Consider the following 140,695-nt stretch of genomic DNA (forward strand, 5'->3'; position numbering starts at 1 on the left):
TCTCTGCACAGTCCATAGCTTTAGTTGTACAGTCAAATTTTAAAGGACATTATGATTGCTCATAGAAAAGTTTTTGCACTTAGCTTAGAACTACAGTTATCAAAATAGCTTTCATCTAGAGCAAAAATCAGAAAGAAAGAAAATGCCAAACAGCTCCTAGAAATAAATCCAAAATATAGGCACAAATATAATACTGACTTAGGAAATACTATGCTAACATCAACTGATAGTCATGTTACAAGCCCTTCTCATATGGACTTGCTCTCACATCTGTGTTTCAGTGATGAGCAGCACTAGCTAGAGATGTATAAGTAGGAAGGATTAGATAAGAGCAAAACCAAACACTATCAGTTTGTTTCAGGGGAAAAAATTCAAATTATTAAACATGATCCTTTTTAAAGACATGACAGATACTGAAAACATGAAATAAGGATCAAGACAGTATGTTAGGAGGCAGGTTGATTTGAGAATTAATAGAATGCAAATGAAACAAACAGCAATATAATAGCAACATGAGAAGTGCAATAAACATCTGTCTTTTCTCTAATAGTAGGCATTATCACACCTCAATCCAAATGATCCAGTGATCCAAGCCCTTATAAACAAGTCAAAATATATTATCAAGCACTCATTCCATATAAAAAGTAATGAATGTAAAACCAATGTAATGTAATTGATTATCACAAAAATAATATATTTTACAGTAAATTAATTAGCTGGAATAATAGGTCAATAGATGTAAAAAATTTTTTAAGAAAAGCTACTGAGGAAAAAGTGGGAAAAAATAGTTTGGTTTTCATTCACAAGTCTGATAATCAGTTTTGAGTAACAATGTTTATAAAGAAACAGCTAGATACCAAACTAAACTTGACCAGGTCTTACATTTTGGAATCACTTTCCAGATCTCCTGGAAAAAAGGATCTTCTGCAACCTATTTATGTCATACAGGAATCCAAAGGTTATTGAATGCTTACACAGCTCATAATATTCTTACTAGATTTGTGTCCTTTCTTTATCCTTATGATGCATGTATTCTGTACAGTCAGTAGAAAGGAGCTGAGCACAAACCACAGCAAGAGGAAGAGAACAAACACAGGGAGATTTTCCACTGTTTTATGTCTTTAGTATTTACTCTCTCCCTAAGTTCATATTTGTGTTTCTTACTCCCAGGACATACTGCAAAATCTGTGTACCCTCAAGATGAACAAGGAAAATGCTGTAAAGTAGGGCAGGATAAGAAAATCTCAGTATTCAGCTTCCATTCCTCTCTTTTTACGTACACCTGCTGTCACTATGGCTTTGCTGCATCTCTTCATGGCCACTGAGAAGTGCTCTTAGAAAGTAGTTTGGTTTGGGGTTTTGGTAGAGTTTTTTATACATTTTAATTTATAATACTTCAATAGAAAAAAAGGTAGTCCAGCCCAAACAGATTTCAAAAATATCTATCTAAACCCCTTCTTTAAGCACAAAAATCAACACAACCTAAAATATAAAGCATTGAGACATCCTCATTATAAGTGTACTCACCACAAGACCCACAGATTTTCAACTATATTAAAATATAGTCTCAATAGTAAAACCCCTACTATGTTTCACACATGCAAGGAATCATATTGCTAGCATCAAAATCCATGGGAGTTAATTTGCACAGGTACAATATGCTTCTCTGTTATTTTTTTGCATGCAAAACTATCCCATGGGTGAATTAAAAAAAGCCCCACTCAAACAAAATGAAGGAACTGAAAGTTTCACACTGGGAAAATGGCAGGCTCTGGATATTTAAGAATTGTTCTAATATGATTACATGGAGTAATTAAATTTTAAAAAAAGGAGCACTCACTGACTAGCAGGAATGGTCTCCCTTGGGGCTTGAGCCAGCAAAACACTCACAGGGCAGCTGACTCCAGCAGAACAGCTCACTTGCTTTGAGCTAAGCAGAGTTAAACGGATTGAACCCTTGATTAATTAATGGAGCATTTTATACAAAGTATGAAATTAACTTGGAAATCTTTCTGCTTTTGATTGAACTGTGAACACAATGGTTCATAGGCATCTCTACCCTCTTTATAGACTGTTCTGATATCTGAGAGAAAATGCTAAGTTCCCATTGATTCTTATTTTCTAAGAGAAATTATAAGCACATAAAGAGAATATCAGATCTTGCTCCAAGGCAGTCAATACACCACAGACAACAGATCAGCTACACCTCTGAGCTTCTTTTCAGTGATGACTACTTTTGGAGTACAAACTTATACTGCATTTATATCCTTTCTTAGTTGTCTTCCTATAGAGTGAATACATGCAGACACTTTTTGTAACTCTTTGTAAATTACTAATATTTAACAATAATTTTATATTTCGATAGCAGAAAACTTGGTGGTATTTTTATGTTTATACCTGTTATTTACAGGATGAGGAATTTTTTCATGTGACATATTATTACTCTGAAATAAAATTTACGTATTACACTGAAATAACTCTTAGCATTGACTGGGATCTTATATTAAGAGTAAAATATAGACCATTTATCTGCATTTTAATTTCTGTTACTACCATAACACACCTCTCCAGATACTGGTGTCTCATATAGATTAGCACAGATCTAAAGATCATGATGGATAAAACTGCTGCCACTGGAAGTCAGAAAATCCATCTGACTTATGAGAATTAAGGTTAAAGGTAGAATGTGTTTGAGAAGAAAAAATATCTGAAGAAAAATACATGCAATCTGGTGTTTCACAGTTTGATGAAAGGTTGAAAGTTTATTCAACCATGAATTAGAAACAATTTACTTGTATGCACCCCAAAATTAAATGCAGGGCCAAAAATCCTATTTATTTTAATTATCCCAAGTCTTGCTTTTGAGGCAATACATTTTCAGAATGCTGTTTCAGCCTTGTGGTGAACACACACACATTTAATTTTTTTAGAGAAAACTGTCTGGAAAATGCTTTCATACAGACTCCACTTTGTTTTTAGAGAGTGAAATACATTTCTAAGCCTTTTCTTGCTTGTTGAGCTACATTGAACAACTACATTTTTCTTTTTAGTGAAGTTACTCTCATATTTTAAAAATGGCCCTTCTATTTTAGGACTGTGTTCATTGAAAAACATATATATTCTATTTGTAGTTTTGTGTTTAGTAATAGGTCAAAGCCTCTGGGGTTTCACACTTGAATGAATTACATCCTGGGGAATCCTGTGTACTGAGAAAGCCAGAGTAATTAACATAATCAAACATGTCTCAGTAGAACCAGTATCTAAAACTACAGTGATGTCATATCCCATCACAACACCCTCTTTAAATGCTAGAATGTACAAACTGGCAATGCAAGTGTGGTAAGGAATACATACTTGAGGTCTTTGCTCCTTACCATTATGATATGTGTGGTTTTCAGCTGTTAGTTTGGAAGCCAACCTTATAAGAAAGTAATGAACTCTAACTCTGTAGCTGAATATATCATTATAAAGCGTTCAGGGTTTATAGGTTCACATGTTTTAGTACTGGAGCCATGGCTGACTTGAACTGAATCTCAAGGGTCATCAGACTTTACCCAGTGGCTTCTGGACCAAACCCAGAATATACAAATGACCAAGCTCTAAAGACTTCATCATCTTTCAAGAAGGGTGACCGGTTTTGCTCCCTTTTTAGGTATTTCAATAATTTAATTGCTTCAAAGTAAGATTATTCTTCTTCTATTCTGTATTCATCTTTTATCTGGTTCCAGTCTTGCCAATTTACTGCCTCTAATTATTTCAGATTTTAAATTTTTTCCTTGACTTCACAATTTCATTTGCTTCATGCAGGTGTCTGAAGACCTTTCAGTTTTTTACAAGACGAAATTTAATCTTATATTTAAAAAAGTATTCCAAGCTGTAGCATTCTTGTAGTTCTTTTCATAAACCTTTGAATTTTGTTGGCAGCCTTTTTACAGGATGATTAAACATACTGAACCATATTGTGTTTATGATTGGGCATACTAAAACAATAATAATAACTTCTCATGACTACAACTATGATTAAATTGTCTTAAAAATCCAGAATAATGCTATCACACCAAAAGGCACATTAATTATTCCTTCTACCCATATATGCACTTCAGTTCCTCTGTGTGAATAGCTTGAAGTAGCTACATTATCTTGCATTCAGTTGTATAAATTGTGTGTTAATAAACTGAGGTAGACTATAATATTGACCCATCCTATTTCTTGTTGTCCTAATATACAAAGTTTTTCAAGCATCCCCGTTTTTGGAACAACAACAATAAAAAAATATTTTAATGATTCTCATTAGGAGCATCTTCTTCCAGTAGTCTTAAACCACTTTTGCCTCACAGGCTACTCTGAACACTTGAAGTTCACTCCTGGTGAACACTTCTCAAGCTCATAAACACAAGTGATTTACTTTCATATATACCTAAATCATGGTTGAACCAGGGATATAGTAGCTATCCAGCCTGCTGGTTATAAGGAGAATTAGATACTGACTTTAGAATATTTTGGTAAAAACTTTTTTTCAACATACTGATGTTTTCCATTTGTAAAGAATGTACTTCAATTCACTTCTAATACTACTGAAAATAAATGAAGCAGCTCATTTATTTTCAGTAAATATGCTGAGTTTTTTATGCGTGTGACACACACCAGCTACCATGTTTTGAATTATTAGAAATATTACTTGATTTTTTTGTATAAATAAACAACATTAATATTTTAGACAGAAGCTCTGATTTCTGGATTCTGGTTTTAAAATAGATGTTCAAACAAATCTCATTTTTCAATCTACTGTAACTGCCAGAAGTATCAAAAGATACCATAAAGATCTTCTAAAGATGAGACATAGCCATTAGTTTAGCTCTATATAATAAGCAGGTAAGTCTACCAGTAATGATATGGAAAGACTAAAAAGGTGGTAATTAAAACAATATAGTAAAATTAAAAGAATAGGAAATATTTTATCAAAGTTTGAAGTCTACAGTAGTGTTTTGTTGAATTGGAACCTTTTATATATCAAGGTGCATTGTTTTAATTCACTCAGAAGAAAATATTTTAATATTCAACACTACCAGCAGAAAAGTTTGAAAACAGTCTCATTTAGCAGAATAAAATATTGCAATGGTAAACTGGCTACCTAAAGCATAAGCAAGCATATATATCTCCCACAAGGCTTTGGAGAAGTTTGAACTCTGCATATCTAAAGTATAGCCTGCATTTATAATTAATAGAACTGTTCCTATTGGAGACATGGAGAGTTCGTGATGGCAGTTTCAACTAATAGCACCTTAAAAAAATGCATATGCCTCAGTGCAAATAAATTAAATTAGAACAATTCACTGTTGAAGTACATAATGCACAAAGATAAATAGCTCCTGGAGGAGCAGCCTCACTGCATACTCATTTTACAAGAAAAGAGAGGAATCAACTCTTCTAAATACAGAAAGTACTCCACTGATTCTGCAGAGCACCTGCATTGACAGACTGTCCCTGAGCAAATAGAGGGATTTGTTAGTTTGCTTGCCATTGTGTTTTCAGTTGAAGGTGTAAACAAGTTTTTTTCATTATCATTGTTGACATTTATGGCTACAGAGAGAAAAAAAACCCAAAAGGATCAACTTTTTGCAAAGTGGACCTAGAAACCTAGAGTATCCCTTTGTTTATGCAACCCCTACTAATTAAAAAAGTTCAGGGAATGGAGGAAAATTTGTTAGCGATGTTCTGGTGCATTCTTTGCCATACTCTTGATAGGTATCAACAAAGAAATCCCAACTGGCTCTAAAATGTGTGGTAGGCATTAATATTTAGTGATGCCTGCTTGGAACAACCTTGAAGAGGAGCTAAAAAAAAGAACAGCAATATTGTAAAAATGGACAATGTAAATTAAGAACTGTGGTGAAAGTCACATGTGGGGTATTTTTTGAAATAAAAAAAAAAGACAATATTTTGCAGGTGGAACACGTGCTTACTTTCAAGGTTTCTAATGAAATGCCTTCTTTCTAACTCACACCTATCTTTGGATATAAGGAATGCATAAAATCCCTGTTTCATATTTCTTTCCTTCATCTCCTCTACTTGATGACCTTATAATTGGGGTTTTTTCTGTGTTAAAAGTTTTTCTCTATTTCACTTTCTCTCTTTCAATCTTCCTTTTTCTGTAAAGAATGTATTGTACTTCCCTCAAATTTCAGTTTCTTTTTGTTTGCTTCATGTGCTTTATCTTGTTGAACCTTTGCCTTTTTCCACATCTGCTTCCATCTTTGGCCTTCAAGTTTTCTATGGCTTTTTAATAGTTTTAATAAGAGTCTGGCATGAGATAACCCTGTGGGCTGTGCATTTGTTGGAGCTGCACAAGTATTGGGGCTGCCATCTGACTGTTAGTGTTTCCTGTTTAGTGGCTACAGGGAAAAATAACAGGCACATCATTCTGAGGCAGTCGAGGAGAGTGAGATAGGCCCGGTCAGATGCTGTTCAGAAATGCAGAGCTGTGTCCTGAACTGGTCCTCCCAGATTTATCTTTCCACTGGGTCTCCCTGGCATGACATGGCTGTTCAAAGGACATTGTCTTTTAGATTCACAGAGCAGCCCTACTTTACAATCCCAGGCATATTCTCCCCTTCTGCCCCTCTCCCAGGTGTAGTCCTTCATGACAAATCCTTCATATTACTTTGTTGACAAACCATACAGATTACTAAAAGAATTTCTCAAACAATATTTCTCAATATCAATTCATAAAGCCTTCCCCTTGCTAAGGAAAGCTGAACCTGGTTTGCCTGAAATGTTTGGTTTCTCTGACAATAAATGTAATCATGTCACTTTCCTACTGCCACCTGTACTTGTAGCATTGTTCTCTGTCCCCCCTGTTCTCATTAATAACTTTCTGGTTTGTCTCTTAAGATGTTCTTTCCCATAATCCCTTCCATTCTCCTTCCCAGTCAAACTTTCAGACTCTTTGGGTTTCCCTATTAGCCCACCGTATAGTTCTAGCTCGTCTTTCTTTTCTGAAAAGTCAAATAGAACAGGATATACTTTTTCTGTTTCAATCAGCGTTGTATTTTAAAAGAGGCTGAAATACAGAGATGGGTTTTTCACACCCCCTCAGCCATTTCCTAAGTAAAATCCTACCCCCAGACCTACAGGCAAAGCAGAAGCGCCCCTCTTTGCCCAGTCTTTTCCGAGACCCGAGGTTCAGTGAGTTCACCCGGCCTGTCTGACGGCAGCTACCCCGTGTAGGCATCGACTCGGCGGCCCGGTCCCCGCGGCAGGGACGGCGCTGGGGCAGGAGCCGTTCTGAGCCCGCCAGCCCCGGCGGAGCGTCCCCTGAGCCCGGTCCCGCCCCGCGCCCCCGCGCCGGCCCCGCTCTCGGGGGCGGCCTCAGCCGGCCCGGCCCAGCCTCCCGCCCGCCCCGCCGCCGGCCGCGCCGCGCCCCGTGCCCGGGATGCGTCCGGCGGCCGAGAGCCGGCTGCTGCCAGGAGCCGGGGGCAGCCGGGCGGGCAGGGGGACTCCCGCCGCCGCCGCGGCTGGGATCGGCTCCCGCTGGGCTGCGATGTGGAGCGGCGGGGCGGGCGCGGCGGGGCCCAGCGGGAGGGCGCCCAGGCGCTGAGGCGGGCGGCGGGCGAGGAGCCGCCGGAGCTCTCCAGGGTGCTGGGCTGCTGCCCGCCCGCGGAGCCCCTCCGATGCCTCCGACACCGCCGCTCCCGGGCTCCGCCGCCTCTGCGAGCAGCATGGCCCGGATTCGGTACCTCCGCGCCGCTGTCTCGGGGTTTTATCTGTGGGAAGCTGCGGTCCTGCTCAGGTGAGTTGCTTTCTTTGGGGACCTAGAGGTGTCCCCGTTCCCGGGTGTCGGGCAGCTGAAGTGCCTGGGACGGGTGCGGACAGCCGCCGCGGTCACCGCCTTTCCTCACCACGGACGCCCGGCTACCTTCGGCAGCCAGGCTGTGGGCACAGAGGCTAAATGCGTGAGCTCCACGCTTCCTGAACGGCTTCATAACACTGCACTGTCCCGAATCCCATTTTGAATTTTACAAGCAGGAGGTTGTGTACTTCCTTCACCTGCTCGCAGATGGAGTTTCCCTATAAGATCTGTGAATTTTATCATTGCTTTTAGCAGGAATTGTAACATCAACGATATTGAAAATTCTTAAGGTGCAAAGTGTCTATATGTAAAAGTTACGGAAGATGATCTGAGTTGGGAATATAAAGACTTCTTTATTACTGTCAGTTCTTTTCAGTAAAATGAAAATCACAGATTGCCTTAGGTCAGAAGTCTTGTGCAGAAACAGAGAAACACTAGCTGAGTGTTTCTGAGAGCATATGGTCTACAGAAGTTCCCTTAAGAGGGAAAGCATTTGCTGTGCTACTGACAGTCTACGATTTGTATTATGAAAGATGGCAACATATCCATAAATTATGACCTGAGTAGAAGACTGAGGTTCGTATGGCTTCCTCAGCCCAGCATACTCTTTTTAGGTAAAGTGATGTTACTGTATCAATGTAAGCTTTCTTTTAACACATAGCTCTAAAAATGTGGTGATACCAGGCTAAAATGAACTTAGAACGTTCATTTTAGAACCAGTATCACCACACTTCCAGAGAAAGAGACTTCAGTGTCTTATATTCAGTGCTGATGCAGTTAACCATGGTTGTTATCAACAAACATTCTAGCCCTGTATCACAATAAACAAACTATGGCATATAACATGACAGTGCCAGACTAATTTAAGAATCACATTGTTATTTAACAGACAAAAATCGAAACTTAAATTTGAAAAGACAGTTTGGGGATTATACATGTAAGGGTTTTATAAACATGAAGTTAAGCCAGCAGCATGTATTCCCCACAATGATGGCACACTTCACAAGTACTCACAGGTTTATAGCAAATCTTTCAATTTTGAAGTTAATTTAATGATGTCAACATATGTAACATAAATATTTTATAATGCAATTTTATTGTAATTATGACAAAAGAAAGAGATTTTAAGAAACTTGGTCACATGGTATGAGATTGACACTGTGAGGAAAGAGTCAATGCATGTATATTACACTTTAAATCTTGCAGTGAGTATTTAATGTTCAGTGTAGGTGAACAAACACTTGTGTAGTATAAGCAATAAAAGCAGTACTATGCTATTTTATTTCTATTTCAGTGTACTTATGGAACTTATTTCTCCTCTGCATATCATTCCATGCAAATGGTTGAATTGTTCATCCTTTATTTTAACAACGTAAAAACATTTATTCCAAAGGGGAAAAAAAGCTATAAAGTCAGTTATGAATGTCATAGAGGTATTTTTCATCACATAAATCTGTACCAATAATCTGAATTGTTTCCAAACATATGCAGATATCTTATGTAGCATAAATTCAAACTATTCTCTTCAACATCCAGATAACTGTTGTATTGTAATAACATTTTACTTATAAATAGTCACTTTATGATAATGAACATGGTTACTATGCACATGGGCTATATAGTTGGAGAAAGAGTTCAGAAAGCTGCTCAAAGTCCATGTTTATCTTCCATATCAATCTCAAGATAGAGACTGCTGATCACTTTAGGTCTAGAAACAATACATGAGAAACCTGAGCCAGTTCAAAACACATAGGAGTCTTCTTCACCCTTTGAAAATGGAAAAAAAAGTGAAAAAAATGTAAAATATGAAAACCTGTAAAATTCTCAGCTTTTCTAGAGCCATTAATTCTATTTCTTTTCCAACTTAAGCCTTGTGAAATGATTCCCATTGGAGCAAAGGGAGCAGGGAATAGTAGAACGCTGCTCCTACTCTCTGTTAGACACAGACTCCAGCCTTAGAACCTGTATAACATTTGATGGGAAGGTGGGTGTGCTATGGATTTCTAGGAACAGTCAAAGTGGTTTATTTACTCGCACACTTTGGAAGAAATGATGTTATCTTCTTTCACATTATGCAACTTTGAAACTTTTCTGCTCTTCATTAGGAAACTAAAGGCCGTGTGAGAAAACTGAATGAAACTAACAAGAAAAGCCTTCATTGCTTGTCCAACAGCCCTGAGGCTATTTAATGTTTAAATTACATGCCTGTGAAGATAGGAAAAAAAGATGGTTTTCAGTGTAAATTTGGACTGGCTATTTTAATGAGCAAAGTCTCGAGATGCATGCTTAACAAGAAGAAACTTCACCTGATTTATTTTTTTTTTAATAACTCATTCTTCATTCCACATCAAAAGATCCTTCAAATTGCAATGACTGAAACAAGATGTATATTGGTCATTATTTGGTCTAATTATTTGGTCTCTGAAAGATGTAGGGAAAAAAATTAGAATAGCAATGAAGCTGGGAAAGGGTCTAGAGGAGCAGCTGAGAGAGTGGGGTTGTTTAATCTGGAGAAAAGGAGGCTCAGGGGGGACCTTATTGCTCTCCACAACTCCCAGAAAGGAGGGTGCAGCCAGGTGGGGATCAGCCTGTTCTCCCAGGAAACAAGTGGCAGGACAAGGTGAAATGGCCTCAAGCTGTGCCAGGGAAGATCGACATTGGATACCAGGAAGAATTTGTTCATGGAGAGACTGGTCAAGCATTGGAATGCGCTGCCCAGGTGGGTGGTTGAGTCATCATCCTTGTAGGTGCTCAAGAAATGACTGGATATGGCACTTAGAGCTGTGGTTGAGAAGGTGTTCAGTGAAAGGTTGTACTTCTTGATCTTGAGTTCTTTTCCAACCTTAACGATTTCATGATTATCCATAGTCTTTCATAGTACTGTGCATGTTTGTACTGTTAGATTAACACACATATTGATAATGTATTAATAGATTTTAAACCTGAAAAACAATGGTTAAAGCACATAACACTCTTGTTTATGCAATATATTTGAGGATAGAGAGAAAATCTATTATCACACCCAAAATAAATAAAACTATTACTTATTAATATTACTGCCAGTCTGAGCCTGAGTGTGATACTAAGAGGGTCTGGGTGTAAAAAAATGGCAAAATCTAGGGAAAATAATGTAATGTAGCCTTGAAATAACTGTAATTTACTACCAAAGAAAGAAAAAAATTCTGAGATATAGTTTGAAGTCATAATAATGTCTAAGACTGAGTATTCTCCTGAGTTTTCAATAAAGTAACAGTGTTAAAAAAAATTCCTCTGGATTTGCCTGAATTCCAAAGGGTCATGATGAAAGCAAGATCATATTTGTAGAGTAAATGCAAAGATCAGATTTGTGAGTCAAAAACAGTTTCATAACAGCTCAGGAACTTTCACGGACACCAGCACTGATCTGTTAGAGCTATGCTGTCGGGGACTTGAAGGTATTTGCTTTTTCCTTGGAGGATGTAATCTATCTATTTTATATGTAGACCTGTGTATGAGGAAAGAACAGGATGAAAAGGTAGATTGCACTGGGGAAATGCAAAATAGATTCTCCCTACGTGGTATTTCTTTATTTATCTACATTAGCATAGATTAAGAACCATGCTACAATTAGACTCTTGCCTCTTTCCTTGTTCTTTTCACTACTCCATTGAACTTACATTAACGAAAACAGTATCACAGACACAGATAATTGCTCTTAAAAATCAGATTTTTGTGGGAAAAACCTCCATGCAACATAACTTTGGGGCATATCTGAGTTTAAGGTTAACTGATTTTGAAATTGTTCTTGCATTTCATTGCAAATTGATTTCAGGTGAATAGCTATGAGAGGCAGAAGTCATTATCCTTTAGGCCAGTATTAGTTCCTTCAAATAATGAAAGAGAAAAAATACAACAGCTAAAAACTATTAATTCTGACATAGCATCACAAACACCTTTGAAAATAAAGATTTTCAGGTGCTCTAATGAAGCTTCAGTAGCTTATTAATATGTCAATAATTAGACCTACAATGCTACTCAAGAAAAAAAAGTGTCCAAATCAAGATGCGAATAAAAGTTTGTAAAAGAAAATCTGCTAAAGCAAGATGACAGCACTGAGGCATAATGCCTTTCCTTGGCAGCCCAGACTTAATATGAAAGTTAGTTTCTGTGGAATAAAGAAGGTGACAGACTCCAGGTCCCATGAAAAGCACTTAGCACATCTCAGGGAGTAGCACAGGAAGGGTAGGCAAGCTGGGAGCTCAGACTCACAGCAATGCAGGAAGGAACAGGATTCTGCCATAAAAGTTTGCAGTCCCACAGCACTTGTGCAGGAGAACAGTTCAAAAGTTCAAATTGATGGGCAAAGGTGGTACTGAAGAGGTATGCCCAAGGTGAAAGCCAAAGGGTCAGGTCAGCAGGTCAGGCTCACGATGGAAATGATGAAGGTACAAGACTGGGTGAAAGCGTGCTTATGCACTAGCTCGTGCAGAGACCACAAGAATCTCCCCAGCATTTCTGAGGGTGAAAAAAAAGGAAAAACAAACACAAGTCCTCAGAGAAGAGAGGTGAACTCCTGCTGAGGGTTCTACAAAACAAACCTCTCTGTTTCAAAGCGGAATTACCAGAGCTCACAGTGAGCCCCGTCAAATTCCTGTGATGGAGGGTCCTTCCAAAAGTCTAAGAGGAGAGCATCAGTACCGTTAGGAAAGCATTGCATTTTTCTAAACTCAAACAAAAGTGTCAAAAAGGGGTTTTGTGACCCCTTATTTGAATATGTAATTCAAATGCTCTTGCATATCAGCTCTACCAATTTCTCTTCTAATTCAACTATATCACTGAAGAGGCTGAAATCCTTTTGTACCAAATAGGTACAATTTTTAATTTTCATGAGCAAAAATTTGGTTAGTGCTTTAGCTATCCATTCTTTATTTCTATAAAAACATGGTGATTTTTCTAAGTGATTTTCATCTTTATAATTTCAGGAAAGGATTATATATTTATGTATGATGTATATATTTTTGTGTTTACAGTACTATAATCTTTAAGAAAATTAAATAACACAGAAATTTCAATTAAAACCATGAATCTTTCAATTCTTACAGTGCTAGTGACATTTTCTTACTTTTCAACTTCTTTTAATTCATTCCTAGCCAACTGATGGTAACAACAACTGAAAGCAAGTAATATTGTGAGATAAGTGCTGTGCTTCTGTATGATGATAAATGTAATAGCTCCTCTATAATATTAGTTTTGTCCAGGCATCCTAGAAATCATGACAATCAGAGAAAATAAAAAATTTTTACAAGATTAGAGCTTCTTATTTTAACAGATTCAGAATACAGGCTTCAAATGACCTTACTGAGTATTATGTAATAATACCTATAGGGAATTATTCCTGCAAATCAGCTTTTCTCAAGTAATGAATGATGAAGAGCCCTTTTCTGTGGTGTTTCTTCTTGTCCTCTTTACTGCTTTTCCTACTAAAGTTCATGATGTTTAGTGAAAGAATCAGTGAAGGAAGATAGGAAATAGAAGATATCACTTTCACTGATAAATTGGCATCATGAATAGGTCACGTAAAAGGCACCTTTTTGAGGATATCAACTACCAGCAAAAAGGGAACATCTCAGAGAGCAGGAAAATACACTGTAAAAAACTATGTTCAACAAGGATGTAGGACCAAAACAGAAGAATAAGAGCATCAGAAAGCAGAATAGTTTGCACTGTAAAGTCAAGAAAAAAGGATGAGAATCTTAAAGGCTATACTTTTTTCCTAGCATAATTTCTTCTTTTTTATGGCTTTTTAGGCAATATTATCCTTTCTGGCTGTCCTTTCTGCCTTTAGATGGTATGGCAATGGAAGTCTAAGAAGTGACAATAAAAAGAAAAAATGAGAAAAAAACCATAGATGGTATATATTTATATAAAAGAATTCATTTCATTATTACATTTCCAGTCAGATGTCTAACGAATTGCTCCAACACATTATTGAATACAACAGCAAACAGGGTAACAACACCTGATCTACACTTAACCGGGCTTTCCACATAATGAACAGAATCACAGAACCATAGAATCACAGATCACAGAATCACAGAATTAGGTTGGAAAAGACATCTAAGATCATCACATCCTTTGAATGAACATCCTCATGTTAACTAGACCATGGCATTAAGTTCCACATCCAGTCTTTCATTAAACATCTGCAGGGACAGTGACTCCACACTCCAAATTTTTATACAATTTTTCCATACTGCATACCACCCTGTTACTTCTCTGGGCTTACCTCTGATGTACAAAATGAGTGGGGACAGCAGGGAGAGTCAGGGCTATTTCCAGGTAGGAACTTCCCTAAGGAAGATCAGTCCTCTTCAATATCATTATTACCGAAGTTTCTTTCTGGTGACACAAAATATTAGCAAAATGCAGTTTTCAAGTGAAACAGTTTAAGACCACAGAAAAGGTAGAAAATTTCAAGAATACTCTGGTCTGATATGATCATGGTCATTGATGGGGCATTGAATAGTGGAGCTGCACAAGTAGTGGGGCTACTGACTAATGCAAATCAATGGTTAGAGGAGAAAGAATGGCAGCAGGTTATCCCGAGGCTCTTCTGGTGAAACAATAGAGTAGAACACAGGAGTACTAAATTGTCTCAAACAGTTCCTTAGGCTCAGTTAATTGCTATTAACCTGCATGGGATTCTTACAGTTAAAACTAATTTAGGAAAAGTATCATAAGCAAAATCAAATCAGCTGTAAAATTTAAAGAAACAAACTAATTTTTTTCCTCTAATAAAATTCAAGATGTAGAAATAACTACATCACCTACTGTCTTAATATTTTTCTCTGTTTTGCATTCTCTCTTTGATATAAGATAGATATATAAAAACATTTAATCGAAAAAAGGTATTGGCTTATCTGCCCATCACAGCATTGCTCAAGGCTTCATATACTATGCACATTAATTAGTTTACATTAATACTCCAATTATTAGTTTACATTAAGACTCCACTATGTCTAGAGTTTGAGTTCCTTATAAAAAAAATTCCAAATACCTTCTCCCTTTCTGAATTTTGAAAGGTAAAATGTGAACCTAATGTAATCCTAGTGTCTCTGAAGATCCACAAGTACCAGAACATGCAATTTTACAGATGATTTTCTACAAAATTGGCTGATAACAATTTTGTATGATTTTTACCAACACTTAAATTTAATTAATTTTAATTTCCCAAGTAATCACTCAGCAGAAATACCTGGCTAATACAATTATATCAGCATGGTTCTCATAGGTTTCTTTTCTTTTCTTTTCTTTTCTTTTCTTTTCTTTTCTTTTCTTTTCTTTTCTTTTCTTTTCTTTTCTTTTCTTTTCTTTTCTTTTCTTTTCTTTCTTTTCTTTTCTTTTCTTTTCTTTCTTTTCTTTTCTTTTCTTTCTCTTTAAAACTATTTTCATGCTACATCTTAGTGGGAGACTGCACTTAGGGACTATTTCAGGACTGAGCTTAGGGACTATTTTGTGAAAAGTTGGTTTATAATGTTCTGGCATGGAGTGGAACTCAATTTCTAAAAGGATCTTGAGTTTTTGTCCTGCTAAGTCTTGTAGTTTCATAAAGGGTTCAAAACTTGCTGTCCTTTATGAGATTCAGAAATGCACAGGAGAGTCCATCCTCTGGGCTAGGTAGGCTAAGACATCTTCAGGGACCAAGTGAACTTGCAGGTTTGTGATCAATATATGTGCTGAGTAAGAGTGCCCTACTAGATAAAATAAACGTCACAACGTGGTAAATTGCTGGCAAAAATAGAATAAATATCTTGAAATCAATCACGAATAAAGTGCTGACTTCACGCAGTGAAATTGTGCCTAACTCCTGTGTTTGAGAGTAAATGTCCATTCTGTGCCTAAGCACATACATAGAACTTTTGGGAAGGGATATGCATCTGTGGGATGTTTTCCCTGATGCTGTTGGGTCAGATCCATTACCTCTGACTCAGCAGTATTAGAACTAAATTCAAAGTGGCCAGATTTCAGCATCATATCTGGAATACATCCCCCAAAAGACTTTTTTTTAAAATCCATTGTGGATTTATTCCACAGTGCTTTATTCTGCTAGAAGAATTCTTTGTGGATTGTTTATTGTCTTTCCTTTTTAATTTTTTTTTAAGAAGCAAATTTATCAGAGTTTGCTTAAACTCTTAATTTGCAAGACTTAAAGTAGAATAAAATATCTTGTCACTTCCCTCAGTTGTTGTGCACTAAAAACTGATAGTCAAATGTTTTGAGCATAGTATTGCAAGTTTTTACCACACAAAATGAATATGAAATGTCCCCACTTGAGACAGAAATATGTGATTACAAAAAGTACAACATAGCAGGGAACTAGAATAAAAAATACTATTTGGAAGTTTCTCCATATATGTGTTAAAATTTTACCTTTTGTCTTCAAAACTTGTACCCAAATTCTAACACTCTGCAAATGAGCTCTCAGAATGTCCCTCTCTCTTTACCTCTTTCTGTTGTCTCTCTACACATGTCTTTGGATCCAAAAGTGCTCAAATTTTCACCTGTGATCAAAATGTGTGCACAAAGGCGCTTGTTCAGATTCCCTAAATGATGGTTAACAGAATGCTCTTTTTCCTCCTTTTCATCAGGGATGACTTCTTCGGGAGAAAATGGATCTTGCACATAATAAAGCCTTTAACACTCTTTGGGAAGGAGGCAGTGTCCTCAATGCTTTCATGATGGTCCAGGGAAGGGGAGAGGGTGCTCTGTCTGGACCCCTTGCTCATCTGGTGAAGGATTTGTGAGGGCAGTGGGGGACCAGCTCAGGTCATGACCCTTCCTTCTCTCAGCTTATTTGGAAGTTTTTACACAAAGTTCCTAATACTGGGATGATAATTTAAGTGCTGCCATAATGAAGGCTAGAAAAGCAAAGACTAAATATGTATCTGAGGGGAAGTTCAAACACCACTTTCTGTGTGTGAAAGAGAATGAGTGTAGTGGACCAGGATAATTTTGGAGGAAGCATGAAAGGCTAGCAGCACTTTTTTTTTAACCTTCACGTTATTTTCTCTGACTTATTCCGTAAGGAATATGCTTCAGTGCATGCATTAGGAATACTGGGTTCTGTCATTATGTGGCATGAATTCTGTCACTCTCATCATCACCCTGAAGCTCAACTCTGTTCTTGTTAAAGTCTTATACTGATTTATTACAGTGTTGATCCTGGATAGAATTAATAGAAAGGAAAAAAATACTTAATCCACATATCTCCTATAAATTAAAACGGTTGGTTAAACATCACCATTCCTGTCTCACAAAAAATTCCAAAGCTCTGAAAATATTTTCTCACTTTTTAATGCATTAAAATAAGTCTAAGTTGCAGAAAGCAAGAAAAAAATCTCCTAATTCTTTGAGGAAGATGTTTAGTCCTTGAAAATTAGAACCTGAGACTCCAGCTTCAGTTTCCATTGACATTGGAAAACTGATTGTTACTGACAAAATAGAAAGGACACTGAACAATAGCCCACCCAAGGCTGTCAACATTTCATAAAGCTACATTGAAACACATATGTTTCCTCTAAACTCCATTTCATGAAAACAGTATTTTTTCAACTAGAAATATTTTGTCTTATTTGAAAACTCTAAATTATTAGTAAGAACACAGATCTACATTATAATTAGCTGACTAGTCAGAATAAACAATTTCATGAGAAGTATTTTGGGAAAAAATCCTTTATATAGTGACTTTTCAGGCTATATTCAGCTCTTCTCTAACAGAACTTTTATCAAACTTATTTTAGAGAAAAAGTCAAATCTTCTAAACAGCCATCTCACATGTTCACTCAAGATACAGGACTGATATAACCAGAGATTCCCTAAGGCAAACAGAATATTGTGTCATTGAATTGTGGTTCAATCTTTACAAATCTGGAATTTTAATTCAAAATCAATTTTTTTATCTAGTTTTGATAAACTTCAATTGTTTTATTCTAATGTAAGATTTTCTGAGAAATTTTTTATGCATACAAAAAATTAAGAAGAAGCACAGGAAAGAACCCATTTTCAGTTTTGTTTAGGGTTTGCAACCCATAAAAGTCAATTTTTAAAACAAAATATAAAAAAGGATCAGAATACACATGACATTCTAATTGGCCATTAATTATGATTACAAGAAAGATGTCTCTTCTGCAAATGTACACTTCAGTGAACACTGCTCTGTTTATACTGTTAAGAGTGTAATAAATATACTTTATAATAAATAAAACCTAATAAATGCAAAGCTGATGGGCCACTCCCATAATAGTAAAAAAATCCATTAGAACTAAGAAACTCAGTGATAAACATTTCTACAATTTAAAGGACATTCTGAAATGTATTCTAAATACAGAATCAACAAAGCAGCTATACTCTGTAGAATTTTGTTTGTAGAATTCACAGGTTCTTCCTCGATCTAGGAAGAATTGCCTTGAGAAACAGCAGCTTACAGTCAAAAGTCTCACTTGCATTAATTTGCCAGCCTTGTGTTGCCTCATTGCCACCAGCGGCATTAGCATCCATTATGGTGGTGAAAGACACCAGTCAGGGGCTGTGCAAGGTCACTTGGTTAGGGGAATCATGACAATAAATGTAATTATTCAACTCTGACAGCTTTTATAGAAGAATATCTGGTGTAATAACAGAATATTCAAGAAATTATTTTACTCGGTCACTTTGCCACCTATCCATTATGCCTATAACTTTTCTGCATTATTTAGTGAATACACAAATTACTCTTTATAGTGGGATAATAATGCAAGTTCAGACTTCTAGAAATAAGTGGTCTACAGATTATGTAATATTTTTTAAAATATTCCATTCCTTTTAGCCAAGTACAATCTATCAAAAAAACCCAAACCAAACCAAAACAAAGTTAACTGAATTTGAAGAAGATCTAACTATTTTTAATCAACAAATAAAGTTGTCAAAACCTAAACCCATTCTTTAGGTCCTTGGAAGAGTGAGAGATTTGTCAGAATTTGAATATTTGAAATATTTTCTGCTCCTCTTTGAGTTAGCTTTTTCCTCATCCAAAAGTAGGCTGAATAAAATAAAAAATGGCAAGAAACTAAGACCTGAGTTTAGATAATTTATAAAAATAGGCTGTACAACAGGCTAAAAGAATATTATATAGGTTCTTCTGGGAAATCAATGAAAAATATTCAGAACGGAGTCCAAATTTATAAAATATATTAATTCATATGCTGCATTGTTGAAACTGGCAACAATAAACTTGTCTTATACAACAAGGCAAAATTACAGAGACAACCTGTACTTTGTTTTATTCATATTTTAATGAAGATAGAAAGCCTTGCCCGTAGGATAATGAAGAATGCTGATAAATTAATTTTCTTCTTTTACCCTAAGAGATTATTTTTCCTAAGGAAAGTGTAAAGCATTGTGTTTATATATATGAACTAAGTCACAAACAAAAAAAAAAAAAATTACATAAATCTAACATTATCTAGACTAAATATACTAGAATGATGGTCATGACAGAGCAACTTATTCAGAAGACTTTAAATCACGTTATTCTGTTTCTTTTCTCTCTGTTAAGATAAGCTGAAACATTCCACTTCAATCTAAAGTTTTTTGAAACTATCGTCCATGATTTATGTACTTCATGTTAACATGTGTTAAACATGTATTTACTTCAACAAGCTATTTTACTTCCATTACAAACATGACTAGAGGAAGATTGTAGAACTGTATTAATAAATGCAAAAAAATATGGCACCTTAAAGGTATCAGGAACATGAAAAAATGCATGTAACTATTGCCTAAGCTACAGGAGCACTAAAATTTAATATTAATTCTGTAGCTGAAACAGAAAAAAAATTCAAATCTAAAAGAAAAATACTTTTCTAATAGTTGCATTGAAATTCAATCCCCTATATATTTAATGTAGCTTTTATTTATAGCCACTAAAATAATAAAGAATAAATATTTAGTAAACTTAAAATAGAAAGGGGTTTTTTTGTTGCACCTAAGTATTGTTACTTTGGCTGAAAATGTGTCCTGATGCAACTCTACTTATCTCCGTAGCTGTGAAAAATCAGTAGAAAATCTAAATTTTACACAAAATATTTTAAATTTTCTTGAGGGCTTTTCTTAGAAAATACATTTTTTAAGTCTTGGTGATACAATGCTTCTGCTCCTCTTAGTTGATGACACTCTGGCAAACATGAGTTAAGAATTCTGTGTTTGTTCTGATAAAATTATCATTATCTAAAACATTGCAGGACATGAAAATCTGCATTTTCTTTGCACAAGGAACTGTCAAATTTATGACCTACAACAAGTAAAAGAGATTGCATCTTTAATTAGCAAGAAACACATTATTGTCAATTTTAGCAGAAGTACAATGAAATGCACTTGCAATCTCAGTCTTTGTTAACACATTGCAAATTTAATTCTTTCTCTGTCATTTACTATCGTTGGCTTTATTACATGCCACCCTCTTCCACTATTCTTTCACCATAGGAAACTTTTTTTTGTCCCCCAGAATTAAATTAATTTATTCAACAATAAATCATTATTCAAATAGAGTTATTTTTGTAATGGAATACAAAGGAGTTGGAAGAAAATTATCTCCTTGTATTAACCTTGAATGGTAGATGTTAACATTGTCTAATTCAGGCATCTAAACTAAGAGTTCAGTTTCCCTGAGTTCACAATACCGATAATGTAAAGAGCTTGTCTTCCAAGGATAATTCAGAGAAGGAGATGAATTTTGTATTTTGTTTTGTTTCTCAGAAGAAAGTATCTCTGTGTGAGCTAGAGTAGAGCAGCAGTGACAGATTATTTAGTATGCCACTTTCAGTACTGGGTCCATGCAGCTGTGACCCCCTGACATAGCTCCTGGCCTTCCAGAATGGCCCTGGATTTTCATAAATAAATATTGCTGATGAATGGCCTCCAATCAGAAAAGTCGGTTTGTCTTTTATTTTTTATGAAGCATTTTAATTTATTTAAATTTAAAAAATAATTGCTTAAAATTTTTTTTCCTGTCTTCTGAACTCCCACACCACAATATTTGCTAATCTTTAAGGTTTTAAAATTTAAAATTCTTTATTGCAGTAAACCACTGAGACTTGTACTTCTCTCCTGCACAGCTATCTCAGTCAGTTTAAACATGTGACACCTCAAAAGAATATCTGTGTCATGCCACTTAACTGAACAAATGCATTTCAGTGATAAATGATGCAAAAATTTAGAAAAACCTTAGCTTTATCCCAAAAAATCAAAAAAATTAGTATTGTTTATGCTTTACATTAATGGATTAGATTTTTTGGTGTAAAATTGAAAGCAGTTTTTGTCTTTCTAAAAAGAGCAGAGTTTATTTTTGTAAAAACAAGGAAAAAACTAATTTGGATCAGCTTGAGGCCTTCAGTAATCATTCCTGTTATATTTTAATTTTATTTTAAGATATCACATGCTGGAACATTCTACTGTCAAAAAGGTATTTTTGTTCAGGTTTATGCACCTCTTGACTAATGTGTGCAAATTATGCTTACTATAAAATCTGATCTTGTTAGTCCTTCACCTACTTAATTAGTAGATCAGATAGTTAGACATTACCATTACAAAAAAAGCCATATTTTTGTACCATTACCAAAATGCTTCTGACCTCATCAAATTAAAAGCTTGCTTTCCCCATTAATTCTACCAAATGTATTTGATGAAGTTCTGTATCATTCAGAAGAGGCTTTGAATGCTTTCTTCATATCACAAAATCTTATTGCTGAAGTTTTCAAAATGCAAGACACCATCAGATGATCCAACACCACCAATTAGAGGATCATTTCCTTCCTAGCAGACCTCTTATATTTCATGGTTACACTGAATATTTTTTGTTTTAAAAGCTGATGAATTCTATCACCATTGCTTACAGCTATAGAATCAAGGACACTAGTCATGAGGTTAATTCTCCTAACCATTGCTGGTGAATCAGTGAATAAGTACCACTAGAATAATTTACTGAAATGCTTTTGTGTAGCAATGTATGTGAGATGCAATTAAATGCATACTGGCTGCAGTTTTTGCTTTCCTTCTAAGGGTGTAATTAATTTCTTTGAACTTCTCTGGAAAGTATTTTCATATGAAGTGCATTAAAACATTCAAACATCAGCTGGAGAGAATGGACCACAAACACAACATCCAGTTGCTCCAGGGGTTTGGCCACACTTGCTGTCTGAGAGAATAAGTTAAATAATGAAATGAAAGACCTACTGGACCATCACAATGCACGTAGTGGCACTGTAGTACGCATTATAAAATGAAATGTAAAACTTCAACCTCTCTGAAAGACTTAAATGGATTGTGTTTGAGACAAAATTAGTAATTTATGATGAGATGAAATGAATCCCCAGGACAAATGTGACAGTAACTTAGTGTTAATGTGAGAAAACATTTTTTCAAGAAAAAATGCGTCAGTAGTTTACCTATAGAAGGGAGAAAATGAACTTACCATATAACTCAAAGATAATTTGTATCAATTGAGTTCAAAAGTAAGTCTGTGAGACTCTGGAGACTACTCAGAGCTAATTTGGATAAATGAGCAGATTGTCCTAAATTGGACTTGGAAGCATCTCTCTAGGAAGTTTCCAGGAAGGTATAATTGCAGCACACCTTATTCTTTCTCTGCCTGTCACCTTCTTGTAGCAGCAGTAAAATGAGAAGACTCAGCAAATGGTGTAAGATGTAATTTCTTCCTTCCCTTTTGTCTATACTTTTCTTATTGAGCCCCTTTGGAGTGACACAATCTTTTTTATAGAAATGCTGATAGTACTCCATCACCATTTTTCTTCAGTATTTTCAAACAAATATATGTATTTTTAAGGCTGAAACCACACACTGAAAACAATTTTTAATACCCTACCTTGAAGATGAATGTTTAAATGAAGGAAATCAGTAAAAAACAGCACTTTCTGCAAGAATGATAAGTCTCAAAGATAGTAGGCCTGAAATCAGATTTGAAAATATGCCTTTTAAAATAAAGCTTGTATAAAGCACTTTCATATGTAAAGTTTCTTTCCCTTGTTTGTGCTTTTGTAAAAATGAGCAGAGGATTAGGATAGATAGACACAACTTACAGGTAGAACACAGTAGTTCTTCAGGAAAAAAAAAAAGACATGAGAGAGCAATCTGATTATCTGATGTTTTTCAGCCTTAAATGTTTTTGAGGAGGAAACATTTGTGGGAATTGTACATGCCCTTTGAAGAGTTTTTTCCTATAGTTTTCTTTTGGAGGAAGAGAAGAGAAAGATGTTCTCTCACAAACATTCCCACTTTAAATAGACAATTCAGGAGCACAGATTCATGACCCATGCTTCATTTTATCCATGACCCATGCTTTATCTTGGTAGCTAAATTGCAAGCTGATAGATGAGACCTCCCATTTAAATTCTGTAGATTTTGGTGCTCTGGCTGTATAGCTGTGTTAACCATACTTTTTTCAGACTTCTGTAGCAGCAAATATTTTAAAAACATAAAAGAATCAATAATAATGTAAACATATTCTCAGGAGAGGATTAAAAAATAGCTAAATCCCATCACCTGCAATCACAGTCATACATGTCACACTATCCTAAGGCCTAGCTCCATCTTGAAACACACAAGGCTATCTATCTATGCTCAAAGTGTTATACTATTCCATAACTAAAATGGTTCAGTGGTTGAAAGTCTTTTAATTTTGATCTAAATTTATTCCTGGCAACTTCACATCCATTTGCTTTCATGACAACGTTGTCATTTAGCTTACAATTCTTTATTCCTTGCAGGTGCATGTCATAGACAGAATATTTGCCTCTCTTTTTCCTAATTGTGGTCAACCTCTGATTCTTTAAACTGCTTCTTGTTTATGGGCAGCTCAAGTGCACTTTCCATCCCAGAGCTCAAGCTCCTACTGTGCAAGGAGCTCATGCTCATACAACTGCTTAGTAAGTCAAATACCCAGCTGTGAAAGGAATTGAGCAAGATGAGCCAACATTACAGCTGTAACTTTCAGACCTCATTACAGCAACTGCAAGCCTGCAACCCAGCCCTTGTGTAGAAGGACCCTGAGAAGACATCATTTCACACTTGGAACAATGCCCATTGCTTCCCTTCCTTCAATCAAATCAATCAAGTGCCTTTTGACAGTCTGAAGATTTCTGCATGAGATTTGTAATGTTTAATTTGAATTTAGCCTGCTTTTCTATATATCATTCCTTTCCACCAATCTAGCCATATATGAAGAACAATACCTTATATTTTATTAATTTTTTTCATCCAGAAAGCTGTATTGTCTTAGTTGGTTCAATCTGATCTTCTGTTATTAAATTGTGTGTCCAAATTTCCATTTGAATTTGTCCAACTCTCATTGGTTTTTCTTCTGCTTTTATTCTTTAGATAAATGTCCAGCATTTTCTGCTATCTTGAGATATTTATACACTTCAATCAAGCTATTTTTTTTTCACTCTTCTTTTTTGATAAACAAAGAAGATTAAGTTTCTAAAGTTTCTTACTGGAAGCAAATTTCCCTAACTCTCAGGTCATGGCTTTTCAGTATCTTTCCAAATGCTTTAAAGTCCTTTTAAAACTCAGATGTGGAATTTGATGCAACATCCCAGAACTGGTCTCATTAATATCGTATAAAATAATAAGTGACCTTCATGCTTCCACTCACTCTTTCAATCTTTCCACACCACTGCATAACACAGCAGCACAGTGAGAACTTCACCACAACAGTGCTGAGTTGTTTCAGGCATTCTGAATCCTTCTTCATTGCTTTCTCATGTTCACAGTTCATACATCTTCTAATATCCTCGCTCTAATTGTTTTAAACTCTCCTACTGAAATGGGCTGACTTCAGGAAAGAGGTTGCTTTCTTCACATCATCAGAATTTATGTCTCTGTCAATTCTTTTTGCATTTCTTAGTTTTAAACCACCAATTGCTTTGCATTTTCTTTTCAGATTGTAGATGGCATTGCTGAACACCATTCTTACAAGTAGCTTGCTTTCTCAAATTTAGGATGTGGTAGCTGATCTAGAGAAGCTGCATCTAGTCTGTGTCAGGCCGCTTCTTCTCTCTAACATTTATATCCCACTTGAAATATCTTCAGCTTGACCTAACAGTTTCTGATTCAAACATGACTCATTGTAGGTAAAGCACCTGTGATTTAGGAGAATTTTCTATGTCAGTGATTGAAATTCCAGCTTGACAGACTTCAAGACATTGATGCAAAACTCATTTGTTCTCAGATTTTTGGCAAAAAAAAGGTTAATGGACAGAATAGACCAGAGACAGGAGTAATTATAGTCCTTGTGATTGTCATTTTCTGATCTTGTCTGGTGTTGTGCGACAGCTCATTTGAAACAAAAACTGTAAGTTTTAATGGTGTGAATTTGTCTGGTCAGAAATAATTTTTTAATATATCTTTTGACATTTTCAATTTTTTTCTTTATTCTTTTCCACAACTTCAGTTATCAAATTTCTTTTCCATTGTTTTTGAAGGCTTAATTTACATTTTAAAGATTTTCAGGAGGCATCCAGGAAATTGAAGTCAAGTACTCTTCTAAGTCTGAAATTGGAAAATAGCATAAATCCTTATAACTGATATTAATATTTGCGAATAGCTCACAGAAACAGCTCAGAATCGCTACCAGGGAGACCATTCTTGTTGGGAACTTTTCCTCATAAGATATAAACAGATCAGAAGACTGTCAGGTTATAATCTCTCTCCAATAAAAGACTTCAGCAATGGGAAGCTTCTACCTCCAAAAAAAATGTACAGTTTTGTTTTTCAGTAATTTAAAGCCACATTATGACTTTATGTTAAAAACAAGTCCATTATACCTTGCTGACATTAAAATTCTTGCTGATATTAAATTCCTATAAATCTTTCTGTTAGAAAATGCATGTACAAATTCTTTAAAGAACTGTGACAGGTCAGAATGAATTCCCTCTGGAGGCACGCAAAGCCATTCCTGGACTTATGCAATGGTTGTGTATCGAGGACAAAGTTATGTGCATTATTAACACTAAAAGGAGCTCAACTCTTGGTTCATGAAAGGAGTCTACCCTGCTCTAACCCCTTAGCCAGAGGCCTAGATTTCAGAGGCACTGTGCAATAAAACTGAAGAGCTCTTACCATGCAGAGTAAATTTTTATATTAATCTGGAAACAGAAAATCCCTTCCTAAAATCCAGTGCTTTACTTAGCTTTTACTACATTATCAAGTCTAGCTCTTTTTTAACTGGACGAATATTCCACATGGCAGCTTTGACTGATGAAAGTTTTATTTTTCCAATAGTTTCTTGTAATACATATTTTTAGTAAAAGTTGAATCAAAAGGGCAGAATTCTGAAGAATTCAAACAGCTTTTTCTCATTACACCCCAAGCTTAGTAAAAGGGAAAATATTCCTTGAAGAAATATTTAGCTACAAATTACAAATTACTTTTGAGATAAAGCTTGTTTATACAAAAGGTATTAATTATGCTGAATGTATTCTTTTCATAAGCAGGCAATGAATTATTCAAGGTACTCTGAGACTTAAAACTGACTTATGAAAGCAAATATTAATGATGCCATCATATGAAACAATAAATATCACTTTGAGAAAATCCATAGTCACAGCAATTTCTATTTTTCCCAGTTAGCATTAGTTACCCTAATTTCAAATTACTTTATTCCATGGCAAAGCAAGAGCTACAAGTACAAGAAAGAAAGGTTTACAAAAATTCCAATGAAGTAAAAAAAGAGCAAAGAAACAAATTCTTCCTTTCCAGCAAATGACATTCAAGCAAACAATGGGCCTTTCTATATTTGAGTTCTGGATAATTTATGTATATTAAGAATAAAAATATAGGATTGTATATCCCATAGTATAGAAATTTCATAGACCTAAGGAATAGAAATATAAATTCCTTACAGAGGACTACTAGAAAGAAATCTAAGTGTTTAAGTGTATATACTAAGTGTATACATGCAGTAACTTGCTTCTCCTGCCTTCCAAGTAGATAACACCCTACAAAGGGTAATCTGACTCTTGTATTTTATTTGCTTTATAGACATTAGTGATGTTTTACAGAAACAGTAATCACTACAAGTTGTAATAATGTGAGGAATGAGGTCCATTCAGAATGATTGATAATGAAAATTGTGGCAATAGGATAATTTCAAACTGAACTACAAAATGAATATGTTGAATACTTACTTTCTCAGAAATGGAAATACATTCTGCAGCTATGGGAAGAAATAAAAAACTAAGTTAGCTATTGAAAGAGAGTAAAGAAACATTTCTTACTGAAAGAGACACCAAAATATTGAAAACCATTTAGAAATATCCAACACTTTAACAATTTATGAACAATTTAAGAATTTACCAATCAACTTACAAATAGCATAGAACAAACACTTGCTAAGCAATTAACTCAAGGATAAAATTTAAACCTTCTGCTTTAATATTACAACCAAAAGACTTAATTTCCATTTTTAATTAAAATATGAGCAAACAATAGCATTCTAGAGGTTTCTGTGTTCATACTCTGTGTGCCCAACCAAATTGGTAACTCTCAAGCACTAATATGAAATCTTTTTTTATTTAAGATAATAAATCCAAATTTCAAACTTGAAGACAAAAATTTTAGCAGACTTTCTAAATGGAAGTTTCTATAAAACTGTAACTTTTAACATCCTGGGTAAAAGAGTCTTGGAAAGAAAGAAATTACATTCTCAGTCTGTGCTCCACATGGCCTATGCATGCACACATACTTGCATGAAATTTTTCCATTTTGATATTCCATCCATTGTTTAGAAGCAAAATTTAGCATGTTTTTTTATGAGCCAGGAAATTCCTAAAGTCTTTACATTATTCCCTGTGTTTACATCTAAACAAAAACATATTTAAGTGGTTCTAAAAGAGTGACTTGATATGGAGACAATGAATTGGGTCAGTAAAAGAGGTTTAAGTCCTTCTGTAATGAATTTTTGACTTGAATTCAGCACAAACATGCAAAGTTCTTGATCTTTTTTGAGACTCCAAAAGCCACAAATAGTTTCAATTGCACTGTGTATCAAATATTACTCAAAATTTATGTATTTTCTGACTGTTATTTTTCCAGTGTGTTGGACAGCACTCAAGAGTTGTTCCACAAAACAAAAGCTTTTCCTTTGGGTCCCATGGCTGATCACAGCACTCTCTTAACATGTGCAGAACACACTTTAGAATGTCAGTGGGAGTTGTGCATGCATATGAAGAGGGAGCTATAGGAGATGACATTTGACATGTGGCCCTGAGAGGAAAAGTTTGCCCTAAAACAGTTTGTTCAGTAAGTCGTTAGGGTTTTGCTTTGTTTTTTGGGATTTTGTTTTTGGTTTGGTTTTTTTTTGTTGGCTTGCTTTTTTGGGGTTTTTTTGGGGTTTTTTTTTGTTTGTTTGTTTGGTGGGTTTTTTTGTTGTTCCTGTTGGTTTTTTTACCCACTTGAAGACAATTTTAAATACCACCTGCCAAGAGACTGATCTGTTTTATTACAGTTACCTATCAACATGAACCAAAAATTACTGATAGTAGTACTATTCTAATAAATTCCTTAGCACTTTTTTTTTCTTCTGATCCAGGCTTCTCTCACAGCACACACAGTTAAAATAGATCAGTCTCAGAATAAACTCCACAGTAGGACACTCCACATATGCAGATGACATTATTTAACTCTGTGATAATGATATTGGTTATTGCTGACTGAAAGTGTTATTAATCTTCAGAAGTTCTGAGGAAGAAGTAACCTATAACTGTGCAGCATAGCAAAATAAAATGCATGTATGAAATGACAGATATAGAAAGAACTTAATGTTTTACTTTCTTTACTACTACTGTTTTTATAGTATTATCTAGCTTGAAAGACTGTCTTAGCTTTCTTGTTTTCCCATTCCTACAAAAAAGAACTATGATTGACTAAATAAAATCAAAGTTTTGCTAACAAAACTTCTAACAAATTTTTGTTTGTTTGTTTGTTTTTCCTTGCTGCTAGTTTGGTAGCCACAAAGGAAACAGACAGTGCAAGATCTCGTAGCATGCCAATGTCGCCATCCGATTTCCTGGATAAGCTAATGGGGAGGATGTCAGGCTATGATGCAAGGATCAGACCAAATTTCAAAGGTAATTTCACAACTAAACTTTCAGGTTTTCAGTATGTCAGTATTACTGCTCACAAAAATGCAATTTCTGAAACAAATTGAAATACGAAATATGAAACAACAAATATGAAAACTAAGAGATACTTTCACTCAAAAAAAAAAAATAGTGCCTTCTTTTGCATTTGTTTTGTATTGTGGCAGTTCATTTCAGTAGTAATACACTCTACACCTGCCACTTTCACAGCTGCCCAATTGCAGGCCTTCAGTAACTATACCTTATCCTTAGATTAGAGTTATCTGATATAATTTGTTAGTTTCTTGCATTTCCTGAAATGCTTACTGATGGTTTCAGATTCCCAGCTTGGATTGCCATAGCATGAAACACTACAGAAAGCAAGCTCTTTGAAAGATTGGCCAAATCTTCATATCTGTCTGGTGCTCAAGAGTGTGTTAATGACATTGACCATCAAACTCAAGACAGCTTATCTTAGTTACCAATTCTACCATGAAATTATATTCCTCTTTCTTGGGCCCCATTTGTGCCTTGAAATGCCAAAAGGACCATCTTTCCTCTTGTTCTTTTCTCTGTTCCCAGTTCTCCACTGAAATTTTAAGTTCTCAATACATGGAATTTTGTCTTGGCATGTGCCTTTTATGCACTTATCACAAAGGAGATTCAATTAAAACAAAGCAGTTTCAAAGGCTGAAACAGTTTGCAAATGGAATGACTGCACTTTCCTGACAGTCTTAGCATATTATCTACACCCAGGCACATTAGAATATTTAATGAAGGATTACAAAAACTATATTTTTATATGAATGTGGAAAGTATCATACATACAAAGGCCGTCCATTCTAGTCTGGGAAGTCTGGGTAAATTTGACTACCCTTCTTTCTGAAAAAAAAGGAGATCCAGTGTTATAGTGGAACCATATTTAACTATATTACTGAATTTTTAAACAATATATCAGTCTTTAAATTACCCAGAATATAAATAAAGTTTTGAAAGAACAAACCTATTGTGATTAAAAATTATATTATTCTTACTTTGCCTTAGTTGCTTTGTTCTATGCCTATCTTCTTGAGTCCAAGAGATTCTCTTAGCTCTAATATTTCACATAAGCCCCATATAAGGCTTTACTCCATGTTTACTACAAAAATTTTCCTTCAAGCTGGCTGTGCTCTCTCCTCTAAGTCATCTGTCACTGCCTTTCCATCTTAATTCTTATCCAGCAAGAAATGTTATAATTTTTTGACATCTCCAAGTTCCAGAAACTTAAGTGGTTTTGACTCTAAAGCCACTGCCATGTGCTGGTTTTACCAGAATTTGCTCAGTCTGATTCATAAGGACCATGTAAGAGATTTGTCAGATTACTTCCTCATCAGCAAACCATAAACAGTTGCTTGTGTATATATAAACTTGTTACCCAGGATTTACTGCAGCTGGAAATGCTTTGCTCTTTTTTAAGTTAGTGGTGCTGATATTTCTCAGGAAATTATAAACGTGCACTGGAATTTTAAACACATCTCTATATGATTTGGGGATTGAATTTTATAGTTTGTCATGGGCGGCATCCAATCACAACCTTCTGATGGGGCAACAGTGAAGAATAGGCAGATGGTTTAAAGATTACAAAATTAAATGCAGTAATTCTTGAAAGTAGAATTCAAAGGATTTAGAGCTTTGTTTTGTAACTATTGAAACTTAAAGAGACAAAACCTAATTTGACGTTGTTCCTTTTCAAAAAGTGCACATTCTAAATCTTCTGGACAGCTATGCAGTTTGAACAGATCTGCCCAGAATGATTCAGACCTATCACTAAGAATAAGTATCTCCTTAAGTGACTTTCCCACTTTTTGGTTAGTTTTATTACTCCTACAACAAGTGCTGGGGCTTAATGCCTTTTTAAAGGTTTTAAATTGGTGATAGCTTCAAAGAAAGAGGGTAAGTACTAAAAAGATAACTCAGATATTAATTTTAAATAATTTTTTGTTCCAGTAAAATTCCTATTCAGACAAGATTTTTAATTACCCATTTTATTCACAATTAATCTTGGTCAAGAAGATGAAATTATATATTTTGTCTCTGTGGTCTGCTTTTGGATATGGAATACTGCATATGAGTTCTTGTTCAAAAAATATAATAGAGAAGACATGGTGTTTATTCAGCTATGGAATACACCAGGAAATTCAGCATCATTGTAAAAGCTTTGTTCCAGTTGCATTTTTTTTTTTTAATGTTATATTAAACCTATAGTAAAGTGCTTCTCTTACTCAGTGCCCCATTGCAGATGATATCCATTCCTGCAAGTATGGAAAACCCTTAATTGCCTTTAAAATTTGAACACAATTATGTATCCTAGATGTAAAAAATTTAAATATCAAAGTAAAAATTTGGGCATTTATATAGGAAAATGTAAAGTATTACTTGCTCTGATATTGGCAAGATTTTTTTCAGCAATCATTTGTTTAGAAGCTTTGAAAACCAGGACTTAATTTAAAAAAAATTAATTTTGTTACATATGGTTTCCTGATCCCTTTTGGAAACTTATATATATTTGGCCTTTTCATTATCTTCTGGCAATAAAACCTTTGGTTTTTGGAATATTAAAAAGAATTTTTTTTTGTTTGCTTTAAATTTGCTGATTGTTTTACTGATTTTATTGCCATGTGACATACTAAGATGCGGAGAAGTATTACCTCCTTTTGATCTTTGCAAAGTTGTGTATTTGCATGTTACTGCCTATTGTGTACCTTTTCCAGTGTTTTCTACTTAAGCTGCTTTGTGGGGCAGCTTTTCATAGAATTTTTGATCCTTTTTGACTTTTTGACATCTTTCTTCATAATATATATATATATTAATTCATGTGATGTATTTACATATAATATTAATCTGTATCTCTTATTTATAAAAGTTCTCATTATTTCTACTAGTTTGGCTGGTACAGAGGTAAGACTTGCAGGGATAAAGTTCATGTCCCCACCATCATATCTGAAATCTGGGTGGGGGTTTGGTTCAAGCTATACTTGCAGAACATGGTAGACATTTCCACTGATTACAAAATTGACACAGGTGACAGCTGACTCACAGTGAATTGTATTTCCACAGTTCTGCAAAGATTTTTATAATGTCTGGATTTATATCACCTCAGCCAGTCAGTTTGTTCCTGTTCACTTGGTCTGAAATGTCTTCTACAGTCTTCATACAAAATTCCAGCAGAATGGCTCTAGTATTTGACACAGCCAGCAATTGGAGACAAATGCTGCTACAAAGCCTTCATTTGGCTTTTCTGCTCTGACCTTCTTCACTTCCATGGATACTTTTATACCTTAATCATCTTCTTTCAGCTTTCAGATCTTAGCAGGATTCTATTTTTAACGCCTTGTGGATAGCGATCATTGTTAGCTTTTCTGTCTCTAGTGAGTTTTAGCTCAATTTCTTTTCTGTCTCTCTTTAATCTATGTTCAACTTGCCTGAATTCCTGTGTTGGAACATGACTTCCAGCTTTTACAACTTCTCATTCGTGATTCTTTGTGACTTTCTGAGAAGTTCAGAAAGTTCTGAACTTTCTGAGAAGTTCATTTTTACTCTCAGCACAGTGTCTTTGAGTTAGCTCTAAAGCATTTGGAGGCTACTTTTAGCTTCTACTTTTGTGCCCCTTTTAAGTAGCTATTAACTGTTTTATTGTAATTTGAAATTAGGCTTCAGCACTGTAGTGATTTGGAGCTTATTCTTAATAAAAGCAACTATGTTGATAAAGCAAACATATTTCAAATTATAGTGCTATTTTAAACAAGACAGCATCACATGAAATTTGAAAGGATGGCAGGTACTACAACATGGAAGTGTTTGAAAGAAAAGCTGCCTTGCAAACAAATTACTAATATGGGCAAGAAATACAATTTTCTCCCTGACAGTTTTTAGTGATTGCCTTCATTCATGATCCCTACTTTTCCCTTTCCCCTTGATTCTTTTCAGGAGTTGAGCATGTAAAGCTTTTACTAAATTCTCAGAAGTACTGGATATGCTCCACAACTCTAAATAATTAACTGTGTATCAAAGTGACTGCAAGTGCTACCTCCTTACCTGAGATTTGTGCTCCATAGGTGTAGTCTTGTGTATTGCAAAGACTGAAGTATGTGTTTAAGCGTTTTGTTAGAATTGTTGTACAGGACTTCAAAACAATTCTGCGCTCAGAAAAGAAAGCTGGATGTTCCAAGTTGTGTCCTAGTGGGAGAATTTTTAATGGACATTCTGATTCTTCAAGTATTTAATGTGAATTTTATTGGTGATGTTAGATTTTGCTAGTTGCAATCCACCAGTAGTGGCAGAGGAATTTTTTTCTTCAGTGATACTAAAAAAGAGATGTTACATAAAAGTTTTTAAGACCAGTCTTCATATTTCAGAAACAGATCTCTCATTGTTAGACTGCTTACAACTACAAAAAGAATCCAGGTTCTTCCACACTGAAGTGGTTTATTGATATAAGAATACTGCATTGTAGGAAGGCAACAAAAAAAATTTGGAGATGGAAAAACCTTGCTTGGTTTGGACACGGACTGAAATTGATGAGGAATAATGGAAAAATTAGCATGCTGTTCCACAATGACATTTTTAAAGTGACTTCTGGAAAATAATTTAAGCCCTTTTCCATGAAGAGGCAATTCATTGTTCAGTTATCATGATGACTGCTCTGCCACTATTGATTCTTCAAAATGCAATATAAGACAAAACAACACTTGACTGAGGGCCCATGGTAACAAAGAATTCAGTTATAAATGGACTCAAACATTTTGTGAATTTAAGAGAAATGGGAATAGAATCTAAAGGACTTTCCTGTAAGCAGTAGAGATAAGAGCAGCAATAATGCATTTCTTTTCCCAGTGATGACAGATAACATTGAAGGTAGAAGTTGCCTTGAGTGAAGAAAGTCACTTTCCCCTCTAATTGTTGTGAGAAGTGGCATGCATTCTGACTGAAATACGCATAAAATATTTTGAATATATATTTCAAATGGGATGTTGGTTTTTTTTTTCATTTTTTGTATAGAAGCATGTGTGCAGGTTTATACTGAACTTTTTTTCTGCGGGTTTTTTTAAATTGCTAAACGTGGTCAGATAGGTAGTGTGCCTTTGACAAAAATCAAAAGAAAATTATTAGAAACCGTTCAATTTAATTGTGTGTTAAATTACTTATGAATGTAGCATTATTTCTTCCAAAGTCAGTAAATATTGTTTATAATGGTTTATATTGAACAAACAATCAATAAGCAATAATTCTGGAACAGGGACTGGTGGGTTTTTTTTTTTCTCTTTTGCAGGTCCTCCAGTTAATGTCACATGCAACATATTTATAAACAGCTTTGGATCCATTGCAGAGACAACCATGGTAAGATATTTTAACTCTGTCAATGTTTGAAGTTCAAATTAAATATGTTCCATGAGCTCTAAAGCTAGCTAGGGCTTCTGTTCAGCTGGAAATCAGGGAAGAAGGAAATCCACTTCTGAGAATGGAAAGTGAGAATTCCTAACTTGGCAATTGATTTTTGTTCCTAACAAAAATTTCATCATTATACCATCACACACAAGTAAAAGTAAAGCCAAGGCTAGAAGGTTTTTTTTAATGATTTCTACCTAAGTTTTATTTGACAATTTCAATGAAATAATTATTAGATAGATATTAGTTTCAATAATGTTCCACCTTCCTAACCTCAAAAAGGGCCAATTCATTAAACAACTTTGTTAATAATATTTTTTAATTTCATCATGCACAGTGCATACTGAGATGAATAGTTTATTTTAAAAATCCTTCTTCCACAGTGTTATTGTGGTGAAATAAGAGAAATGACTAAAACTTTGAACTGGTATATAAAATTTGGAATAAAAAGAAGATGGTTGCATATTTTTGTACATATACTTAAAATCTGTCCACTAAAGAAAGATGATACAGTACAAAAAGATGAGATTTCAACAAAATGAGGAGAAGAGGTCAGAGTGTAAAGGTAACAAAACAAGATATTGAACTGTGAATTGATGAGAACCCTCAGGATAATCTCACTAAAAGGTGAGACATATGCTAGTAAATTAGAGTATATAATCACTAAAATTCTGTGTGGGGAGATATTGGCATTCCTTCTCTCTACAAGCGCTTCACATTTGTTTGAAGAAAGTTAAAAACACCTCTTTGAAAACAGTTTCATAGTAATTTTGGGGCAGAGTGGGTTAAAATACAGAGAGATGACAGAACAACTGTGGGAGTTTGTAAGATCTAAATATATAAAATACTCTGAAATCCCAACAATTTCAGGAGTCAGGATATGTATTTAGAATGACAGAACTGAATTCTTATAGCAAGAAAAGAAAAAGAAAAATCCAACCCAAACAAACAAAAACCTACCAAATAACCCTAGTGTAACCAAGAACCAAGGGCCTGTAGTTAGGATAACAAAAAGAAAAATTCATATAGTCTAATATTTATACCCCCTATCTTCAAGTGGTATTAACAACTGCCTGTTCTTTACCTACCTTGGAACATAGTAGTGGATGTTATTGAGAGAGGCAGATGATTTTTTTTTTTTTTTTCCAAATAGAAAATTGCTTTAATTTGAATTTGGGGGCCTTTCCAGATTGCAAATCCCAAACAGATTGACAGGGCATCTAGAGAGATTTATTCAGGTTCAATCAGAGGATTAAGCAATACCCACATGATTAGAATAGCGTTCCACAGCTACTTCCTAATGTCTGGATGAGTGGATCTGGTCCAAAAGAGGAGACAGACCACAAGGTCAGTAAAGTTCAAAGACCTAGCTACTCAATTGCTATATAAAGGATATATACAAAGTTAGAGTTGTTAACACACAAAAATTGTCCTGAGTTTGGGAAGAGGGCGACCAAGTTCACATCTCAATTGGATTTTCTCTCCAAAACCAGAGAATTTTAAACATTTCCTTTCAGTGCAACTTAGTTAAGTTAGTACAATATTTCTATTTTATAATCAAACTACATTCTGCTCTGTGTTACCTCCAAAACACATTGAAACAGTCAAGGTAGACAATGACCTGGTCTGTAACAAACAGTTCCAGGTAATGTAATGTGTTACAGAAAATACCAAACCTGGTCAGAACCACAAGGTTTTTCATTCTCTTATTTTCATGCATTCAGAAACTGTTACTGTGACATTTAAGTACAACCTTGACCTTCGTGATGCTTGTGTTCTGTTCATAATGTATTCACTGACATAGCTCAAAACAGACTTCTACTTATTGTCAGCAGCTGATGATCTCTCAGAGACTCAAACATTTCTTTGCAGAACAAATGCTTTTGTCTAGATAGGACTTTCAGTTGTGTGGTTTATTAGCTTTTCTTCTCCCTAATACTGATGGTGAACTTCTAAAAAAACAGGAAAATCTTTCTGCCTTTAAATGACAATGAAAGCAATCTTGCATTTCACAAACTGAATTTTTAACTATAGTTGATTCACTGCAGTTCAGTATGTCTTCAATTTTCACTATTTTATCAATTGAATTTATTTTATCCCTTAAAATTCAGGTACCTATGTCTTAACTCATTAGAACAAATTCTTAGACTCAAAAAGAACTTTTAAATTGTTGAGAAATACCTCTTTTTCCAAACTGCAAACAGAACCGCTTAAGTAAGCAACAAGTGCAAAATAAAAACTGGCCACTGATATCTTGTATTTAAAACTACCAGCTGACAATGGGGTACATAAAGTTGTACACCAGGTTTAGAGTCCAAACACATCCAGCCCTGTCCTTCCCTGTCGCTGCAATTGCCCCTGGAAGTGTGCTTCTCTGTCCGGGCCTCCCAGGGTCTCTTGCTGATGTCCAAAATCTTTGAGCTCCCTCTGCTGCCTCGGCTGTGCATAACAGAGGAAACAGGCAGAGAAACAAGGGGTTAAAAAAGCCCGCGTCGCCTGCAAAGTAGCCCGGAGCCAATTTCACACTGCTGGGCTGAAGAGCTCTCAGTAAGGACCAGGATGGGGCAGTGGGCAATGGGAAGGGCAGTGTGTGGCTCTCGGGCAAGCACATTCCCTTTGACTCACCTACACCTGCTCTAACAGCTCAGGAGAGGCAGACAAACCGAAAAAGTAGCTTTATTTGGCTTACAGATTGTCAACTCTGTAAACTGGTTCTTCTTTCTTTCTTTTCTTTCTTTTCTTTCTTTTCTTTCTTTCTTTCTTTCTTTCTTTCTTTCTTTCTTTCTTTCTTTCTTTCTTTCTTTCTTTCTTTCTTTCTTCCTTTCTTTCTTCCTTTCTCTCTTCCTTTCTTCCTTTCCTCCTTTCCTTTCTTTCTTCCTTTCCTTTCCTTTCCTTTCCTTTCCTTTCCTTTCCTTTCCTTTCCTTTCCTTTCCTTTCCTTTCCTTTCCTTTCCTTTCCTTTCCTTTCCTTTCCTTTCCTTTCCTTTCTTTCTTTTCCTTCCTTCCTTCCTTCCTTCCTTCCGCCACTTCCTTCCTTCCTTCCTTGTTATTTCATATTCCATTCCATTTCTTTTTCTCAAAATACAGATCAGATGGTTCAGAGCAGGGAAAAGAATGCCACCTCTTTCTAGGAAGCTGAGTTGGACCTAAGTGATTTTAAGTGATCATATGAGCAGTTTCATTTATGTCATGTATGCTCTGAGGAGGCAGGCAAAAAAAGGAAATTGCATAATTGAAAATGCCCTTAAACAAACTTTTATCATTGGCACCATTTAGGATCCAGCCTCACCCATTTTTCTGTGTTATCAAACTGAATGGTAGCACTAGATCTGTGCATGTCTCAATGATATTCACAAATTAAGAATTTCACACTCATCCTCTAGACAAGAAAAACTCCTATTGCTTCATACATATAAAGGAAAACCTAGGACCAGTGTTTCATATTTTATATGTTGCTGTTATTCTGGGCTTTTTACACAGAAGAATTTAGAAATCTGGAAGAGTAAAAGATTAAAAAATTGTGAAAACACAGAATAAAACTACTATTTCATTATAATGAAATTAACATAACATATTTAATACAAATTAACATGTGAAGTTTTTCATTGGAGATAAATAGTAAACACCTAAGCACACATAACATTAAAAATCTGACAAATTGGTTGGATTGCTTGATCACATAAATTAAATATATATTGGCAGTACAGGAACTATTTCCTACAGGAAAGCCAATACTTTTCTTACTGGTGCAGTGGAACTTAAATTTCAGCTTTTATCACAATACCCTAAAAATTTCCTTAGATAGTTTTTCTAGCTCAAGCTGCACTCAGCTTGTATTCCCACTGTATCTCCTAAAGATAAAAGATTTTTGTGATCATTAAGAGCAGAGTCATATATATTGTTGGTAATTACCAAAACATAAGAGAAGAGATTAATCAGTCACACAAGGTCAAAATAATTTCAGTGCCAACATTTTCAGCTGCAAATGTTCAGAGTCAGAATACTGAATACACAAAACAATTAGTCTATTGGGTACGTAGTAGGCCGTACCAAAATATCTGCTTTAATTCTAGGAAATGTGACTGATAAACTTGGTCAAGGTTTTCTGAGTTTTAAAGGTCAGGTACAACACTGACCTTAATGCAGATTTACAGCAATTTTGACTCAGGGTGTGTTAATACGCTTAGCATAATGCATGTGCTCAAAATGCATTGAAGGGGATGCTCACAGATAGATGAGATGGCAAATAACAACAGTGCAGACAATTAACTCTGAATTAATTAATTTAATTATAGTCTAACACTCTTAATTAATCTCAATTAACAATTGAAATTCCTGTCTCTTATTTGTCCTTACGATGTTTTTGCTCAGGGGTATTTTTTGATTCAGTCTGAAAAGAATTTAATATTGATAGGAAGCACATTATAGATCTTTCTGTACTCCCCCCACTAATGAGATCATCTTGCATTTGCAAATAAAATATGCTTTTAAACCACACCAACACATTTTTAAGCCAACATAATTGGTCCTTTCATGAGCCACAGCTCTTTAATTTCTTTAGCTTCATCTTTCTTCAATAAGCATTCCTGATTTTGTTCTATCATACCTATTCTAGGTTGTCTTTCACTAGATTGCTTGGAAGAAGAGTTCCCTTGTATACATTACAAACCTCAATGCTAAAGAGGTTCATCAAGCATTTTTTCTCAAATGAATCATTTAGGCTGATATCTCAAATACAGAGAAATAGATGCCTTTCTTTACTGAAAATACACTGAAAAATCTGTCCAGTATATATAGCAATGTGTTAATACTGAAGTGTGAAAAATAAACACCTATGCTTTGTATCTCAGATGAGTGAAAGCAAGGCCTCTCAATAATGGCTACTTTACAGTTTCAGAATTTAAAAAAATAAAAAAAAGGTCTCTGTTTGACAATCAACTCCCTTCTATCATGGCACAGAAAAATTGATTGTTCTTGTGCAAGTTTGGGCATCACATTATATAACATCCTTTAGTTTTTTCATACACTGGTCACTGCCACCCTGATCCTGGGTTACAGAGTCACAAGTAGACAGAGATTTTACAAATTCTAGTGGGTCTACAGCTGTCCAGTTTGTTACATGTCCAGAGTAATCCAGGCAAATCCTGTTGCTGAACCTGCATTCTAAGCAGAGAGATCATATCACCCTTCTGAGATACAGCAACTATTCCATATTATAAGGAAACTCTATAGGATGCAGCCAAAGTTTGCTTGGAAAAACACATCAGTACATATGCAAGATACAAATTAGCGAACAAATGGCATTTTTTTTTTCAAATTTAAAATGGTATTCCTATACCCATTGGTTTTCCAAGCAGAAATGGAAAGCATTTTTTATGTACACTTCTGCTCTGGAACTTTTATTTTAGGATAACTTTTTAGATGGGAATTTTTGAATTCCCTGGAAATTGTGGTGGAAGATATCATGTAAAACACTGGCTGGCTTTGCAACAGCATAACAAAGTGAAGAGGGACAAGAAAATATGAGGCAAAGGTATCAGAGCCATGTTCCAAATGTCACACCAAGTTGCAAGGTGTGACATGGCATTGCATTGCAACAGTGGATCAAGGGTGATGTGTTGTATTGCACACCACTAACAGGTGTTGTGGACTTGTTTTCAGAGAACCTGGTTAAGAATGAGTTCCACTTGAAGCTGCGCATACACGAGAGTCAAGTATCTGGTTTGCTGATATATTCAGAAAATCTCTCTAGACTACTACCAAATGCATACAGTATCTTGTGCTTTGACTTCCTGGTCCTGGAAGAAATGTCAAATCAGGTATACAATTATCTGTACCAACTTCAGGTATAAACAAGTTCTGAAAACAAAACCCATTAGTCAGAGATTGTTTCTTAGGTCTAGGGAAATGGTAGCAGTAGTAGCCTTGCTGCTTGTGCACTAGGCCACATGTTTTTTAATTCTTGTTTACATTAATGGAAGCCTAGCTTCAAATATTTTTTACCTCATTTGAAGAAAAAACTGAATCCAGACCTACAGCTGACTTACTACTCTAAGCTGGAAGTAATTGTTCTGGTTTATCTAAAATAGGTAAATATTTACCAGTGCAGGTGTTATAATCAGCTCATCCAGACATACAAATGTATCCCTCTTTCTGATGCATTTTAATAAGCATTCTTAAAGAATTTGCAAAACACTGTATAATACAGAAAGCTGAACAGCTCAGTTTACAGGCACAAAGCTTTCTACTTCCCCATAGCACTTAGTGCAATCATTAGCTACAGAAGACCTGAAGTGACCTCCTACATCATCAGCTCAAGCCCCTGCTACTGCGTACAGTGCTGCTTTAAATACTACTCATCACCTGTTCTAACGCTTCCTAAAACCAAAATGGCTTCTTTACAAACTTGTCAAATGTTCTTCCAGAATCATTATCTTCTCATTCCAAGGGAGACAGCCTTTAGTTAAATTTTTATATCCTTTGTTTACCTAAAGTGATTTAATCTTCTAGCAAAGCTGGGAAACAGTTCACACCTCTTATTTCCCCTTATCTATGTTTGTTTACACTGATTCCTCTTCCTCTGACTGCCCTTTTTCACTTAAAGGGAAAACCATTACTTGTACAGCACTGCACTATGAAATCATGTGGCATTTCTCCCTTCCCTCCCAGCATCTTGTTACTTACTTCCACATTGTTATATTAGTCTTCCACATTATTGTATTAGTCTTTTCAATCTGTTTGAAGGCTGTAATCAGATAGGTTGTTACTAAAAATCTACATCCTCATACAGCAATTGCAGCATTATCCAGAAAAAGATTTGAAAAAATCTAATTTGCAAGCTGAGTTCTACTCAGTCACTATTGCAGAAAATCTTAGTATCTGTGAAAGTAAGATTGTGGCAACACTACATAACTCTGTTCACATCACATGAGGTATGCTCTTAATAAAGTTTCTTATTTTGTTGTAATCATGAAAGATTAACTCCCTTGGGCTTATGATTATGCAACATTCGTGATGATTTCTAAAATCAGAACACAGATATCAGTGTAAAAACATTATTAAAAATAATTAAATCAAAGGAATAGGTCAAAAGTAATAGTTTTAAAAATATCTTTAGTGTAGCTGCTTCATTATATGTATTTAAGCAATGGATATTAATCTCATCATGATATATAGGGATTTTATCCTTAACTCCCATTAATGCTAATAGGAGTTAAGTCCATAAATCCCCATCCATCACTGTATGAGTGTAGCTTGTCTCCCTCAGTTTTGCATGAACTTGCAATTTACTAACTCTGTTTACAGTAACAAGAGCTGCAGTGGACTTTAAAATATTTGTTGAATGAACTTGAATTAAGAAAATAAAGGATTTTCAGATTGTCACCTTTGTTCCTAATTTCTGTTCTTGAGTCTAATAAATATGCCCTGGAAAAGTTCTCAGTACTAACATTCTACATGACCTTGAAATTCTTGATTTGTACAAATTTCACAGCCTCATTTTAGCATCAGTTAAAAACTCCATTCTCCCACCCTGTCTTTATTCTACTCTGAACACTTGGTACTTTCTGCACTCTGGGTGTGCGTATGCTGGGTGTGATTTTTTAATTACAGCAGCCAAAGTAATCACTCAACATAAAAGATGTGTATGCTCAGACTTCTATGCACCATGCCCATACTGCAAAGACATATTGTAAACCATATATATAAAAAAAAAAAAGTTGAAACCATTTTATAATACTTTAAAATTAAACAGTAAAGTTATACAATTCATCAAAAGTGCTCATAAGAATCTGGTTTTTATGTACCAGATTCTTTTTTTCTATAGACAATACACAGCATGCTATCAATTATGACCGCTAAAATCTAGCAGAACGAGAAGTATTATGAGTCTGTGAATCAGACTTTAATTTCCTTTAAAAGTCAATATGATCACAGCAAGGTGTGGTATGATGTGCATTTTCTACTGACATGCCACTACCTATGTCATTGCTGCCAATACATCACTAGTGTTAGACCTCTTCCTCCCCCCTCCAAATCCTTTTAAAGCCTAACACCAATTTAAAAAAATAAAAAACTTTATGATCTCTCAAGTAGTTTGATTTATTTTTGTACAAAGTAACCCTTATGACTTCAGAATCTCAGACATACTATGTGGGCCTCAGCAGCAGCAGTAGCCATCTCCTTCAGCACAGAAATTGGTTTCTGTCTTCTCTCACTCCTAAGCACATCCATTTGACCCTTTTTCTAATTAACCCAGGGAGTGCTACTCTGCTGTTTAGATTCATCAGACAGGTGTCTCTAGACAGGGATCTACAGATGATTGACACTTTCCTCCCTCTCTCCAAATTGCAGGTAATCCCAACTCACAGGCTTCTCTGCTCCTATGCCTCTAGTGCTCCAGCTTGCTGAGGCTTTCAAATTCTCAGCAATTTCATGCAGGGCTGAAAAGCACTGCAAAGCCAACAAAAATCCCTCGTCATGATTTAACTCCAGCCAGCAAATGAGAACCACACAGCCTCTCTCTTATTCCTCCACCAATGGGATCAGGGAGAGAATTAATTGGGAGGGTAAAAGTCAGAGGACTCATGGGCTGAGATAAAGACAGTTTAATAGGGAAAGCAAAAGCTGCACACACAAGGAAAGAAAAACAAGGAATGAATTTACTGCTTCCCATAGGCAAGCAGGTGTTCAGCCATTCCCAGGAAAGCAGAGCTCCATCACACATAGCAGTTACTTGTCAAGACAAACACAATCACTCCAAATATGCCCCTCCTCCTTCTTGCCCCTCTACCCATTTCTCACCCCTGATATATACTGAGCACAACACCATATGGTCCTGTTGGGTATATTGCCTCGGTCAGTGGGTGTTAGCCATGCCAGCTCTGTCTCTTCCTATTTCCCACACATTCCCAGTCTCTTCACCAGCACAGCAGTTGGAAAAACAAAACAAAACAAAAAACCAAAATAAAACAAAAACAAATAAAAAACAAAATAAAACAAACAAACAAACAAAAAAAAACACCAAAAAAAAACTTCGGCTGTGTTAAAGCATTTCTCAGCAATAACAGAAGACATCTATATTATCAACCTTGTGCTCAGCACATATTAAAACATAGCCCAGTAACAGCCACTGTGAAGTAAATTATCTTTACCTCAGCTCAAACAAGTTGCAGACTTCTCCAGAGTTCAGAAAGATCCCAACTTGCAAGCCTCTAGGCTTAAAATTTAATTTTTGCCTTTGAGCAAATTTAGTCCCATATCTTTCTTTCCCATAAAAAATAAAAGAAACAGGCAGCCACCTCCTCAAGGCATTTCTCATTGGAAACTGAGGCAGTCTGAATAAATACTAACCTAAAACTTTATTACAACCATTAAGATATTGAAGGTGAATGATAAACAAATGTATTGAACACACATAAGTGAAAAAAGTAGGTATGCATTATTTCTTGTTTACCTGTTTTTGATGATAAAACAATAATCTTCGAAAGCACTCTTTGAGAATCTGAATTTATTCCCTTGCTTTAAAAAATAACCAGTCTTTACAGTGCCTGATCTTTCAGTCACTAGGTTTCTCTTTCAGTTAATGGATTTCAAAACGTAAATGTATAAGAACATATGCAAGCTAATTTATTGGTATAACAGGATTAGTTAAAGAAGATTTCTAGTCTGATTTCCATCTACAAACATTGTAAGCTACAATATGCCGGATCTCTCACAATCTTCTTTTTAGTTCCTCTATCTTCTTTTAAAAGATTTAAATTGAACGAAGGTTTAGCTACTTAACTCCTGGTAGGATTGAAGGGCTAGAATACTGAAAATTTGATGTTTCTAGTCAACCATTATTAGGTCCCTTGGTTGCAGTCCATTTTTCCTTTTTTTTTGTGAATGTGGCTGCTCTACAGTTTCAGAAAACTGACTATATTAAATACATAATTTGCATGTCTTGTTAATGTATATCATGTATGTATATAAAATATATAATAAATACAAATAATACAACAGTTTTCATTGCATATATTGATATTTTACACTGGTTAATTAATTTTGAAGCTTAGCAAAATGTAGGGAAAATGTTTTAGATTTGTGCCTGTGACTACTGTTTTGGTATTACTGTAGTATTACAAATTACAGTCTCTGAGATCTTTTAAAATAAGGATTCACTTTTCAGTAAGTTACCTTTATTTCTACCCCTTGGTAGAAGTTCATCATGGACCTAGTGGAAGGCCATAAATTGTATATTTCTTCTTTCTCCCTTTCTACTCATCTAGACCCGCATGTACTTGTTCACAAAGTTAATTTCTTCATGTAAGGAACAGGTTAGCAAATCAATACTGAATGGAGTTTGTGTCTGTTGACGTTTTATTTAGTTGTCCAAGTGTATTTAGTGTGGCCTTAATAATCCCTAAGACTCCCTGAGTTATCTGGGAGTCTTATCACAGGATTGCAGAAGACATGCATCTTTTTGAACCAGCAGCCAAAAGGCAAAATACCTTAGGGCTTTTCAAATGCACCAGATGATGCCTTTGGGTAGACAAACAAAGAGTTCCCTTTCTCCTCAGTACTGGTACAGGACAAATACACATAAAATTTCATGTGTTGCCATGGTATCATTGTAAAACCACTCCATCAACCCGACGTTCCTAACAGAACTCTTGGAGCATTTCATGCATATCAATAAATTTAAGGTCAACTCATACCTGATTGTGTTGGTTTAAGTTACAAATATATTCCTTCTCATAGCCCACTTGAGCAAGTGTTTACACTACAGGAGTTAGCAGGCTCTGCTTCTGGGCTAGTTTAACTTTACCTTTTATTTTACCTTATTTACCTTACTATAGACAATGTCATATTTGTCTACCAAATAAAGAGAAATTTAATATGGAATTCTCAAAATTGTATTTGATCTAATTTGGTTACATTTCTCTGAGGAGATGAAACAGAGGGTGATTTCAAATGCATATTTTCAGTAAAAAATTATAAAATTAGCCCATTCAGTCACTCGTTGAAACCAGTCATATTCAAAGGGCTAACATAAAATTCATTAATAACAAAATTGAATATATAGTACCAAAAATTCATTTGAATAAATGAAAAATCTCCGAAAAAAAATCACTTTTCACTTAGCAAGAAGTACTTTCTGCTGTAAAGCAAAAAATTCTTCAGGGACATATCATTTGCTTGCAGAAAAAAACCCAGAATCTTTGGTCAACTGAAAACATGCCAAACACCAAATGAAGACAGAGGCTTAGTGTATGTTGTTTGTTCATGTAATTTTCATGTCCTTTATCATCTAATCCCTTATCTTACTGCTTAAAAGTGCAAACATTTTAAAAGCCCCTGAGCTAAAGCTTAAAAAAGCAATTACACTGAACAAGTTTCAAAATGTGATTTTAGTGTAATGCATTAGGAACACACAGCTTCCATTAAATATGGGAGTAGTATATTGAATCTTTAATTAATAAATATTCTAGGACATGCTGTAGGAGCTATGGCAAATATTATTATACAGTATGTGAGTAGTAAAATTAATCTTTTTAAGAATAAGCATCCTAGATATTAACTACCTTTGACTTCTGATGATTATAGTGGGCACAGAAACTAAAATCCAGTATTGCTACCGATAATAAACTCGACAAAATAAATCAATGCTAAAATAAACCAAACCCATCCATTTGCAATGTTTTATCCCTAAAAGGTATGGAAAGTAAGTAGATATTGTAGCACATTGTTGAATTCAACTCTTTTTGAATGGTTTGTGAAAAAGACAAGGGAGTAAGTAAAGAAGAAATCAAGGAGCTCTCTCAGAAACTACTGCCTATATTATTTTTTTAGCTGTGGATTGAATGATGAAGTCTGATAGCTCTGTGTTAATAAGCGTCCTGTAAATGACCCAATGCTTTATCTAAGGGAAAGACAGAACTGAAGTAGTTGCAGTAGGTTCTCATCCTTCATCATTTGTAATGGTGGCAAATGAGGTATAACTTATCCCAGAAGAAAATAAAGCAAGGAATGTTCATCTGTGCCAGCCAGAATGCTAACAGAAGCCATACCACTTCAGAATCCAAGGGAATGAAAGCAGGTGGCGCACCTAGGGAGAGCACTACATGCAGAAGTGGTGTATAACTGTTTTATTTGCTGAACTCTAAATTTTAAGTGTATAAGGAAGACTGAGAGATCTGATATTGCAGGTAGCAATGTTGAAGTACTAGTTTTAGCCAGCTCTTTGCCAAGTGACTTCTAGTTCTATTGACTTCAATATGAATATTGATGGATGGTTATTGGAGTCAAACTCTCAAAGGAATTCAGTAAAATTAAAATAAAGTTTTAACCAAACCATTCACAGGACCCTCATTGGGATATCTACTAGTTCTGAAATGTATGAAAAACAAACAAAATGAAACTAAAACACCAAAACTTAACTTACCAAAAAGAACCCAAATCCCTAGAAATATTAAAAACATTAATACACACCTTAAAATCTACTGCTCAGAGGACCTGTTCCTTCAAGTCCATCAACAGTCTTTTCTGAATAGCTCAAATAATTTTTAAATCTTCCTGAGATCAGAGGAAAGTTAGTTGTCACCTAAACCTCCCATCCATCTGGGCCATCCTACTTAATGGAGGGAGCAGGAGCACCCACAATTTGCAATGTAGACTAGGATTAGAGGAACTGAGCAGGCCTTATTGCTCATCCTCAGCCCTCAAGGGCTGAAATTTAGACATCCTAATCACCCACAGTGTGTTTAGCCACCTACCTTCAGGCAGGACCAGACAGGAAAATTTTCCATGTGTTTACATGTGGAACTGAATCTTTTTCCTTATACAGAAGAATCACAGGAAGATTAGAAACAAAAATTGCAAGAAGTCATTTTCCTAAGGCACATCCATGAAGACATTGATGTCTGAGGGTTCAAGAAAATTCACAAAGTTGCTTCATACTAAATTAGTGGTACAGTACTGCAGTTGCTCTCAGCATCTCTATGGGTTCCGTAATTCCAGAGTCTGAACAAGAAGGACATCATTAGTTTTACCCACTGCCAAAATTACTTCTGGAAAGAGAGATCCCACCTATCGAAACATCCAGCAGATCCCTAAGAAAAATTCTCTTTGCTATAGACAAACACTTTATCATAATTAACAGTGTATCTGCATTGCTTCTTGTAATGAATGCTCTACAGCTCTTCAGTACAGAAAAACCTGTTCTCAGGGATATTTGGCAAGAGTCAAATGTTGGTACTCGGACACAGATTTAATGTGTCAATTAAAGCTAAGTACTAAGCAATTGATTTAAGTCACAGTTAATTTCTCTTTAGCTGCTATGGTAAATCATTGACAGATTAATGAGTTACAGTTAATGGTGAAGCATGAAGATTGTTGCAATTGGTTTTCACTCATTAATTGAAATGCCAAACAGCTTAGATATTTGCACTATCCTTACTGCAGTTAAGTCCTGGACTCATAGAATGTTAAGAGATTGGAATGGACCTTAAAGACCATGGTCAGGGACACCCCCACTAGACCAGGTTGCTGAAAGCCTTATCCAGCCTACCCTTGAATGCTGCCAGGATTGCAGCATCCAGAACCTCCCTGTTCCAGTGTTGTTCTGCAGGCTGAAAAGCTCCAACTTTCTTACCATGTCTTTGTAGAAGAGGTTTTCCTGTCCTCTTACCAACTTTGTGGCTCTCCTCTGGACTTGCTCAAGCAGTTCCCTTCTTATGCTGGGAACATGGGAACTTTAAATAGCACTTCAGTAATAGTGCAAAGATGTAATAAAAATAAATAATCCCCTTATTTACTATAATAAATAAGACCAATGAAAATATCACCAGTGTTTGTTAGCATAAGAGAATAGATGAACCATTTCGGTTCAGTCTAAATTTATTGAAAGTTAAGGAAGGATATTCTTGTCTTTAGATTTAAAATGTTTGCTCCCTCTCCTTTGATATAATAATAGAAAGCAACCAAGTAATAAATAAAGTCATAACACAAGTCCTTTGCATTATCAGTTTAAAGAAGTCCAACTTTTCATGTCTACTCTCACAGAACTGACTGCCCCATCCAGTCCTGAATCATCCTTCCCTGCACTTTCTTTTACATATCCTTTTGAATGGATAAGGCTGCACCATAAGTAATCTCACTAGTGATGGAACTCCAACAATTAAGCATGAGGAAATACAAGGCAATCCTTCAGAATACAAAAACTATATTTGCATTTCTCAAATGTGAGTGTGAATTTCACGGTTCTTCTCCTACTTTGATTTTGCAATGGCATTAGTAACCTGCATGGAAAATGACAACAATTTGAGTGGCTAACTTCAATTTAAAGTATTTGTGTTTCTGTACTAGAAATGTTTTCTCAAAGGGGTATTGAAATTGTTAGCTGAAAAATGTTTGGTCCTGTCTGAAATTTTCAGCTATGTAAAGGAAAACTAGAAAATTCCATCTATTTGGACAAAGTAATAGATTACCTAATATGTAGCCACAGTACTTATGAACAGTAAATAAATTTAAAATGGAAATATGTTATTACCACAAATTAGGCCATCCTGTCTAATTATACCAATCAAGGCAGCAATAAAAAGCATGTCAAATTGCAAGTTTTTCAGACACCAAGACAGTTCTTTTGGAAAATCTCAGAAGTAAAAATTAAAATTATCAATGTTTTCTTCTGCAGCAGTGAAAATGAGATTTCATTACAAGTGTCATAGTTAACTCACAAAGAAAAATTTTCTACAAGAGCAATATTTGTTATAGTGATATGTGTACTCTTAACAGTGTTGTTCCAAAGTCTGTAAGAACTTTTTCATATTGAAATTTTACAGTGAATTAAAATAAGTGAAGGAAGAATCCTTTGACTACATCATACAAAAGACAGGTCTAGATTTCACTTAGAAGTATATATTAGGCAAAATTATTATATTTGGAATAGCAACAGAGAGAGTTCTGTAGTTTATGCATGAAATTCTGAGGACTTGGTTCAAAGAAAGCATACAAAACTTATGAGAACAGGTGATATTCAATGTTTAAATGAGGGGCATATTTTGGAATCTCTCAGATCTAGAAGGATTCCACATGAAGTGCATATGAAAAAAGCTTTAAGGAAATAGTGAGAATTAGGAAATTAGTATCTTGAAGATTTGTGGAAAAATCTCAAAAAAGCTACAATCTGAATGTTGTGGTGATATAACTCTATCTGTACAATTATAATGAAGTAGAAATCAAAATATCCTCTAAGTGTTTCAGATTTTGCTGTGTGCTGGAAATTATTAATCAAAATGTTAATACCAAGGTCCGTAGTGGCCTGAGCCTTGGCATGGACAGCAAAGAGCAATTACCTGATCTCCAATTATTATTTTTATTTTATTGAGCCTTATGAAGCAGGTGAACAGTATGCTGACCCTCTAAGAAGGTTCACCTTGTGCTAAGGTTTTGAAGCATGGTGAAACAAGTGCAGACCCACGTCTCACTCTCGTTCTGTACAACCAGGGTACAGCAGCTGTTCAGACAATGGCAGCCTTGAGGTTACAGATGAGGCTGTGGAAGTCACCACAACTGAAATAATGATTTCTCCCTCCCCTCAAGGGACTGTTCTGTCACAGTTATTTGAATTAGGAGTCATCCTTTCAGGCAAATAGCACATGAGAACACTGAGCCTCTTGTAGGATAACAAATCAATTCAGGCAGTTTGATTCTGGTGTCTGTGTTTGCATCAAACAACCCTACTTGTTTAAAGTAGTTAGGCCTTGTGCTCATAATGTGTAATTATAAACTGAGATGATGAATACTTGTCCTTCATAAAATAGCAGTCAAATAGCAGCCTCTTTCCTTTGATAGATTAGGATATGTATTTAAGTGAGTAATGAGTGCCAATGACAGCGTTTTCAAGGGAGATAACAATGAAAAATATCTCCAGTTGCTTCAGTGAGAAGTTTAACCAGGACTTTTTTCATCTTAAAAGCTGGAAACAATTTAAACCAATAAACTTTACTCATTCTGACATACAGAATAACTTAATATAATTTTGAAAGGTTCACATCATTTGTTATTCTCCATTTTCCTTTTTCATTTGGCCTTCATGCTATGCATTTTTCACCTGTTCTGTCTCACACATGTGAGAAGACCTTTACTATAAAAATGATCCTGTCCATAAAGTCTTCATATTCTACTGAGAAAAGTAAAGTAAATAGACATACCTCAGGTTATATAATTTAAAATATAAAGTTTGGATTGGGTAGAAATACAAAGTCCTGAGAGCTGTAGTGCTCCCACCCCACTGCCCCAGGTTTAGAGCTGTTTCCTTCAGTGCAAGGATCGCACATGCTGGGAAAGGCAGTGGAGCCCTCATTGCCCCCACATCCTTCTTCCTCCTGTCCTTTTGATTTTATACAGCCAGCTGGAATGGACTCTGGTACTACATGATATTTGGGATGATATTGGGATGATATTTCATGCAAAGAAATAAGAATATTTCAGGGGTTATTATTCCCTTTTATTAGAAGACACCAAAATATAATTCTGTGAGCACTGAGGCACAAGCTTGTCTAAGAATTTTGTCTTACTTTGGAAACACACAGAAAATACAGGCTTGTTTTTACATCTGTATAGTACAAATCCCTGGCTCTGGTTTTACCACATCATGGTACTAATTATAAAAACACCAACAGGTTCTCGTAAGAACTTTTTATGACTTTTGAGGCTGTCCCTATCCATGATGAAAAAGAAAATGTCTTTCAGTCCTTTCCTGAAAGGAGCTGGGGTGTGTTTGTGTGTGTGTTTTTAACAAATTAATTAACAGTTTATTTCTTAAAATAAAGCAGCTGATTAACAATTTCAATGCATTTAATGTTGCATGCTTCCATTTGGTCAGAGAGCCTTTTTCCTGTGCTGGAAAGAATAATCTGAATTAATTTCATTTTTCAGGTGTAGTTTTCTACTTACCTTCTTTGTGCTAAAAATTGTTAAAGTTATGTTAACATAAAATTCTTTACTGGAACTTTCTCTATATGATTTACAAATATTGGCAAGTATTGGCAATACTTGGTAAGCATGTTTTTAGCATATTTGGCGATACTTACTTACTCAGTAAAGCTGAGTAATTAAATTGACCAAAACAGCAGGATGCTGAAGATATGAAAAACTTTCTCATGGATAAATGTTGCATATTGAGGTTCCTGATGTCCTTTATTATGTCTGTTGGCATGATTCTTCCCCATTACATGCCCCAAGTTTCCTAAGAGAAATAATAATAAAATGCTGCATTTTTAACCAACAATTTCTACACCAATGGGGTTTTAACTAGTTAGTCTAACCTATTAAAACTAGTCTCCATAGTGTTTGGCTAAATTTCATTTCTCAGCCCTGGACACCTAATTTCCCATTCTGACTAAAAAAGCCTTCTTGTTGAAATTAATTTTCATAATCTTTTTTAACCATAAAAAAGTGATTGATTTTTACTTCTGTTATATTCAGAAGTGTCATGTAAGGTCTGACATCTAGTTGCCATTTTCTCCCTGCAGCTAACCTATCTTTTTCTCTATTTTATTTTGATCTTTTTCATTAATGCTGTTCAAATAATGAGGAAAATCTTATTATGACCAATAAAAGTATAGTTCCTATGCCCTTATGTTCAGTCTCAGTTCTAAATGCAATGTAATAAGAAGCTATTATTCACCTTTATTTAAAACCAAGTATTTTCAGAGTGGCAAAGTTGTAAGAAAGTGGAGCCATAAATTCATTTCTGACAGGATGTATGTGCAAAATGACTTCCAGAAATTTGAAGTCATCTTTTCTATAAAAGTCCTCTTGATTAAGACAGGAATTTCTGTAGAAATTCAGGTGACTACACCAGTAGCTAATCTAATTTATTATAAAGACTTATAGGGTCTCTACCCTATTTGAAGAGAGGAGGAACATGGGCCCTCCTCAGACTGCTGTATGGCAAGCTACTGCTCACACAATATCCCGTAGGAAACTGAGGCACAGAAAGCCTGTGTGCTGGGTCTAAACCAAGTAAGGATCAAAGAGAGAGAAAAATAATAATTTAACTTCCCTTACAGTGGGACAGATTCTCACTGACAGAGAGAGGGAGAATGGGAATACCCCTGCCAGGGTTTGGGCAGAAAAAGGTAACACCATAAATCTCTTTTTATGCTTCTTATTTCAAATTCAAGACAAATTTGTGATAGAGTAGGTAGATAGATAAGGTAGAGTTATATGGAATTATATGAACTGTACATGGAGGTTGTATTTCCTTATCTTAGGATGTTTTTTGATTGCCCTGAAATGCATCTTTATTCTTATCCATTGTGTCCCCACTAATATAAATAGGTATCATTCTGGCATTCAGCTAAGTAATTCTTTTGTCGTCCACAGATGGACAGGGGATTACATGGCTAAGAAATGAAATAAAAGCTAAATCCCTATGCTTGATAAAGCTTTGCTTGTTTTCTCTTTTTTCAGGATTACCGAGTGAACATCTTTCTCCGTCAGAATTGGAATGATCCACGCCTTGCATACAGTGAATATCCAGATGACTCTTTAGATTTAGATCCATCTATGCTAGATTCCATTTGGAAGCCTGATCTGTTCTTTGCTAATGAAAAAGGTGCCAACTTTCATGAAGTTACAACAGATAATAAGTTGTTGCGGATTTTCAAGAATGGAAATGTACTTTATTCCATCAGGTGAGTCTTTAATTTAATGGGGTTTTTCCCAGATAGAAGCTCAAAAGTATAATTAGGATTTTCTAAAATGTATATTCAGTTGCTAGTCATGCAGAACTATTATTTGTGAGTTTTGAATGCAGAATTTTGTCAGTATTCATTGTTTATATTAAAATAGAAATTGATCATTCATTAGGCATGCACGCAGTAAAAGTAATAAGAAAAATTTCTTTCTCATTTTAAAGTACAGGTACTGAGCCTAGAGGAACTAGGACACTGCACAGAACAAATAATCCTGTAGTATTATAATCTGAGTTGGCCTATGTACAAGTTTCAAAGTCTGTGGCCTCCAATGTCATGACAATCCAATGTTACTTCTTTTCCCCCTTTCTGGACACTGCAGTTGCAATTCAACCTGAAAACATGACCCGTTTGAGGAAACATGACATTTATAGAGTAGTCATTTACTCATCTCTGAAGATGGAGAGAAAACTGGAAAGTAATTTTTTGAAAAGGTTTTAAGAAACTGAAAGCAGTAATCATAAGTATTGACAAAATCTAATTATCCCACTTCCCACCACTTTCATTTTAATAGAGACATCAGTAGGCATTTTACCACTGTCTTCAAAAAGCCAATCTAATGAGAAACACATTAGATGTAAGTGTGCTAATACTCCACTAGATTTGGTATTGAAGCAGTGACTCACGTCATGTGTGCAAAATGTTACTCTTTTCAAAATAAATATACTAGTGTCCACTCAGTGTTTTGCTTTGCATGCTTTTATGACACTGAATTAATGTGTAATTAGACTCTTTGAAGAGACATCGGGAATCTCTAAACGCTCCGAATTCTGGAGAAAAAGAAAACTTTATGAATTTCATTAATTGTATCAGTGGCAAGAATCTCCCCCTCCTTCCCTCCTTCCAGTGCCATTAGGCAGCACTTCCCAAAGCTTACACAAGGAGAAAAGGTTGGGTTAAAACTCTTATGAGGATTTCATATCCAAAAGGAGGTTAGTCTGCCACTCTGGGAACATAATCAATCTTCAGTGTCACAGCATGTATTCTGTCACTAGAAACAGATTCAAAGTAGATTGAAAGGATTCCTTCCCTGGATTCAAGTAGAAATAGATCTAAATCAATTATCTGCTGACTGTCTGAGTCAACTCAAAAGGCACTGGCTGTGGTTCCACTCTAATCAAATAACTCCCTGCCATGCCCTACTCCTTCCTAGTACGCATGCACACAGTATAGACCCCACCATTCAGCTGAAAGAAGTTTGTATTGCAAATTGAATACAATTTAGAGCAAGTTCATGGCCACATGAAATGGGGTGAAAAACCCCAAATGTGAGAAATAGTATCATATTAAATTATAAAGGCAAACATCAACTGTGCTGAAAGCAGACACCAGATAGTTCCTCCGTTTCTTATGAAGCCAGAAAGTTTATGTTGCCTTGATTTAATTAAGAGTTATAACAGTTTCTAAAACAGATTTAAAGTCATATCACTGGCATCTAGTTTAGTTATGTGCATTTGAGTAAGTTGACCTTCTGATAAGGGGAGATATGCTAATTGCTATTATGCTGATATTAAAAGAAAAAAAAAGTTTCTAAATTTGATTCTGTCTTTCATTCCCTAATTTCTCCTCATCTCTAATTGCATTGGGACAATACAGACAAAAAAATAATGGAGGGTAACAGTTTCCAGCTCAATGAAAGCTTAATATAAAATACTAAAATATTTACTGAAGCACAAATTAAAGTCCAGGTGCCTCTGAAATGACTTGCTGTGTTACCTACTAGCCAGAATTTGCCTTTGGAACTATTTTTAACAGCATGGGAATAGGGGATGGGTCTGACTTCCCTCTTCAGACTCTCCCCATGCAGCTCTATCACTGTTTGGCTAAACAGAAATTATAGCAACAATGAATCAAGAAGATTTGGTCACCAACAAAAAATCAGGTAAAAGAAATATACAGCCATACTTGCCAGCTACTGCTCTCTTCCCTTTAGCCCCAGTGCCAAAAACATCAATGGATACATAGGTGTAGCCAGGAAGGAAAACTTGTGCCTTTATCTCTTATAAATTCTTCTTTCTGATTCCTCAGAGAACTTTTACTCGAAAGATAAATTATTGTAAATAATGTATAAATTATTATAATAAATAAGAAATAAATTTTAACTTAAAATTTAAAAATGCCTCTTTGCCCATAATTTGCAAAGAATTTCACAGGAAGTATTTAGGACTAACACTGATGCACAGCTACAGTTCAAAATTGCAGCCATATTTTGGTTTACCATCAATATCATCAAATGTTTCTTTAAGCCTTTGTGTTGACATTTTAAGCACTTTATTTTAGGTCAGCAACACATAAAACTACTTTTCCACCATGACTGCTGGCATATGTTATGAAATTCTTGCAAATTTGGGTAAGTTTTATGCCAAGGGTTTGAAATACTGGAACTGTGAAGTAATTCTGCTGTAGCACAAAAAGGCACACTGCTGCTGCATTCCTTTAGACTTCTAATTAAGTTAGGCAGCCCTACTGAAAAATTTAGTTTTCTGGAGGTCTGTAAATTTATTTTCCATGCTGTCATACTAGGCTGAGTTAGATGAATTCAGCTAATTGACACCTTTTTTGAGAGCTTTCTACTGAAACATGTATTCTGTTTCTAATTGCTTCCATTGTATTTGCGCATTCTTCCCGCACAGTTCTATGGCTTTTTTGGGGGTATGTTTTTAATGGCTTTTTTGTGTCCTTTCAGATTGACTTTAATACTTTCCTGTCCAATGGATCTCAAAAATTTTCCAATGGATGTGCAAACATGTATAATGCAGCTGGAAAGCTGTAAGTTTGCGTAATGTATTATCCTATACATACTTTTGCAGAGATTACAACAGCTATACAGGAGGTAGGAAAACCCCTTGTGGTGGTACAAGAACAAATTTTCAAAATGAACCTTCTATTTTATCAATAGAATCTGTGAAGTATACATGATTTTGAGGATATGATGATAGGATATACATGATTTTCATACCTATTTGAACTGAAAATAGAGAGTTTTGTGTAAATCTGAAGTTACCATTAAACTCAGTGACAGTTTATGCAAATATTTCTGCACATAGGGTTTCACCATAAGTCTTTCTGCGTCCACACATGCAGGAGGTAAATAATAGGGAGAGCATAAAGGGAACATAAGAATAACTTAGAGAAGTGATGGATGGGGCTTTATGTGAAATCAAATTATTATACTTTAACATATAATATATTTTACTTATCATCTACCTTGACATCTTGTTACTTAAAAGAGGATGAAAAGTGTAAAGAAGCTATGCCATTTCAAGGCACAAACACACTCACAAAAGGAGAAATCACCTATTCTGTCGGATGCATTATATTCTCATTTTCCCTGTGATAAGAAGTATTTGTGAATTGCTGTTTTCCTTAAATTGAGAAGACTTTGAAAGAGAGCTATAGCAGAAAAACCCTCCTAATGATGCAAAGAACAAAAATAAAATAAAGTAAAGCATTCTTTGAAAGCTTCCAGCAATCTGAAGTTAGTGAAAATAAATGACAGGAGTAAGGAAAATTAAGAAGCATTCATCTAAAATATCTAGATTTACAGTTTTAGGGCAAATAAGTAAAATATTTCAAAAAATAAAAGAATTATAGAATGAACATATTGGATTATTTTAAATATATCATAGATCAGAAACACAACAAATATAATTTTATGAACATTTTTTTGAGTTTTTTTTTTTCTTTTACTGGAATAAAGCAGCACCTAGGGGAAGGGGAGGTAATTATCTATCAGTCAGTATGTCAGAACTGTTTGTTGTATGGTGTGCTATTTATAGACTATTGCAGGGTGAGTACAAAAGCCAGATCTATCTTTTATTACAATGGACAGATGGTAACATTATGAAGCAGCTTTTCAATATGAGGGCAACAGCTGAATCTGACAGCAGAAATTTTCTTGACTAAAATGGAGAGATAATTATTTGCTGCAAATGTCAAGGAATTTAGGACAATATTATATACCCAGGATTTGAGCAAAACTCCACAGCCAACCTGAGCAGACAATCCTACTGATAACTGGTATAATTAATGTGACTAAACAAAAGGTTACCAGGAGGCAGTTGCATCAGAGTACATGCACATGGCAGGTCTACCCACTAAATACAGTTATGCTTCAAAGAGGAAGTATCGTAGTGTTTGACTGAGCAAGCCAAATGTATCATTAAAAATGCTTTGAGAAGTTTTGGAGCTTTTGCTTTAACAGCTTCGTAAACTCAGCTGCATTTTTCCTCTCTTTCAGCTGTTGTGAGGATAGGTTACACAACAACTGAGCATTCTTGAACAAGCAGGCATCTGGTTTGCTTTAGAGAAACCTTGCAGGAGGCCACAGTTCCCACAAACTACACCACAGGGAACCAACATTTATTAGTTGAATGGCACTGTATTCTACTGTATTTTCCAGCAGAACACTTTTCACTGAAGTCTTGTTTTTAATCATTGAGTTCAGTGGGCGTAAATTCCCACATTCACATGGTAAGGAGAGGTTCTCACAAAAGAAGAGCTGAAGAAAATAAAGATGAGTGCTTCAAATTCTTTATTCACAAAGAAAGATCAAATTTGATTTCATAAGGAAGTTGCAAGTAATAAAGCTTTTCCCATATTGCCTTGTCTAATTCTATTTTACCTGTAACTTCAGACATCAAAAAACAACTATGGGAAAAGATGATGGCCTGAGGCAGAAAATTTTGCAGCATGTGGGAGCTCTGGATATGCTTACATGTCTGATAGCAGAATAACCAGTTAGGTTTGCAAGACCAAGGCAGCAGTTCCCTGAGATTATTTTGGGACAGATCCAAAACTGTTACAGACAGTGACCTAAGTCCCAAGATCCAAGACCTTTCAGAGCAGGAATTCACCTGTCCATAGCCAGTTTCTCTGTACAGGAAGGACAGGAAAGGAAATAAACAATTTAGAAATGTTACAAAAAATATCTACATGCTAGGAAGAAGAGTGATCAGGAAAAAAAAAAAAAGTAGTTTATATGAGAGTGAACTCTGATCAATTTCCAAAACTTAGGAAAGGATAAATGGTGAGCAGAAACACTCAAATTCCAGACTCTCTGGCTAAGAAAAGACATGTAGTTCTATTTAAAATTATAGAAGATAAAAGGAGGATGATGCATTTGGCATTTTCCCAGGCTTCACATCAAATCTCCCGAGGTAAGAACTGACATAACCCTGAGAGCCTGATTCCATCCAAGCATCTCTAATTTCTAGGCCACAGTGTCATACTCTGCTCTGGCTGTCTGCCTTGCATTTTTTGGTGCACAGTGAGACAATGTAAACAGGCGGATCAAAGCACTAACCCTAGTGGTTAATGCCTTGTCTGGGGAAGTGGAAGACATTTGGTTTCAAAACAGAAAACACAGTCCTCTCATGTCCTGAGTGAATGATCTGACCACCAGGCTATGTTATAGTCTGGTTTGCAGGAGCAAAACAGCAGCAGCTCTGCTTCCAGATGTTTCTTTTTGAAGTGGGGATCACTGCTGTTTTTTCCAAGTTGTGTAGGGCATTGTACATTATGAATTTACAAGGCCCATTTGTCTCACAGTTTCTGTAAACTGTGTCTGATCTTGCAAGACTTGCTTCAGAATATGTCACTGAGAAAATTAGAATCAATCACCTATCTTTTTTGACTCAGGTTACCACTGGGTTGCAAAGACTGACAATTATAACAGACAGATTATGGGGTTTTTTTCTCCTTTAAATAGTAATTTCTTTTAGTACTAGATACCTTCCTTCAGTATTGATATGGTTTCTCCATCATAGAAAAGTCTGAGAGAAAAAATCCTGTATAGCTTTTATTCCCAAATGATATCTTTATTTTTATCTGGCTCATGTAATGCTTTCTCCAAGGTCAGTCTGAGTAGCTGGATTTGCCCCTGGTAAAAGTACTTCATTAGATCATGAAGTGTCTGAAAAATATTTCAGTAGAAATGTCTTCTATTTTTAAAGGATTTATTTTACCAAATGATTTCTCAGCAGCTAGAATAGCTGCTTTTTTATCTTAGAAAGGGAACAAATGAAAATGCACATATGAAATAATCCCTTCTACAATTCTATGCCCTACACCAGGGCAGCCTATAGGCATGTGGGATAATTTTAGTTTTATTCTGCTTGAATAGGATACAAAGGAATGTCAACCAGATATGCATTTATTTCTGTGGCCTGTCTCCCCACAAAGAAATGTTTCTCTTTCATATACTAGAGCTTGTTGTCTTTCTTTTTTAAGTCTCTCTTTTACCTCACAGCATTCCTTTACTCATAAATTACAATTATAATTTTATGTGACATTTAATATCCCTGAATTTTCAAAGAATATTGAAAAGACTAAGTTACGAAAGAAAAAAGATTATGAAAAATGGCATAGGTAAGGTATGGAACACTTTCTTACCTCATAATTTTAATTTGATGTTGATTTTTAAATTAAACAATGACCCTTTTTTCCCCCTTCTGATTTATGGGTGCTTTTTAGTCTTTCTAAGCAATCATGCTCCTGTCTTGTGGATTGTTAAAGAAAATTTCCTTTGTACTACATTATTATTTGCACAATTTTTTCCCCCCAGCCTCTAATTTGGAGATTGTACAAGTGGAAATATGGGTATGCAGGCTGCAGCAGTACAAGTTAATGCATTACAGAAAAGTGTAATGTGCACATTTTTCCTTTTCCCACAACAGCACAAAGACAACATAGTAAAGATAAAATAACTGGAGCATATTTTTTATCTGCCAGGGAATTCTCAGGTCTCTACCTGAACGACAGAAATTACGGACACACGAGGCCAATGCCTGTCTGTGCCAGAAGGTGTAGAATCATACTGCTTCTCTCCTTTCCATTTCAGCAGCACAAAAATTATCAGCTGCTCAGGCTGTGATTTTTATTCTGCAGATGGGTGACTCAAACTATTGTGTCTATCTGAAGCGAGACAAGAGACACCACAACAAAGATCAGCATAGTTGTTGTCGTCAGCTCCTGCAGAATAAAAGGGCAGTAGGAACTGCACAACTGCTGCTGACATACAGAAACTAGAATAAAAGTGATAGCTGAACACCTATAGGCTTCAGCAAGAATAGTAGGTTTGAGAGATGTGCTAGACTGCTGAGCTGAAATGTTATTTTTTTCCAAAATTCAGGCTAAGAAGAATAACCTTATAACTCCCCAGGGAGAGATTCCTTCAGAACAACTTAGAGGGCAGTGCAAGGGGCAGACACTTTTCAAAGCAGCTCAGAAGTACATTAAATAAAATCCTGCCTTCTTGGAGCTCCAACAAAAATTTAGCCTTGAAATAAATCACAGCTCATTTCTGAAGCTAATATATTTAGTGCATAATATAGAAGAATTTGTTCTAACCTCAAGCCAAAGGTAGATTCCTTAGCTCTGTCATATCTTCCCCCTGCTACGTTGCTGGGAATTTAGGGCACAATTCAAATTTCTGTCATGCTCTTAGGAACAGCAATGTGCAGGCAGCCTGTCCTGGAGGCAAACTGATGGGATGCCCAAAAGAAGAGCAGTGGAATAACCCTAGTCAACATGACTGTAGTCCTTGCTTCAATTGGAGACCTAAAGAACTGATGGGTTTGGACCTGTACCTTACTAAAAATTAAAGAAATGAGAATGGAATTTAGATAAATCACTGGGATTTTAAAAAAATGTAGTTGAACTAAACTCTTTTGCAAAAAAGCCAGATACTCTGCTCAGTTCTTTCACATGCTGAACATGTGTCTGTTTATTGAACATGAGGAAAAGAGTTGGGTTTTAATACACCTGTAGGTACTTTAAAATTACACAAGGGAAGCACAGCCTTCCTGTAATGAAAAAGAATTAATAGAAAAATTTACTGGATATATTAATATTCAGCTGGATTAGAAGTTTCCTCATGGCTTGGAAAGGTGTGCTAAAGGAGGATGCAAATAAAAGCAAATAAAGCAAATAAAACTGCATCAGCAGATATGACAAAGGGATTATGTTGGGATTGCCAAGACAATGACAGTTCAAAGGTGAAGAGTCTCTAAAGGTACAGGGGAACTACTTGCCTTGAATAACATGTTTCTGTAATGGTGTAGTCCTTGGAGTCCTTGGAAGCAGAAGAGATTTAACAATTTAACACTTCAACAATTCTTCAAAACAAACTTGTTCATTATTTGCTGTTTTGTCTATAAGACAATGGGCTTTTAATGCCTACCACTGACACTGAATTAGCTAAAGTAAAATTTTTCTACTTTTAGCATGTAATTGATATAAACATCTTAGTTCCAATAAGTTCTATAGAGTAATGTGGACTGATGTGGGTTAAATGGGACTCCATGTATTTAAGGCATGCTTTATTCCTATACTTTCAAAATTGAATGAATGAAAAGTTGATATTTGTTATTAATGGTAGTGCAAAAAAATACAAAGATACAGTCTAATTCTTTCTTTCAGGAATCTCATATGAGTGTTGAAAACAACTCATCAACACTGTTTCAGAAAAGATAATTTTTTCTGGAAAAGATGAGTCAGACCAAGAAAAAAGTTTGGGTTTTCTTTCAAGACACTGTAGATGCCCTTGATACTTAGAAATATTTCAGTAGGATCACATTGTTTTTCCTGAAATTTTTCTGGAACCTTTAATTGAAAATGCTGAAAATTTTCACTCTAGCTAAACAATTTTCTGTGCTGTCTAAAGGCTAAAGTTACTATGTCTGTCTTGTCAACCATCTGCCAGGTTTTTTTTATAGATTACATCAACTAAATAAAATACCACTTAAATTCAATTTTATTTGATGTCCAGTTATTCAAACTCTTTCATCAACTATTCCAAATACAAGTCCTGACAACTAGTTTTCATCAATGCCCTGTCTCTTCCACCTTCTCCCTCTGTTAGTGTGACAGAATTTTACTTGCATTTTGTCACACTTATCACCTGTTTCAGAAAACATTGTTTTCTAAAATAATATTTCTGCAGACCAAATCCAAGTTCCCCAATTGTTTCAGGCCTTCTTCCCTTCTAGTATGTTATAAATGTTCCTTAGTTTGTCACATTCTTCTCAGGCCGAGCTCTTAGTCTGCTATTATGTGCTTCATTAGCTAATTACCTGGAATGACTTCAGGCTCCTGAAAATTACTTGTATGAGAGAACTGCACACAAAGGCTACAGTGCCATGCATTCACACAGTTCTTGAGTTTTCCTGAGAAATACTCCCCCTGGAAACGTTTTCTTCCTGGGATGATGTCTTTTTCATATAATTACCAACAATTTACTGCCTGCTTTTGCATTTTGCATGTGCAAGACCTTAGACTTTGGGTTAATAGAGTATTAATGTAACCTAACCAGCCCTATAACTCCTGAGCACCACTTTTCAAACATACCAAGGTTGTTTTTTCTATCCTTTTTTTTGTAGTTCCATGAGGATGCCATTTAGATTTTGTATAATTAGTGATACCTTTATAGAATCAAGTAAGAGTGAGTACTGCACAGTAGCCAGACAAAATGAAATACATTGTTAACTGCCCTCCTCTTCAGCCACAGAAGCTGGTGTTTGTCCTTTAAAACACAATTTAACAACTCTTCTTCCCTTCCCAGCCTTCATTCTTTCATGCCCTGCAAACTCAAACCCTAGTGCACTGCATTTCAGTGACAGAAACCTTTGATTTAGTTTAGTCTGGGCTGGTCCTGAAGAGCATGCTAGATTATAGCCTCCATTGCTTTCAGCACTTCATGTAGAATAAAAAGTTCACTTTTTGCACCAGTGAGCTGCACCCTCATATACTGCATAGTCTAGTGACTGACTGTCCTTTTTTCAGCAATAAAATTTATCCACTCAGAATTCCCTATGTAACACTGTACTTTCCAGCCTCTGGTAATAAGAATGTCTGGTACCAATTCATAAAAGTCACCAATACCACCTCATAGTCAAAAAAAAAAGCTTCTGGTTTAACGAGAGGCTTAAATATCATGCTGGGTTGCAGTCAATACCTTATAGGCCCTAAAGAGAAATCTCTTTTTCTTTATAACTGCTACTTATTTCAGTGTAGTTCCTACAAGTTGCATAATATCTCTAACAATATAAATGACACATATAGCTCAAGTTTGCACAGGTGGCCACACATCATTCAGAATAAAGCACTCCTATTTCAAGACACACTTTACTGCTCCATTTGCACAGTGATAACCATGTAATGGAACACAACTTCCCATATTTTTTATCTCATAGACCATTTGGAAAATACACACAGTGTATTTCTAAACTTCAAAAGCAGACCAGTATCAGCAACAGGCATTTAGACTTTTAGTTAAATTTATATTACTGAATGACATTTTTTAAAAATTGTTTTAAAGATAATGCACATTTGTTAATCAGGTAGCAAGTAGGCAAGAAACAAAAGCTCAGGTGGACTTCAGGTTTAGTATTTCTAGAACAGGACAGGGACAGTTATTACAATTAATCAGCCAGCAGAGGTCTCAAAATTAGTGTGCCAGGAGACCGTATTTTAGGCTCATTGCATACATAGCAACACATAACTAAACTCTAATAGTATAAATACTACACTATGGTAATCACTGGTTGTTTTAAGGAGTGATTTCTATGAAAATCTTTTTTCTATGAAAGTCTTTTTCCCCTTATGCACAATGCACACAGTACCATGAACATTCTGAGTGTTAAGCAGTGAACTATTCAGCAGGTCCTCTTCATAAAATTAATTGACAAAATACATTTTCTTTTGATTTCATTCAATCTGATTTAATTTAACATACTAGTGGAAACATTATAATATTTTAAATTTAATTGGTATAACAGAAACTCACATCTCCATTAAGTTCTCTATATTTTAAGACACTTTTAATTTATGCCTAGGACCTTGAGTTACAAAACTGAAGTTACAGTTTTGAATGCTAACACTGTATTTGGGCATTTAAAATGTAAACATGACAAAAACTAATTACTACATCAGCATTTTCAATATGCTGCTATTATTTGTATTATATTGCGTCATAGAAGAATTAGTAGGCAGAGTAGAAAATAAAAATTAAAAGCATGCATTAGAGATGAATGAACCTGATTTAGAAAAATAAATTTTGACACTGCAGTTGTTTCTTGCCAGTTCAATGAGTTTTACTCAGGGAATATCACTTCTGGCCATAATCTATATGCTTCAAGTGGTAATCTGCTTTACACACAACTGCTTTTTGTCTGAATTCATGCAAAGTTTGATAAGATATATACTTCTGATTTTTCACAGCTTATGGCATTTAATAGTGAATTTTAACTGTGTTATGGAATATTATGCAATTGATAAAAAAGCAAGTAATTTATTGATATGTGCTTGTAGTGGCTTGAGCAATGTCTGAACTTAATTACTTATTTAAAAAGTTATGGTGGTCTCATTTTTATCATATTTTTCCAGCCTCAAAAAAAGTGCTGAGTAAATCAACAGTCAGGCTGAGTTCCTGTGAATACACTGCATAAAGGTTCTTCCCAAAAGAAACATCAAGAATTTAGAAGGAAGAAGAAGTGCTGAAGATATTTCTTACATTTATAAACACTAATTCTTAGCTCCTAGTTTCATTCAACATAGATCAGAAAAAATGAAATTATCTCAGTTTTGAGGTCAGCAGATCAGGTCACTGAATGCCATTTATAGGTGTATGAAAAGAGTAACAAAGTCATTGAATATAATGGAGTAAGATTTGTGCCCACACAGCAAAGAGGTTCTTTTTTTGCTGAAACTCAAAATGTCAGTAATTTTGTCCAGACAGTTATTCTTAGAAGGTTCTGAACAATATACTTTAAACAGTAATTTGTTACTGAAAGTTTAAAAGAATTTCTTGTTCTCAACAGATTATTTTCAACAGCTTATTAATATTGGACTAAAGCAGAAAGGAAATATTGCAATGAAACTGAAAGCTATATAAATCAGATGAAAAAATTCTTTTACCTTCTGGTTCCTTCTAGTACATGTGCTTTAAAATTTAATGAAAATATGAAGCCTTTTCTTATTCAGAAATAAAATTAGAATGAAGTGCCAGGGAAAGTTAACAGATCACATATTCAGAAGAAATAGGGATATTTTCCGCAATGATATCCCATGTGAACATTTATCTGAGAGAGGGAAATAGAAGGAAAAAGTACTTGTCTGTTGCAAAGACTGGGCCTTGATTAGTCTCAGTCTTTTGCTGTTATAGCTAATCTTATACACATGCATGAGGTATGGATAAGTGCAGGAGTCTGAATATTAAAGCTGAATACTTATTAATATCATTATATGTCACACTCAGTTAATATGAGAGGATTGTAATCAATTCCTTTCCCATGCCTCGTTCCAGTTTGAGAGAAAAGCAATTTTTCAATTCAACTAATACTACTGCAGAATTTTGAATTCATTTTTGTCTTTGAACAATTTGCACTTAACCATTCAAACTGACATAAATCCATAAGCATAACTTTGACAATACATATTTCACCTCAAGGAGGAAGAGATTTGAATGTCTATTTTATCCTTCATGGGTTGAGGAGAAAAAGATGTTCTCAAGCACCAAAGATATTTGGATGTTTAGCTAATTTAAATGCTTTTGTTGAATCCATTAATAGACCATATAATTATAAGGATTTAAAAGAGTTTCATAAGACATCTGTTTTGTCTCTTCCAATTCAATATGGTATAAAATAGCAGATAAAAATTTGTGATTAACAGGTACAAGCAGATTCTGTGTATTACCTCCTTTGTATAACATTTATTAAAATATTTAAATTTGATATGTTACTGCTTTTCAAAGCTTGCTGCAGACTTGGACTTTATTTGGGTTTTTTCTTCATTTTAGTTGGATACACAATGAATGATCTCATTTTTGAGTGGCAAGAAAAGGGAGCCGTTCAAGTAGCAGAAGGTCTCACTCTGCCACAGTTTCTGCTGAAAGAAGAAAAGGATTTATGTTACTGCACCAAGCATTACAACACAGGTAATAAAGTGATTGCAAATGAAAAGATATTTAACATTTTTTTTTATAGTAAATGTAACAGTTGGGGTAGATTTTAAATGTTCTCACAGAATTCAGAAGAGGGTTAAAATATACAGGTGCTTTGTGCAAGGTAATGCAGCGTTAATAACTGGCAAACAAACTAAAAGACTAATGACTAAACAAACTTTAATTGTAGGTACCTTAAGAAAATATAGAGTTGAAATAATTCAGAAACTGTTCATTCAGGGGCTTTACTTGTTCAGTAGGTGCCGTGACCATATTTACAATGTGGGATCTGAAGAACTACTGAAATCCATGCAGTGCACTAATCACAGCCTGGCTCAGTCAGGATACAGGGACACAGGGCTGCCCAGCCAAGTTATCCCTGCCCTAGTTCATAGAGCAAAGGGGCAATGTGAATGAGCTGAAAGGATTCTTGGCGTGCAATGGCCAGGTGTACAAACTATTCATGAGCATGCAGTGACAGGACAAGGGTGAATGGATTCAAACTGAAAGAGACTAGGTGTTGCTATCAGGAAGAAATTCTTTATTGTGAGGGCAGGGAGGCACTGGAGCAGGGTGCCCAGAGAAGTTGTGGCTGCTTCTTCCCTGAAAGTGTTCAAGGCCAGGTTGGATGGGGCTCTGAGCAATCTGGTCTAGTGAAAGGTGTCCCTGCCCATGGCAGGGGGTTTGGAGATAGGTGATCTTTAGGGTGTCTCAACTCAAGCCATTCTATATTTCTCTAAATCTATGATACTGAATTGAGGCCTTTGTTGAACTGAGATATTTAGCTCATCTCTGGGATTATTTGAAAAAAGGAGGGGATTAACATAAATAAAATAGTTATTATGTTTTTATTTTTAATTGTGAAAAACTATTTTAAAAAGTGAACAATCACAAGCACAATAATCCTGAAAAGCAAAGCCTAAGAATGCACAGTTTATATACTGTCTTAAAAAAAAGAAGCTAAAACTCTTCCATTCTAATCCATATATCTTTTATTTTTTGCTCTCTAGTACAATTAAACATGTCTTAAAAGTTAAGATTAGAATAATTCATTTGGATTGTGCTGAAGTGTCAGGGAGAGAAAAATTGAATAAGTGGTGTTTATAAGGAATGTGCTGCTGCAATCAAAATTAAGGAGTGGTCTCCAGCACTGAGTGTTATCGCAACTGCAGTGCTGCCCTAAGAGAAAGGAAGGTTCTCTCAATTTCCATTTAGAGGACAAAGATACTGATAGAGACATTTTGAAGTGTTCTCTAAAATAAAATGGAAATAATTAACATGCACTTTTATTGTACAAATACTAATATCTGGATAATCCTTGAAAACCTTCTAAAATTTGTGATACATATGTTATAGCAGAGTAATTTTTTCACTCAGACATTTCTTTGTTAATGATATTATTCCTTTTTGCCTTTCTACTATAATCCTTATGAAAATAAGAAGGTTTTATTTTCATTATTTTCTAGTCTCCTTTGAGATATACAAGCAATTTAGCCCTTCTTTTTAGGATTCTCCTGCTTTTGTGCCATTTTAATGAGGGTCTGTAATTGCATTCTATACCCTGTTTATGATATTAACTAATGAGAAATCATGGTACAGAGTATTCTTCTCTTTTTTCTAAAGTTCATTTGCATAACATGATGCATCAAAAATCTCTGAGAAAGGAAGACATTACTGTGATGCTTAACCTCATACTGAATGGAAACCTGGTTTGAAATCTCAGAATTTCCAATGATTTCTGAACTCTCCGTGCAAAGCTGAGTTGTACTCTTACTCATTTGTCTGAGAACTTACATTATAATCATCTGAGTTTAAACCTTGTGATTTTGACTAAAATTTCATTTGTTTTCAATATTTTGAAGGCACTGCGGTTTTCTTCACAACCTATGTTTCAAGCCTATTAATTTGGTACCAATTTTTATCTAAGGAAAAAAAGGAAAATATGCTATGCCTAGGTACTTTATGTTAGGTTATGTGGGTTCAACTTATATGTACTTTTTTTCCACTGTGGCCCTAAGCTGAGTGGAGAAGCAGGAGCAACAGATGTTATTAACTGCATGTGAGGCCTCATGATTCTGAAGATGTGTCTACAAATGTGTTTGTGTCTGCAATTCTGTCTCATTTAGGTGAGAGGAGGAGTTTACTGCAATAAGTCTGGAGGACAGTGTGGCCAATCAGCAGCCTGTTGTATTCTGTATTGCTTTGGCCAAACTGCATTTCTGTGGCCAAACACGCTCTAAGATGTGAGTGCAACCCACAGGCGTGGAAAGATGAAGCTCATGCCTGTACTGGGAAAGTAATTGGACCATTTAACTTGTCCACAAAAAAAATCAAGGCATTTGATGACACAGAAACCTTGGAAGCCTGGATGCAGTTAGAGGATAGCAATGTTAAAAGATGTCAGCAAAAGATAAAGCAATTGCACAGCTGTGGGACCTGCCTGCGATGGGCAGGGGGAAAAAATATGATGCTGATGCTGAGCAGCAGGTGGAAAGGTATGTCCTCACCAGAGGAAGCAGCTGAGTGACCTGCTCTGAGTTACAGCACCAAAATTACAGGAACAGAATTCTGTCAGGACAAATCAGAAAGAAAAGGTGGTTTTACCCAAAAAGGACTACATTTATTGTGAAAGTCTCCTCTTCAAGATAACAGCATTTTGTTCAAAGTATTATTTTTTTTAATTCAAATCTTCAGTATGAAGCAAATTTAATTAGATTAGAGGGGTTTGGTTTCTAGGAGAATAAGAATTTCTTTTCTTTCTTTGTTACAACCAATATTATTAACTACCATTTATAGGCTAAAACCCCATAAACATTATATTAACTACTATTTTCACTATGTCACTTGGATACATGACCAGTACTGTGCTTTCTTAAGGCTTCTGCAATGAGATACTGCAGGCAGATATGACCTTAGGATACTCCACAAGAACCAAAATTTACAAAAAGCAGTTTTGAAAACATAATGTGAAGTCGGTTTCTTTGGCCAATGACAGATTAGATAAAATGAATTCTTAAAATAATGCTAAGCAACAGCAGCTGGTATGCAGTAAGTGACCAAAGAAGAGTTTTCAAATTAAATTTAGTAACAACACAGAATGGAAAACTCTTCTGAGAGATCCTGTAAAACATAAAAAAATACCAAAATTCTCCCTGTGAAGCAAACTAGTGTGAAGCTTCAGTGTATGTCCCATCAGTGTTTCATGCTCAATTGAAAACGGTTCACTGTAACCAGAGTTCAAAAAATAAACTAAATATATGTCTAAATATAGAGACATACCAGTTTCAGCAACAGTACAGCAAAATGGTTCATCAAATCTTGTGTTCTGAAGTGACACAGCAATATTTCTGACAATTTTCGTGTTTTGTATCCACAGGCATATCCGCAGTGACCAATTTGGAAAGTGAAGTAGAATCATAACAACCAGAAAAATCACACATGAACCATTTTCATTACAAGGATAGTCTTGCTTTGCCACATTCCTATTTAATTGCTTCCCTGGGCTGTTATGCAACACCTAAATGTTATTTCAAACACAGCTGCAAAAAGCCCAATATACGTTAGCATGAATTGATACATAATGACATTGGCTAAAAGGCATAAATGAGTCTTGGCTTTACTCCTGCATCATGGATAAGTCTTTACACCCACACTTGAGTGATGCTGCTCAGAGCTAGCATAGGTCTAATAATGCCTTTTGCATCAAAGAATTGGATGTAGTGGTCCTGGAAACGGCAGAGCTGTGATAGCGGCTCTCACCACCAGATCTGATAGATTCTGTGTGTAACCATTTCTGATAATTGCAATCTTGATGGGCAGCATGTTTCCTTAGCTCCACGCTTCCTATCTGACTTCCTAATACGCACATCCCAAACACAATTCTTTCTCATGATCCCATTTGTTCCCCATCATCAAAAAAGGTGCTTAACACCTGTAGATTGTGGCCCTTCTAAGTCTCACCTTCAACCAACCTAGTGCCTTATATTCAGCCAACTTGTTGCCAGCTGGATGAAAGTGATTAAAGACATAACTTCAGTGTCTTACTCTGACAACAACTTAAAACCTTGCTTGTGTTGACAAACACCTAAACCACTCTTTCTGGGACTATAGGAATGCTTTTTAAGACATGACTTTTTAACTCACTCAGGTTTTTTTTTTTCCTAGAGCATTTCTCCAAAAACGAAGTTTGTACTTTTTACCCAGGAGATAGTCTATGGGTGTGAAATCTCTGAAGCTGCTCATTCCTTCACTGAAAAAGCAGAAATTATAAACACTTTGTAAATCAGAGCCTATGGCAGGCTGAGGATCCCTAGGCACATGAAATGGCACTGCCTGACTCCAACAAGGCACTTTTCTCAAGGGCAAAGAGGCCACAATTGTCAACCCTGCACTGCTCAAAATTTGAGCATTCTACTTGAAAGATTCATTGAATGAAAATTCATCATCTGTCCTGAAGTGGAAACATTACATCTAGATGTCTCTTTAGTTTATACTTCTCCCCTCTCTGTCCTGGCTAACGCAGTGCAGCACATGACAAGTCTTTCACATCACAAAACTTCTGCTCAGCTTGATATCTCTCAGGCTCCCAAGCCTGGGAGACCTGCTGCCAGTCCACCCCCAGATTGTATCAGGGCAGGGGTTTACTCTATCCTCATCACCCATCTGTGCATTTGTCTGCTGGCTTCTCCAGCCTATGAAGGTCCTGCTCAATACAGCTTAGTTCTCCTTTCTGAGGGACACAGGAACCACAAATGCAAATTTATCAAGATGAAAAAAAAATGGTTTTTCTTTTCCATATTTATTTTCAACTGTCTTTTACTGCAGTCATTATCAGCCTTAAACCAATGTCAAGTTTACCACCTGCCTCAGTATTTTTTTCCAAAAAAAGCTATGTGAAGATACTTCCCTCCTGTCCAGGAATCTATGTAGTCAAAGACAGGTGACAGCCTCAGCACTGATTTCCCCCAATACACTGCTGATATCCAGAGACTGGGACTTGAAACAAAGACTGAATGGTAGTACATTTCTAGAGTCATTTAGTAAATTTTGGCTTTAGATACATAGACAAGTGCCATGCAAATGAAAATTTGTCTAGTTCTATGTGTTAGACACTGGAAAATCATAATTTCTTTTCAGGCTGTATGAAGATAGATATGGTGTTTTATCTATTTTATGATGATGAAAACATGAGTACTTTTACAAGCAGCTTTTATCAACAAAATATACTCAAATTGCAATTTATATTAAAGTGCAAATTGGCAAGTTTCTAGAGACTACATTTACCAAGTGCTTTTTTATTATACTGACTTCTTAGAAAGGTATGAAAATTATTTCAGCTAAGTTTACTTAGATGCAATCAGTTTTATAGGTAAAAATATTTTGAAATAATAAGCTTTGCGTACACATAACTTATAAAGTATATTTTTTTTAAAAAAAAATTTCATCACTGGAAGGCAGAGGAACAAAAAGCATTTAGCTGTATTTCATAATAAGTAAAGTAGAGTTGGTCTCAAACAAAAGTGTCACATTCTTGGAAGAATAAAAAAGGAAATGTCTTTGCTGAAAAAGGTCAAATCAAGTGGACTGCTTTTCTTGTGGTGATCCTGATAATGACTCAAACAGGACAGAAAGTAAAGGGGACAGTATTGCCTCATGGAAAAGTCAGTTTATATATATCATTCTCCTTTATCTTCTCTATGAAGATCATCTGCTATTCTGACTGCAGTCTTGGCAACATAACATGTTGTTGCCAAGAGATGTTAATTGCAATCTTAATTTTAGCAGATGCAGAGAAAAAGAAAACACTCAACAGAAGGCAAAAGGAAAGTGTTGGTGGTCTATGTGGTCCCTCTTATGGCAATACAGTTTATTTTCTCCCAAGACTGTCTATTTTCAACTAAGAGGTTTTTTCAGTTAGAAGATAAAATTGTCCTCAGAATTTCAACATTGACAACTTCAAACAAATCTTTTTTTTCACCAATCCATTTTGTCTGAATACAGCTGGAGCCTATAGCCAAACTCTCACTAAAGGCAGTGACCTTTGCCAGGGTGATTCCATCCTATGTACTAGATAAAACATTGGAGTTTATATATGCAGGGCCTTTAATAAAAGCGTTGATTAATTACATTATGAATGATTTTGTCTCAGGACAATACTTTATGAATTATCTTTATAATACTTTATAAAGGATCAAGCTTTATCTGTCTGGGCCTTTAACACAGAGGTCTTTAAAGGTCTGGCTTTCCACTACCTAGCACACTGAAGTTCCCCAGCTCAGGAGGAGACAAAAGCCAGAATCAGTATTAAGGAAGGGCTGAAAAAATTCAGCAAAGGGAAGGTCTGTGATGGCCTGCAGTAAGATCATATTTGCAATATATATGTCCTTCGTGTGGGTTGTCCTGCAACAGATATTTGTTTTGAGTAAATATTTGTCCTTGTACAGAGAGTAGACAGGAATACTGAAAGCATGGCAGTGACAACCATTTAGTAAGAACCTGCGAATCCAAGGTATTAAACTTTAGAAAGCGGTCACAGGCGGGAGATACAGTAGCCATGTTGCATCGATCTATACAAAATCAATTTCTTGAGTCCATCTATTGTTTCATTTTGGAGGAAGAGTCTTTAACTTTTGTCTTGAGAAGAAAGAACTATCATTACTTTTATCTCCATAGAGAAAAGAGTGTCAGCTGGCTTTTACAATATGTTATTTTTTCCACATAAGATGACAAAATCTGGTTTTTACATGTCTAAAAATGTGAAACACAGTAGAGGTTTAGAATAACACCAAGAAGGTAATCCTCTGTCTAACGCAATTTTCAAACTCATTTTGTATTTAGGATCTCTGTCAGGATATAGGGAATAGAGGAATTGAGGTGCTTAAGAAATGGCTTTTCAGAAGACAGACATGTGGGATAAGCTCTCTATTGTATTAAGAGATATAAATCTAAGTCAGCCATTTAGGTTGAGCATATCTTAGCCACTGTAGTCTTACTCTCCCCTTCCCCTTGCCTGCTGTCTCTCAGGTTTTTTCTCTAATTTCATGCTTAGCCTTGTCTCTAGATGTTTTTTCAAGAGGAAAAATGAAGTGTTGTTGCAAAGGAACAGAACCAGGACAGAACATCATCATAGTTCAATTGCCCCAGGATTCTGTTAGCAAATCTCCATAACTGGCAATATTTTGGTCGCTAGACTGGCTGCTTGATGGCTATCAGTCACTGGTAAAATCAAAATTGTATAGTCTACATCCATACTGACAGATGTGTTGGAATCAGAATATGAAAAATTTACTTCCCAGATCCAAGACACATATTCTGCAGAATAAATATTTATTCAGATTTGCTTAACTCTGTTCAATTTTGCTTAGCTTTAAAACCTCTCTATTCATCAAACATAAGTTTCTTATTTTAAGTAAAGAGATTCATGTAATTTCATTAAGCTGTATAGTCTTTCAGCCACAGTCCTCTCTATATCCATAAGACAGTCCACAGTAAATCATTTATTAGCATTATCAATGATTTACAAAGTCAGACTACCATTTACTACTATGTAAAGTAGTATCAAGGATCTTCAGCAGATAACTCTTCATTCTGCATGGATTAACAGTTGAACTCCACATGCTTAGTTATTTTCTCATTCATTTATATTTATTCATTTCATATTTTATTATGCTATTAATTTTTAATTTTATAGTAGTTTAATAATTGTTACTCCTTTCTTAATTATTTTTCAGGCACACTATTTCCTTGAGTCAGAATTCTGAAGTAGTTCTCCCTTATTAAAACTTTCTGTATAGCTTCAGAAACAGCTACTCAGCCTTCCTGGGAATCGTAACATGTTTATGACATTGTAGGGGTACAGAAAGAAAATCTTTGCCCAAAAGAGACCTTAAGGGCTGCTAAAAGGAGACAAATACTTTTAACTCCTACCAGCTCTTACCTCTGGGACAGTTTGTGACATGAAACTATAAAAGAGGACTCTTTATGGCTTGAATTTACAACTTATGTTTGATTTTTCTTGCACATCCGGCACTACTGACAGTACCTTTTAATGACACAAGCATACTGCTGCCTGCAGAGCCCATTTTTTAGACAGCAGGTACCACAATCAGAGGAGGCTATGTAGTGTGAAAATGACCTGCAATAAAAAAATGCTCTTCTTGGGTTGGCCATGGAAGAAACAACAAAAATAGTGTGTGATCTAGATACTGACTCCAAAGAAAAGCAATTTATGCTTTCTGTGGAAAAGAAAAATCATATAGCCTACAATTTTATTTTTCCACTACACTAATGTTTTCAGCATGGACATTGCATGGAATTCTTGCCAGTTCAGCAGCTCTAACGTTGTTACCAAAGAATATGGGTAAAAGATAAAAATGCACCATCACATGCATATACTCCACTATATTCACTTCACATGCATAGGTTCAATGCTCTTCAAGTCAGCACTTTTGGGGCCTTTCATGCACTTAAATCCCTGGTTAGGCTAGACTTACAAACACTGTAACTTCAAGTCAAGAAAATATATTTATTTTGGGAAGTCCTGCATAGTTTTTCTTTCCTTTTCTTTACAAAAATCCCTTTTGGATTGTGTGCACACTTATAATTAGCTTTAATCTGAAACTACCATCAGGTCTTTATTTGTTGTTCAGCCTCAGCAAAGCCACAATACCAGAAGGGATTCCTGTCCTCCTGCTAGGCACTCTCTGGGACATTCACAGTGCATATCAAAGTAAACTGGATCTTACCTTTCATGTACTGCAAATGAATTACTAGAGCAATGCTCTTCGTTGCTTGTCTATCTCATTCCCCAGCTGAGATGACTTTATGGGTACCTCTCTTCTGATCCATTCAAGCATCCAATCAAATACCAATCAAATAGGTCAAACCACAGATAACCTGCTTTGAGTTAGAAATGGAACACAGGAAGAGAAAGGAGGCCCATAGCTGGATGCTGCCTCAGGTGGGAAAAACCAGCACAGCCTCTGCTGGCTGGAGCTCACATCTGCTAGAGCAAGTGTTTTCTTTTTTCACTCAGCTTCATTAGCCAGGTTTATGCAGGTGGTTCTGATTTCAGTCAGGAAGGGCAAAAGCTAACATCAACTCTTTCACCCTTAGACCAGCAGCTGCTGCAAGTGCAGTGCTGAGACTGACTGCCATGTGCAGCCTTTCTCCAACACCCGGTGGTGGAGCAGAGAGGGGTAGCTGGGCAGCCACCAGTCTTCCTGAGGAGATGCTATATATTAATTTTTCAGTGCTGTACTGGAAGAGAGGAACACAGTAGGCTTGACTAGGAAACACTGGAAGTATGCCTGGCAAGCCCATAAACTCTCTGGGTCTAAGACAAAGGCAGGACTCTAGATCACACATGTTGCGGAGCTAAACAATGGTATTTTTCTACTTTGAGACAGATTTCACTTTCTTTTTTATCTTTTTTTCAATTTTTTGTTTGGTCTTGGTGTTACAGATTTTGAGGGCTTTTTTCCTTGGCCAGTATATTTACAAAAATACTAAACCAAGCAAAAAATGCTTTTGTATAATTCCTCTAACACATCATTCAGTTCTAGTTCTGGCCTCTTCATTAACCCCACTTTTTTCTCTCCTTCCTGGTTACAATTTATTCCATTTGCACTTCTTTCATTAAAAAATCTCTTTATTTTTCTTAGGATTATGTTGCTTACAATTATTCTTCTCTTCCTCCTTATTTCAACTGGATCTGTCAAATTTGCAAACACATAAAATAATCCATATTAGAACTACTATAGTATTTACTGTTCACTGTTTAGGACCACAGAATTTTTATGCTGAGTGGTCTATAATAGTTCAAGTCAACTGGAGTCCTCAGGAAAGAAACAGATCTCTCATCCCACGTTTCTCTGGATGGGAAAAAACCAACATATAAACAATAGCTATTGTTTATTGACGCTTCATATAGGCATATACATATATTATGCAGTCTGGTGCTCCTTAGTTTTCCTTCCTAGTTTGTTTTGAAAGGAGATTATAGGACCCTATAAGAAGAAAATATTGCATGCTGAACAATTCTTACTGATATGATGCCAAATAAAATGGCTTTGCTTAGACCTAGATTGGGCTGATGCATTTCTGTCCCTCCTCACCTTTCTGTGATGCATGAGACAGAGACTGCTGCTGTCCAAGGCTGCTGAATTAACAGAATCAATGACACAAAAAAAGAAATCCTCAGGGTAAGAACCAGTGTGAAGAATGTGATTCCAACAAAGGCCAGTCAGTGCAGAACTTCTGGTTATGTGGGATGTACTGAGCTGCTGAGTAAAACACGAGATTGCATTGGTGTCCTTTTGAAGACCATGGAAGAGAAACGGAGGGCAATATCCTGGCCTTTCCTCAACTAAACACCAAAATCCCATTCACTTTTTTAAGCTAGGATTTCATCCCATGACTGGGGCAGAAATCAGTCCTGAAGCTGTGGTAGCAGATGGTTGAGCCAGGATCTGGGACACAGATTTTGGGAGTGTAGATAGGATTCAGAAAACGCTGGCAATTAGGAATGGAACTAACAATTGAGCTTGCAGATATAAAACTCCTGAGATACAGAATGTAACCTTAAATTAAACATCATAACTAATGTCTTTCCAATTTTTTTAGTGCCTCAGAAGAATTGTCATAAAATTCCATTCATTATGGCATCATAGAAAAATTAGTGTCCTGTTAAAAGAACTGTTATGAAAATAATGAAGTTTAGAAACATTTAATATCCCTAGAATAAAAAATATTTCAAATATAAACAGAACTTTATCTGAAGTTCATTTCTGTATGCCTAACACTATTGTCACAGCAAAAAACATAATTTATTAGTATAGTATAAGCTTATAAATCCATTACATAATTTTTTTAATCTGATAAGTATAAAATCTCTATTAATATGGAAAAAAAATTTTATAAAATGGCATTTTGGCGACTAGAAATTGATTAGGAAAATATCTATCAAAAATGAGTGGAAAACATAACCAAAGAGCTTCATAACACTTAAGAATTATATAACAATAGAGCCGTCCTTATTAAATTTAGAATTAGGAAAAGTTTTCACTCAAAATAAGGAAGAAATCTGAGTTATGTGTATTTGCTGCTGTGAGAAGCTGTTTTATGTATACACCACTTGCAGTAACAGCACTGCCTTCAGCACCATCCTTATGTGACTGATATGGCCATTGGGCAGAATTAAAAAATCTAATGAGGCTGGATCAAGATCTGTGAAATAATCTACAGCTTGCAGGGTGGAAAAAACCCCAACCCCATAACAATCTGGCTAATCTAAAAATATGGATTTATGAAATTTTTATGAGCTACCAATAGGGGTTTTTTTCTGGTTTGAATAAGTCAGTAGAAGTTACTTAATGTTTAGCACCTGGATAAAACTAGGTCATTTAATCTCCTTCCTAAAGCTTCCTAATCTCTGGCCTTTCTAGTCTTCAGTCAGTGTTTGAATCTTGATAATTTCTCTTATGAGCTGAAACCATTTGAATGGGGACACAGGGAGAGATTTAGCGGATTCTCCTATTGATAATCTAATGCCCAAGCTGATATCAATATATTTTCCCAATTTTTAATAAAAATAAAATTAAGTTTAAAATTGAACCAAACATAAAGGAGATATTATACAATGGAGAAGCAAGCATTTCCCTTGCGCACAGAAATATTTCCAAATCATAAGTCACAAAAAGTGTGGTCTCACAGAGGAAATTTCCTATTGTTAAAATGAATAATGGGGTTTTTTTATAAGAAAATAAGAATTTCAGACCTTATCAAAGTCTTAATTTTTCATATATTTTGCCCCTTTTCTTTCCAATAGGTACTCCTGTTATAAAGGGGACTGTCTTTATTACAAGTCACTTGGGTAATTGTGGGTAATTGAAAACATAAATATTTTTCCAGTGAACAAATACATTTGACATAGCATACATTCTTTAAGAGTGTGCACTAGAAGTTGACTGCAAAAGCATTATATTTCCCTTGAATATTTCTTCTTTGTTGTGAAAAGGGAAGTTCACGTGTATTGAAGTCCGGTTCCACCTGGAGAGGCAGATGGGTTACTATCTCATCCAGATGTACATACCCAGCCTCTTGATCGTGATTCTCTCCTGGGTGTCATTTTGGATCAATATGGATGCAGCTCCAGCCAGAGTGGCTTTAGGTATAACTACTGTTCTGACCATGACAACACAAAGCTCAGGTTCACGAGCATCTCTTCCAAAGGTAGGCTAAATTTCCTTTGTATTATATTAATCATAATGTTATGTGGCAAACACTTTCATTAAACCTTATGTGTTTTAATCCAATAATTTCCTAAACCAGATAAATAATTCTGAAATATGTAGGGTTTTTCTGATTCTCCAATCAAATATATCCTATTTCTCCCCTGTCTCTACTATATAGCCAGCCACGTATCTAGTTAAGTCCATAAACCTTAACAAGTAATGAAAATGTTACTCAGTTTTATATAAACCCTGCTTAACAATTGACAGGCTTGTACTTTTTCACATCCCAGTATCTGGTGACATGCTAGAAGATATGACTGAAATTCTAAAGGCCATAAATTCTTACCATAGGTTCTCAATTGTATTCCTTTCTCAAAACTTCCTAAATTATGAATTAGCTCCTTACATACAAACACATTTACATTAAGATGTAGAAAAATGTGAACCTTAACAGCTCCAAACAATTGCACAAAGTTATTCTCAACACAATGAAAATCACTTAAAGTTTATTTCTGTGATTATTTATTTTTGTTTTCTTAGTTGTAATTGCTTTATATATTTTCCATTTCATTTTAAGGCTTACTCCTTGACCATCTTCGTGTACCATTGCAGCTAATAGAAATAAAATTCATACAATAAAAATAAACAAATTTCACCTCTTCATTAGTTTTAACATGATACTTTTGTCAAATTAACTTTTTTTTTAAGTAAAACAGATAGCCCTAACAGATTTGAGCATGCTTTGTGTCCCAAATATATGGAACTAGACGTATCTGAAGTTAGCATCAACAGATAAAACAGAATGCTCTAAAAACTCAAAAAAAAATAATGTAAGAGGCTAACAGAAAGCTGCAGATTATTTTGTCACATTTTGAGGCCTGAAGTTAGCTATGTTTGCACATATAAACAGCTCTTATAACTCTGCAAAGACAGAATAGGTTCAGATCATGTCCTGCATCTTTTCTTGGCAATACAGGATTGCAATGAGCTCTGACCTGTTTCCGATTTTTAGTGCTTTCACTGTGACAAATCTACAGGACTAATTTGAAACTATACATTTGATTTCCTGTGCCTGTATTAGCAAAGAATGAACCCATCAGACCTATCTCCTTTACCTATGTCCTTTCTTCTACCTAATTTTTATTCCAGGAGCTTTCAGCCACATCCATTTTAATACAGGGATTCCAGCTGGTCTCACTACAAGCTATTTTTTGCTTCCTTAGTGTCATTCACAGATCTCAGTGGGACAAATGAAGGAAGAGCATGTGTTTGAGGATTATTTCACTTGTGATGTAATACACTATAAGGATCTGTTAATGATTTAAGCACGTTTTGTAAAAGAATACATATTTTTAACAAAAACTATTTATAGATTGAATTGTTCTTATTACTGTCTAACTTTCATGCAAAGTTTTTTTCAATAAAAGTATTGTTGGGATATGGAGATATTAATGCACTTCCTCCTGCCATGAAGTACTAAACTTCACATCTGTGGTACATTTTACCACACTCAGGCTTCTCCTGCCTCCTCTCATAGGTGTCATACGTCAAAGCCATTGACATCTGGATGGCAGTGTGTCTGCTCTTTGTGTTTTCTGCCCTTCTGGAGTATGCAGCTGTGAACTTTGTGTCGAGGCAGCATAAAGAACTCCTGCGGTTCCGACGCAAGAGGAAGAAGAGCAAGGTAAAAGTAACGGTGTTCTCAGCTTTTAAAGGGTCTGACTGAGTTGTGCTGGGATGCAGGGGTAATTTGGTCAGCACACTGCAGCTTGAAGTGGCAATAGAAATAAAATGACAGCACAGCATAAAATTCACTTTAGGCAGAGGGTCACTACAAGGACTATGAATTGCATAAATCCAACTTGAATTCTCGAAAGAGGGATTAAGAGGGATTTAAATGAGGCATGGGCCATGTGGGAGCCATCTGCACAATCATGAATTTCACTCTGTTGGAAGAGTTAGATTATACCTCCGTGAATGAATGTTACTGGTATTTGTGGCAGTTTTTACTACTGTGAGATTCAACAAATGTTGTTTCCCCATTTTATTCTAATACTCAATTCAAAGCCTTAACAGCTGTGTTTCATGCAAATATTTTTAATACACAAAGTACTTGTTCAAATTACATTATTGGTAGAAGAACAAACATTTTACTTTAAAAGACTGGTAACTTTGTTTTAGTTGTTCATATTAGTGGTAAGAAACTTAATTATAGTAATGACTATTAGTATTTATATTAGAGCTGGAGCTATACAGACTACCAGTAAAATAACTCACTACTAGCATGCAAAAGCCAAATAGCTAAGGTAACAAGTTTGAATTCTGAAATCTGTAGTTAAATCAAGCAATAACAAACATTTCTTACAATGTGTAACTCCTACTTCAGATTTTACAAAGTGTAAGTAGTTCTCCAGTCTACTTATTAAATGAGCACCCCCTGCCACTGATGTAATGCAGGGCCTGTCACTATCAGTCGCTATCTAGAATATTACTAGTGGATGAAAGTCTGACCATAGCTAAATGATTCAGTTTAACCATGTTCCATTGCTGAAGACACAGTCTACTGCTTACATCAGCAGGAGAAGATATTTTACAAGTTTCTCTCTTAGAAGATCTGCACTGCTGCAAAGCCTACCTAAGCAGTCTCTGTTAGTGAGACTCAGTGTTAAAAGGCAGGCCAGACAGTCAGGTGAAAATGGCATTTTCATACATTTTCCTGTCCCTGTGTGGTGAGTCACAGACTTTTTCAGCTGCACAGAGAGACTCATGTACTGTAGACTAGAGGATGATTCAGACTGCAAGTACCTGTGTTCAGTGTTTGATCCCGTGAAAAATGTTCTTTCTTCCTGCTGACAGTAGCAGGAAAAACAGCACTTTTGTTACAAGGTGTTTGTTCTGGCTCTCTGAAAACTGTCCTAATGTTTGGAATGGGAAGAATGGGGTGGGGAAGACAGCAATTACTGGACAGGGGTAGGTAAATTACAAGTGAATTGTGTACCAAACAGCTGTGGTAAGTGATGTATTATGTCACTATACTTTTAGTCCATTCATCTTTCTCACCATGTATTAATTTTCTTCTGGATCTCAAGCAAATTTACCAGTTTCAGCTTAAGTGATATCTCTCTTAAATGCAGGTCAATTATTATGACTACAGGATTAGGAACTGACAGGTTGTATCTTCTTTCCTCAGAATCAAACCAAATTTCTCTTCAGCTCCCTCTAAGCAAGATTCCAAATTCACCAAAGACATTCATTCAGCAATCACAGTCAATTACATTTCAGCCTAGAGGTATGTGAGAGAGGAATCACAATATAAAAAGGACTTCTAAGACTAAAAGGACTTTTAAAGAAAAAAGGTTTATGCATGAATAACCACATTGGCTTAAGTGTTTTTCTGGATCATGGTATTCTTGAATTCACACTTAAAAATCCTTATTCTAATTTTACACTTTGCTAGACAGTCTTCTCTGGACTTTGCTACAACTTCAGGTAGATTGCCTGCTAAGTTCTCATAAAATTACAGAGTTAGAATTAGAGACTTTAGAGTGCAATGAAGTATCAAGTACAATTTAGATACAATGAAGTATCAAGTACTTTGTTTTGATTCTGAGGGATGGCGATGTTCATTTCAATGTTTTTCTTCATAATGTACTTCAGATGAGGTTATTAAATATATTCAGGAGTATAGGGCTTTCCCTTCTCCCTGTACCTATATGTTTCACCATGAGACAAGCTTCTCAGGCTAAATTTACGTCAAAATTCTCTGTTCCTGTACAAGGTTATGATTTTAGGAAAATAGTAATTTTTCAGAAAATATTAATTTAATTAAATATTTTTTAACTCACTCTAATTCCATGTAGAGTTAGAGGTCCTGAACAGAGTTAACCATTGAGAATGCAGCTTCTCAAACTCTAGAGACAGCTCAGCTAATTGTTTCTCTCTTTCTCAATGTTTTATGAAACCTTTCCTTGCACAACAAGTATACAGGACTTGAAACATGGAGATTTTATCTCTTAAAAAGAAATTTGGATCACATCTTAAACCTTCTGTTATAAAAATAATGCATGAGTTTTTCAGATTAAAAACTGCAGTAATAACTTGCCTTCCTTACCACAAATGTTATTATTTATTCACCACAATTTATAACATGAAATGCAGGCCCTAGGATCATAATTCAAAGTAACTTGGTTTTCCTTCTTTTGTCTTTTTCAAAGTCAGCTACTAGAGCTCAAACTTACAAAGTTTTGTATGTTTGTTATTCCTTTGGACTAGGTCAAACAGCCACTGGCTCTCAGGGATTAGATTTTATTGACTTTGAAAACTGCCATGTATTAAGAAATGTTCATTTGACCATAAAGTCAAGAGGTGAAAAGAGTTTATGTAAAAAGACTGCATTTAAAGTAAACTTCAGGGGCTTCTTTGAACGTTACATCTTCTTCCTTGGCAAAGAGAAAAACAATATTCTATTCAGTATTTATGTCCAAAACTATTAGAGAAATAAAGCAGATAGCATAACTTATTAGACTTTTCCATTCTGTATGCTTGGAACATTTTCCTAAGATCAGGTTTTTTTTCCAGGTGAAGTCTAAGTGTTGAATACAGATTTTTTTTTTTTTTTTTTTAATCTACAAGGGTACAGCAAAAGTTCTAGTGATTTGACATGTTGCAAAAGTGCAAAAACTCGATTAGTTTGGAAATGTTTCATTTCAGGTATGTGTAGGGCAGCTGAAGAATTTCCAAAGTCTATTTTCCTTGAAATTAGTAAGATATTCTTGTTGCAAGAAATATTTACTTTTACCAAGTAAAAAAGGTAAAAGCCCTATGATTGAATTCCAGTGTCTTTGGGAGGTAAGTGGATCCATTTTGCTGACTTAAGTAAAAATCATTCATACCTAATTCATCCCAGCCAAAAAGAATTCCACAAGGTCCCTTGAAATCTATTCCAATTGTTTAAAAAGATTTTTTTTCCTAATGTGTTTTTTTGGCCTGTCATATCTTGTCTAGAAAAGACACAGAAACCAGATTGCTTCATTCCTTCATGTCACCATTTGCACATTTCCATTCAGTCTTTTCTATAAATATTCCCAGTGGATAAAATTTTTGGTTTTGGTTTGCATTGGGTTTGGGGGTTTTGTTTTGTTTTGTTTTTTTCTCATTCACCTTCCCTGGAAATTCTCCTAATTAGTCCATATAATTCCACAAAACTATGTTTGCAACATGAACAGCATGAAACCTGTAGCATAACAGTTGAAAGCAGCCAAAGGATCAAGTGATCAAGTTATACCGTGGTTTACCCACGCCGGTTTACCATCTGCCTTTTAAACAACATCATAATTTTCACCCATATCATGATTGTGATCTTCCATATCTTCTGGTTTTTTTCCAGAGAAACACCCTGCAGGGACATTGGCTTTCCAACTAATACAAAGCTGGTTATTTCTGGCTAAATGTCATACTTACTGATTCTCCTGTATTTTTCAAATGCTTTGTTCGACTCATTACATTCAATTTTATTTCTAAACATACATTCAAACAAATTTTCAGGTTTTCATAGTTTGGAATATTTTTAAAATTAATTTAAACTATGGGTTATGTCCTTCTGAAAACACAGAGGAGCTGGAATCTCTCTATTAAGAAGCATATGTTTGAACTCAGATAAGACCCCTGCAGTAAATTCTATTGTTATACAAATTGCAGTTCTGTACAGAACTGCAACAAGACATTGTGGCATCCAAAGTTCATCTATCTTTGCCATTTTCCTTATGCTTTTTCCACTTATAGTCACTGCCTTTTTTACACACCATCTGTTTCATTTGGGCCTCCCTTCCCAGACAACAATAACAGCATCATCAAAGGCAATTCTTAGGTACCACTGCACCCTCTGGCCACTGTTTCTATGATTGTAAGTATGGACTTCATTCAGTGATTCCAAATTACTTAAAGACAAATTTCTTTTCAGAGGCCCAACCCAGTTTGCACAGAACTAGCAAAAGTTTTGAAGTGTCTGGGGTTGTGTTATAAATTCATTTACAGATGAAAACTGTTGCTGCAACATAATGTGCAACCTACTCAATGCTTTTTTCCAACAAGCATCACAGTAGGTATAGGAGATTTTTTTAAATGGTATAATGTCTTTATGATTACACAAATGGCATAACAAATCCTGAGAACAAGGGAATTTTGGTTACCAGTTTGAGACTTCATCTGATACTTAGTATAAGAGACACAGTTCTTTGACAAAAAAAACCTGGCCAGTGGAAAGAAGTATTCAGAAATATTATATTACCACTCCTTCAGAATGAATGCTAAGTATTCATTTCCTTCCTAAAAGACAAAAGAAAAAAAAGGCAGAAAAAGAAGTCATACCGGGATACTGAAACACACCTATGATCATTGTTTTTTCTTAGTTGCATTTACATTGTATGAGCAAAATATTAACTGTGTACATATACTGAATAATAATTTGATTTTAGGTTAGCTGTTAATTTATTTAGGTTTTGGGAATATTCAGTCTATTAGTTCTATTTTCAAAATCTAAAGATCACCATATCTTTAGAGAGGAAAATAGACATGCAAACTAGATTGTCTTTAATGGTAATCACACCTTTTTTCTTTTGTTTTCTTTTTGGTCAACCATCCATTTTGATGAAAGTATTTTGAGGGAGTTCTTGATGGAAATGAAATCAGTGAATCATTACAGCATAGCAATGGCTTGAGATGTGCAGGACGTATAGACGGGACTTTGCCTCAAATCTACAGTACAAATTTAAGGGTAAACTATTGAGAAGATGTCCCATTTGTCACAATGTGCTATCCAACCATTAACAGAGGCCCTGTCCTTTTGTCTACAATAACATCTTCCCATGTGAACTTCATATGCCTTCATTGCTACCTGTATGTGATGACGTGAAATGTTAGTAAAGGTACTGTCTTGTTAATTTCATAATCCATTTTGATCTGCTTAAATCTGGATCAAAACACAGTGCTAAAATTTTACACTCTTTGTAGTGCAAAACAACTTAATACCACTTGTCTTCTCAAAACCGAGCAATAAAAAAGAGTGTTCAAATTACCAAAGTCAAGGCTTCAAGTTAAGGTTTTGAGTTGTTATGACACCTTCCAATCAAACAGGTATAGAGTTATTTTCAGCCCTTATACACATATTATTTCTCAAGATAAATGTATTACTAAGCACACTAACTGAAAACACCATAATCAAAAGACCACAAGACTCACAGTTTTCTTTTAATTTATAGCTAAGTATTTTGTACAACAACACTGATACTGAAGTAAATGGATTGAAATTATTTTTGTCAGACCACCAAAGAATTCCAATTTTCCAAATCAAACTTATCTAAATTTTTTCCATTCCTTAATTACATTAATTTTAATAGAAATTATAAAATATTTAGATGTAACTGCATGCAGAACAACTTTCAAGTTGCTAATTCTATAGCTGAATTGGTAAAAAATGTATTCAAATCAAAGTTCATTCATAAAAAGATTTTTAAAGTTTTATCAAAAATCTATAATAAATAGCTTTCTGTAGTGATAAGGCACTAAAAATGTCACAAAAGAAACAAAAGCTTCCTTATCACTTAAAAATAATTCTATTCAGCCAATATGCAGGACTTTTTCATGAAGATACATTGTAAAGGCTCTAAAGTGGGTCATACAAGGTATTGCCTTCAGATGATTTCTACATCTGTAGACTCAGACACATACATTCTGAGACATATTTCTAGTCAAAAAGAGGGATTTTAGCCAAGTCAATCAATAGTAAAAAAAAAGGGGTGTCACTGACATAAAAAGCTAGTATTGATAACAACAGCAACTGCATCTTTCCTGCTGTGCACAAGTACCCTCAGATATGAATCTGAAGCCAGCCTAGTGATCTTTCTGCCTTATGGATCTGCCGGAAAACTTGCAGAACCCCATTTTGAATATTCAAGCTGCTGCCCCTAAAAGGAATTCTGGTGGCTCTTGGCATGTTCCAGAAGGTCCTTTCCTGCATATCCACCAGCCCTAGCACTTGGGCATGATTTGGATGGCTCCAGCCATGCTGCCTGTCTTCGTGGAGACACCATCCAACAGACACTGGGCAGAAATGCTGGCCTCCTACAAGGAGCTTCACATCAGTTCAAGTACAAAGAGCATTTCCAGCCAGACTGCTTGCAGATGAATAACAGGAGGTCTGCAAGCACAAAAGTAAGGAGAGACCTGGCCTTTAAAACATTCTAGGGGATCATTCCATTCAGGTAAACCTGAAACAAGGACAATAAAGTCTTAATATATAATGCCTGATCCTGAAATCATGCACAGCTGAAATCTGCTACTCAAAAGCATCATTATCTTATCTTACTCAGCCTGTGCAGTACATATCAAGGTATTTAACTGTCAAGTTTATAGTCAATTCTCACAGTACATGCATTTCTAACTTAATATTGCTCTTAACTGCAACACACGACTACAACTATTATAGAATACAACTATATTAAAGATGTCATTTTCCATTCTTAGCTGACAGGAGGGGAAGACTATTGCAGTAATTAAATCTCTGTTTTATCACGTCATCAAATAATGATCCTATCATTTTGTATTTCTGTTTTTCATTTTCATAGTAAAGTCAGTCAGTGATTTTTTCTCCTCCTTTTCTTTCATGTTAATTTTTCTTTTTTTTATTTTTTAAAGGCAAATTCTAATATAGATTTTAGATATAGCAATTTCAGTGACCTTTATCACTCTCACTATTTATTCAATTTACATATATGAAATATTTCAGTAGGTTGATATCTACGGCTCTGCTGGATGGTCATGTTGATGGCCAAGTATTTTATTTCAAATGTGGTAATTTATTTGCATTCTTTTGTAGCTAACATATTCAGTTAATATTGATAATAAAACTCGGAGTTTTTTAAACAAAGTAATTAGCAATTATTTAATGGAACTTTTAAATTTTTAAAATTAACTCTTCATTGAGTATTTTCAGATTTTTAAAATGTCAGACATTTTCAAAATAAAAAATTTGCAACTTTGGATTTAATTTTTGCTCATTGAGAAATTGCATTTTTATAAAGTAAGAGATTAAAGTAAAACAAAAAAGTTCTAACTATTGAATTGAGATTGTAATTATTTGACTTGCTTGGGCAAGCAAATATTTTTTAGACTTATTTTAATTTCAGCTAGGAAAAGCTTTAAAATATGAAAAATTCTCCTAGAAAAGAAAAATTGACAGCTGCTCAACTGTTTTTATAATAGTTATAAAAACCATTTTTCAAAATACTTATTTAAGAATTAATGTAATAATTTCTGTATTTCATAAAAGTGTAAAATCTTAAAGCAAAGAGGCTAAATTAGAAATGAAAAATAGAGATTCCTGAATTTAAAATTAGTATTGAAAAATGGTGAATGCCATCAAAATCACATAATTATTCTTGAATAGCCTAGATAAAGAAGGAGTATACTGGAATATATTTCAGAAGCAAATCTAGACCTGACTTCACAGATTATGTATCCTTTATTTGTCTGCATATGTGTCTTTTTTATAACTTGAGGACGCCTAGATAAAGAGAAGTAAAAAAAGATGTCTCCAGGCACAAGATACATTTTTAAATGGTATGCTATGAAAATATGTGTACCTTCAAAACATCTACCATTTCTGTGCCATGTGATTAAGAATCACTTTCTTTTACAGTTCCCTAACCCTGAATGTCTTTGCCAGTTTTCCCCTAAATTGACAAAAGAATGAGTCAGAAGAAAAATCTGGCCTTTAGCTTCCATTTCCTTTATTTTAAACTAAGACACTTTGCCTACTACTCTTTTTATTTGATGCATTCACAGGGAACAGCAGAAATTAGGCATATAGATAAGATTAATTAAATATACAGTGGCCAAATAGGCAGAATTCTCACTAATATAATGAATGTGCATATCATTAGTGATTTTATGATGAGCATCCCTAGAGGCCAGGATCCTGGGTCATAAGGCAATGTACAGACTAAATAGATGTTTTCTAAAAGAGCAGTGTGAAATTTGTCCTTTTGAAGACAGCACATATTTACTGTAAATGGGGAAACTTAAACCAAATCAGAAGTTGTGTGCCCAATTGCCACTAGTTCACTAGGCTTTCTCATTTCTCTAAATAGATTACAGAATCTAAACAAGCAGAAAAATTCAGTGCTTGCTAACAATCCAGCAATATTTTTGGCAGACTGATAGGGATGAAATTTCAACAAGTTAAGATAAGGCGTGGATTCAAGAAGTCAATGAGGTAATGGTGCAACTGGTATTTAGCAGCAGGTGAGATTTTTGTAAGCAATAGTTTAAAAAAAAACACTTCTTGCTCTTTTTCTTTCTTCTTTTTTTCTCCAACAGGATGATGATACACGTGACAGTCAGTTCAGCATTACAGCATACGGAGTGGGCCCGTGTGTGCCAGCAAAAGACGGACTAACACAAAAGGGGCCAAATAATCCTGTTCAACCTGTACCAAAAAGCCCTGATGAGATGAGAAAGGTATTCATTGACCGGGCCAAGAAGATAGACACAATATCCAGAGCTTGTTTCCCATTAGCCTTTCTGATTTTCAACATTTTTTATTGGGTAATCTACAAAATCATCCGGCATGAGGACATTCACCAGTAACAAGATTGAGGCTTGCAGTACATAAAGATCTGGCTGTCACACTCAGCAAGAGGCTTTTTGTTAGAAATGCACATCAGAGGAGTGATTGGAAGAGTTAAAAACAATGAGGGGAAGAAAAAGGATCCTGCATGGCCTGCAATGACCAGCTACAGTGGGATGGAAGAATGAAACCCAGAGAAGATACATCTGCTATTGCAAACTTTCCTTGTCAAACTAAATATTAACAACTTTTTCATTGAAAATCACTCTCTACTGAAGCTTTACTGCCAAGTATTTATACATATTGTTACATAGTGGTTTAATTGTACAGTACTCTTTGAATGGTCCTTAAATTTTTTAAATTCTGGTGTATTTTTAATTTTAAAAATGTTTCCCAAATACCCTAGGTGAATCCCACAGTATTACAGAATGGACTAGTGTTTGTAAGTTTTCTTTTAATTTTACAATATAATGACAAATTATGGATTGGAGAAAAGAGCTTAAAGGACTTGATCTAGTCTTAAGGACAGTACTGGTGGTTTTGCAGTGAACATATTTAACAGTTTTAAGTCATTTAATTTATTCAATGTAGTTCATATTACTGTTCCCTTGGAAGGCGTACGTTGAGATAATCTCAGAACAAGTATACAGCCTAATAGTCTACACTTCATATGAGAAATATACTAAAATTTCTAAAGTATTAATTCCTGCGAAGGATTTTTTTTTCTTTTAATTTCCTATACTTTGATAATTGAAGCATATTCTTTAATTTTTTTTTTATATTTTAAGGAATTTTTCTTTCCTCAGTTCATAAAACACATACAGCTTGTGAAATAGACAAATTACATCAAAATTTTGCAATGCTTCATTTTGATTCAATGCAAAGATATCTTGGACTGGAATTGAAAGCAGAGTCAACCATTTCACTGAAGCATTTGAAGGATGAATACAGTTATGTTTATGCACATTCATCTCCTATATATTACATAATTCCAGGAAGTTTAATTTATGAATGCGTCAAATTTTCTGACTCATTCCTTGAAGTTTGTTAATGTGACTTAGATACTGGTTAAGAAGCACTTCACAGCTTTGGAAAAACACACAGCTCTTCTAAAATAAACAAAAAAAAGACTGGATGGTCTTTTACTTTACTGGATTTCACATTAATAAATAGGAGAACAACTATTAAAACTCTTAGATCTTCCCTGTTTGGGTTTAAATAAGCCATGTTAGTTGCTTCTTTGAATTGTAACACCATGGAACACATTTATGGCATAGTGTCCAGGCAAGAGTATTTACTTTTGTCAATCTATTGGCAAAACAAAACCATGTTATGATGTGGAAATATAACATTTAGTTATTAGATACTCTAAGTCCAGTCAGTGAGGCTGCTTCTCATTGCAAAATATTTTTATTTTGGACATGTTTAAAATTTGTGCTTCTTTGATGATCAGAATGTGTATACAAAAGCAGAATGGGCTGGAGGCGAGCATCTGGTGCACTGCCAAAGGCATGGTGCATATGAAGTAGCAGAAGCAATGTAACTCTGTTCTGGGGCTTGTAACATAGCAGCCTTGGGTTTGGTTTGGTTTGTTATTGTTTTCCTCCCAGGATTACTTAGAGAGATTCTATAATAGTAGCTCTCATATTTTGTTAAATTGTGTCAGAAAGAACGTGTGTGTGTGTGTGTGTGTGTGTGTGTGTGTGTGTGTGTATATACACTCCACCTTTATTTTAAAACCATTATGGTTTTATATTTTGCTTCGTTTAATAATCTAAAATTATTTCAATTCACTTTTTGCTTTCTTTTTTTCTGGTATTGTGTCTGCTTTTTTATTGGTTTCTTTTATGTGCATGTTCCAAAAATCGCATTCGCTCATGAAGGTGTGAGGGGGTATCACAAATTTATGACTGATATTCACCTCTCTCAAAGTCAGGGTTAGTTATATTGTATGGAAAGGGTTGTTAACATGTGTCTGTTAACAGCAAAATCGACTGTATTTTGTTTAAGGGCTGTTTTCAAATGCACGTGACATTTGGCATGTGATTCTATTTTAATACAATGGAACCAAGATCTGATCTCTCTGGAGCTGATGGTTTTGTAGACTTTTTTAATGGAATCATAACATTTACCAAGGTAACATAAGCCTCTGTAGTCCACTAACGTGTTTTTCAAAAGAAATAATAACTTTAAATTTAAGCTTCATTTAGATTTTTCCCTAAATTACTTAGTATAAAGTCACATGGTACAGAAAGAGAGAAATGTCATCTGAGATGATAAGAAACTTCAAGGCACAAATGCCTGCTATTCACCACTGACAACAGGAATAGTCCAAAACTGCCAGCAGGCATGCCAGCCCTCTGTGCAAAGCTGGAATCAACAGCTACTGACATCAGCTAAGATTACTGTAGGGTGATATTTTTGCAACTGTATAATGAAGCAGCAGGAAATGATCTTAAGATGCAAGAATTGAAAGGTACTCTGCGGTACTTACCAGACTGCAGCATTTTTGTTGCCCTCCCATCAAAGAAATGGGAAATGCAGAAAAACACTCATCACAGAGATAATGCTTGAGGTAAATGGTACTTAGCAGGCTTCCTCCTACATATAAAAAAGACCCCATTCATTAGGCAGAAGTAATAGCTACCTCACTTAACTATCACTGGATCCGGGCTGTGCTGAGAACAAGTCCTTGGCAAGCTACACAAGAAAGCTTCTCATAAGCACAATCCCTGTGTGACAGGATAATGCAGCTTTGTCCCAAGTCATCATTCAACACAGGTGCAGACCCTGTACTTCTCAGGTCATGTTTTTGTGGACCAGCCCTATGCTTTGAAAATTAAATACTGGCACTAGAAGGACATTGTAAGACAATGAGAACAGAGACACTGCAGGATCTGGAAGAACAGCCCAGTAAAGGAGCTACTGAGGAGCTGACACAGTTACCATGAGGGGAAAAAAGGGATCAAGCACCCTTAGTATTTTTCCCAGACCTGCCATGTCTCCATAGGAACACTTGCTCAGGTGGAAGCAGTGACTGCAGGGGGAAACAATTTACATCATCTGCTGCAAAGTTTACGTTGTTTTGTGATAGTGATTTCTACCTGTGCAGATTGACTTCCACACCATCCTCTTTCTTGATAGAAGGAGAAGCAAAACAGGAAGGTACAGGATGAAAAGTCTGGGCTGTGCATAGCAGAACAGGAGCCACAGGGAGTGAGAAAGCCCAAAGCAGAGCCTGGAACCTCTTACATGACTGTCTTTTCATTCTGCACTAAAGAGAGATGTGGCTGAATCTGTGTCACCCCTCAGAAGGCAAAAAACTTCAGTACCTTGAGAGAGGAGAAGAAAAGCCCCTTAGAGGTGCAGTAGAAATATTCCACTATCACTGTGCCAAACTCCTACTTAAATTGCAAACAGCAAAATGCATTTTATTTTTAAAACTAGATTAAAATATCAACACAATAGGCTTGCATGGTTAGAGAGATGTTTTTTTCTCTATAATACTGATAAACTATGTGAAGATGTGAGGGAATTAGGAATACTAATATTGTACTACTTAGAACTCAGCTATTTTAACACCAAAATAAAGTATATTTTACTTTCAAGGACTTTTGACAGCAAGCAGTATTGTTTAAACAGGTTAGTGTAATTCAGGACGAATAGAGCATTTACTTAAGATTTAATTATTTTTCATACATTAGGTTTCTTTGGATTCCTTTTCTTATCGTTCATTCCAAAATCTGCTTTATAAAGAATCATTTGTGATGTGTGAGAGATGATTCTGTTTACTCACTAGACAGAAATATTTAGGTGATTAAATGTGCACTTTATATTTAAGGAGTGAGATATTGCTTTGACTTTGTGTATAACCCCTTGCAGAACTGTAGACTGATAATGTAGATAAAGAGAGAATATAATAAACTGTACAAAACCTTATATTTTTTAACAGTAGGGAAAGATAAAAAGTCTTCCTTAGCCTTAGAAAACGAAAAAGTATTATTTTCAGCAAAAATTTTATAGTAGAAGGAAATTAATATATTTATACCATTCCCAGCCCAAGCTGACGTGATTGGTTGCAAAAGACACACTTTTCTTCCAGCTTCTACTCTCCTGTGAACTATTGTAGAAATTAATCTAATCCAACAGAATAGAATTTGGTTTTAAAATGTGAAACTGCTGAATGAGCTGATAATACATACAGTACCCCTGTGAGGTAGTAAAATAAATTTATCCACATCTTACTGCACAATCATGTGGTTATTTAGATGAGTGCAATATCAGATTTCAAAGCTTTTTTCCTTTTTTAAGAAGAAAAACATAAATCTCAAACCAGACTACTTGTTAGTAATAAAAGGGGTGCTCTGTTTTGGAGTGGTTACAGAAAAGGTGTCTTCAGGCAACAATAACCTCCAGTAGTTACTGAAGTACTATCAGTTTGGAAGGCTTGTGGAAGCAGGTTAGATGGCTAGAAGCAGTAGATTAATGCCAGAAAAAGTGTTGGCTCATCCTGTCTTCTTGACATTCTTGAATATTACTGCACTTCTTCACTTTCATCTTTGTGAAATATGCAAGAAACATTTCTTATGTTTGTATTTTAATGTACGTCAGAGTGATATTAACAGATGAAATGGACTCAAGTAGCTACTGATGTTCCATGAATGTGGAATTGTGAGCTGTATAAAAAGAAATTGTGCCATAAGCTTTTGACATAAAGGTTTAACATAATATATGGTATTTTGTGTGTTAGTGATCCTGGCTTTTTAAAGGCTACAGCAAGAAAAAAATAAAAATTTATATGATAGTGTATTAATAACTTGTCTGTGAGTTTTCAAAATATTCTCCTGTGAGTTCTCTCTGACGGCAATTTAATCTCAAAGTACTTCCTTTTTCGTAAAAATCTATAAATGTGTTGTGCATGGATTTTATTAGATTCCTTTTTATTGTATTACAGTATCATATTGCACTTAAACTGACATTCTCTGCAGTCAGAAGTGTTTAAAATGTGAAATTTATGGTGTCACCCATGTCATTGTAGATATTTTGTTCAAAAAAGAAAATAAACTTATCTTTTTTCAGAAACTGTGAAGTAATTGTTACTATATTTTTGAATTTAAATGAATTTAAAGTCAAAAGAGGAACAGACAACACCATTGGAAAAAAGGATTAAACCCGAAGCAGTAGTTACCATGTACTACCATTGAGTATTTCAGGAGTGAAAGCAAGAGAGAAAAGGAGTAGAGTGCCTTTGAGCAGAGTGCCTTTGATTGTTATGTGGGCTCTAGCTCTGAAAAAAACCCCTTGTTCTGAAACTCAGGGAATGTTATCTTGATAAATGCCTATTGAAATAAGTACAGCCACTCCAAAATAGTCCTGCTGAACTTACTACCAAAGAGGCAAAGAGTTTCACTTGTAGCAAAATAGCCCTATGGAAATTTTATAGGTCTCTGAGCACCTCCTATGTACTCGTTGATAGAAAACTTGAAGTTAGCAGATAAGAAGTCATTTGAGAACACTCTGAGTTCTTCTAATCTGATTAGAGCAGTGTTAATGCTCTTATAAAGAGCACAGTCAGTAACAGCCCTGTCTTTAGGAGACAGCTCAGATGTTTGTCACTCCCTGCCCACATAAGGTGACATCAGTTCATGCCTCTCAATTTGCTTATCGTGTCCATGGGATGCGAAACAACAACTTTGACATACAAATGAAGTGTTTCCATTATCAGTTGCAAGTAATTCAGTACAGCAAACCTGTAGCTTGGAGCTTTATAGAATAGAAATTTCTCAAAGGAACAGTCAAATGAAACAAGAGCACCAGAGAAGCCTTAGCAGAAATCTTGAGTGAGCCTTCACAGAACCTGCAGAACTGTCAGATCTTTGCTATTTGTGACAGCTGTTGCTCCAGCAGATCTGTGCCATCTTGTCTTCCCTAAAGCAAAGCACAGCTGGTACCTCTGCCCTTGTTCAGATGCATTCACAAGCAACAATGTCATAAAACTACTGCAGTAGCAAATGCTTCCATGATGAGGTACGCAGTTCCCAGAGCATGAAAACTGCAAATGCGCCCTACCAGGTGTGCAAGAAGCAATTAAAAAGGAAAGTAACGGCCAGGCAATGTGACCTAAGAATCATAGGAAAAAGAAGTAACAGATCTTAAAGAGATCAATATGTGATTTATGGCATAAACTATATAGCCCTTTCAAGACAACGTTCTGGAAAAACATATCAAATATCTTCTTTTCACTATTGCATATATAGTGACCTATTAATGTTAGAAATACCTAGATATTTAAAAAAAATTTTAAAATATTTACTTTCCCATGATCCATACAGTGGATTTTATTCTGTATTATCTATACATTATCAGATCTGAGGACATAGTTTTTTTTCTGAATAAGACACAAGCTCATGAATTTAAAACCCAGGACAACAATCCTCAAAAGTCACAGACCTAGAATTACAGAGCAATTTTCCTTTTGGAAATGAATCACACTTTCTCAAAAATTTATTAACATTTCCAAAAATGAAATATTTAAACATTCATTTCACAGAGTTATGAAGTCTCAGATGGACTGAGGTTGTGAGGGGCCTCTGGAAGTCCTCTTGCACAAACCCCTGCTCAAGAAGGGCCACTTACAGCCCGTTGCCCATGTTTGGAGAGCTTTTAAATATCTCCAACAATGAGGACTCCACAGCCTCTGCAGGCAGCCTGTGCCAGTGCTCAGCCCCCTCAGAGTAAAAGGTTTCCTGATATTCAAAGGGAGCATCCTGTGTTTTGGTTTGTGCTCATTGCTTCTGATCTTGCTACCAAGCACTGTTTAAAAGAGCCTGACTCCATCATCTTTACATACTGCACACAAATTTTTACACAAGTTGATGAAACCCTCAAAACTTGACACTGTAGTGCAGGTGTGGCTCTACCAGAGCTGAGTAGAAGGGAGAAATCACCTTCCTGAAGCTGCTGGCAACACTGTTAGGGCATCCAAGCCTGGCATTAGGGGTCCTTGTCACAAGGGCACATTTCTGGCTCATGGTCCTGCTCTGAGCACCCCCTGTGCATCTGCTCATCCCTCAGCATGCACTGGAGCCTGGGGGGTGTCACTGTCCTGGGGCAGCGCTTTGCACTTTGCCTCACAAGGCTGAAAACACTTGCAGTATTAGTTCCCATTGAAATAATCTTCATTTAAGATCTCTACTGAGGTAGTGAGCTCAGCCTCAAACCCACTTATGTTTTATTTCCTCTCATAACAAGCCAAGTAACACACTGACCTGCCTTGAAAACTTCTCAGTGTTACTTTAGATGCGTTTGGTTATTCTCATTAGGCATGTTTAGAAGACATTAAACAGTTGTTTTTAAAAGTGCATGATGGAGCTGATTTTCCTTCTGGATATGAGGAAGAACTTCACTATGTGGGTGAGTGTGCAGGGTAACAGATTTTCCAGAGAGATTATGGAATCTCCCTCCCAGACATATTCAAGAGCTGTCTGGACACAATCCTGTGCTATTTGCTTTAGGATGACCCTGTTTAAGCAGAGGGATTAGACCAAATGAGCCACTATGATTCTGTATGAGGCATAAACCTCATGTAGTGATCAGAATAAGTCCATAAGTTTCTCGAGCTAGGCTTAACATATTTAAAATAGGAGGTTACTGGACCTTTTTACCAACGTCAACAACACTTAATTAGTTATACACGAGCCAGGTGTCCCTCCCCATCCATTTCTTTTTTTACTGCAGCAAAGGCACCGCGGTTTCTCAGGACAGTATAAATTACACCACAAGATGGCGCCCCCTCACACGGATCGCGGCGCGTTTTGGGAACGCGCGTTTTGTTCGAGGACAAACACTTAGCAAAATGCATTCTTCCTGAAGATATTTTACCCACTGACAGTCATCATTAAGAAAGAAATTTATAAAATATAATTTCTATTCATGCTACAAATCATAATTCGTTTTGAAAGTGACGGAAACATTTTGAGGTGATGATGCCCCAGAAACAAAATTAAACATTGGAGGTCTTTGGAGTAGGTTCCTCATGGTAAGGATGCCTTCAGAGTACAGGTGCAGCTACAAGTACAAATGCATCACTTATCAGATATGCAAAACAGCCACTCCACTTATTCCAACACGTGTTGTCACACTGTCATAAACACAAAGAAGGAAGTATAAGAAAGTTTCAGGGTGACTTAATTGAGGCTTTCCAGTAGCTGAAGGGAACATTCCAGAAAGATAGAGACTTTTTGCAAAGGCATGAAAACTTTTTACATAGGTCAAGGGGAAGTGGATAGGAACTAGAAACTAAAAGACATTAGGTCTAAATGAGATATTAGGAAGAAATTCTTCCCTGTGAGGGTGATGAGCACTGGAATGGGTTTCACAAAGAAGCTGTGGATGCCCCACCCATGGAAGTGCTCAAGAGCAGTTGGATGCAGCTCTGGACAATCTGGTCTGCTGGAAATTGTCCCTGCCCACAACAGAGGGGTTGGAACAAGATGATCTTTAAAGTCCCTTCCAACCTAAGCTATTCTATGTCTATTCTATATGACATACATGTTTCATCGAGGAATAGATAACTTCATATTATCTCATAACTAAGATGAGGTGAGCCCATACACTTCAGCAACATTAATGATGCAAATCTGTAACTCAGTTTGTCTTGTAATAGCTTGCTGTATCACCACCCTCTTGCTTTCCTAGCAGACTTCATCCCTTCACACATTCACTGAACAAATATGGAAACTGCAGTAAGAACCCTGAACTTTGATCTGAAATGATACTGACAATGTTATTACAGAGAGATACTACAGAATAGTTGCAGACTAGAATAGATACTACATTTTACTACTAACATTTTTTTGTTGTTTGTCCTTCTCAAGGGAGTACAGCATACAGTTTCTTTCATGATTTAGATGCTAATTAAATAGGACCATTATGAAGATTACTAATTTTTAATTTAGTACTAGTCAATAATTGATGAATTGTATGTTTAAGGTTCACATAAGTATTTATTACTTAAAATCAATGAGTATTGAAGTTGTTTCTTTTCCCCATAGGCTTTGCAGGCTCTCCCCAATGATCATTCAATGAAATACTTTACACTTTGCATTTAACTTCATTGATAATAAAAGAAGGTCAGTAAAAATAAGTCAAGAAAGGAATATCACACCTCAATAGGAAACTTTTGAATTGTATATGACTGTGGTCAGACATAATACAGAAACAATTTTATACTACACACAATTTTGAGAAAAATATATATAAAAGCACTTTCAAAAATAATCTGTCCCCTTTCCAATAGCCTCAGATTTAATTAAGGTTTATAAGTACAAAAAAACCCCTAGAATTTTGTTATTGCACATATATGAGACCAAGTAAATTTCTGAAGAGTTCTGAAGCAGTATCCAGCAGCTGCTAGATGAGGGAACTGGAAGGAGGTGCAACAGTGAGGTTGTGGTGACAATTCTGTTTTTAGGCAAAGTCTTGGTATAAGAAGGCCCCTTTCTGAGAGGTCCTTACATTCTGATTTCACCCCGAGTTAATTTCTTCATTTCTTAATGACACCTCCAGAACACTGCTGTCATTTAAAAGACAGTACATTCCAACACCACCCTGTGGCACTGGGCAAGTGTATTAAACTGGTTTGTTATCCCTGCTCACCTGCTAATTATCTCTGCCTTGTGACTGGCGTCAACATTACACACAGCTACTCCACTTGTAGAACAGTTACATTGTCTTTCAGATTATTAAACTTCCAATGCTTTATTCTTACTTAACAGTACTCATGCTTATGTTCCTACTCTGGCTTCCCCTGCAAGGGAAGGTATGGACTCAGACTAACATGAAAATCCCAAGCATTCTCTTGGCATAAGTGTTACTAGAAAATTTAGGCACTTAGATCCCTTCCTCACCTCTTTTCTTCATTTACTACCTAATCCAGGAAAAGTTTTTCAGTATTAGCAAGTCCAAGTTGTCTTAAGTCTTCTATAAGTATCTTTTTCACTACTCATTTTCAAAGTGTCAAACCTAGGTCTAAATCATATCTTTTTTTTTTTTTTTCCTTCCATATATTCACCTGGGGGGCACAAATCTTTTGGGGTGTCCAAAGGGGCTGCAGGATAATTACTGTAAATACACAGAAAATCCTATACATTCTCGTTTCCTGTCTACCCTCATAATCTCTCCTGAGGCTGCACTAGCTCTCATCCAACCATATCCCACTCTCTAATACTTAGGAGATATCCACAGGGTCATTTCAGGGTACAACCAGCGTTAGCGGATCTGTGACTTTTGTAGGGTTACTTAACCTTTTTTAAATTAAAGCATAATACTTCACTTGTAACCACCAGAGCAAAAGAACCTGCATGCCTCTCGGGGCATGTGCAAAAACACCCAAAACAAATTTTTTACATCATAACTAACCAGGCTACCAGACCACTCTGAGCTTCCTGGGAAGAAACAATATCACCTCCATGGGAATGTTACAAATTATGCAAGCTCATCCATATTGCCTGATACAAAACTCAATGAAAAGGTAATTCAAATTGCACAGTTAATACTTTAAATCAGTGGGTGAGTCAGTTAATTCTGTGGTTGCAATTTTCTGAGCTTAATATCCTTGACAGAATTTTAGTGGCTGAAATTTCTGTGAATCTATTTTGAACTAGAATTTGTTGTCAAGCCTGTTTGGAAAGTTACCAATAGCTCTGTTTTGTGGCTCTGAAGCAAATGCAAAAATGTCTGAGAAATTTGATCAGGATGGTCTACCTGCTTACAAAAGGCAGTGGTTATATATCCCATTGTAGCTGGAATTTTAATCATTGTTTTTTCAAAGGAAATTGAATCACCATCTTTGACATAATGTTTTTGAAACATTTCAGCTTACTTCAGACCCTAAACAGATGTTCTGAACTCAGGGAGTTAGGCAAACTGTGAGTCCTTTCCAGTGCTTAATTGTTGTGTGCTGCAAGTTAATGAGCTATTTATTCTCTCCATAAAAATAGAGTGCAGCAGAATCTAAATTGAAACTCGAGCATCTGAACCAAACCTGAACATCTGTAAAATATACTTGCCATCATGCCTTTCTTAATTCTACTGCCATCAAATCTAGCTCTGCCTTAAGCAAAAATATTTCTACAGACCTCAAGTGTGGCTGGTTTCAATTATACTATAATATTTTAACTAGTAAAATAAACATGGAAAATATTGTCAGAGATGGTAACATAATAATCATGCAACATCCAGAAACATTATCCCAAAAAAATTATTTTCATCATACCTCTTTTTGACACTTCTTTTATCCTCCCATGTATTTTTTGTTGTTGTTGTTTGTTTTGGTTTTTTGTATATTTTTTTAATTCTAGGAATAAAACCTATGGAAACAAAGTAAATATTTTTGTTTGTGCTATTTTTATCTAGACAGTAAATAGTCAGCAGAGGTCAGAACAATGAAAGAAACACTTAAATCCCCTATCTCTAAACAACATATTTGAGTTCAGATTTAGAAAAAAATTGTTTTCTTCTTTTTATTTCAAATTTTAAAGAATATTCATACCTATCCCAAATGGGTCACGCTTTTATTCCTATCCCACTTAAAAAACCAAATTGAAATTTGCTGTATCAACATTTTAAATACGTTAAACAATAACAACTCTTGTCTTTCCCCAGACAGTAATCTTATTAAAACAGAACAAATCTTTAGTGGAAGGAAGTGGACTTCAGATTCTGCTAGTATCCTCCAAACAGAGACGCCATTGAACAGAGATATTTCTGACACTGCTTGAAGTCCCAACATATAAACTGCCTCCTTGGAGTTTCTGTGCTGGTAAGAACTTCCCTTTGGTCATCAGAAGCAGGGTGATGCACAGGTGATGAAACAGATGTTACTACTGTTTTACCTGCAGAGGAATCATCCCTGGATATTGTAGATTACTTATGAAATAGATCTGTCTAAATAATTAGTTTTCCTATAACTGCACAAATAAAAATTTGAAAAAAAATTCAGTCCAATGTTTATTTTTAATCAAAATAAAATTCATTTTTATGTGAAATCAACAATTTTATTGGAAACATAAGTAGGTGATAAAATATATTGAGTAAAATTCAAAATTATAACATTATATTTTCAGATATTTTGTAGTGGGCTGACCCATTGTGAATGTCAGATGCCCACCAATGCTACTCTGGCACTCTTCTCCTCAGATGGACTGGGGAGAGAAAATGTAAGGAAAGGTTCACAGTTCAATATAAGGACAGAGAGGTCACTCAGCTGTTACTACAACAGGCAAATCTCAGAGTTAACTTGGAGAAATAAACTGAACTTATTACCAATCAAACCAAAGTGGAGTAGTGAGAAATAAACCCAGATCTTGAAAACACCTCCCCACTACTCCTCCCTTCTTCCCAAGCTCAACTTCATTCTGATTTTCTCTGCCTCCTCCCCCTCGGGAAAACAAGAGGGGAATGGGGGTCTGCAATCAGCTCATCTCACATTGTCTCTGCCACTCCTTCCTCCTCGGGAGGAAGACTCTTCAAACTCTTCATCTTCTCCTATGTGGGGTCCCTCCCATGGCAGAAAGTTCTCCATCAACTTCTCCAACATGAATCCATCCACCAGGCTGAGGGGTGCACTTGAAATATTCCATAACAAAATGTTTTGGTTAAGGAAAAAAGGTCTAGTACCAGTTATGTGATGCAAGTTTATATGTTCAGTGTAGCTAAAATGTGCATTGTAAGTGAACATAAAATCATAGAAGTAAAAGAAATTTCTGAGTTAATGTAGAATCAGATATGTGTGTGGGGACAGACACTTGTTAAATCTGTTTTAAAAGAACCTCCCAGCTTCTCAGCAGCTCATTATTCTTACTCTTAGAAGTTTTTTTCTATGTATCTTATGTAACTCCTTCTTTTTGCAACTTAGGTTATTATTTCGCATTTTATCTACAACAAACAGGGAAAGCATTACTCCCTTCCTCTTTGCTAATGGCTTATTTATTACATTCCTTCTCCACACTATATTCCTTTCTTTTTCTCTTTTGCTCCTGAAGGAAAAAATAAAAAACAAAATCACTTATTCTTTCCTCATAGATCATGGTTTCCAGAGTTGAAATCATTGTTGCTTCTTTCTTCTATGGGCATTTCAGCCAACCCTCAGTGTGTTTTGGAGAGGAAAAAAAGAACTGAACAAATTATTCTAATGAAAGCCTTTCTAGTGAGGTGCAGAGGAGAGGGATTACTTTGCCTGTTTTGGTTACACAGTTCTGTTGATATGTTTTCCTTTTCACAGCTGCATGCCTCTGCTAATTCATGCTGAGCCATACTAATCCATAGATTTTCTTTTGTGCAGAAATACTAGTAAACCTCCTACTTCACTTATTTGAGCAAAATATTTTTCTCACTTCTTGTGAACCTTCCTTTTAAAATTCCTTCCCCAGCTTCAAAACTCTTCAAAGGTTTTAAGACTTTGTCAGTAGAGCTGCCCTCACCACTCAATTATAACAAAGTTTCCCTATCATAGCCAAGATACATATTATTCACATGCTGTAATAAGAGTGTTTTTAAGGAAGAAAGCATGAAATTTTGAGCAAATATTCATCTCATGCCATTTCTTGCTTTCAGAAAATAAAAAACAGATTTTCCATCCTTCCCTTTTCATACATATATGCTCACAGGCACAAAACAATTTTTTATGGAGGATTCTGTCAGTGTTAGAGAGTTATTAGAATGTTCTCAGCTTACAGCTGGCACCTAAAGAGGGGGAGTTTCTGTTATTGAATGGAAAATTTTTGTGATAAATGTTAGAACAACATCTTAGGTGCAATTCCTCAAAGTGTGTTGCCTGCATGATAATACATTTTTAGAGAGAGAAAAGAAAAATCTGAAATTGCTGATTAAAACACTGACACATTTAGGTCGTCACAGTGCTATTTACAGAAAGACATCTAGATGTAGTGAGAAGAAAAGCCTTTGAAGAAGGTGAATTCAGAAATCTGTAGTACCTCTGTGGAAAACTGTTTTTAAAGTTGCCTTTCCCACCTAGAGGGTATGTAATTCAATATTTTGAGTTTTATAATTGCAATGATCTAAAGTGCAATAAAATGCAGCAAAACAATTTAATATTCTTACATATGGGTTTCCAATATTTCCAAGAATACACCCACACCTCTATTCCCTCCTTCCCGTTGCTAAGGGCAATGTGTTCAGAATCAATACTTATTTTTAATTTTTCTCTGAATCTGCCAAACTGTTCTGCATGTCAAGGATTATTAAATGGGACTGCCAGTTATTTCAGAGAGAACATGGGGGAAAAAAGACCTAGATACCCTTCCAAAATCCAGAAATGTCAGCACATCCAAATTCTTCCCTTGATGTAATTTCAAACATCTGAAAAAACATTAGTAACCCAATGCTAAGGATTTGTCCTGAGTTATTAAAGAAACAAGAAAAGAGACCTAATTCTTAGTACATTTTGTCTCATATAGTCATTATCTGTGCAAAACATGTATGCAAGAAGACACTAATTTTAAAATTGAGAGGGAAGATGGTGAAGTATTTACTCTATCAAAAGCAAGCTTTTTGATGTAAACTGTAAACTGATTTTATATCAGGTGTCTGAGATCCACTGTGGACTATTTGTCCTCTTAAGCACATTCTAAAGAAAAGACAATAACCATTAATTTGGAATGATAAGCTGTCCTTTTGCTTCCCTCTTCCATATCAGTTGCATCTCTGATTTCTTTGTGAGAAAGGGAACATAAGGTTATGTGCCCCCTGGGAAACAAAGTAAGTAGCAATGTGTAGTAAGACACCAAGGATTTCAATATTTCAAAAAGAGTCTTTTTCTTCACCTTAATTTATTTTTCTGATAAGCTTCTTATCTTGTGGTTCATACTTAATGGCTGTCATGGTTTACTAAATATATTTTAAAAAGTGACAGAATGCTATTTCGGGGGTGCTATATCTGTGATGCAGAGAAATGGGTTCTATTGAAACAGGAATGAAGTCAGAATTCATTACGAAGCATAGTAGGAAGTATTCCCACCCCTTTTTTCTCCTTGGTTTGTTTATTTGTTTGCTTGTTTTCCCTAGGATCCTGGCATTGTTGTTTTTACTTACAGCTCATCCAAGAAGTTCTTTAACCTTGACACCTTGACTTTGCTCTTTTCCATGCTTGCAATGGGGTAAATTTCTACAAAAAACACAGGCTGATAGAGAAGAAGGGCTGGTTGTGACCACAGTTAAGGAAACAAAATAGCTATCTGAAAATTAATTGTAACATTACAGCGACTCCCTTCACCTTTTTTTTTTTTTTTACCCATAAATGAAAGGAGACAATGAAAAGAGAAAAAGGGATAACTGGATAAAATTTCCATGTTATTATGAAGCTTCAGTAAAACACATTACCCTGAACATAGAAATTCTCTGGGTGGTTCTGCACTCCTGCCACACCAGGGCCATTGTGAAGTCATAGGCATATATTTTTCCTGGTCACAAAACCTTCTTCCAAGAACTAGATGCAATAGATTAAGTCACATTTACTAGCTGCTGGTCTGTCAATCCCGTGACTGTTTAGAAGCACATGGTACAATGCCAGATCAACATGAGCAGCGCACGTGATCCACCACAGCAAGGTCTCTAGCTCTCCAACAACGTGTGACTTGAAATTCAGTTTCACAACTTCCAAACACAGCTGTTTGGAAATGTGTAAAACAGTTTCCATAAACTTCTCAATGACCTCAATGCTAGAGAAGAAAGGAGGAGTCAACTTTCATTCAATAGTATAAAAGAGAAAGTCTTCAAATTATTCAGTAAACAAGAAAAAGGGATTTAGAGATGACTACAGAATAGCACTAAACTGTCATGCATTGCAGGAGAGAAAAAGGCAAAAGGAATCATAAGAAGCATAATCAGATACATTTTTGTTGCAAAAATATCCCTTTCAACAATTCTGGGACTGTTCTGAATGAATATATTTAAACACCTAAGGCAGATCCAGAAGAGTACTATTTAGATTACAAAAAAATTACTACATTTGTCATTCAGATAAACTTAATTTTCTTAATCTGGTAATAGAAATAGCAAGCATATAGGACTGATTTGAAGAAAGTGAACATATCCTTGTGATCCTGATGAGAGAAAAACATCAATAACAAAAAATAAAAAGAACTCTTTTAAGCTAAGAAAGGATGTCAGCAGGAAAAAAAGAGGTCATTATTATTTTAGACTTTCTTTTTATAGAAGAAAGAGTCCTAACCTGTAGACCTTTCAGTATTTGGAATACACTTCTAATGAAATCAGTAGAAGTACAAGCCTTCAAATAGAGAACTTTGAAGGAATATGATGTGCTTTCCTACAACAGAATAGGATTTCTCTCAGTGACTTATTTCTTTCCAGATCACTGTTTCCATTACTGTGTGAATATGTATTTGTGCACATACATACACATACATTTGCATGCAGATAAAATTTGCAATGTGTAGAAAATACATGTTATTGTACAATGCATTTTACTCATGGCAGTGTGTTTTTATCCGTGGCAGTATGTTTTTACCCATGGCAGTATTTGATCTGACTGCATGCATGTGAAGAGTAAATAGAGATATGTGGAAGGTTGGCTAGGAATTAAATGTCATAACCTTTTGCCACTGAAAAGCAAACTATGTACTTTGGGTGTATAGCCCTGAGTCAGTGTTTTTATTGACATTAAATTGTTATACAATATTTTTATTTTAGATAAACACAACGACAAAGCAAGAACAAACATATTTTTCCAGGAACTATTTAGGATCAAGTGTACCTTAGTATACCCTGAAAAAACAGTGTATCATTTAAGAGTGACTCATTTGGGCACCAGCTTTGGAGGATTGTTCAATTCCTGCTCTATCATGGACTTACAATTAGTCAGAAGAAAGCCAAGTGGGGCCTATTTTTACTATTGTTAGTTCACCCACAGTGTTGATGGAATTACTGAAATTGGGACTAAGTCACTCACTGTACTGAGTGCAGCACAGTCTTCAAGAAGGTGTGATAAAAATTAAGGCAGTCCAGCAACCTACTGACAGTGAGAGAGGTGATGTCATCCCTTCCAGCCTCCTCCCTGATACCCAGATACACAGCCCTGCCCTCTCCCTCGTACCAGCTCTGTGGCTGCCCTTCAGAAATATAATTCAGGTCATTAAGCTCACTACTTCTGTTTTATCAATAAAAACAGGGAAAGGAGAGTCAATTGTAGGTGCTCTAAGTCAGGACCATGGGAGACAAGGCTGTGCTTTTTAGTATAAAATATCCTTCAATTGATTGAGTCATGTGAAACTGCATTCACAAAAGGGATGACAAAACCCTGTTTTTGAAGAACAATAATGCCTTTTCCACAAATGTCTTCTAGGCAATCATTCTACCAAAACATTGAGGAACAGGAAGGAGACCTAATTTTTCAAGGATTTTACCAAAAAATATCCTCATTTACATCTAGCATTAATCTTTAATTCTAAATTACTTCTGGATGGGTAAAAATTTGCATGCATTTGTGAGTGTACTGTAGGTATATAAATAAAGAATAACCCAGTTACCTATTTCATGTTTAAAAACTCATTATTAACATTTGTAGCCAGAAATACCTGTAGCATTGGTGATTAGAATATTATCCAGAATAGTAACCCAAACTATCTAAAGAAGCAACATTATTTGCTCCATAGTACTGAAGGATTTCTTGGATATTTCTAAAGGAGTAAAAGAAATTGTAGTATTTCTTGAAGGAGCTGGCAAAGGCCTTATCCAAGGCCTTTCTCAGGTTGCAATCTGTTAGATTCAGCTGCTGAAGTCCTAAGCAGTCCTCAAATAGAGCTGGATGAGTTTGAGCAACTGGACATTGACCTGTCCACTGTGACTGATATGATCCCAGGAAATAATACATGAGTAGTTCAGCTAACAGAGCTGATGGAAGTGTGGTCTCTGATGAAATTTTATAATATGCTTCCAGGTTTGGACAATTCCAGCCAGCTTACTTCTTTTGTGATGTGGATCTATGCCCTAAGTCCCTCATGAGACACAGGAAAAAAAGACTCCTGGCCTGCTATCTCCAGCACACCCAGCTAGTTAAACCTGAGCCACTCAATCACTACTACTGCAAGGCAGAATCTGGAAGTCATCACTAAAAAAGCTGAAGTTTTTCTGCACTAAATTCAGCAAATTTTAATTGTATCTTATTTTTTTTTACAGATACAGTGTATTTTCCACAATACTGATCACCACGTTATCTAACAGCTCCATTTTTATTTTACGCTACCACTTTGGGTGGAAAAAAAGGATTTTTTTTTCTATATATGAATACAGAAATTATGAATAAGTACCACAAGAAATTATTTTTAAAATTTAAATTGAAAAAACACAATTCACAAATTACTTAATACTAAGCCAATAGCAGCATCATTTCCCATCCTTAAGTTCTTTAGTAATGTAACTTTAACAAAAAAAAAGTGGGATACACTTAATGTTTTTATTTTACTGCCTTCATCCATCTTCTTTATGCTCAGTGGTATTAGCAGGAGCAGTGCAGCCTGCTCTCAGCCACTCCCAACAGAAAACTCAGGAACAACCGAGTTGGGACAACCTTTCTTTCTCTTCCTAAAGAATCAGCATCCACTTCCTGTGCATTTGAATAACATAGTTTTTCAGCAGAACATTGTAAGGTTGTGCTGATTTATTTGCAGGGTTTTTTTCTATCTAACTGATAGAACAAATCCTACAACATACTATGCATATATAACTCTGAATGACTTTATGCAAAAGCAATTCCAATGGTTTCTTTCTTCTGCTTTCCTTTTTACTGTCTTTCATAAGAGTTCTTTGTCAAAGAAAAAAAATGTTTTCGTTTTCTGAAATGCTAAAATAACTAGTTATCATCAGACCCACGGATTACAGATTAAGCTATGGGTTTGTGCCTCAGCAGAAAACAGATTGCAATCAAATTTTTATGAGTATCATACCTTCCCATTTCCCTTAAACTCCCTTTCAATTCCTTAGTTATTTTTGTTGAAAGGTCCCCCATTGTGAAGGGAATTGCGTGAAAAGCACAAGTGCTGCAGTGGTACTGAGGAAATATTGTTGTGCTTTGTTATGAGTCAGACTGGATGGAGTCAAAACATATTATTTGGTCTTAAGAAACACTGGCTGAAAAATAATCAAAATCACAGATATACATCTGCTTTTACAGAATATATAACACCTGGACTGAAATTCTTCCATCATTCAATTGAAAGTGATAAATATTCTTCTCTTTTCTTTTCTTTGTTGGATCTACTCTAAACTTCAAATATATGATTTTTTAACCCTTGGAGGTTTTATAGAAAAATCTGGAAATTAATATCTGTGTAGAAATTATGATGCCTAGTCAGAATACTTTCTTTTGGTTCCTCTTTCCCACGGCATCAGTGGTAAGTTTCATGTCTTCATGCAACTTCTGAAAGCTTTATCCCACACTACACAAAGTCTAAAAATCAAGTTATAGACACGAGCTACTCTGTCACTGTAATTAAAGCCACTGACATGTGCTCTTCTTTCTCTTCTGGTATCTTTAGTTACACCCTCCATTTGATGCAGCTTCCTCAAACTGTAACATTAAAATGTGAATTTGTCCCCCGAATACCATCCCTTTTCATATCTGCATGATAGGAGATGTTTTGGAGTGTTTTATGACAAAAAGAGAAGGATGAAATTCACTTTCCAAAAAAAGGCTGAATGAAAGTACCTGCACAGTTTTAGAAAGTCAGATTTTTGTATGACACAGAACTCTAAACTTTGCTTTTGCACAATCATGGCAATTGCTCTTCAGAAAAAAACAATATTGGAAAGGGGACTGCTGTGAAAGGTGAGAAAAATTGGACAACCAATATATGGCTAAATGCCCTCTCAATGTGGACGTTTTTAAAACCCAAAATAAGCTATTGCTGTTGAGTAATTCAGAATTTTTTCTTGCAAATGGAGAAAGATTTCATTCATTAGTTGTTTCCCTATTTTGTGTTACTTGCTTCTCATTTTTCCCTGAAAAGTCTGAATGAGTTGCCTTGAGGAGCATTTTTTTTAAGGCAATACATAGTCCAGGAAGTTAGTGTAAAAGAATTTTACTTTATGTCTTCATAGAAGGGTGGGGGATGGTTGTTGTGTGTTTAAGAATAATAAAATACAAACCAGAGTGAGATCACTTATCCTGAATGGTTTCCTTCTGTTTTATCATTATCTCACCAGTTTCATCCTCTCCTTTGAATGTCAGCTCGTTATGAGAATGTTGATGCACTACTGTGTCTCATTTGATCTTGTTAACTCAAAAATACATAAATGGCAGGTTTTGGTACCACTGAGGGGATTTTGTACCTGTCAATAGCTCATTTAACATGGTCTAGGAAAAAGAAGATTGAGAATTCTTTCACCCTGAAAATTCACCTGATGAGGTGATCAAGGAGCAAAATGTTGCACAATCTATTCTCCAAAATAGATTTGTTTCTTGCGGTCTTCTGCTCAGTTAAAATAAACATCTTTTAAGCCTAAAGCGATCTCCTAAATTTAGAACTCTCAGTTGTGTACATATTCTTGCGGACATTATGAAAACAAGAAGTTCACTGTTACATGTTAAATTTGTACTCAGCAAACCTGCCAAGAGTGTTTCCAGTTGACTTATAAAAATGTCAAGCTATTGCCTTGGAAAAGAGGATATTAAAATGCTTGTTGATAATTTTGTTTCCTCTGGAAAAAAAATTGAGGAGAGAAGCCTTCCTTGAACAGTCACATGGTGATAGTGACCATGTGCTTCAATTCACAGTGTGTTCTAGTTAAAACGCACCTGAAATTGATGAATTACCAATATGCATAACTTACTGTGTCTTGCTTAAAGAGAGGTATGTAGGACAATAAAATCTTTGAGCCAGATACAGTATCACATCAATTTACAGAACTCTGATCTTGGATGTACTCATCATTTTCCTGCAAAAGTCCAGTGTCACCAGGTGTACAGGTATCACAGCAAAACTCTGTCTCTGAAAATTACTGTTGGAGCTTTCACTCCCAAGTGTGTCATTTGTTTTCCACTAGGCCCAGTAAGTAGATCACTTAGGTGAAAATAGGTAGGACCATGTGTTATGGCTGAATATCACCTGATTATTTTGAATCGTATTGTTTACATACACCTGTGTACATATATGTTTATACATGTGTGCTTATATAATGTATTTAAAGAGTACCTTGTATATTAGCTACCTGAAATATTTGTTACTCCTACAAGCCTGCAGAAGACAGTAATTACTTAGCAAGAAGGCACGAATTTTACTCTGTATTATTAGGAGACTGGAAACATACATGGTGCTAAAGGTAGATTACCAGTATATGACTGACATACAAAAGGTTCACTTGAAAGAAGAATTTCTGTAAGATTCTCTGCCCTAACTGCAAAAGAACTTTCCTGCATCATCAGTCCATTCCTGCATCCCCTGCCTTTTTGTAGCCATAACTGGCATAGAGAGACAATGTTTTCCTACTTTGTTTTGTTTTCAGTCTCCCATAACAAAAACAAAGACGAAGAAGTCATGCATTGTATTAAACAGTTATTGTAAGATGAATCATTATCTGACATACATCAGAAAAAATATTAAATTAATTATGGCATGCTCTAGCTACAGCTTTTGGAATCTTGCCATTTGCCAAATTTATTTTCTTTTAACTTTCTTGAAAACAAGTAGAAGTCCACTCATTTTGTTTAGATACTTTTTACTATCAGTTTTCTTATCAATCTTAGCTGGTTTTTATCTATATAGCATCATCAGTATTTGCTCTTTAGGATCCACAACCTTCCTACCTCAACATGAATGTATTCTCAAGTAAACAAACATACACAAAAAAAGGGAAGAAAACACTGAAACAAACAAAAATGAGGAACTTCTTGCTGAAAAGAACATTTATCAAAACCTTACCCTATAGAGTTCTCTAAGAAAAAACTTTTAAAGCCTGCATAAGACCAGCTTCAAAGGTCTTGACAGCAGGCTCTCTCAAACCGATGGGGGAATAGGAAGGGCCTCAAATTCCAAAATTTAGGCTATGAGCCACAAAACATTTAACTGCTGCTTAATTTGAAGCAGACAAGTAGTCTAAATGACTGTAAGCTCTGTGTGCCTGTGTCTGCCTGTTTACTTACTTACCTGCCTGCACCTAGCAAAATCCTTTCCAAGCATGGAAGCCATTCTCATGGAGATGTGTCTTCAGTAGGAAACCAGGTGTGCTATCACATAAGGTAACAAATGCCTAATAAATTTCTAATAAAGACAGGCGATGTGTGGCTTTCATAGAGTAGCAATTCACCACAGCAGACTGTGCCGCAGCAAAGGTCCAGCTTGGTCTCTAAACTCATGTTGAAATTCTGAACAGATTTGTCTTCATAAGGACTTTACCTCATAGTAGGAATTTTATTTATCATGTGCTAGCTAAACTGAGTAATGATTTTTTTTGAGAAAACAAGATGTGTGAGAATTCATCTGTTTACTTGAGATCTAAATTACGACTCATCTGAAAACAAAGTCTAATGAATACACTGAGAATAGTCTGGCGATCTTTATCATCTTGGTGTTACAAAAGAAGGAAGTTTCCTGAGCTATTAGGATGCAAAATAACTCATAAGAACCACAGGGAGGAGGGGAGTTGACTATGTGTTGGGACAGATATTGGTCCCTTGTTAAGGGCCTTCTTGGCAAAATTTGCTAATGAGACTGAACTATGTAGAAGGTTTTAAACAAAATATTTTTTTTCTTGGCAAGCAATCATAAGGTTAACATTATTTTAAAAATCCAAGCCAGGGTTCTGGTGATTTGCTTGATTTTCCAAATGAAACATACACATGTAATGTTCCTAGAATCCTGTCTATTATGCTTTGGGGTTTTTTAGTGGAGATAATTACCTGCTTTATTGCTTTAGAAAATGGTAATTTGAGAGGAGTTGTTTTTTATTGTTGTTTTGCTTTGTTTCATTTTTACATCCAGTTGCAGACCTATGCTGAATTCACAGTTTAGTAGAGGCAAGATTCTTCAGTTTTGCTTTTAGGTAAAATAGATTGGGTTAGCAGTATGCCTTCAGGTGTCTCTTTTTGTTTCATATTTATTTACCTGGTAGAAAAGCTGAGGTTCCTTGTCACTGCATGCATTTTGCTTGTAGTAATTACCCTGACGTAAAGGCTTACTTAATAATCAAAGGCAGTGTGAGGTTTTTATAATTGTGGGTTTGGAAGGTTGGCTCCATGCAGTTGGTAAGAGTGTGAAGCCTGATGCCTGCTTGGTAGTACTCTGAAATTATTACTGTTTATTAAATATTAGGAAGTTCACTTTTCCCTTCCAAGAGAATCTACATGGAACCAAGCTTATTCCTGTCTTGCTTTCAGATTTTTTTTCCTGAAATAATGTCTCTAGATACATTCTGAGGAAAAGTTTAAAGCAATTCTGCACTTTATCCTGTACCATGGCTCCTGAACAAGCAAGCAAAGTTAGTATAAACCTAGAAGAAACAAGTACACATAAAAACTCATACACAATAATTATTAAATTGAGTTAATACAAATTTAATTAACTTAGTTAAATGACAAAGTTCATCCAGTAATTTCCAGTAAATTCATATATGTTCTTATTTATACTCCTCGTTAATCACCTTAATATCTTTCTTTGATGGTTTTATTTTTTGAATGTGTTTATTGCAGAGGCTGGCAGCCTGCTTGTATTTAACAGAGAACCAAACTTGGACAAATTTGTTAAGAATACCAGTGCAAATGAATCTGTTTCGATGAAGTAATTTCTGAAATTCACTAATGCAGAGACTGATTTAATATAGAAGAATAAATATTAAAAAGTAATAAATAGAAAATGTAAATAAATAATGAACCAGAACTGAAGTACAGAAAGCTATGAGACCATGGGCTCTGAGAAAAATTAGTATCCCAGTATCCTGATTCTAAAAGACAAAGGAAATAACAAAGAAAAAGTTAGTGCAGGGCAAGCACAGATTATTTTTTTTATTATTATATTTTTCTATTATTATTTTCTCTAATAGTTTCCTGGTCTCAGTTGTTTTCAGTTTATCAAATTTCTTGAACTTCATGTAGTTCATCTATTTAAAAACCCCTCTCAAGTATTTGCATCACATTTCCAAGTGTCTTTCCAGTTGTTTGCTTGAGCATGTGTTTATATTTTCTAATAAAAAATGTTATTTAGCAAAAAGTTCAAAATATATACAATACCACTGTATGATCAACCACCTCTTTCTGTTTTAAACCACAGCTTTATTCATTAGCTCCCAGCTCCTGTCCTGTAAAAGACAGTGAAGAGATCTCTCTGGCTTCTACACAACTACCTCCAGATACTTATAATTCTGAAGAGCTTTACCATATACCTATCCAGTAATCTCTCAGTTGAGCATCATTCAGTTTAGTCATTATTCATTCTGAAGCTGTTTTATGTCTTTGATCATCCTTGTTACTCCTTGAACTTTTTTGATTTCTGCTGTAGGCCTATATTCTGCTGAACTGAGATAGGGAAAAAATCACAGAATTCTGGGACAACATGAAGCATATATTTACAAAGTGGCATAAACATTTATTTGGCATGTGTTCTTGCTTCCTTTTGTAACAATTCTTAACATTCCTTTTTTGTCCACTGCTGAATGTTAAGTCAGTGTTTTGACAGAGCTATTTATCATAGCACCGGTTCACTTATGAGGAGCGAAGTTGCAGATTGCCAGGTCTCATGTAAAGCTAGGATTTTCTTTCCTCATGTGCATCGTGTTATATATATCTAAAATAAATATTAGCTTCCTCTTCATTACATAGTCACATCAATTTCTAAGATCCTTTAGCTGTCTTTAAGTGCTCTAATGAATAATATTATGTGAAAACTGTTTCACCCACAGAGAATATAATTTTCCAATAATTTATAAATATGTTGATAAGCCAAGATTCTTATCCAAGATGCTGGGGAATGCAATGGAACTACAGTGGTAATCTCTCTCTCTCTCTTGTAATGAAAACATATAAATTCTGTTTTGGTTATCTTTGTTAACCAGAGTTTTATCAACGGGACCTTCTCTCTAATTTCATGATAATTTAGTCTCCTTAAAAGTCTTTGGGCAAGTACCCGACAAGTCTTTGGAGAGGTAAACTAGCAGTCAGACTACCTTTAGCCACATGTGTGTTGAGCCCTTTGAAAATCTTCAAGAGGTTTACAATGCAGGACTTCCCTTTAGTAAAGCTATTCCGAATCCTCCCAAAGGATTGCAGTTACCCATGTTTCTACTCTCAATTAATTTAATCCACATTAAGATTGTGATCCCTGAAATGTTTCAGTATTTTGTTTAATTGAGTCATCTTTTAAACAGCATGAAGCTATCTAAATGTGCTACATCTTTTCAAGAATGTCCTGTGCTCTACTATGGACAGGCTGTGTGATTCTTTTACAACTACATGAAATAGAAGGGTATAAGTGCACCCCCCAACTCCTAAGCTATCACAAAATCTTATACTGTAGTGCTGATGATTTACAATGACTCATTCCTAATAGCTAAGATTCTGTTAGAAATTGGAAGCAGCTCTCATACAAACAGATACTTAGTCTGGAGACTAAAGCATGGTGTTTTGCAAGAGAATTTTTCATCATCCTTTGGGCTCATTCAGAATCCCTGAGTAGCCAATAGCAAGGGAACCTTGTATTAGAAGTGACACCATTTGGGTTAAAACAATAAGAGTTTATTTTATCATAAACTACATAGATAGATAGATAGAGAGACAGATGACAAAAAAATTAAAGAAATAATATAAGACAAAACAAAATATGAACAAACTTAAAAGCAATATTAATAAAACATATTAGACAACTGTCAGTAATTTCCAGTCTAACTTCTTGGCAATTTTGCAGAGAAGTAGAGATGTTTGGACCACTCCTCAAACAGCTCAAGGCTCCAGGAAACAATATAGTGCTAAGTAATTTAAAAGCTTTGCTTTAATATTCATAGAAGCAAGGATTCTCAAAGTTCATAATAGCTTTTCATTGTGTGTAATGGTTATGAATATGCTTTGATTCTGATAAAGTCTTCAAAGTAGTTACAGACTATCAATTTTTACTCATACAAAAAAAGAAAGCACCATGAATTTTTTAATATAGCTGAGGTGAGAGGCAAGAAATTATGTATTTGGAAATACCAAAAGATATGTAGTCAGGGTGGAGCAGGATAAAGGAATAGGAGACTTTAGAAAATACAGTATCTTCCAAGACATAGGCACAGAAATAGAAATCTTGTCCCATCTGTACAATTCTGTCATTTCCAGGGATCCCAGAGAATTTCACAAAATTTGAGAGTCAGCAGTTACCTCTAAAGTAGCTTTTTATTTCAGACCAAAAGCGGCCTCATGAAGGAAGTCCCTCAGTTGCCTCCAATCACTAAATACTGGTTTGCATTACAGGGCAGAATCAGAGTGCATGAATTGATACACTTTTGGGTGAGACTGTTTTACAGTGCAGGACCTCACTTCCACATAACACTTCAGCTGATAACAGACATTCACTTCACGCAAGCCCAGAGCTAACCTGAATTAATCTCTACCACTGCAAATGCGTTGCATGGATGTCCTCAACAGCTTGCTACCAGCTAAGGCAGATACAGCCAGAATAAGAGAGACATCAGTAGCTCAGTCAGGGGAACAATGAGTGAGATATTGATGTGTGCTACAGCGCTCAAGCACAGTTTTGCTCAGCCTTCGGAGTAACATGTTGGAAAATTTTTAAAATTGAATTGTTATGATTCCATGTGCAGACTAGAATTAGCTTATGGTAATACTTAAAAGGTATGCATGGAATTTACTCTGCTTAAACCCAAAACAGATTAATGCTGAGCAGGAAAAGTAGTTGAGTGTGAGCAGAAGATGTGTTTTCCACATTTTGATAATCAAGAATGATACTTGGCCTGAAGTTAAGTTTTCCTCAGTTCAACTTTTGAATTAGATGCCTGGTGGTAATAAATACCACCTACTTTGGTGCTACACCTGTAGGACATGGCAGTTCCAAACTGAGTCACATGAGCACCATTTAAGGTCAAGTCTTCAGCTCTTCGTCTCTTATGACAGAGAAACCATACGATCTTAAATACATGTGTTGAATTTTAAGGCATCCAGAACACACACACACACACACACACACACACACACACGCACAAAAATAAACCCAGACTGTACTTACTTCTCAAGTCCTTGTAGGTGTGCAAATACACCAGCAGAGTACATATATCAGTCAGTCACTATTATCATTATCATATATCAGTCAGTTACTATCATCACTCTTTGCATGAGACAGATTCAAAATTGTACCCAAGTATCTTATAAACCACTGTAATTGCCAAAATGAGCATAATAAAAAAGATCTATAATTTTGTCACAGCTAAAATAGTCATAATTTATCTTAATACCAGACAGTTTAACAGGTCTTTGCTAAGCATTATTCCATTTGTTCATGAACAGATGTTCAGCATAGACTACTTGGTGAAAACATATTTACTCTACTTGACACACAAAAAGGACCAATATTGGCAAGTCTGTTTAAAGGAGGAATCCTCTAGACTGTAGAACTCCTAAGGCAGCTACAAGATAGATAACATCTAGCTGTTGGAACAAGGGCAATGAGAAATTGTTTCAACAAAGCAATAGTGAAACATATGGAGTTATTACAGACATCCACGTAATGACTGGGACAGGATAATTACAATGTCAATCAAGGTGGAACATGATCAGAAACAGATGAAAGTGAAGGCAAAGATCCAAGTAGAAAATATTAATTTAACTCAAGTGAAGACTAAAAGATGGTAAATACAAAAGGAATTTAGACAGATGACAGCAAAGTTGAAGACTTCAGCAGAAGCAAAAATTAACATTTTATAGTACAGGAAGCTGTGCAAGATTCTGCAGATAATTAGAGTAACCACAGAGGGTACCCAAGGGAAGTCTGTTTGCTGAGACAACAGGATAACTTGGCAGTGGCTGGAGAAATGTGATGAAGCTCTAGAGCAACTAGATAGAGTGTTCTATTATGTGAGTCCTAGCTGTCCAAAAAATGGACACAAATTTACAGCTTTAACTCTCCTATTGTCTGACTTTCCAAACATCGCATTGCTTTTCAGGCACTCTATACCTTTCTAGACTAATCTCTCTAACCCAAACATCACTTCAGCATGCAAAGATAGCTTGGAAATTTCTACAGAACAAGTAAAGTGAACTCTGATTGAAGCAGAATGAAATTTTATAGAAACTGAGAAGGGAAACCTGGCTGCCATATTTTCCAGTAGGAACAACAGCACACAAAGCTTCAACAGCAGAAAATTGAACAGATGAAACACAGTGGTGTTTTGTTGTTACATTACCATGAGTCACATCTAATGGAGTACTGTACAGGATGTTAAATCACAATAATAATTCAACAAAAACTGGTCAGATGAGAAAATCCAATGCTTCTTGAGATGAAAGCACAATACAGATGGTTTTGGGGAGGACTGCATAACTGGAAAGTATTTATTGTTTTTCTGAAAATCTGTTTGCATGAAGAATTACTTTTTCTCTGTAACATACACTTCTATGATTCACAAGGTCTCAGTAAACTTGCAGTAGAATATTAAGGGTACAAAGAAGGTACAATGATAAAAGAAGCAGTCAAATTGTTTAGACCACAAAATAAAAAGACCTGCATGACAGTCTTAGGCAGGTATTCACAACCAGACTGAGCTGGTGATAAAAACTGAGCTCAGATGAGTTAAGTGTTCGCAATCTCTAACCTACACTGGTATTATCAGCAGATTATCACAAGTATGCCTCAGGCCCAATGACGAGGACATTATTTGTCTGAGGCATTTGTAATGGGAAATGGCAGAGGGAGTGTATTGTGATACTATCTTTTCAATTAGTCACAAATAATTATCAGAAAACTTCTATTAGCAAGAGGTCTCTTATGTGAGGCTCCAAATCTGTGAGACTGACATATCAGCATAAGCCATTGTCAACCAAAATCTCATTAGGCGACAGAGTCTGAATTATCATGTTCTTGGTATCACTGCATGTCTGGTGGTGCAACAGTTAGGAAGAGAAATTAGAAAGTATGGAAACCAATGGATCACATCCTAATGTGATGATGAATCTCATGAAGGCGAATTACAAAATCCATAGGACATACTAAGGAGGAATTCATGACAGCTGGAATGACAGGAGGTGTAAATCAAAAGCAATCCACAGCAATAATCATCCAAGCCTAACATGTAAAGTGACATTACAGTGAGGAGCAGTTCCTGTGCATGATTGCCACTTAGGATCAGAAAAGCAATAAATTAGTTGTGCCCTCAATTCACAATTACTTCTGGCAGTGAAAGAACAGTGTTTTAAATATGATAAGCATATTATCTCTTTGCTGTGTGTTCTAGTTAGCAATGATTTGGGGTTTATTTTGTAGAAACACAGATTTGACATAGCTGCTTTGTAATTGAACTCATAATAGGGAGAAAGAAGATAGCTGTACTTTATTTCTTTAATGGTTTTGGGATTTTAAGAAAATGGAAGAGAAGAGAAGAGAGAAGAGAGAAGAGAAGAGAAGAGAAGAGAAGAGAAGAGAAGAGAAGAGAAGAGAAGAGAAGAGAAGAGAAGAGAAGAGAAGAGAAAAGAGAAGAAGTATAAGCACTCTTTCCCATTTCAGGAAACAAGCTACTTCCTTGGTCTTACTGAAATCTGGAAATTTTGCATGCCAAAAGAACACCTTTTTATCAAACATTGAAAGAAAATTTGTGATTTGTGTGCTTAATGCAGTAGTATATTTTACCTGAGCCGACCCATCTGAAATAGGTTTAATTTTTCCATCTCAGACACAATTGTAACACTAGCTAGAATTTTCTTTAAAATATATTATATACAGAAATAATATGGATCTTTAATGAGATGTGATAGTTTTCCTACCATAAAAATTCATATGATTTTCTGTTAGTAAGCTAAGAGGCAAAGTGGAATGCTAATGTTTATGCTGTGTTTCCACTTTTTCATTCTGTCACAGCTGTCTTAGACTAAACAAAACAGTTCTATTTAAAAGCAAGAGACTGTACAGTTACTTCAAGGAATTAACAGAGCTTCTAGAATATTTGCTTTTAAGAGACTAATGGGAGATAGCAATATTAAATAAACATACTGAAAGAAAAATATACACACTATCTAAATAAAAAACAAGTTAGAAGAATAGTTTGGCTGTATATTTATTTAAACATGCATACAAATCTGAGGTTAACTATTTAAAATAATAAGTATCCCCATTATTTTATTGTCCTACATATTGTTTTATTTCCTTTCCATTTCCACATATTATTCATATGGAATAAGGGCATCCTATTTGTACATCTAAAGTTCTTCTTCAGTGACACAAATTTATCAAATCACAACATGAGACATAAATATATTTTTAACCACTGAAGTGAACTGAAGGTCTATACCTTGAAGTAAAACTCTCATACACCACATTGACTTTATTGACGTTTCAAAAAATATATTCAGGAAAAGTAGTGAGGCGTGTTGATTTGGTTTGTATTTAGTTGTGCCAATTCTATAACCCGTATTAACAAGAAATTATACACAGGGATCAACAGATATCTTCTTCAATAGTGTTTCAATGGTCACCTTTCTTGGGAGGATCGTGACCACTCCAACATCTAGTAAATTACTTATGATGTATCAAGAGTACAGGAAATTCAATCTTATCTAACAATGAATCACAGCAAATTCCAAGAAAAACTACTTATATCAATTAACCTAGGCAATTGTGTAACAATTCACAGCTTTTTAATCTCTTTTTGAAATATTTTCTATCCTCATATCATATATCAAAATATTTCCCTGCAAGTTCATCTCCGTGTTTTAACTCCATACCCGTTTATGCCTCATTGTGTATTCTGTAGATGTTTAGATCATGCTCCTGTATTTTCTTCTTCTTTATTATTATGCATAAAGCTAAATTAGTTACAGACCAGCATACCCTTATGACAAGGGTGTTCAGATAAAATGAATGCAAATTATGGCCTTGTATATGTGTGTGTGTATATATATTCTCAAAGCACTTCAATTTACAAGTAAACATTATATGACTAGGTTCCATTGAATTGAAGCTGCTTACCTACACATGTTTAAGCACATGTCTAAATATTTACAAGATTTGATATTTAGAAGATTTAGGAGAGGAATAGCTTTGTATACTACTGCATATTAAGAAGATCCCTTAGTTGCCCCTGGGGCAAAAGAGCTGTGACCTGTCATAGTTTTCTAGTTTGTAAATGAGAATTATTTCAAAGTTATTTGAGATTTGGAGATAAAAGAAGCAATGAAGCCCCCTGATAGTCTCATAGTACTTTTGGATGTGTAATAGTTGTTCTAGAAAAGTTTAAAATACAAGCAAAAGTTTTGCTTCAGGATTTATGATATCACATGAATTTTAAAAGTTGTAATCCTGTGAAAAATATTCATCCATAAGAACTCAAGCCAAGTTCTGCCTAAAGAAAAAAAAATCTGGAATCTTTTTATTGAAGTCAATGGATATGTTCCATATTTAAATGGCTGCAAGTAAGAGCAGAGTTTGGCTTCACATTTTAGTCACAGTCAGAAATTTTTAAGAGTAGGATATTTGGAAAATTATTTTTACATAGTTTTCCTCTGGAAGGAAACATGTATAGCTTTTTATATTTTTTCAGCTGGAAAAAATATGACTATTTATTCCAACCCTTGCAAAAGGAGGATGATACTTTTGCCACATAGGACGAACACAACACAAGACTGAGTCATGGTTACAGTATGCTGGGTGTGGCTACAAAAGGAAGAAATATTCCTTACCTTGACAATATTTGTTTTTTGGGGGGGAGGTGAGGATGGGGCACATATGGGTGATTTTATCAGTGAAAGGGTGTGTTCCCAGCAAATTAGTGTGGGTATTAGCTGGGTATGCCAGCTGAGTAGGATTCTCTATGAACTTTTGGTACCAGAACATAGTAGCAAAGACAACAAATAGTCTAATAAGGAATCACAGCAAATCTTGAAGTTATAGGAAAACCCTTACACTAAGTTTGAAAGTGCCTAAAGCATCTGAGGGAGGGATACAGTTTTCCAAACAACAAAAGTTTTTCCAGGTTCTTGCTATTGGGAACGAGGACAGGTAGATCACACACTGTTACCATATTTATCCATCTATGACTTCCAGATTACCCACTAAATCCATTGCAGTTCAGCAGCTATCTGGATTATTTAATGCAGATTGTTTATAAGTCTTAATATCATATGTAAAATGTTAGAGCAGATCATTTTTCCTGTTGCCTTTGGTCTGCAACAGCCTGCTGCTTTTCCTGCGTGGAATCCACTGGCCCATGTTTTCATCTAGTGTTCCTCTTCCACTTCAACCTCCCTGCTGTCATACCCACCCCTCCTGTCATCTTGCAGAGGTTACCTAAATGTGTGGGTCATCTGAGCACTTATTTTCAGAGATCAGAACTTTAAAAAGGCATGGATTACTAAGTGAAAATATTTACCCAGGCAAATAACACTCTCTACTTGTGCACATGAAGGTCAGACGTTCTTTCCTCCTTCACGCTCGATTTCTGTCAGGTGTCAGGTGAGAGCCTCAGGATCTCCCCCAGCATCCCCCAGAATTGGGACTGTCAGCCAGGCATTGGGAAGGGCCTGGAGGCAGCCCAAACCCACAGAAGTTCACATGTGTGGCTGTGACAATGGCTCAGGCTGGGCTTGTGACAGGCACCGGCCCAAGGTGGCTCCCGAGGCCCTGCCGTGGGCCACCTGAAGCCACCACGTCACCTGGTGGGACAGGACTGTGTGCGGTGGCCTGTGGGATCCACAGACACTGGAACATTCTGGACACACAGGCAGGGGTGAGACTCCCCCAAAGAGGGGAATCATGATGAGCTCAAGAACCTTTCTCATATTTAGCCCCAGTGTCCAAGGGGCTGAGAAAAGGTGAAGGCCCCTGGCCAGATAATATACAAACACAGCCCTTCACCAGGAAAGCAGCATTGGACAGGGATGGATAATCTCCAAAAGCATATGGAAGCAACAAGTAAGTTAGAAGAAGTGTCTCCTACCTTTACTGCAATTCCTTTTCTTTTTTTTTCCCCTGTTAGCGATAGTCCCATTCCTTATTCTTTTCGCAACATCCACGTCGGGCTGACAATGTGGGAGCCATTTCACACAGTCTCAGAGAAGTTCTAGCAGCAGGTAATCCACTTGATGGTGACTCCTTAGGCTCTGGGTTTTGGGTTTTTTTGTCTAAATATCGCCACTGATCTGTCTAACCTACTCTAAACTGAAAAATTACTGATACTAAGATTATTGAGAAACCAAAAGGTATTTGATATATCTTGTGTCGGTACATTATGCACCAATAATATTATCTGACATACATTATGCACCAATCTGCCTTTTAAATGTTTGCTTGAAATAGGGAGCTACAAAGCAGCCCTTTAAATGTTGTCACAGGCCTGAAGAAGGCTTTTTTCTCTGTGTCAGGGCTTACTAGATGGCGTGTTTGCTGAGATGATACACAGAGCATAGGGCAGGTGCTGGAGGTACAGCTTGTTCTTCCAGATCTCAGGGGAGAACAGGAAGCTATTAAAAGTTTGTGTCTCTAACATTTCCCTTATTAGCACACTTGTTCTATATTTGTTTAGTGTTCACCTCTGCCAGTAAACACCTTTCAGCATGACCTCTAGCAATAAATTATCTTATGAACCAGGATACCTGGGATGGACTTTAAAGTGGAAGCCTACTTTTTATTGAGTTAACCAAAGACAATTTTCAACCTATAATGAACATGTCCCAGAGAAATATCTGCATGCAAGAATTCAGTCCTGATGCCTTTTAGCTGAAATTCTATAATTTAGTTCTCCTATGAAGATTCTCACTTCCCATGTGAGGAAGTGTAATGGTACATGCCAGGGAAGCTCAGGCTAATATGCCTTTGAGTCTCCCTTATTTTCTTTAAGCTCTTGTATCCAAAAAACACTGGCAGGCCACATGCAACCCCTCAGAGTTCTTCCCCATATATTGTAACAGAACTGCAAATATTCAATACTCTTCTTACTCTTTCTTATTGCTGCTAAGTCTTTTTAAGGATGGACACACACAGACGGACAAAAGACAGACAAAATATTATCTATGAGTCAATCTGCATGCACTGAAAATTTTCTTCTGGAGACCAATAATTGATTTCCAGGAATCCCGTTCACAGACTATTCAATGACACATTAAAGAACAGAACATAGCAAGCACCAAAATATGTGCCAGGTATTTCACCTACTGTTCAATCAAGGGAACAGTAATTAGTCTGGACAAGTTGATCCCCCTTCAGACTGTGTTTACCTCAAGTTCCATTGGATTTCTTTCCTAACCCAAATATCCTTTCTTGTCCCATTTTAGAAGCATAGTTCTCCTTTCATCATTGAAGTGCTACTAAACTCTGTTACAAAAAAAAAAAATTACTAAGACCTCAACGATACACAAATTTTAAAAAGCTGGTAACTAAAAGGCTTTTAGTTTCTTCTATAAAATAATTTTATTTTCTTTTATCTAACTATACTTCTCTCAACAGACTTTATAGGTTTTTATGCCAGATGTTTGTTCCTATATCTATATTCCCCATGACAGTGAAGATATTTTAGATAGTCTTCAATAGCTGGATATATTTTTTTTTCTTCAGTAAAATGCTGGTAATGGAACAGAGGCTTTACCTGCAAGGAAAATATTACAGCATATGACTGCAAAAGGTCATATCAGTCTTATAATACATAAAAAACCAGGTGCCTTTAAGTTCCTAACCCTTAATGTTGTGTTGCAATAAAACTAGGGCTAGACTCTAAATCTTTCATTGCTGACAGCCAAAAGTAAATAATCTGTTGTAAATGATGTAATTTTCAAAGCCCCTTTACTTTCTCTTTGCAATGTCATAACAAAACTTATGGCAGCTTTTATAGCTGAAACCTCAAAATCCCTGTTGGCAAAATACTTTGCTGTTTAAGAAAAATGTGTTTGTTATCTATATAAAACAATGAAATCCTGGTTTCCAGTGAACCCATAGTCAGGTCATCCACAGATTAATGGGCTTTAAGCCTAGAAGGTACTGTTATGACCATTTATTATGACCAAGTACACACGGCAGAGCAGATCAGCAAGCAAATTCTGCATCAAGTCAGGAACTTTCCCTTGAATTGAACTATATCACAATACAGAAGAACTGAACTTCTATCAGCTGAATTGTAAGAAATTAATGGAAGCATGATCTGGGAATACATGGTGGAAAGAGAGCTTGGAAGAGAGCCTTTACACTTGAGTCCATGTTAATAAAACCTTCAGAGTCATTCGCCAAACCAAATTTAAAGAGAAAAACACTGATGCTTCTAGAGAAATACACCTATAGAGCCATGCTTTCGGCCTCTGGACTACGCATTCTCACTCAGAGATGAGTGTTAGCCTCATCTGCAGGTGTACATCAGTCATCCTGCAGGATGCCTGTGACTGCTTGAAGACCACCCAATAAATACTTAGTGATATTCTTCTAACATCCAATCCAAGATTTTTTCCAGGGTCAGTCTATATGCATTTGTTCTTGTGCCAGCATTGTTCTTTAACTTAAACAGATCTGTTCCCTCATGGTGTTTATCCTTGAGGAGAGTAATCTTAGCCCTTCTCAGCTTTCCTTTTGCAAGGTTAAATAAATCACACCCTTCCACTACCTTTTGTTGATTAGGTTCTCCTTTCCTGTTGTCACCCTTGAAGTCTTCTCTGCAAATGAACTAGTTTCAGTTTAAATTTTTGCATATCTGTGACAGGAGTTTTAACTATTCCTGCTCATTGCAGCACCATTGTCCTGCTCACTGGCTCCCCTGGGATTCTCCTGGAGGGGAATATTTCAGTCTCATTTGCCTTTTTTCATGGCTCCATCCCTTGAGCAATTTACACCCATGACATGACCATCAAAAATGCTTTATTGTACTCTCCTTTAACTACTTACCACCAGGAAGATGTAATCTTACAGCAAATATCTTTGTTATCAGCCCCCAAATCATGTGTTCATAACTGTGCTGAATCTCCATAGAGATGACGTTCTGAACCGAATCTCTCCTGAGCAGATCAAACAGTAGCAAGAGACATGCACGCATGGCTAAGAACAGTTGAAGGCATGGCATGGAATGAAATTACTAAACCTTCTTATTTAACCCCTATGGGATGAAGCTTAATGCTTCCACATACAATAATAAGCATTTAGAAAGAGAGAAAAGCCAAACTTGGCAGTATCCAAGTACAGAGAAATATAAACAAATATTGTAAATAAATACACAGTGGTTAGATTCTTTTTTTCTGGTAATTTTTTTTAAGTTTGGTATGGTTTTTGTTAAACAACTAAGTACTGAATACAATGCACTTACTAAAAAATCTGCATGCTTTCATACCTCAGAAAAAAGGAAAAGCAAAAAGAAACACAATTTTTACTTCCCAAAATTTGAACACATACATAGCAAGCTGACTTGCTTCAAAACTTGCTGACTATTTCTATCTCCTGCCTCTTAAATGAACTTTCTTTAATGGTGGAAGGTTTTCTCTACCTACCCTTGCAAGCAATAGTATTCCAGTGAAATGGGAATCTAGGTGCCTATTTCTATGGTGAATATCCCAATGGCCAGTGTTACTCCTCTTCTTTCAGTTTTTAGTGCCTCACTCTTTTCTTTCTGCAGTTTCCATAAGATGGACTGTAGCAGGAATAGTTGAGAGCCATTCCACACCCTGGAAGTTAGAATGCTCTTTCAGGAGGTAAAAGACATTATTTCAAATCTCAAAAATTCCTCATAGAACATGCCAGACTCTATCTTCAACTAATTATCCCAAGCTCCTGGCAAAAGGAAAGGTGACTGGATTTGTGAACATACTGCCTCTTTTTGCTTTTCTGAAAAAAACTGGAAAGCATTCCTTTTTAACAAATGGTTTTGCTAAGAAGTGGGGAATGAAAGGATCAAGCTTATTTCAGTACAGCAAACAACAAAATATATCCATTTACTAGAAAATATGTTTTTCTTCTAATTGTCTGGTTAAAGCCAAAACAGAGAACATATTTTTTGCTCCCTTTTCCATATCTTTAGTCATTGCAATGTCCTGCAGCTGCATATTTTGACACTTTGACAGATGCTTCCAGATCTACCCAATGGCTGAGACATGACTCTCTTACTTGGAAGCAAAGTCTGAGGCATGGGAACACATAATGCTTTTTAAAGGGGAACTGGACTACGCCTTCCCTTACTTTTTAGATTGTGTATGAAAGGGAAATAACCATTATCCTCTGCCTTGTTTCTTACATCAAAATGCTCATTGCTACCACCGGGGAATATACTGACCGTTTGATCTGATTCTTTATGGAATTTTGTTATTATGCTATTACTTATTGTGGAGATGTGCCTCAGGCGCTGACTTCAGCTCTTTCTAAAACTGCAGATGATCAGCTGGAATTTGCGCAACAACACCGATTTCAAAACAAGACTGTGTTTGCTTGTGCATTCAAGCAAATTTAAGGACAAAGTATACCCCACATGAGGATGAGGACTTTTGAGTTTATATTAGAAGTTTACACTTTAGTATCACAGACCAAGTCCTAGACCTTTGTTTCATTTTCTTCACATCGCTGAAGAAGCAATCTGCATTTACAATACCACACCTTCTATTCAGTGTGGATTTTTGTGCAAAATGGCCATTTTTTTCAGAAACGCCACATCAATGCATCTTAAAACACAACCTTTCAGTCCATTTGCTTGTGTTCTGGTATGCCTTCAATTCAAAAGATACCTTCTGGCTTCAGGCATCCCCCAAAGAAGTACACTCCTAACTTCCTCAAAGAGGGTCAGTACTTTTTTTTTTGAAATTTTTTTTTATGAACATTTACTCAAGCATCAAGACCTTTGTTTTCAATTTTAGACAGTTCAGTTCCTGTTATTTTCTCTAAAGTTCTGCAAGGTCTTGAAGGTTATCTGTCTTTTGTTCTAGCTGAGAAAATATGCTTTAGTAAGTAGTTTCAGCTAGAGATCTAAAGCTGAAGTCAGTTCTGCCTGTTTTAAGAACACGGGGTATTTATATTTTTTTAAATTCAAATACATTGCATGTTAGTTCTGAATCCTCAACAGATTAATGCTATCCTGTCAAAGTAGTAACTAAATTTGCATTAAAATAAATTCTAAATTCTGTAGAAAATGTTTCACAAGACTAATCTTCTGAGACCATATCATTTGTATGATTTGTATAAGGTTAGTGTAAGCATGAAGAATTGCTTTCAATTACACCATTCAGAAATGAATTTGTAGTTAGTTTTCAATGATAATTTGGTTTATTCAGTATCTCTGAAATATTTTTATAATTTTTTCTAAAACTGTTATTTTCTTTTTCACACTTAAGGGGTGAATATACTTTGACTTGACAGCACACAATTTTATGCTGCAGTGTGTACAGTAGCATATGTAATTTTATTCAAGTACAGTAGTGTATGTGATTTTATCAAAGTCAGAAAAAGAGTTATTATGTTAAAAGATTTAGAGGAACACATTTATTTAGGCCATTTCAATGGTTCCATCCTCAGGATTAAGAAGAGGGATATGCTACTCAAGATATAACCAAAAAGTTTAATAAGGGTTTTGAGGACAAGTTTAAAGTCTGATTCAGTCTGATGAAGATGTTGCCTTGAACAGAGATAGATTTCAGTAATGTCTGTCAGGCTTTTCGGGACTTTTTCCCTTGCATTGTTGCTTCCTGATGAAAGAAAGGAAGTTACAATTGATGCATCGGTATCCTGAATGCACAGAAATACCAGTTTACTGGAAGAGCAAATAATATTTTGAGGTTTAAAACATCATCATCCACCTCAAAAATAGGTCTACATGCATTTAAAGAACTTCTAATTTTTCATGCTAAAAGTTATCATTTTTGCTGCCTGTGAAGTTTTATTGTCATGTTCCAAAAGCTCGGCAGAAACTCCTAGGACTGTTCATTCACAATGCTGTGCTTTTCCATGGACACCATTGGGAGCATTTTACTCTCCACCTGTTAGAAAGAGCACCACCTGGTAAACTGCTCTTTTTTGGGTGTGTCCTCCTTACCATATGTTTTTATTTGTGTGATACATGAGGCAAGGCCATCCTACGGACACTTGTGGACAAGGTAGATAATGAGTTGTACTCTGCCAACATCACCTCTATAGAGAGGAGCTCTTCCCATGGCACTACAGAGCCTGGAGAATGCCCTTTTTAGGACGACCAGGACCCTATCAGTGAAGACAGGAGCAGCAACAATGCATATAATGTTTCTGCTACTCCCTAGAGGAAAGCAAAACTGTGGTCAGCATCTACACACATTACCTGGTGGAGTTCGTGGCTCCAGGGTGTTTGCAATGATATTTTTGCTGCCTCTGAAAAGACTTGCTGAAGTGTGTTGAGCCATGCTGCTGGAATGAACTGATGAAATCATGAGAAGCAACAGTTAAATGTTATATTGACATTGCCAGCAGACAAAGTGCTTGACTCCTTTTCACCTCAAGTAACCTTCTAGGGAATACTTTTTTCTGATTGTTTTTAATTTGTTTTGTCATGCCCAATGTCCCCAGTCTTTTCAGATCACAGTCAAAACATCTTCATGGCCATCAAAAGGCCTCTCAATATTTTTGGGTAAAAAAAATTACAAATGGAGACGACCTCTATCAAGTAATATGTCACCTCATCTCCTAATCAGGGCTGTATCTAGCCTGGTACTGTGAAAAAACACAACAATATTTTTTCTGTAATTGAAAGTTGATCACAATTACAGATTTAATTCACAATCTCTGGGAAAAGAGATGATTTGAGATTTGAGACTTTGAAGAAGATTTCTCAGGTGATCCTAGGCTGCTTACAGAGGGCCTTCTTCCACATCATTAACATTCTCAAAGTGAAGGGCTGTACCTCTACATCAGAGTTTGGCTCAGGTGATTCACAATCACTGATTCTTGGGATTCATGTTGCAAAACTTGCAGATTAACTGTTCCACTTAGCAATGTTCCAGAAGTAGAGGATTTTTTTTCTGCTTCTCCTTCTGAAATAAACGTCAGAGGAATGCTGTGAACAGCCTGTACTGCCTTTCCTAGAACCATAAATACAATCGGTGGCTTTGGGAATTGTGAAATTGCCAAATCAAGTGAAAATATTGCATTATCAGAGGTAGTTCCCTTTCTTTCTTGGGACTAGGGAAATTAGTAAATCCCCATCCTTATTTTCATCATTCAAATGGTATACTTATGTATGCAATCAATCTGTTTTTCTAAAGAATCATTTACAGACTTCTCCTCCTGCTCCTCTGGGCAGTCCCTTCCCTTCACCACTGAAAAAAGACAGTTTCAATTGGAAAATCTTACAACAATGACAAGGGGCAGGCTTCAAGTGTTATTGCAGTTTCACAGAACTACAGAATAGGTAAGGGACCACTGGAGGCCCTCCAGGAGCCTCCCTGCTCAAGCATGATCCTCTAGAGCATGTTACTCAAAATTGTGTCCAAACAGCTTTTGAATATCTCCAAGGAGACTTCACAACATCACAGGGCAATTTGTTCCACTGCTGAATAACCTTAACAGCAAAGAAATTCTTCCTCATGTTCATGTGAAAAGCTGTGTTCCAGTGTCTGCCTGTGGCCTCTTGTCCTATTGCCTGGCACCACCAAGGGACTGGTTCTTGACACCCTCCATTCAGACACTTACCTACATTGATAAGATCCCCTCTCAGTCTCCTCCTCTCCAAGTTGAGCCAGGTGTACCTTCAGAATGAGCACACAGAGTCAACAGACACATGCAATAACATGCAAGAGAAGTAGAACTTCCTGAAGTCAAATCAGAATGAAACAGTAAAACCACCATGATCCAAATAGGCAACATATTTTTCAATTAGCTTGAACATGATACTGGAAAGTTTTCTGAAGCCGATACAAATTATGTGGCTTTGGTTTACCAGTATTTACTGTGGAAAAAATGCTACTCATGGAAAATTTGGACCAATTTTAGTGAAAACTACTTGCAAAGTGCAGAGAAGATTCATATAACTTCAGAGATCTGATCTTCAAAGTATTCTTTCACTGATTGCAAAATCTATTCTTTATTCAGTGGTGATAAAAAGGTGTTAACATTTAGGAACAAACTGAAGAGCTAAAATCCTGCTAAAGACATGTGAGTGAATAGTCACATGAATGTACTTGTGCTGCAAAGAATCTATATAGCAGCTATTAGCATATAGTCACTACAGCTAAATTACACACTAGTAATAAATTCATTAAGTAAATGAAAATGAAAAACACTCTCATGTGCCAGAGGCAACATTTTTTTTATTAAATCTCCCGTCTTTCAAATACAATTATACCATCTTCCTGGAGTCATCCTGAAGCAATAATTCATTTCATACTCGTTGGCTGTAAACATCCTGGTATTACACAAAAATATTTAAATCCTTTTTTATTTATTACCTTATATTGTTCCATGGCGAGGATGCCTTTAGAATGAGTTGCTCTGAGGTGAGAGAGCACCAGACTTAATCTAGAATTATTTCACCACGGATTAAGAACTAATCATTTATGTGGTCTCAAACATTTCATGCTACCATGAACTCATTAACCCATTGTCTCCACCTATGTATATGTATGACACACGTACACATGCACCTATGTGTCACCTCAGCATAATTCTTGGATCTCAGGATTGTAAAGGCTATCAAGAAGATATGACAGTTTTTACGTCTCAGAGAAACTTATTTATTTACAGGAAAACTCCACTTGTTGCATAGGGCAGACTAGGGTTGCATGGTTATGTACATGGTTACATTTTCACTGTTGCTCCAGAAAATCTGGGTTTCTTGAATGCTCTATGTCAAATGTACCTGTGGGTATCTAATACTCCTTAAAGCATATAAAATTATGGTTAAGCAACAGAATCCTTGCCACTGTTGTCACTAAAATGAGGTAAAATATGAGTCACAGAATACAGTGCACCTCAAAGATTTAGTTCAATAATTTAGTTTTGAGCCATAAATATTTTGAGGCTTTCAGTGAATAATTCTTAGGGAACAGAAGATAGTCATAATAGCCACTGCTCAAAAGTTGGGCTATTTTCTTTCTTTATTAGCACACATAGACAGTCTGTGATGTACCTTCTCTTGGGACGGATCTAAAGGGAAAAAAAATCATGGTGTAAATCTGCATTGTTATTGACTATTGCTTATTTGACGGTGACTGTAATAAAAAGAGTCCATAAACACAAAAACTAAGTTGCTAAGATTTGAATATGAATTTGACATTTTCTGACGTGTCTGTATAGTCTAGTTTCTTAACCATTTTGACATAATTTGTGAATCTATTTTTCTTTGGAATTTTGGAAGAAACAGATGTTTAGTTGCAACTTCCCTGTCACAGGATACTCCATCTGTATTTCACATTTAAAGTATACTAAATTGAAGTTACCACATACTGTGTGTTTATTTACTCTTCTCATTTTCAGTCTCTCTCTGTCTTGATTTCTATTTTTCTTATTTTACTTCAATTCTGATTACATATGCCTTTCATAATCACAGAATTGAAAATTCATTTAGATTTGGTGACCAAAAAATGCTTTCTGATGCCAGAAAAAACAAAGAGAACAGCTGTCTCAAAGCGGGTTGTTACTCAGCTGTATTTATTTACCTCATTTTCTGCAAAAATATTCCTTTTTAAATACTAGTCACAAATAGTTAATGTCAAGATAAATGACAGCTCCTGCTGATACAACTTCTAGGTTTAATGACCAGAAACTATCCCATGTAAGAATCTGACAGACTCAGAGATCTTTCTGCTTTACTTCTCTATTATTTTTTTCTTTAAGACTAATTTTACAGTATCTAGATGCAAAAATTCAAAAATTAATCCACAGTTGCAATAAAATTAATTTTCTGTTGGAATTTTCCATTTCTATTTGGAGTTAATGATTGCAGGATTTTTTTAAGCCCACAGGGTGAGACAGGATTCTTTGCAAGAAATTACATTGTCTAGAATTTAAATTAATCATGTTGGTATTCAAATAAACAAATAACATAAATATCTCACATTAGCCTGGATGTTTCTGCAGCTACATACAATGATCACTTAGTTTAAAATACACAGGCATACTTCAGGAACCACTGAGGGACTCCTTAAAGAGCCCTAGTTTCAAAGAAAGGGTATTCCCTCACACCAAAACCAGTATGACCCTATGGCCTCACAGCCCTATGGTAAAACACTTTCTAGGGAGATATGAATTCCAGCTCATTCATTTTGTGGAAAGTCTTGAACCTCTTAGCTCCTTATTCTATGTGAATGCTTTAACTGTTTAAGTATTCCACAAAACAGAGGACAGATCACCTTTACCATCTCTTATTTTAAGGTTTTAAAAGTGGTGAAAAGATCCATATTTTGATTGAAGTCAATGTGAAGCTGCACAGGTAAATACATGGGCAGAAAATACCCACTTTTCAGACTAATAAATGCTTTGGGTTTCAAACAGCTACCACTCCTAATCCTAGCAAGATGGCTGTCACTGAAAATAATGGAATTTTGTGCATTAGAGAAGTTTTGCCATGAAAAATACAGTCCCTTACATGGTTCAGCAGCATATTTGAGAATCACAGTCATGGATTTAGAAGCTCGAACCATCTACAGATCCACTTTTGGCACTGTAATAGTTTCATGGATCTTGGCCTGAAACCCTCTGAGTCCTGATTTGAACTAGAACTATGAAAAACTGTAGCAATCTGCTATGGGAAAGCTTTGACTCTGCTTTTGATTCCCAAACTATCTGCATGCCAGGAGCTATTGGTGCTAGCAGTGCTGTACCAGCTGCCATGAGGACTGCCTCCTCACTAATGCTACTGGCTGAGAGATGTAGGGCAAAAGGCTAGTATAGACACATCTCTGATTGTTTAGGCTGATTATTCTCAGAGCAATAGAAGGAAACTATGAAATGAATTTGTGCAATAAATTAAGCGTTAAGCAAAGTGTTTTCCCAGTTACTGATAATTTTGCAAAGTTTGCTGATTTCTTCAGCTGTCATTCTCTTTTGAGTTTGCTACTGTGCTAATTAACCTGTGTCAATTCTGCTTGATTAGTCATAGACCCAAGTGAATCAGCATAAAATAATTCATGTGTGTCTTAGCTTCATTGGATTACATTTAGTCACGCAATATTTGATTAGTCTTCGTTCCTAGATTCAGATTCCTAGCGTATGATTTTGAATTTGTACATAGTTACTCTCTAAATTTTTGGACATCTTTGCTGGTTGTTGAGACATTCTGCCTTGAACTTTATCTGCTCCAGATGCCAGATGTGGTTAGTAACTTTGAGCTAGAGCCCAGAAACTTAAAAAAAAAAAAAAAAAAGAAAAAAAAGGCCAAAACAGATATGGAAAAAAAACCTACAGTGGTGCCAAGATCCACCCTCACTTTTCATGCACAGAAGGTACACTGAAAACTTTGAGTAAACAAATGCTCCATCTACACACTTAATGCTGTGAAAACATGACCTTAGCGAAATTGCAAAAAGGAAACCAGAAGGCTTCAGCCTGGTAGTAGACTTTGTACTTACTAGAGCCCTCTGATTCAACATATATAGAGTTTAATTGTGTCTTATTCCTGGGAAGCCCCTATGTGACTGACTTGAAGATTACATATTTCTACCTTACAGAAGATATGCCTGAATTAAATAAACAACCATATTTACTTGTAAAAGCAAAAAGTACAAAATAAAATAAATAAATATCTTTAGGAATCTATTGATAATAACAAGCATGATAATAAGAGTTATGGTATTATTATTACTCTTCTTTATGAAGAATACTCTTTTTTTACAGAATTTAAGTCAGGTAATTGGCTTTACAGAGGTACAGAATATTTTAAAGCATATTTTCAATGTCTTGTACCTCTATAATTTCTAAAAATTACACATGTATGAAAGTCTGTTAAAACCAATGTCATTCTTTTCCTTCATTCCCTATAAAATACTGGGTTTGTGTTGTTTAAAGCCATATGATAAACTCTATGGTTAAATTGTCTTTAGGCTGTGGAATCTGATCATATTAGATTCTCATAAAAACCACTCAATACCTGCAACTTGTCTGAAATTTATTTAGAATCACACAGAAACTGGACTTATGGACTTGGTCTTAATCTCATGAAATCCAGGAGAAAAAAAAAAACCCTTACTGTACAAGTGTAAAAATATCACACATTGAAATTTCTTTCTTCTCATTTAAACAAGTACAATTTTTAAAGGTATGGAATCAGATTAGTTCATCAAAATACTCTTTGAGATGAACATACATATGCCTTTCTTGGCACTGATCTCTGTCAGTCCCATGTAATGTCACCTAAGCCAGAAAAGAAAACATAAACTCACTCTATAAATACACCAGCTTGTACCAGTTTAGGTATTTCATAATGGGCTAATTTATCTTTCAAACAGAAATAAATGAAATGGAAAAGCAGCCTATTTCCTAGATATGGAAAGATATGCAAGCTATGCATATTTGTATAAACACACACAAATATACATTGATTATTGGATGCATATTGATGTAGAGAGGACAGAATGAAATACACCTGAATTAGATTCTAAAAAAAATCAAGCATCAAGCATTCTTCAAAGATAATACTCTATCTGTAAACGGTGTTCTGAAAAAAATGCATGGAATAGATTTAGGTAACTATATAAACATTACAGCACTGTCACAATATCAAAACCAGGATTCTACTCAATCTGAACATAGATCCTCATATTCTAAAATCCTGTCTTTGACAGTCACCAGAACATATGAATACATACATGTGTGTGTATATATATATTTATGTTATAATCTACCACATTTTGCTGTCTCACCTTCAGTGATGGTAATTTTGGGTCTAAGGGCACGGGAGCACACAATTTCCAAATGCTGGAAGTCAAGGCAGAAGACCCAGTTGGCTGAACAGAAATCTTCTCAGGAAATAAGGCAAAAAATGAAGGCATATGCACAGTGGAAGCAAGGTCAGGTGACACAGCTAGAATAGAAAGATGCTACTTGCCATTGTAGGGAGAAAATTCATGTGGCCAAAACTCAAGAACGGTTGAAGATGGCCAAAAATGTGGGGGGCAATAAAAAGAGTTTTTTTCAAATCCATTAAAGGCAATAGGCAGTGTAGAAATAACATCAGCCCATTACAGGGACAGGATGGTCACCTCACAAACCCAGACACAGACAAGGCAAAGGTGTTTAACACATTCTTTGCCTCTACCTTCAACGTGGATGATGGAACAAGCGGATCTGAGCTGGAGGACCACGACTGCAAGGGTGATCAAATTCCAGTCAACCCTGAAATTGCGTGCGATCTGCTGCTCCAGCTGGATCCCTACATATCTATTGCTCTGATGGGATTCAGCCAAGAATATTCAAAGAGCTGGCTGATGTCATTGCAAAACCTGTCTCGATGATTTTGAGCATTCTTGGGAATTCAGAGAGGTCCCAGCTGGTGACCATTGTTGCAGTTTTTAAGAAGGTCTAGAAGGAGGACCCCAGAAACAACAGGTGTGTCAGTCTCACTTCAGTGCCTGGGAAAGTTATGGAGAGGATTATTCTGGGAGGTAATGAAAAACACCTGAAAGACAATGCAGTTATTGCTTCAGCCTGAGAAAAAGAAACTCAGGGGAGAGTCTCACTTCCCCTCACACTTCCTCCTGAGGGACAGGTACTGATCTCTTGATGACCAGTGGCAGGACCCAAGGGAATGGCTTGAAGCTGGGCCAGGGGAGGGTTGAGTTGGATATTAGAAAAAGATTCTTCACCCAGAGGGTGGCTGGGCACAACTGGAACAGGCTCCCCAGGGAAGTGGACAGAGCACCAAGCCTGACAGAGTTCAGAAGTGCTCAAGAAGTGTTTGGACAATATTCTTGGGCACACAGTGTGACTCTTGGAAATAGTGCTGTGCAGAGCTGTGAGTTAGATTTGATGATCCTTGTGGGTCCCTACCAAGTCAGCTCATTATGTGATTCTGTAAATTTCATTGATAATTTTTTGAACTTGTTTAAAATGATATGACATCCTATGGCAATGGACAGTCTAACCACATTGTGCATGCTGTAGTGATTCTGACACCACTAGCATGTCTTTTAAATAGTGAAGTACTAGTTTTTAGTTATACACTGATGTTGAGGAGCCATATGAACAAACAACCAAAGTACAAGGCTTATTCATAAAGTTACATTTAATTTGTACTCACAAGCTCTTAGCAGCTCAGCAGAAATGCTTCCCATTTAGATCACACACCTCATTCTCTCAATGAACTGTACCAAAAACTTATGTATAGAAGGCCTCAGCTGAATTATCTGAGTCAACCAGGTGGGACCAGGTGCCTCACAGCTTGGCATTGCTTCACTTGGAGATGGTTGAACAATGGTCATTACCTATAGGCTAATACATGAGATAGATAGATAGATAGATAGATAGATAGATAGATAGATAGATATAGATAGATAGATAGATATGTGTGATAGATAGATACATGCGTGAGAAAAATTAAATACTTCCTGTAAATATTTTTTTTAATTTTTTCCGGTTCAAAGACATACGGGACAATCTTTCAAACAATTTTTCTATGGGCATATATAAAATGAAATAAGGCTAAACTATCTTTGCTGCCAGCTTCTGCCTGGTTTACCTCAGGATGGAATTAATCCAATAACAAATTCCTTTTGAATATGGCATTCTTTAATTTAAAAGAATAAACTTCCTATAAGAAAAAGTGCCATGGTGCTGACATTTGAGTTTTTTGACTCATTTCTTAATTTCATTTAATGTGATAATTTCTAGAAACTGTATCACTCATCAGTTTTTTTCTTCCTCTTTTATACCTTTTCTTTCACTTTTGGTTCACTTTTTCTTGTTATTTCCGGATGTGATTACATCATTATTCTGACCAGTTGTTAATCTATAGCATACAACAAGTTTTATCTAGCACTTAAGTTTTTGCATTTTATTTTCTTTACTCCAAACCTTTTCTTTCAGTAGTAGCAAATGTTCCCTAAAACATACATCTCACAATCACTCTGCAGCACAAAATAATCTGCCCCAACTCAAAAAAAACCCTCTTTTTTTCTTAAACAGGGCATCCACAAAGTGATGCACCTCAACAATGACTGTATGTATAGAAAAATGGAGGGAGCCAAAACACTAGGAAGATAATCAGACCATCTATCACCATCAGAGCATACATAAAACTGGAGAGCAGAATAAGAGGATTGATTCTTTTCATGGTTCCCTGCTAATTCCTTATTCTCAGATTTGGAATGTGGAATGAAGATTTTTTGGGGTTTCTGTCTTTTTTGGTTTTTTTTTTTTTTTGTGTGTGTGTGTGTTTTTGTTGTTGTTGTTGTTTGGTTTTTGGTTTTTTTGTTTTGGGGGTTTTTTTGTTCTTATTTTCAAAGATTAAGACATAATCAAAATAATGTTTCTTCTCAACTGGATAGTACTCAAAGAAAGCACATTAGTACTATCTATCAAATAAAATAATTAATAAGACTCCATTATTTAAACAAATATCAAAATCCATTTAACTCTGTGGTTTTAATCCCTTAAATAAATAGACAACAAGTCACTTGCACTAGAATTACACAGTTCTAAGAAACTCAAGTTACTGTACTGGGTAGCTGATGTGACTAATTGCACACCCTAGCTTTTCAGGAAGCCCTTTAAAATTTGATTATAAGCCTACAATATTTTCTTTGCAAACATATAGATATTTGCAGTGCTTGATGGGTTGATAATCAAATTAATAGGGAAGACAGTCACTCCTGCATGCAGTGTGTTGCCAAACTTGCAAGAGGCATGGGAGGAGTTCACATATTTTTGTTTTGGTTTTGCTGCCAGCTGCAGTACTGCTGTGGTGTTTAAAGACAGTGCCAAATACAGGGTTTGAGAGGTTCTCCTATAATTATATCAGATAGAGAAAGGGCTGGGCATGCTTTAACACTGAATCTTTCCTTATTCACTTAGAGCTTGTCTCAAGCCTTGAGAAGTTTTAACACCTTGCAGAACTGCCTTCCTAGCAAGGCCTCATGCTCATCTTCTCACTCTTCCAGCAGACTATAATTTTTTAAAATGTGTTATTTATTTTCAAGCATGGGATTAACCCCAAATTCCCTTATCTAGTAACTTTTTTTAAGTGATTTTATTAAGAATGCTTCTATGCTTCTTGAACCTTGTGTTACCTTAATTGCTTTAACCTTTTTTATTTTTTTTAACAGAATTAAGTATCTAAGGGGAAGCACAAGTAGCTAAGTGTTCCTCAGTTATATGACCTATATGCAGGACAATGGATTGGAATATTTATCACTATGATGCCTGAGATACAGACTGAATTAATGCTGAGCATGGAGGAAGTAATTTGATCAAGGAAAGGCATGTTGGAGAGCTAGAAAGCCTCTCTGAATAGGTACTCAGGAGAGGATTTCTAAATCTTTTGTCCTTAGCTTCCTAGGCAGCTATTTTCTTCACCTCTTCTCAAGATATTTGGCACTACATTATTTTCTTAACTTCAAAACTTTTCTCTCAGTAGTAGTAGATATTTCCAAAATGACAGGAATTTCAACCCTCCTTCTCTAAAGTCAATTAGAGGCATTCTAAAAACCAGTCATCATCTCTCTGTATCTCATTTATTGTCACATCCTCCCACACGTTCTGACACATCTTTCCACAAAAATGTATACTTTTTAGACATTCTCAAGAATCAGGAAATTGCACTGTAAAATTTTCTCTGTCTCTTTTTTATCATCTCCAGTGACTTCTCTTTTCTACTTTATAAAGCAAAGTGATCTAGCTTTCACCGTATGGTCCTCTTAAATCTAACAAAAACCTTTTATTTTCATCAACTACCATTTCTCTTATGACAATACTACAAACCTCAATTGCTTTTATTTTCAAAAAAACCCACATTATTGCTTTTGCTACCCTGCCTGCTATTTTTGAAAAGACAGACAACAACATAACTATTTGTTTTAGTGTCTTACTCCAAATCTCACCATGAAAGTCATGATATGTTCAACATACAGTACAAGCCCTGTGAAAAAAAGATTTTTGACAACTATTTTCTTGTACTCTACTTTGATGTACCCAGTTTTCTCTGATTTGGCCCAAGTACATTACATTTTTGTACATGTTCTGCTGCTGTCCTAAGTGAACAAAATAATCTAGCCACTCACTACCATGATATGATCTTGTCCCCTAAAAATGCATTTTGGCAAGCCTCTGAGCCTGTTATTCGTTCATTTTCTTGCCCTCTGAGTTAGTTAGTTAGATATTTCTGGCAGTCAGTCTATGTCGTGAACTCTCTTGTATACACAGCTAGGTGTAATATCTGATATGTAGCACAGCTGCATAAGGTCCTCTTCTTATGCAGCAATTTATGCCTTTCAACATAATACATGCAGGGAGAAAATACAGAAATTGCATTATAAATAAGCCTCTTGGACATGGAAAACTCTTTCATACTCGCTGTAAGTTTCTTGTTAATGAAAAAACACACACCACATAAAGTATGTGGCCTGAAATCTCTTTTAATTGCCCCATGCAAAGCTGGACATTTGTGGCACTTCTCTAGTTTTGTATTCCACCTGTTCTTCGTAGTAGAAGCTGGGGAAATGCACTGAGCTGCATACCAAAGCACACATGCTGATTAGCTGTGTTTGTATGCCCTGCTACACACACTGCCTGACAATTCATTCCCTGTGTGACACCACTTACTTGGTATTTACAGCAACTCGGATAACACCTTGCAGAGAATGAGAACAGGGTAACAAAAAATGAATGAACAGGGTGACATATGTCTGAGAGGTCATATTTCTGTCTTCTCTACAAAAATAGATTTAAACAACCTGGAGCTCCTTCATTTTGATGCCGCTGTGGCCTATGAGGAACAGCGCATTAGAAGCCACGGGCTTAGTAAATGGAGAGAAATGGAAGAGGAACCACAGAGATAAAAGGAAAGCAAAAAAAGACTTATTGCTAGCTAGGAAGTTTACTAGAAAGCAATAAATGAAATGGCATTCTGTACACAAACAATATGCAACGGTTAATAAACATTCAACATTGCATCCTTTTGCAGGAGTTTGTGCGAAAGATTTGACCTCAGCAGCATGTAAGACATTATTTAGTAGTATTATTTTTTAACTTTGAACAGAAAATGCATGGAATTACCTTTCTCTCAAAGCACTAAAATCAAATATTTGTGTACTCATTTAGTATCTTTTCATGCCTGTGATTTAAGATAATAGTTTCTTGTGATAATTTCGAGTCTAGTTAATGTATTACACAAAAACTCCTTAGGGCAAGCATTAGTGTAAATTTCACTTTGGTGAAAAGAATCACAAATATGATAAAATTTGGTTTGACTCTTGACTCATGCACCATTATTAACTGTCTCACATTTTCTTAAATCAGCAAATCAGCTTAAATAAGTGTACCAGTATACACAGAATAAGGTACCCACGGCGTATACTCAGTCCTCTGCAAATTAGCCATTTATGAAAACAGATCATTTATGGTATGCTGCTGCCTGATGTGACAGCTCTTTCAGCTTTTTATGCAAGA

The 140,695-nt window shown here is 35.7% G+C and overlaps 1 protein-coding gene across 2 annotated transcripts; it reads left to right on the forward strand.

Annotated features, from left to right (window-relative positions):
- The first annotated feature begins 7,570 nt into the window (after positions 1-7,570).
- GLRA3 (glycine receptor alpha 3) lies at positions 7,571-90,570 on the forward strand. Of its 2 annotated transcripts, XM_054295809.1 has the most exons (10): positions 7,571-7,789; positions 28,880-29,007; positions 34,307-34,374; positions 52,881-53,104; positions 55,851-55,933; positions 65,964-66,101; positions 78,124-78,338; positions 79,878-80,024; positions 84,993-85,112; positions 88,715-90,570. In XM_054295809.1, exons 1-10 carry the CDS (start codon positions 7,671-7,673, stop codon positions 88,982-88,984), a joined length of 1,512 nt encoding a protein of 503 aa, XP_054151784.1. In that variant the 5' UTR covers positions 7,571-7,670; the 3' UTR covers positions 88,985-90,570. The 2 variants fall into 2 exon arrangements, with proteins under 2 accessions (XP_054151784.1, XP_054151785.1); XM_054295810.1 differs by lacking the exon at positions 84,993-85,112 and having other exon boundaries at positions 7,572-7,789.
- Positions 90,571-140,695: the final 50,125 nt, after the last annotated feature.

The sequence above is a fragment of the Melozone crissalis genome, unplaced genomic scaffold, assembly GCF_028551555.1.
Source record: "Melozone crissalis strain CALT ecotype California unplaced genomic scaffold, PUWL_Pcris_2 ptg000006l_1, whole genome shotgun sequence".
NCBI lineage: Eukaryota > Metazoa > Chordata > Aves > Passeriformes > Passerellidae > Melozone > Melozone crissalis.

Bases quoted from the DNA above. Each gene is read 5' to 3' on its own strand.
- GLRA3 (XM_054295809.1), top strand. From the start codon at position 7,671: ATGCCTCCGACACCGCCGCTCCCGGGCTCCGCCGCCTCTGCGAGCAGC. The intron at 29,008-34,306 runs GTAATTTCACAA...TCTCTTTTGCAG, and splicing joins GATCAGACCAAATTTCAAAG to GTCCTCCAGTTAATGTCACA. The intron at 53,105-55,850 runs GTGAGTCTTTAA...GTGTCCTTTCAG, and splicing joins AATGTACTTTATTCCATCAG to ATTGACTTTAATACTTTCCT.